Source organism: Acanthopagrus latus, chromosome 4 (assembly GCF_904848185.1).
Source record: "Acanthopagrus latus isolate v.2019 chromosome 4, fAcaLat1.1, whole genome shotgun sequence".
Taxonomy (NCBI): domain Eukaryota; kingdom Metazoa; phylum Chordata; class Actinopteri; order Spariformes; family Sparidae; genus Acanthopagrus; species Acanthopagrus latus.
In genome coordinates, this window is record NC_051042.1 from 3,799,371 (window position 1) to 3,920,669 (window position 121,299).

General features: G+C 41.9%; 4 protein-coding genes across 15 annotated transcripts; 1 reads left to right on the forward strand and 3 right to left on the reverse strand.

Annotated features, from left to right (window-relative positions):
* Positions 1-2,628: 2,628 nt before the first annotated feature.
* tnfaip8l3 (tumor necrosis factor, alpha-induced protein 8-like 3) lies at positions 2,629-29,310 on the reverse strand. The gene is made up of 2 exons (XM_037096413.1): positions 28,939-29,310; positions 2,629-3,730 (listed from the first exon to the last, which is right to left on the reverse strand). The coding sequence occupies exons 1-2, from the start codon at positions 28,982-28,984 to the stop codon at positions 3,168-3,170; spliced, it is 609 nt and encodes a 202-aa protein (XP_036952308.1). The 5' UTR covers positions 28,985-29,310; the 3' UTR covers positions 2,629-3,167.
* Positions 29,311-42,751: 13,441 nt separating this feature from the next.
* Positions 42,752-50,369, reverse strand: LOC119017644 (aromatase). The gene is made up of 10 exons (XM_037094468.1): positions 49,964-50,369; positions 47,594-48,137; positions 47,344-47,494; positions 46,096-46,250; positions 45,846-46,010; positions 45,584-45,698; positions 45,379-45,490; positions 45,114-45,276; positions 44,188-44,429; positions 42,752-43,336 (listed from the first exon to the last, which is right to left on the reverse strand). Exons 2-10 carry the CDS (start codon positions 47,787-47,789, stop codon positions 43,076-43,078), a joined length of 1,560 nt encoding a protein of 519 aa, XP_036950363.1. The 5' UTR covers positions 47,790-48,137; positions 49,964-50,369; the 3' UTR covers positions 42,752-43,075.
* gldn (gliomedin) lies at positions 45,700-58,757 on the forward strand. 4 transcript variants are annotated; one of them, XM_037094465.1, is made up of 13 exons: positions 45,700-45,727; positions 45,855-45,948; positions 46,130-46,303; positions 49,981-50,159; positions 53,241-53,292; positions 53,379-53,396; positions 53,539-53,637; positions 54,159-54,260; positions 54,844-54,960; positions 55,451-55,534; positions 55,634-55,759; positions 55,901-56,051; positions 56,188-58,757. In XM_037094465.1, exons 4-13 carry the CDS (start codon positions 50,136-50,138, stop codon positions 56,651-56,653), a joined length of 1,239 nt encoding a protein of 412 aa, XP_036950360.1. In that variant the 5' UTR covers positions 45,700-45,727; positions 45,855-45,948; positions 46,130-46,303; positions 49,981-50,135; the 3' UTR covers positions 56,654-58,757. The 4 variants fall into 4 exon arrangements, with proteins under 4 accessions (XP_036950360.1, XP_036950361.1, XP_036950362.1 ...); XM_037094466.1 differs by having other exon boundaries at positions 46,130-46,296; XM_037094467.1 differs by lacking the exons at positions 45,700-45,727; positions 46,130-46,303.
* Positions 58,758-58,951: 194 nt separating this feature from the next.
* dmxl2 (Dmx-like 2) lies at positions 58,952-108,587 on the reverse strand. 9 transcript variants are annotated; one of them, XM_037094460.1, is made up of 54 exons: positions 108,170-108,585; positions 99,224-99,349; positions 98,892-98,963; positions 98,694-98,772; positions 98,341-98,485; positions 96,163-96,229; positions 95,871-96,043; positions 94,075-94,255; positions 93,759-93,939; positions 93,445-93,663; positions 93,080-93,351; positions 91,509-91,778; positions 91,179-91,408; positions 90,816-91,018; positions 89,411-89,532; positions 88,978-89,067; positions 88,766-88,874; positions 88,541-88,660; positions 88,212-88,439; positions 87,667-87,953; positions 86,484-86,656; positions 85,737-86,388; positions 83,997-84,326; positions 83,792-83,911; positions 83,290-83,425; positions 81,938-82,048; positions 81,631-81,800; positions 80,640-80,737; positions 80,374-80,539; positions 79,101-79,365; positions 78,799-79,001; positions 78,243-78,632; positions 77,908-78,090; positions 77,515-77,811; positions 77,212-77,403; positions 77,037-77,113; positions 76,337-76,467; positions 75,637-75,882; positions 72,451-72,641; positions 72,206-72,339; positions 71,240-71,325; positions 70,904-71,105; positions 69,368-69,485; positions 67,956-68,021; positions 67,069-67,155; positions 66,468-66,589; positions 65,415-65,553; positions 64,125-64,185; positions 63,820-63,947; positions 63,655-63,732; positions 62,730-62,821; positions 62,599-62,651; positions 62,280-62,497; positions 58,952-60,869 (listed from the first exon to the last, which is right to left on the reverse strand). In XM_037094460.1, exons 1-54 carry the CDS (start codon positions 108,254-108,256, stop codon positions 60,660-60,662), a joined length of 9,186 nt encoding a protein of 3,061 aa, XP_036950355.1. In that variant the 5' UTR covers positions 108,257-108,585; the 3' UTR covers positions 58,952-60,659. The 9 variants fall into 9 exon arrangements, 8 of the variants coding, with proteins under 8 accessions (XP_036950355.1, XP_036950354.1, XP_036950352.1 ...); XM_037094459.1 differs by having other exon boundaries at positions 90,816-91,021; XM_037094457.1 differs by having other exon boundaries at positions 78,799-79,365; positions 90,816-91,021; positions 98,694-98,769.
* Between the last annotated feature and the right edge of the window lie 12,712 nt (positions 108,588-121,299).

The window sequence follows — 121,299 nt, forward strand, 5'->3', positions numbered from 1 at the left end:
ATCTATCTATCTATCTATCTATCTATCTATCTATCTATCTATCTATCTACCTATCTATCTATCTATCTATCTATCTATCTATCTATCTATCTATCTATCTATCTATCTATCTATCTATCTATCTATCTATCTATCTACTTCTGAAAACACTTGTTTAATGTCATCTGTGGCTCGAGAGGAACGTTGTCAAGTCTGAGAAAATGACCCCTAATGATGTCTTGAGGTTGAAATCTGAGTTATGCACTCAAGCATGGGGGCTTGAAGGATGTTTTCATAACAGGCAGGTTGGCTTTAAAGAAAATATACTGCATTATGGGAATTGTAGTTTCCAACGACTTTCAACTTTGATTAGGGAGTAAAAGTCAGGATATGGTGCATTATGTTGCTTCTTTCTTTGACCATTCCTTGTTTAATATGTCTTGTGAGTCCTACATGTAGGATTAGGTTTACGGTGTGGGATGGTTTAAATTAAAGGAAACGTTCAACATTTTATAGAATACACATATTTGCTATTGCCAGCTTAGAGTTTAGCGTGGTGCAGTAATAAGTGACATCATAATGCCTCATATTAGGCTATTCAGAGCTTTTGAGCTGGCCTTCTTCTTCAGAGTTTGGTCATAACTAATTAGCAAACTAACCAGTGTTGCCAGATCTGGCGAGAGAAACAAGCAACAGGTCTGTAGAGACAAGCCCAAAAGCACCCTGGCCTGCCCATGCAGGCGACCTTGCCTCAGATGCATCCAAATTATCAGTTTATACTGAATTTATATTTATGTCTGAGTATATTTATTTTTCATGTCAAAAATACCAAACCTTATAATTTTATATTTTACTTTTTAACTCTTGGAACACCCAAAAAAAAAAAAAAAAGAAAGAAAAAAAAAGTGAATGAATCAATTAAAATAAGGACAAAGAAGTTGCATATAACGAACAGACCAAGTATCAGTGAGCATTGTTGGAGATAACAGTAATATATTACTTTTAACAGTAACAAAGTCATATAACCCAACACTGGGGATTTTAATAATGAAATTACATTGACTATATCAAGTGCTGCATCATCACCCATGAAGGCTGGGCTGTTGGAGGTCATATTCAGTTCTTCAGTACAGTCTCGTTCTACAAGGCTTTGGTATATTCTTTCATGTATTTTGACCAAACTCCATTCATTTCTGCCCACATTAGTTAATGCTTCACTGGTTATATTGGAGACCATGTTTTCGGGTGAAAAAGCCTAATAAACCTCTTCAATTAAAAATTGTATCCTCAAACTTTATGGGATCAATTGATGGCTATGGAAATGCAGTACTTGTGAATGCTGAGATTCGCTGTCTTGCCTAGAGTTGCTTGAGAAGATTGATACCAATTTTGTGTCTGTTCATTAAATATGACACTCGTCAGGAGACCACAACAAACAAGAAATAATGTGTTAATCAGTTAGCTTTAGAGGTGCTGGTAGGGGGATTTTTTGACCTTTGGATAAAGCCAGGTGGACTGCCTCCAGATGTTTTGTGTCTTGATGCTAAGCCAAGTCTGCCGGCTTCATAATTACAGAACAGAGATGAGAGTTGAATTGATCCACTCAACATATTTTCCAAAATATTTGTATTATTCTGGTAAAAGAATTGATTTCAATGACATGACGCAACATAACACGTGATCGACTGATTACTACCCCGTAGTTTACTTGTGTTTGTTTCTGCTGTACCACATGAATAGTGTTGACTTTTCTGGCAGACTTTTAAAGGTTAGATGAATATATTAAATGTTTGTTAGCTTCTAAAATCTCACTGCAGTTAAAATCAGAACGACCTTAATAAGTATGTGTGTTCTCCCTGTAACACAACTTATCTACATAAATTACACATTAGAACTCCTCATGCCCAAACCATCTGATACAAGAAGCTGTAGATGAAGGAATAAAGTTTCAGTATATGATTATACGATATACAATATGATTAATGATGTAAATCCTCACCTTTCTCTAGTAACATTCAAATAAACTACAGCTACTTAACAAATCTGATGCATGTGTGTCCGCATGACAGAAAGCAATTGGAGGTCCAGCGGCTGGGTGGTCTGTCTGTTTTGTGTCTCCGCGAAGAGACAGAGACATAAAACTGGACTTCTTCTCCACTGGCTGCCAGAACAGTCCAGTTGGAGTCACACCAAGCCACCAGTAATATGTTTTCCTGGACTGGAGAGCAGAATAGACGAGAGGGCAACTAATGAACCAGAAATGACAAATCACTGATTTTCTTGCTCGTTTCAAAATGAGCGTTGGGAAATTTATGCCTGGCGTGCATGTGGGTCAAATGGACGGGAAAGTGGTCGCTTAATGCACCATTTGTGGCTCATTTTCCAGATCCGATCCGCCCGTCCATTTTATGTCATTGTGGCTTTTTTCCCCTAACGAGGCAGCATTATCTTTAGTTGTTTAAATTCTAATAAACATGGGCAATTTTTGTGAAAGTGAGTGGTTAGCAGGCACGTAAATCATTGCTTCCCTTGCATGTTGTCATGAGATAAATATTATCATCATGACTGCCAACTAGAGGGAACAAACTCATCTGTCCTCAAACTTTAACCAGTTCACGTGAAGGGATCGCTGTCAGAAGAACGGCAAAATCATGTTTACAAGAAATCTTTAATAAAAGACAAGTGTTACACCCTTGTAGAGAAGTTTGACACAGATACATATTACATACCCACCATGTCATAGTTGGTCTTATATACAAACACATTATTCAAGCAAACCCCATACAAACACTTGTGCACACACGCACACACACACACACACACAAAGAGAGAGAGACTGATTACTACCACTGATTATCTTCCATATCCAAATATACCTACTGTATGTTTTTTGGCCATTGGTACAGTTCACGTTTGCACACAAAAAGGATGACTTGGGATGCTACAATGCACACAACATGATACAGGCTGTCCCAGTGTGCAGCAATGATCCACGGAATGGAAAGACAGTCTAATTCCCTCATTGAACCACAGCAGCAGGATGTTACAACTAGCGTCATGGAAATGGGTGAAGAAGAAAGAGGAAGACGAGAGCGAAAAAGAAGATAGAGCAGAGGTGAGCGGGTGAAAAGGAAATAGAAGGAGGCAGGAGAAACCAGCGAGAGGTGAAAGAGGTCAGGTGTGAGAGGTTAAAGCGTTCCTTCGTCCAGCAGTTTGTTGATGCCGTTGCAGATCTTCCTCAGAGACAGTCTGTACTCCTCTCCGTCCCCGTACAGCTCGGCCAGGAACTCCCCGTGGGCGAAATGGTTGAAAACGTGATCGATACGAGCATGTGAGCGTGCGGTCAGGTGCTGCTCGACCAGGGTGTGAAGCAGGTCCCTGCACTCCAGCAGGAGCTCTGACAGAATATTCCTGTCGAAGGTGTACTCCACCTCATAGAACGACACCGCCGTCATGGCCGCCTGGTTCATCTTCTTCTTGAAGCGCTCCACCGTGTCCAGCTCGTCGGGGCTGAACTGGTGGTTGCGGTACAGGATGCCGATCTTCAGGGCGATCTTGATGACGTCCTTGATGATCTTGTGGGCCTCCTTCTTGCTCTTGGTGAACTCCCGGCTTGTCTTGTAGAGCTCGTCCAAGATCTCGCTGCTGGTGTCGTCTGTCAGCATGTTGGCCACCACCATGGTCGCCATCTTGCTCAGGATCTTCTTCTGGGCTTGCAAGGCCAGGGAGCGCGAGTTAAAGCTCTCATGTCCTGAAGGGAGAGAAGAAGACGTGTTGTTTTTGGATTAGTACTACAGGTTGGAAGTTGATGGAATAAACAAGTACAATAATGACCCTGTTCTCAGGCTTGGCAGTAGATCAATATGATATCATGCCCTTAATTCAAGCAAAGGTATCAAGGGGTCCTGGAGCAGGCTGGATGAAGTTGACATTTCCAAGCCACACATCCAGTGAACATATGCCAGCTTCATTATTTGTAGTCTCGTTTGTGTCCAAGTGATGAATAAGTCCAATGTTTAGTCTCTTTACCAACACCTGAGGGAAAGACCTTGCATTTGGTAACCTGACAGATTAAAGGGTAACTGCATTTGTGAAAAGTGTGGTAGAAAGCCTTTTATTTTAATCTGATATATTGCCTTCAGTGATTTCCAATGACAAAACCTTTTACTGTGTGAAATTGGTGAAGCTACCCTTAACAGACAGTGTGTTACTGAGATACTGAACGATTATTTTTCATGTATTTTTTAATAAATACAGATGACAGATAATCGGAAAAACATGGAACCCTTTTCCAGAATGTCTCACTCTAATATTGTGGTATTTAACCACTGCCCCTTAAATTCCAGTCGGTGTGTTTACATGTAACAGCTGACTTTCACGTGGACAAAGCTTTCACAACTCTGTTGACTTACTGTAGTAAAAAATAAGGGTTCTTCGAGTCTCCATTTGTCATTGACTCTACTTTGTCCTTAGATAAAGAACTGTGTGCTCAAAAAGACTGAGTTTAGGTAAGTTCTCTTAGTTGTTCAGAGGAGGACTTTTTTTCTGTTACACAACTTGCTGTTGTGTAACAAGACAACTGGTAGCAGTATTAAATGCAACCTCAGTAAAAAACTGAAGGCACGGCACTGGTGCAAAACACTCTCGGATGATTCAGAGTGTTTGGCATGAACAAAGTCCAATCCATTCCAAACTTGGATCCACAGAGCTTTTACTAACTAAAAGTTTATTTGACAGAAAGCGAAATGTGTCATCATTGGAGGATTACAGATATTTTAAAAGTTACAAACTCAATTCAGCACACAGCCTGAACAGGCTGAGGAGTAGATGAAACGCGGTGAAGCCGCATTCAAAGCAGGGCGGCGTCCTTCCTGGAGTGTGGTTGGCCGACTTTGGGAGGAATGACTATCTGCTGTGGATAACATCAAACAGCTGTACACCGATAAGAACCCTTGTGCTGTCTCTCTACGTGTCCAGAGTGATCACAGTTTCACATCGTGTCCCACTGCAGTCGCAATTTATCCCAGAGGAGGACATGAAAGACTGCCCGTGTCCTCATACAGCGACGGCAGCAGCTTCACGCGTGTCTGTGTGAGAGTGTGGAGTGGGAGGATGGAAGGGGGTTTTATTTAGGTGCCACCCATCCACAAATTACACACCAGATAACTCCAATTATGATTAAAGCTTAGGAATGACACCTCACTTTTCCCTACTGAAGCCTGGGCACATTGTCAGCCTCCTCCACATGTATGTCCACAGAGAGAGGAAGAGAGAGAGAGAGAGAGAGAGAGAGAGAGAGTGGATGGGGGCGTCGTTTCTCAGTACAGAGCTGCAGATGAGCCCCGATTCAAAGAGGAACACCTGCTTTGTTGTCATTTTAATTTGATTAAAACAGACAGCTATGTGACCGTTTAGAATTCACACCATCGTCGCATCATCTGCGCGCGTGTTCCTCTTTATATGTCCACGTGTGTGTTAATTAAAATCGCACATACACAAGAGGTTGCACAACAATTGGGAGAAATCCTATCCTTGGCATTTCACGTGTTCGTCTGAAGCCAAATGACATTTCGTACGTGTAATTAGCCCACTATGACATTTACATCTAACACAGCAAATGTCTTTGTCTACATTCATTTCCCGATACATACAGTCTGATGCTTCATGAGAGTGGGGGTGAGTATGTGTAATCCAAATAAATACTAACTGCTTTCATGACAGAACATTTAATCAAGGCTTCTGATATGAGGATAAAGGATTGAAAATCAAACTTGAATAAACCTCTGATTGTGCTTTAAATTGTGGGTTAACCTGATGAAAATAGTTTTCCTTTTTTTTTTTTCTTGAGTGTCACATTCGTCATCATGAACACGCTGAACACTTTTTAATCTCTCTATAAAAGCAAGGAATCTCTGTCTGTGTGTGTATCTGTGTGTGTGTAACTGTGCCTCAAATATCTCTGCAGATCAGGATCAGACTGACCGGACATTTTCAACATGGCTGCTGCACAGTTCAAGGGTGTGCAACGTCGGATTAGTTTTGACTACAATGATACTGTTAATAAATTATTTCATAAATGCCGCTAGCATTGTCAACCATAGCCACCATAGTCACGTGCGAACCAGAGCCACTGCAGATCTCACTTTCACGACATACCTTAAGAAACAAGTGGATTTATACCTGCAGCGGCGCGAGCTAGACCGGGATTTTGCCAGCGGCTCGGTCCCCTTCTGTGCATCTAAACTGACTGTTGTAGATTAATGAGACTAAACGAGTCCGGACTGAGTCTGTTCCGGTCTGAGTAGATCCGGATACACAAGGACAACAAAGTGGAATCGGAATCTGTGGATGTTTGTGTGTAGCTAGCTGCTAGCCCACACATGAGTTGACGGACGCACCGGCAGGCCCGAAACCGGACTTATGGTAGATAATGTCCGCCACGCTTTTTCGTGAACATTACCATCACATTTGCTTTGTGTCTGGTGCAGGAAGAAACAGTAAAAACGGGCTTTTGTCACGAAAGTGTCTGCAAGCAGCAAGTTTGGTTGCTGAGGAACAGGGGAAGTTGTGGGAGGGATGCCAGCGGTGATACAGACAGCGACAGAGATTTGTGACATATAGCGTGTTTGGAGGGTATATACAGTGTGTTATGTAGTGTTTAGTGTAGTGTGTTTAGTGTGTAGTGTAGTCGTTTTTTTTTTGTGTTGTGAGTCAAAACAAGGAGGAGACTGCTGAATGTGGAACAGGCAGGAATGAGCTAAGGAGCCCTGAGCCTGAGGCATTGCCTGCATTTAAATGTAAATAGTAACATATGCACAAATTCAGCAAATTCAGCAATTTATATTTGCATTACAACTAATACAGTTGGTCCATTAAACATGTTTGTGGTTTGCACAGTAAAAAATCAAACCTTTTCCTACTCTGATTTTATGTTATTTTGTGATTTTAGGTCCATAGTGCTAATATAGTATGTCAAAATGAAAAAGTAACTGTACAGTCAGAAAATAATGACACCAAACAAGGCAAGGTAAATAGTTTTTAAGGTGAAATATAATGGTAAAATCAAAAGCAGTCAAAAACAGCCAATTATATCCCTGACGTCCCACCTTCAAACACAACCTCATTTGGCCATCCATGAAAAAAATACTTAACCTCCCTCTTTTCTATAGGAATACATGCTTCCTACAGGCAGTGCACCAGTATCTTTAATTTAGGACCCTTTTTCAGACTCAGCTCCAACTTGAACAATGTCTAAGTGCTGCTTACACAGAGATGAATGGAGAAGCAGTAAGTCAAAGACCTTCAACCTTCGACACACGTCATAAAAATCGTGCTTCAGTAGTGGTGAATATTAGCCAGTTGACTCGGATGTTGTGTTCACATTACAGCTGATCTGAGGTGAAGTCCATAAATACCTGTGACCCATGGAAGCCATATGTCAGCGGGTGTCAGTGGGTTTCTTTTCTGATTGATGTGGAAAAGGCATCATAAAGTTATGGCCAACATGTTAGCTAACAATTGCCAATTCACACTCAGATGGAAGTCTATATCCAGTTTCCCTCTAGCTCTGTTTTGGTTTCTACTGACTCCTGAGGGAAATATCTGGCTCCGTCACTGCTAAATGTTTCACTTTCTTCATCTCTTGGTTGCTAACTTTGTCCAACAGCTTTTTGGTTGTTGGGCAGGTAGTGAACAGTTTTTTTTTAAAAAAGCTTTTCCCCTGAAAACATCTGGCTGCAGCAGACAAAAACCAGATTGATGAGAGTGGTGGGACTGAACGAAAGCCTCTATGTTGCCATAAAACCAATGAACCAATGAATGAGGTTTAGAAACTGCTCTTAAAGCTACAAAATGTAAATAATGTAGCCTGGAGTGATGGATAGATAACACACACATATGCTCCACAACAGCAACACTGTGGTTTCCATGATGTTTGGATTGCAACACCAGGACATATAACTGGTTTTCATTAGGCAGATCTGTGCCTCTCATCAACAGGCTCTCTTTGTCACTGTTATTTCCTGTTTCTCTGAAGCAGCTCTTTGTTCCACTGAGCCTCTGATATTCAGAAACTGGACTGGATAGATTTCTGAAACCCTGGCACACTAGAAAAGGTGACAGCTCGCTCCATAAAGCAGGCCTTGTCAGACCCGTCGTCGTTCGGTCTATCTGGATTTGGATCCAACCAGCGTGTGTGACTTTCTCAATGAATTTCTCTTCTTTTCAGTTCAACATCTGCAGCCATCACTACAGAGATCAGTTTAACTGAAAAGAGTCCTGCACCAAAGATTTGATCTTTTCTGTTTTTAGCGCGGAGCTAAAAACGGACTAATTATTCTCCTGCCACCCCTCAACACACAGCCTGGAGCCAGTTTATGAGGACCAGCAGGTGGCTGTCGACTCACTTGCCTTGACCCCTGTCTCAAGTCTGTTTGCACATCCCAGAGTGGCGAAGAATGTAAGCAAAAATGAAGGAGTGTGGGGGGGGGAAAAAGCACTGTGAGGAATGGACGTGAGGCTGCTCGAGGTGTGAGTCAGAGTGCCGGGGAAGGAGGTGGGTGAGATTTTAGCACATACAGTAAGCGAGGATAGATGAGTAGAAGTGCACACAAGGAGACTCTGAGAAGTCCGAGCTCTCTGGTACACTCACATACAGCCTGTCACCCAGAGGCTGGGATGAGTGACATGCATGAGCCCGACTGTCAGAACCAGTTACAGACGAGTCCGAGCTGTCAGGAGAGAAAACCGTCTCTCCTCACTTATCCCCCTCCTGCTTTCACACTTCCTCTCCTGCCTGCTCATTATTTTCTCTCATCACTTCTCCTCAAGTGTGAAGGTTTCACAAAATGAAGTGGCCATTCTGCATGTGAGAGTAAGAGACTGAAAACAAACCAGTTCTCCGCCAAAGTCGGGCCAGGCGCAGCCGCCACCGGCCCATCAGAGCGGTTACATAAGAGTGTTTTGGGAGTTGGTGGAGTTTACTTTTAACGTCAGGATTAGTAAGGTGCTTGCTGCTCTCTGGCCACGGCTGTTGACCAGACAGTCTCTCTTTGTTCCGCCTGATGTTTTTAGAGTGCTGAGTCAACAGTTTCTGCTGCACTGCATCAGAACATACATCCAGTGTGGAACATGGAGAGCCGCCAATCCTGCCCTGCTCAGGGTGGCGCTCTGAAAAAAATGTCCATCTGGGCCGATTTATTTTCATTTCAGCCAGAGACACTTGTATCAATGAAAGTGGCTATTCAGCTGACGGTAATTTGACTGGCAATAAAGATTATGATAGAAATGAATCTTCCCTAAAATCGTTAGTTCGACATCTCTGTAAATATAATTATTTACTTTCCAGAACCAGAATCAACTTTATTGTCCAAAAATGTGGTTTTAAGTTTGGTTCCACTTTTCCTTCATCACTGTCCGACTCACATTTAGTTACCGTCCAGCCTCCTTCCAGCTGTTCTCATAATCTCTTCCTACAAACGTCCCCCCCCACGACTACCAGAGGATTGCTCTGTTGGTCCGTATGTATGAGCTTTCAGAAAACACACCTGCACAGTTTCATGTCTGCATCTTGCAAATTTGTGACGCTATCTGTCCACGGAGAGACAGACGGACACAAAAACCTGGTATTTAAAATCTCTTCTTCGGATGTTCCTGCTACAACAGCTGTCTCCAGGACTACGACTGTGGAGGGAGGCACCCCCTACTTCCAGCCCCCTTGCTCGCCACACCCATCTTCAAAGTTAGGCTTAATTTTGATCTCAACTACACACCTGGAAAGTTTGTGACTGTCTTGCATAGTTGACACACACATGAAAACACTTGGCCAAATACTCCAAAATTGCTCTTGTGAGTTTTCGCAGCAGCAGATGTTTCCAGGACCATGTTTGCTATGAGGGCACACGCACACAGACTCGACTATTTTGTACGTGTTGTAACACATCTGCATGGAAGCTCATATTTGTTTCTTAGTGTAATACCAACATGCGGATGCAGCCACCAGCTAGGTTAATCTACTAGCACCATCATCACTGTAGCTGAAGTACCGGTTATTAGTAACATTACAACATCACTCAGAGTGGTACAGTGGCATCAAATGCAGAAGCATAGTCCTTGTTTCTGTAGATGACAAGATGCTAAATGTACGGCTATAGCAGGAAGCCTTTTACATTAGCTTAGCACAAGGATTGGGAAAAAAAGGTGAGTAAGCTAGCTACAAAGCTCTTTAACCAACATGATGTCGTGACGGCAGCCTCACTTTGCTCAGTCTGCCCTTCTGTCCCCGCCTCCGGACACTTCATTCTCATCCCAGGTCCACAATGAATTCCTGAGTAACTTTCCAGATCTACCATCCTCCACCTGTCCACCAGATGTCCCCACAGTTTCCCCCCTAATCCTGGTCACCTGACTCCCTCATGCACGTGGTCACCTGTTCACATTCTAAAATCACTACTTGAGCAGATCACTAAAACATCATCAAGAATGTGTAATTGGTGTAAACAGTAAAATCACCACTATGACTAAGGCATGACTTGCTAATCGGGACATTTTCTGCAGCGTGCTGAGCAGCTGAGCTGTGAGACGGGTCCTGAAGCTTGTGTTGGTCTCGTTCCAGTGCGACCAGAGGAATGAGCCATTAGCAGGACCAGCAGCAAACAGCGACGAGGGCCGACTGGCCTTTACTGAGTCAACGCTGGAGGCACTTGTGGGCTTATTAGCCGGAACGCTGCAGAACACACAGTGAGTGTGTGTGAATCCATGTGTGTGTCTTTCAGAGGCTGTTGGGCTTCATGTCTCGACAGCAGAATAAACGGCTTTGAGATAAACAGAATGCAGTCATTCATTATCATAAGAAGACTGCTTGTTTACAGAGATGATTAAAGATGTTCTTCTGTGTTTAGCTTCAGCCGGTCAGGGTAATTATTCATACTGAGATCAAACATGAGCATGAAGCCTATAAAAGGAAATCAACTATATTTAGTATGTTAACAAAAGTCCAACACATTTTTTTTCTGTTCTGTGGAAAACCAGCTGTTGTGACATGTAGCTACACGTGACAAAATCAAAATGTTGAAGAATCTCATATTTATCATGTCTTAACTGGTCAATAAAGTTGAATAACTTTGGTTCAACATTCATTTTTTGGGAGAATGCTGTGGCTACGAAACTTCCCACAACCTTCCACAAGCATGAAGGTAAGTAGATAATGATTGATCCTTTAATGGTACCAAACTCTGCATGTTATAAATTGTGTGCTAGATCTGCAGAAGATTATTTAGCCATGACTTTTGAAACATGGCGATGTGGTTAGGCTACAGTGGGATTTAAAAAGGATAGTGGGTTATATATTTTTTGCTCTTTTGCTTTGATTTTTGTATATATATTTTATTATTTGGAGATGAAGTGAATGGAGTTGAAGTAAAACAAATGTAAAACTGCAAAATCTTTAAACAGAATATGAACTGAAGAAAATGAAAAGTCTAAATCAAACTACAACACAACAACAGTGAAGAAAAAACATCCTGAAATCAAAAGAACAAATGGGGAACTAAACTATCCAATGATCAAGTAAAAAAAAAACAAAAATGGTAAATGTACTTTCATGCAAATTTTCAAATGATGTTCTTTCCTGAGATTTGTTGCCTGAAGTGTTTTGAGCCGTTTGCCTCTGCAGCCACTCATGATGTTTTTGCTCTGACCCATTCAGTGCTTATGCAGGACTCCAGATCCTGACTGTATCAGGTATCTGAATCACACACACACACACACACACACACACACACACACACACACACACACACGGAGCACAATGCTGTATGAGGTTGCTAATGACAACATGTTCGTGACCAGGTCACACTCTGCACAGGTGTCATGGGACTTTCTTGTTTTTTTTTTCCCCCCAGATAGACGCGCCTCCATGTGTTGACCACAGGTGCTTGTATGTGCTCACACAACAGACGACCGTGTTGCATTGGATAAATTCTTGCCAGCTTAAAAAGACGAAAGACAAGGACAAAGAAAAACACGTATTTACTGACCTGTTAACTGCTGACCACCTGTCACTTCTTCCTCTAAACACTATCGGTCCAAACAGGAAAGGTCGCTGACAAACAGAGATGCAAAACGGCAGGACAGGTTTGGTGTGTTTGTTCCGAGTGACAAAACAATGAGCTATTGAGCTCTGCAGAGCTTCCTGGTTGCCCAGTTCTAGTCAGAATCCAGCGTTATACATTCACTTTCCATGTGCAACCTATTTTCCATTCACAGTAATAGCAGTAATGTATTTTAATACTGAACGGCTGCTCTGAAATGAGTGGTTGCCAGGCCATTCTTTGCACCCTGTAAATGCTAAAACGACAATCATTTTCCAGACATTTTCCTTTTCAGATACTCTCTTTTATAAGGGGAACAGCAGCACAGTGCTAATCCCTGTTTGCCTCGTGTGTGCTGTAAAGTTAGACTCCTGCTGTAGTTGCATACATTTTCACAGACAGACCGACTTTAAAGTTTGCCAAGTGTGCTCATACTGTAGCAGATCTAAAGTCTGACACCGATCAGCTCTGCCATTTCACAGCGAACAAACACGAGGATAACAATGCATCAATGCTCAGAATATGTCAGGGAAAATGCTCTCAGTTCAGGGGGGAGTAAACGGGGGTGACAGCTTGACTTCTTTTGCCTTGGCCTTTTCATCTGCTCTTGGTCTCCTATAAGGACTTGCTGCAGACTCACTCTGGCTGCATTTACAAGGCTTGAGGAAAACAATGGAGAGGGTCATTCAGCAACAGTAAAGGGTTTTTTAATAGCCTGCAGGGTTGGTGTTTAGCAAGGCTGAGAGGCCAGTGGACTGGAGTGGGGAGCAGAGGATGGTGTGTTGTGCCAGCTGGTACCAGAGCTTAACTAGTGGAGCTGGAGGGAGATGTATTTACTTTCCAGTGTCATTCTACAAGGACGCAAGCTTTGTGTTTGTCAGTTCGCCGTACCTACCAACAATAGGCTGTGCAAAAGAGGGAGATTTTCAGGGGTATCGGCAAATTGCCTCCCTTCAACGGATATAACCTTACTCCAAAGATTGAAAGAAAAAAAGACAGAACAGGTCGCCATTTCCAAAGCTTAATCCAGATTTTAATTATTAGATCCATGGTGGCTACGCCTGCAGCACATAATCATATCTTGGGCGGTGACTCACAGGAGCGGGACGCACCTCACGCCTCGCAAAAGTTAGCTTGCCTGTTTGGGCGCTTTCTTGGATTTTGCACATTTTTTTTTTCCATCTTTTTTACACTTTGAACAAATAACGGGTGCGACTTTAGGCGTGTCCTGTCACTAAAACTATTGTTATCATTGCTTAGCGCACTTAGCTAACACTTGTGTCAGTTATCATGATACTGCTGCAGTGATATCCCCAGGAAACTTGAGGATAGATGTCACAAAAATATCGTTATGGTGAATTCTATCGGCCACATTGTGAAAATCTGATTCGTGACAGCCCCGGTGAAGATCCATCACGATGTAGGCCTTCATACATGAAGAAACTGAGGCAGTCTTTTTTTGCTTTATGTGTCTCCTCTGCTTAATCTGGACCTGCAAAGGCTCCGTACTGGCATATTTTTGACTCCCACTGCTCTAATCAGAAGATGACTCAAACACAAACCACCCCTGCTCCCTTTCTGTCTGATGTAGAGCATGTGTATGTGTTTATATGGAGATGAAAGTCACCGGGGATCATAAAGATTTAGAAAGATATGCTTTCTACTGAGACCGAGCGAGAGAGAGGGAGACAGTGGAGAGCGTAGTGCATTAATGTGCATTATTCATGACTTGTTAAATCTGACTCGGAGCCAGTTTCCAAAGGGCACTCTGGTCATTGGCTGTGCCATTAACAGCTGCTCAGGATGTAGAGCGGCATCCAGACCTTTAGGGTTAATAAATAACTCCCTTTTAATACCTTAATGACTCTCATTTGTGTGAAGTGGGGTCATGGAGTTTAAAGTTCGTTCCCTTCTGTACATGTGGATCATTTAGTGTCTCCGGCTGAAACTGGAATGTGCAGGTTACAGCTTCCTCATGCTTTACTGGAAGAAAGTGCAACGGCAGGAAATACCGATTTATCCTCCTCGCAGCTCCCAGAGGCTCGTAAAAGGCACACTGCTGTGTAAACTCTGCGGACAAGACAAATGGATGTTATGATTTATTTGCTCTGGTAATGGTTTGTGCAGGTGTTATCTATCTCTCTCTCTGATCTGAACTTATTTGTCCTGAATGGGGAATATGGATGGGATGAGAGACTAACGAAACTACATCCTCACAAAAAACTTCTAATTGATGATAAAGTGCCTCATTCCTTTTGCTGTTAAAACGCAACAAATGTTCAGACCAGGTCTGATCCCATGAGTCACACATTATGATCTTTTTGTTGGAGGGCTGTGTGAATTGTATCCCGATAGAGGATGATGAAGAGCGAATGGCTGCAGTGGTTTCCTTTGACACAGTAATTTCGACAGATTTACATTGACTTGATGTCTCTGTTGGGTTGATGCATCAGTCAGTATCAGCTGAGTGCAGCGACATGAGAATCAGCTTGTATTTGAGCCAAGAACTAAGAAACTGTAACACAGAAATGTCAAAAGATAAAACATACATTGGAACTGTTGATTTCAGAAATGTGTTTATGTAACAAAAGAAATATTGCCTGACATATCATATATGTATCTACAGAAGCCGAGAACAGTCATGGATTTTTCTTCTTTTTTTGCACGGTTAGAAAACAACCTTTGTTACATCGAGATAATAAGTTGTTATCACGAGATAACAGTGTATAAAAATGAAGAAAAATCCATGGCCGTTCTCAGCTTCCGTATGTATCAGTAGTTACACATGTCAATCCTTTATCTTGATGTCACATATTATACTGTGTTCTAATGACATCACCACATATATTAGATAAGTGGATTATTAGTGAATTTTGCTAAAGTTGTGAATATGCAAAGCCCATTATGTTTCATATTAAGATTTAAGATACAGGTGAGAGTGCCGTTAAGCTCTGAAGTGCACGTGAGGACAACTAAGACAAACACAGTGCTTGTTGGATGCATGAACAGCATCTGAAAAACCTTTCCAATATCAGTAATCGGTACATGAAACAAACAATCCGATACTCAAGCCCACGTCATGCAGTGGTTGGCCGGATGTGGAGGGCTGTTAAAAAAATAACACGACTACATTAACCAAATTTATGTTAGCAACAGAAGGCAACACTATGAACTCCTTATAGGAAAGATTTTCCAAAAATATGCACAGTTCCCCTCATTTCTTTGCTGGTCATTTCAGCAGGAGTTTCGACTGACCTTTGACTGTGGCTGTTTGTTTTGAGCATGCTGAAGCCTGAAGAGGTAGCCGGAGGTCTGGACATTAACAAAGAATATGTTGGAATAAAAAAACCACAAAGTGAGTCTGTGACTGACTGATTGCATAATAAACCCTCAAACATTTTCTTGTCTGGTGATTATACTGGTTTAAACAAACAGTATGTGATTTCTGCCACCAGAGATTCCCCGATCAAAACAACTTACATGTAAGTAGCGTGGGATCATGGGTAGATTTGTCTTCACTGTTAACCACGACTGCAGTTAAACTGATCTACATGACTCATGCAGAAATATTCAAGTGTCATTTTCTTTACTTTTTGTCACTTCCTGGAAAAGTCCAAACGGTGGCTTTACAAGCAGTCTAAATGAAGATGGAATATGGCAACTTGGCCATCGCATTCTGGGATATTCACTGTTTATAGCTGATCAGAATTAATGGCAACGGGCAGCAAATCAAGGTTTGACTCAGCATTACTGGCAGATGCATAACAGATTAAACTCACTCAAACAAACCTGTCATGAGCCAGTTGATGAAAGTTAATGTACTTGTAATGAAGAGGTCTGTTAATACAGGACAAGACGGTGTTTGGAACTAGAAGTGTGTTTATCCTGGGACCGGTCTAATAGTCTCTGCTGTGAGTAACCGTCGAGGGAAAAGCACTTAGGAGTGTCTCTGAATCAGGAGGGACAGAGGAACAGATTGCTTCTGGCCGCCGTGCAGCCTTATTTAATGTTCCATCCTTCATCTCTTTCTTTGTCTCTTAGTTTTAATGGCCATGTCCCTGTAGAGCTGAACCAGAGAGACGAGGCGGAATGAGGCAGCAGCCGGAGACGTCTGATTGATTAATGTGCCGCTGGCTTGATCAGCTGTCACAAGGCAAAGGATGAGAGAAAGAGAAGAGAGAGAGAAAGAGAGAGAGATCAGCGATTTGACCTCCACCTTTATCTCTGCCCTTGTCTTCCTCTCCTCATCATGAGGACCAGAGACGCGGCTGGTCCGCAGAGGATGAGACATCCTGTTAGGACACAGCCGGGTGAGATCCCTGCCCTCTGACCTCTCCCCTGCTTTAAAGCTAATGTCTTCACCAGCTGTGGTTTGCTGATGTGCCATTGTTTAGCTAAGTAAAGAGCCAGGCCACAGCTCGCCGGTGAAGCGGGCATGGGAACTGGTTGGAGGCTGTCTCCCCTCTCTGCCTTCCTCCTCTGGGAGCTTCTCTGGAAAACTACTCTGCCACGAACATTCGCTGACAAATCCAGTCAGGTGGGCGTTGGTTGAGGGGAAGAAATGCTGAATTTTCTGTGTGAAGGAAAAGCAGATTTTCGAAACGTCCACTGATCATTTCGACAGCACAATAAAGACTCAAACTATAAGATAAGACTCATTGGTGGTGACACTTATTCTTCTCATCGTCGCTTGTTGTATGAAAAGGTTGTGCTGGCCTCTCCTACAGTAAGACGTGACAGACATTGGTTTCTATTTGTTTATAAAGCCCTTGACGATAACATGCATCAGACATCACTTCCTTATCAATCTGGTCCTGTCGTCATCATCTGACCCGTTCAGGGGATTGGCTCGAAGTCCTGCGTGCAAAGACAAAACTTGGGAAAACTGTTTTTTGTGTTCTCTCAACATGAATTTAAATAAAGGTCGAATGAAACAGCCATGTGTTGTGAAGTCTGTGAACCTGTTTTGTCTCGCAGGAAGTGTTTCAGCAACCACAGTGTGTCTAGAATACACTGAAGGCTCCGTGGCTGGACAGAGGACAAGGAAGCTTCACTCCATTTACAGCTGGAATCAGTCTATGGATACATCGGGATAATAAAAGACCTGATCTTGACTTTGCTTTTACACCTGGTATTAGAAATGCATTTTCCTTATCCACATTGAGACTGGATCTCTGTCCTCCAGAGGTGGTGGAAAATCAGCCCCAGACTCCTTTTACAAAATCACTTTTGTGACTTGTTGAGTTAGAGGAAACTCTATAAACTTTTTTATGTATGTGTAGCTATAGAGTCAGTTTGTCCAGGCGTGTTCTAGTAATAGCATGTAGGCTTCTCTGTGACTAACAGCTCTTACTGACATTTATTTCCTGCCCCTACTGCTTTCATATTCATGCACTTTTTTTTCTTTCTTCTTTTAGCACAAGACACATGTCTACTCTATGAATAATTAGAGGTGTGTCTCTTTCAGCCTTCTCGCTTTAATGTTAGCTAAAAACAGATATCTTTATCAATGTCAGTTTGGGCACACATGTCAGCACGTTGTTCAGATTGCGTTTACACCGAAGAGCCAAACACAAAGCGAGCCAGACGACCTCCAGATGTGGTCACACATAGCTCATCATATTTCATTTGTACTTTGCTTTAATAAGAGTTTCTACTTAACTGGATAACGTGTCCGGATACAGATCACATTTTAATACCTGGTCTAAATGAGGTATGTGGGACAACACAAGAAATCCTGTTTCATTAACATGATCAGCAGGAAATGCAGCTTAGCAAAAAAAAAAATAAAAAAAATCCTGTATTTAACCGCTTGAAAAATTATTCGACTCATAAAACGGCGGCTTTTTATCTATTTTTAGAAAGCTGGGTACAAACGTGTGGGTGTGTGGGTGGACTGTAATGATAGACTGTGAGTCTGAGGCCTAATAAAAGACAGAGGAGGAGAAAATATTGGGGGTTTTCTTACTTTATCTGCCCTGGCAAGCCGGCAGAAAGTTCCCTTAACTTCTTCCATCTGAAATAAAGAAACTAAGCTATTTCCAGACAGAGAGAGAAAGAGGGAGGAGGTGGGCCGAGCTGGCAAAATGTACATTTTCGTTTCACACCATTCAGTCAAGATTAGAATAGAAGTGAGGAAAGAGAATATATTTACTCGGAAAATGCTTTGATTGAGCGCAAATAAACAAACAGAGCCGGTCTGAATGTCTGCAGATGTGTCAGTCCGATTAGAAACAGTGTGGAGGAGTGACTGAAGTGAGGATGGAGTAGGTGGTGGTGTCTCAGAGAGAGAGAGGTGAAATCATATGTCCATACTGTGATTGTCAAAGACAGACGACATCAAGACATCTTCTCGCCATCATTCCCCCGTGGCATCATGTGCTGCTGTCTTGAAAACCGTCTGCAGCGCGTTGTCTTTGTCTGACACTCACGAAGCTCTCGTCTCTTTTTGTCTCCGTCCATTTCTCACCAGATCTACAACACTGAGCCGAGCGCCAGTGGCAAGGAAGTAAAGTGTTTTCCGGCCCTGGGTGAAACGCTCCTCTCATAGACCCCGGCCAAGTCTCAGCATGCCGTGGCATCGTTTACAAAGACACACACACGTGCACACACACACACACACACACACACACACACACACACACACACACACAAATACTCGCGTGCACAGTCATCAGAGCCTTGCCAGCCTTCCCCATAACTTTGGCCTCCTGGTTTGTTTACTAGTTCACCCACTGTAGCTGAGTTTACGTAAAGCGAGGCGCTGGGAAGCTTTGAATCACAAGAAGTCTTGTCTGTCAGTGCCCTTATATAGAGCTGAAGCCCCGCCCCCCCTGCCCCATGTACCCTCTTTACCACAGGCATCCAAAGCTCAGAGCATTTTCTCATGCTGCTGTCATGAAAAACAGAAGCATTCCCCAGATTCTATCAGCCCATAATCTGTTTCATGGGTATCTGCTGTCCTTTACGGTTCATATGAAGACTAAAGATGAAGTAATGATTTAGTTAGGATGACCGTGAGGCTTTGACAAGCATGTGTAGATCTTAACAGACGCTAAAGGGCTCACAGTGCATGTGTAAAATACAGTAGTATTTCAAGCTTTTTTTTCGAGCTTTAATTTTAATATTTAAAAGTAGAAATGTCTGTCTGAAATACTGTGTCTCTAGGAAAACATTAAGTATATGATACTTTGAACAGAGAGTGACATCACAATCCCTCTGTGTGTCTTTTAATCTGAGCCTCTCTTTTCCTTTGAGTAGCTTGACAGGATGGCTGTTCATGTGAGACCCTCTGTGTCCTCTGCGTGTCCGCATTTAACATTTCTGTCCGGTAAGTAGCTTTCTCATGCTAGAGCTAAACCTCCAGTTAATGCAGCTTTTTAAATTTAAAGATGTTTTACATGCACAAGATCATATATAACGCACCGAAGGAGAGAAAAACAATGGAAAAAGCATATATGGTCTGCTTTAAATATTTTTTTATCTCGAGTTAAGGTATTGGATTCTAACCTGCTCAAAAGGAGCCTCTTTCTATGTGAGTAATTCCATACCAGGTAAAGTCGTGTGTTTTTGGGTCAAAGGAATGAACTTATCTGGATTTACCTTATCAGATCCATGGTTCAGGTGCATTTTGTCCTGGTAGTCATTTTTTTGTAAGTGACCAAATTAATGTGCATCAATTTTTTTAAGAAAAAGTGGTACAGAGATACAGCAGCCACCCTGGGAGTGACTTCAATACGGCACGGATGTCTCAAACATAACATTCCAGTGGTAAGCGTCATGTTTTATTTCTAAATAGACAAATCGTAAAAAATTGACTATTACAGTAGATGTTTAAACTTCTCTGGAGCACAGATGAGATAAATGCTCAATGAGAAAATAACATGGAGTTCTGACTGTTCATGGAGCAAAGGTTATCCAGGCTTGGGGGCGGGGCTTCAGCTGTTGATGCTGCCACAATTAAAAGGTTGCTGCTGCTTTGATTGGCAATAAAATTGGACAGACTTTGAGCTCTGGCCTTGAAGGGCCTCACTATGCATGACACACTTTAGTGTAAAGCCAAAGTGCTGCTGCTCTCTTGGCTGCCAACCCACCACTAACTAATGACCAGGAAATAACTGTGGTTCACTCACACACATGGACACACACACACACACACACACACACACACACACACTTTAACACACACAGACACACATTTGTAGATCCGTTTCTTACTGTAAGTGAACACATTCCTTGTTTCAGCTTAACCCTCTCCACTACCAGCACTCAAATCCAAACCTTTAAGAATAACAGTGTGGATGTTTGGTTTGTGTCTGTTTCCATCACTGCCTGTGGAATAAACCCACAAATGTTAATTGCCACATTTGCTTCTTCTGTCTGTCTGTTCTGCAGCTTTCTACCTCCCCGTGGCAAATATTTTAAAAATGTGCTAAAAAGAGCTTAATGTGACACGCTGCTTCACTATCTGTTGTTGTATGTCAAGCTGAGCATACAGTATATTCTACATATTCTACTTTTTCCATCTACAACATGATATAATTGTGCTATAATCAGCACAGTTAGCTCAGTTGTGTCGAAGTTAGGCTGTGAAAAGCTTTGTGTGTAATTGCCTCCCACTCAGCCTCGTTTTCTATTGGCTTTTTTGTTGCCATAATAGGCACGTGGGAGAGGAAAAGTCTCTTTAAAATGATATGATCTGCATGGTAAAGTTATAAGAAGGTAGGCAAAGCCGCAGCAGCTTCCATAATAAGCACATCGGACCGTAACATCTAAGTGGAAACCAGAAACCAGACCTGAAACAGCAACAGTGCTACAAGGAACTTTTAACTGGTTATGAGACAGTTTCCATTTGACACTGATGCATCTGTATGACCCACATAAGCAAACATGACCATCAGAGAGAATACTGGCTACTTAGGTATAATAACTCTCGTAAATCTTAAAGGAAAAGTTCACCCAAAAATTTATAGTCAGTCATTTTTACCTTCACCTCCATACACATGGCAATGTGGGTGAAGTTTCATCATCCTTACAATTGAAAAAGCTGGGGACTTTTAAACATTTAATAAAATAACTCCATACAGCTCGTTCAGTAAAGTCCAAGTCTCAGGAAGGATCTTGAAATCTCAATAGAAATCTTCACTGTAGGGGGCGCCGCTTAGCTCAGTCGGTAGTGTGCGTGACCCACGTGCCGAGGCCCTGCAGCGGACCTGGGTTTGACTCCCAGCCCGGGTCCCTTTGCTGCATGTCACTCCCCCTCTCCTACCCTGCCTCCTGTCACACTCTTCAGCTGTCCTATCAATAATAAAGCCAGAAAAGGGCAAAAAAAATATTTAAAAAAGAAATCTTCACTGTAGCTGCTAAGCTACATGCGTTAGCGCGCAACTCATCTGAAGTGGATGCACAAGCTCGACCTCCCGTTGAGGGTGTAAATAAAGTCTTTTCAAATCAATGTTTGATCTCAGCGCTCCCGGAGACTCATGCAGCACGAGCAGAATTCTGGTAGTTAGATAAAATGATGACAGTGCTCACTGCAGCTTTTACCGCATCAGAAAAATCATAAAACATTTTTTATGTTGAGGATGACTTGAGGAGTCTCACAGTCTGAGGAAAGCAACAGGTCTGGTGGTGAGGTACTAAAACAAAGTTAACTTTTTTTTTCACCATCGTCATCTTTTGTGCACAGCAGCTGCCAGAATCAACAAAGAATGAAACTGGCTTTGCCGGAGCTTTAAATCAATGCACGTGTTGAAATAAAACATCATACTTCAGAGCCTGGATCACAGCAGATGTGCAGGATTCACAGATACCTGTACAGGCTAAATGCTGCTCTGACGCCAGCCCAGCCGTCCCAGAACACACACCCCCCTCCCTCAAACAGCTCGCCTCTCACACCAGGCGCCACTACTGACTGTTTGCTTTGCTCCAACTGGCCCTGCAGGGAAACCACAGCCCCTCTCCTCCTCCTGAGAGTGTGTCTGTGAGGCTGTGTCAAAATGCCTCTGTGGTCTAATTCCATGTTTCAGTAATGGCTCAGCCGTGGGGGAAACAATTCTCTCTCCAAATGTCCCACAAACACCATGAGATGCCACAGTATTATTGTGTCAGCGCATGCATGTGCCTAGGAGGAAGAAAGCACTCTCTCTCCCTTTCTCTCTCTCACACACACACACACACACACATACACACACACGCACACACACACACAAATACCAGTCAGGGACCTGGGAGTTTTAAGATTTGTCTTTTGCTGCAGCCAGAGGAAAATCCACTTTCTCCTGAGTCGTCTTTTCCACTTACAGCTTCACTCCTGTTTCTTTTCTTTTTTTTTTTTTTTCTCAGTTCATGTTACAATTTTCCAGAACCAGCTCCTGGTGTCTGAGTGTGTGTGTGTGTGTGTGTGTGTGTGTGTGTGTGTGTGTGTGTGTGTGTGTGTGTGTGTGTGTGTGTGTGTGTGTACTGAGCACTCTCCATCTGTGGGCCAGATTAAAGGCGGAGAGGGGAAAAAAAATCAGGGATGCATGTGTTGAGAAGAAGTGCGGGCATATTTTCAGAGCGTGTATGGGAGTGTTGCAGCGTGTGCAGGGCTGGCCCACTCTGCCTGTCGCTCATGTGAGAAGCATGTGGTCAGTCTGCCAACATGGCAAACGTGAGGCAGAAGCTCTCCTCTGATTGCCGGGTGCTCCTGGCTCGCTTTAATGCAGCGCCGATTTATTTTCTGAGATCTTTCAAGTGTTTATGGAAGTGTGGATTAGCGGCAATTAGCGGGGGCAAAAGAGCTGAAGAGTGGTCTGAATGGGAGTGAAGATCACCTGGCTGAAGACTGAACTTTCAGTTGTGTCATCAAACAACATCTGCAGCTTTTTTGTTTGTAATGGAACCACAGCAGCAGCCCTCATGCCCTTATGGATCCCACAGCTGTTATCACAACAGCCTGACAGCTTCTCTTATCAACAAGTCTGCTTTCCATAGAAAATTTGAATAAACACAAACGGCTGGAAATAGCTCCACAGATGGCAGATTGGGTTATGGTGTCGCAGTACCGTGATGAATCAGCCAAAAGTAGACTGTGGGCCGATTATTCACCAACACAATGTCACACTAATGTAACAACCAGAAGAGAATTCAAACCAGAAAGCACAAGTATCTGAAAATCCTCCTGAAGTATCATTGTTCAGTGAAAGGCCCAACAGAAAGCTGCAGTCATGCTTCTTCCGGTGAACCCCATGGGACCTTATTTTGGAAAAACTTGAAAAGAGAGACAAATGCCTTTTTGAACCCCTCCATCTTGCGTGTTCATGTCTAGATGTAGGGTGAACAGATTCTGGTTCCTGGTGTTCGGGCTACATGGCCCTTGAAATGGATGACTTTCTGACTTTCAAAGGCACATTTCAAGCCAACCGCTCCGACATTTCCGTGTTGTGCCCCTTTTCTTTATAACACGCATTAAAACAATCACTACTAGTTTGCTGATGTCTGACTAGCTGGCTAGCTAATGTTTCTGTTCTGTCCATTCCTTTCCTCCTTTGGTGCAAAAGCTGAAGTAAAGATGAAAGCTGCCCGCTGACACTTTGAAGCCAATAAAAGCTCGACTTCAGTATGAAAATATCCAGATCTCCCCTGTTATGGGGTCATGTGTACTACAGACATCCAGCGGCTGAGACGGCTAACTTCGGGTCCGGCACCAACCTAATTAATGGGAAACATGTTTTTTATAGTGTGGCTCCTCTAGACTTTCAAGATTTTATTGGACCGAGTGGCTCCAGTTATGACAGTGAAATTAGTCATTTCATTGTTCCACGTTTTAAAGACGCTTCTTTCACAACGTAAGGATGGATAAAGTATTTTTGGGCCGCAGTGTGACATTGTAATTACAAATTACAGTTTGGCCAACACAATACTGCAAATGTCCCTGTTGTGGGAGTAATAAATTATCATTTTTTTAGTATTATAAATACTGGCTTCAAAGTCTGGCACTGTTCCAGGGGGCTTAGCAACAGTCAGATCACATCGGAATTTACACCTCACAATCCAGGTCTTGTACTAAAATTACAGTATGCGGTGCTGACACTAAAATGTGATCCTCACCTCCGACGTGTCTGAAGTGATAGCTTTCCTGCTGTAAACTCTTCAGCTGCAGCATAAATTATTCAGTGCAACAACACGTCACGTGTGTTTGTTTGTTATCTCACCTCGGAAGAGAAGAAGAAAAATAAAAGAACAGATTCAGGGGAGATCTGTGAATTCTGATTAACGTGTTTATGAGAGTTCATCATGTGAGAGTCAGGCTCTGGACTGTGGAGTGAAACAGAGAATTAATGTTTTTCTATATTTGCTCCCCTGTCCTCTGTACACTTTGTTGTGTCAGAGCACAAAGACCAGCCTCAGTGCACAGGGCTCAGCTGTAACTAACTGAGAGAAATACACTTTAGACCTTACACACAAAACACAGACGCACACAAAGGTTCACATATTTTCCCGTCATCATCCAGCCATCCAGTCATGCAATGAGCATGCACTGACCATACCAAAAGCCACAAACTGATTCACCCAGCAGCCCTGTCCTTCCTTCCTGTGGTGGAGTGGAGTGGAGATGACCGCACCTCATTATGAGTCAAAGCGAGGAGGACTGTCAACACACCTGTTTGGCTGGAGGACTGTTTGAGTCACACAATAGCCTCACAATAGAGACTGAACCAAACCTATTTCCAATTTTTACCCCTACCAAACGATTTTGAGTGCCCCCTTTGCCCCTCAGAGTGGAGTTATAAGGGGTAGTGGTTGAAGTCCCCCTGAAGACCCTCATACATCATCAGAAGTCATCGGTGGTGTTTATGTCAACAGATGCGACCGGGTATTTCCCATATGTCGTCTTCAGCTGTGGTGATTTCTCCTGCTACTGCTCCCGCGGCACTCCTGGAATTATCACAATGTCATCTGCCATTTTTCCAATGAAGTTACAAAAGCACTGACACTCGCAGTGTGCTCACAATTTCATGCCATCAATCAAGTTATTAAATTCAAAAGAACACTGCTTTGTTACCTCACCACTAACATTAGCAACCCACTCCTACACTGTGAGAGAAGTAGCTGTAAAATGCTGGATACAATTTTTATTTTTTATTTTTAAATGACTCATTTTACTGTCAGAATTCGAGCCACTCGGAAAGTCTGTTTTATTCATATTCAAGTTAGAGGAAGACTCATCTAGAAGTTAGCGACTTGGCTAGACCGTGCATGCCAGTGTGTGTATATACACACACACATGCATAAGAATATCGGCTGTTATATATTGTGGAACTGTGGATCTATATATATATATATATATATATATATATATATATATATATATATATATATATATATATATATATATATATATATGTGTGTGTGTGGATGTGGATGTGGATCTCTCTCTCTCTCTCTCTCTCTCTCTCTCTCTCTCTCTATATATATATATATATATATGTGGTCAGTATATATATATATATATATATATATATATATATATATATATATATATATATATATATATATATATATATATATATATATATATATATATATATTTATCAGAGCCCATTGAGGTAACCTGTTTGTGTAATTTTGACTCTTGTTTCTGTCCAGGACCTTGCGTTCAATTGTTTTTGGATGTGCGTACTGTTACAAACCTTTTTGCATGACAATGAAAAAATGAGCTCTCTTGTCCACTCGCTCTTGTTCCAAGCATGACAGCAAAATGAAAATATGCACAAAAACACTCAAAGCAGTTTCCCTAAGATATATCAACAAAAGGTTATCCATTGCTCTATTCTATCTTCCTGTAGTAAGTCACCTATTTACAATATCCTCATGATTTAAACAGCTGGAGAGCCAACCCTGATGCTTTCTCTTGACTTTCAACATTGAAAAACACAACTTGAAGGCAGCATAGCCTCCGGCTGAGAGGACCAAGGTCAAGCACGCTCTCTGGCTTTTTTCAGAGGGCACTGTGGGAAGAATATATTCTTTTAAATGGTCTTGATGGATCACTCTTTAATTTAAGGGTGCACAGAGCACTAAGATGTCAGCCACACTCTCTTAACAACAACCACTGACAGCTCAAGGGCAGAGGAGTCACCTGAAACAAAATACCTCAATATTTACACTGTTTAACTTCAGTGCTGGAGTGCAAATTAAAAGCACAGATCAATCACATCCACAAAGCCCCTCATCCACAGTAATAAGGGTCATGTTTGTGTACGCGCTGTTTTCATAATACTTTTTGTCAGGTTTCGTTGGGCCAGTTGACCTTATAAATTGAGCAATACCAGTTTTTCTTCACTGACAGCAGACTGAAGAGTAGAATCAGCGGCTGAGCCACAGAGCGTGATGAGTTTGGAGCGTGACTCAGGCTCTCGCTGTCTCTTGACCGGGAAAAATGTCATTCCGCTTTTGCTCTCATGTCTTTTTAACACATGAGCCTACAAGAGCTACTTCCTCCACCATTACAAAGAAGCTGCTGGAAGCTTCAGCAGATTAGAGCATCTGTAGGAAAATGAGAAATGTTCCCATGATTGACCTCAGTCCCTGTCCCTGGATATCAGTGTGCCTCAGGTGAACAGGTCGAGTCCTGGCTGATGTTATGACCTGAACTGCCTCAATCAGCAGGTGATGTCATCATTTCATCTGAGATCACGTTGTCTTTTCCTGGTTTCAAGCTCTGCATTACGACAGAGTGATGTCATTTCTTAACTTGCCAGACTGACATGTTCAAGTGCTTTTGCCTGTTTTCACCCACTTATTGTCTTTAAATCTGCCTGACTGACAATTATAAGTATAAAAACCCTCATTGTGTTGATTGTCATTTTCCCTATATTATTGTTGGAATAGCAGTATTGAGTAATTTGGTCAAAAATACTTAAAAATTCAACTTTGTCCATCTCACCCATAACCCTTACAGAGCACTTCAGTGTTGTTTCAAGTGTTTTAAAACTGCACAATAAAACATTTATTTCCAGTAAACTATTGGCTGGTGTGGACGTCAAAAGACTGGATGTGTAGAAACTTAATAATAAAATAAATAAAAAAAATTATGTTGGTAAAATCGGGCATTTTTGAGGCGCTATAAAGGAGATTTCAAAATATCAAGTTATCTAACGTGTATTGCGATATAGTCAATACATCCTCATATCTAAATGGTGGAATAGGTAGAAATAGAAAATCCACTCTAAACAAACCTACAGTTGGAACATAGACAAACATCCAGTTTTAAGTTATCTGTGGTTTTGCTGAAATGAGTTAGGCAACATTTATTCTGGTGACTGGGTTGTTTTTGCTTTCACAAGGGACATGAACAACAGCCCTCTGTGTGAAAGTCCTGTTTCACCGGTCCATCCATCTGTGAGCTCCTCTCGATGCAGACTCGCCTGACTTCTTCTTTTGCTGCCATAATAAATATAACAACCACTAGAAGCCCATTAGAAGTCATAATAAGCAGCCTTCACAGTCACAGCTGGATATGGCCTGGATATATGCTGCAATATTGTTTCTAGGCCATATTGCTGAGCCCTACCTGCTGATGATGTGGGTAAAACTTGTCTGATTTGTCATATGAAGGTCCCTTTCGAATGCACCAGAAGACAGACAGACAATGGTCCAGATGGACAGACAGATGGGTAGAGTTCGACACAGCATTATTAACACACGAAGCTCGGCGGCGTCAAATAAACTGGCAAACATCCACAACAGCATCAACATTAATACATGATTACTAACTGGGGCAGCAACATGCCCTGAAAAATTATGTGAATCACTTGACACCTATAGCAGGTCTGCAGATAGCAGCCAGGGACAGTTAATACATGCGACTAATGGGGGATAATTGTGGTATTTTTAGTCCTCTGATGAAGGATTAAGTCATTTAAAGCTTCACATAAAAAGTTCCAACTCCTGATGACACACAGTGCCTGTCTTTGACTTCAGTGTGCCGCGCTGTTATGAAAACCTCCTGGAGACTCATTTGATTCATGATCTCTGAACTCGATGAAGCTTATCTTCCAGAAGGCTGTTTCATCTCCTGGCTTGAATTTTTGCACAAGATCACAGTTCAGTAAATCGCCCACACGCGCAGAAGGCTGAAAAATATCCACCAAGAGTACACTGAAGAGTAAACTTTAAGGACTGTTTGTGTGTGTGTGTGTGTGTATCGGCACGTTTCCAACCATAAACTTTCGTCTTCGCAATAAAACCTCCTAAGTCCTGTTCTCTTACACCATAAAATGGACTGAATTACAGGCGAGCACACCTTCCAATAAACTGTGGATCTGAATATTTTCTCCCTGACTGTGAGATGCACCACAGAGAAGAGGACTGAGGCATCCAGGGAGGCTGTCATCTCTCCCTCTGCCTCTATAGCTGGATGTGTTGATGAGCCGACTGGCTGCACGTGTCGGAGCTTGCCTGTTCCTGGTGGCGACTGAGCCGGTTTTCATCCGCACACTCAGCGAGGCTCCGCCAGTCGCCAGCGTCACAGTGCGCACGCATCAGAGCTCTGAGCAGCTTGACTTTGATACGCGTCAGGAATGAGCTACAGATGCTGCATGAGCTGACTCTTAAAGTTGAAAATCACGAGTTTTAAGGTTGGGGGCATTAAAGAAGAACTTAAAAAGAAGTCTACATTTTGAGAAAAATGGTTAAAGAGTTGATGAGGAAACATAATGTGCTGAGGGTCCACTGCCTCATAAAAGTGCTAGAAAACAGGCAGCAAGACCTCACAGATCCTCTATTTAAACTAATACTATGTAGAATGTATTTGCGCACCATGGTCTGGTTACCACAACATGCCACACGCAGATGTTGTTCTTCCATGAATGGTCTTGTGTCTTACCTGGAGAGAGGTCTCCGTCACTCTGCTCTCCGGAGTCTGAATCCATCTTCCCCTGCAGGAGGACACTCTGAGGCTGCAGAAGCTCTCTGATTCCTCTGTCTTCTTCTTGCCTCTCCTCTCCAAGGAGTCTTCTGATGTCTTTGCCCAGATAAATAAATTTAAAAAAATGAAAAAATGAGCTATCTCTTATATGTTCCTTCTGCTGAGCTAAACTTCCCCTCCCAGCCTGGATCACTGCAGCTGTGAGAGGATCGCTTCTAGGCTGATTTGCTGAGCTGTCCTCCTTTTTCTGCTCTCCTCTCTCTTCTACTGACTCTCACAGTTTCCCTCTTGCCTTCTCCCTCTCGTCTACTTTCTGATGCCTCCTCCCCTCGCTCACTCTTAGTTCGTCCCCCTCTCAGTTTCTCCCTCCCTTGTCCCTGCCACTCGGTCCCTCCTCCTCCTCCTCCTCCTCCTCTCATTCGGCGCTGTCACACTCAGCCTCTTCACGCTCTCTTCGCTCAAACTCTTTCTCTACCTCTTTCTGTATGCTGTAAGTGCAGTCTCTTCCTCTCTCTCTCTCTCTTCCTCCCTCCCTCCCTCTGTCTCTGAGTAAGAGTGCTGCCTGTGTTTCAGCACAGACTCATTCACTGCAACTTGAAATTCATCTCCAGCAGTAAAAATCCCATGACCCCTTGTTACTGCGTGCTATAAAATCAGTCACCTACTATCTGCGGTCACATGAAGTCAGGTGAGGTCACTGTTTTATGATCTGTGATGATCATTGAATGGATCTAACACAGTTTGGTCAGTTAAATGTGTGATAAAGATGGGAGTTGAATGATGAATAATCTAAAGCCTAGTTTATGTTTTGAGTCTTGAACAGTTCAGTGCTACATTCTCCCTCACAAAGATGATAATGTTCTTTTACACACATTTACAAACACTACACCACTGTGCTGGTCTTGTTCCCAGAACATCCTCATGAATGTCTCTCCAGGACCACTGCAACTTACAGAACAGTGACAAAGTCCATTTCTAGAACAAGCTGTTGTTGCTGAAGGTGTTAAATATACAGGATCCTCTGCAAAGAGGTGTGGTCTGGAGGTTGTATCCCATTTGGAACATATCGTTATACTTTTCTCTTGTCATTTTTACACCAAGTTCACCTATTACTTCCTGCTTTTTTTGGTCACTGTACTGAGTTCAGTTCAGTCAACAAACAACTTTGTTAGGTTTAGGCTACAACAATATTTGGTTAGGTTAGGGCAACAAAAATACTGGGTAAGGTTTAGGAAAATATGGTTTAGGTTTAAATAGACCCTTTCCCAATTTTGACAACGTGTTACAAAAGAGAGCGTCTCTCATGTGCACATTTTTCTGGTCTTTTCCCAAGTTGCACAGCTGTGATACTATAAATATGTGACTGGTTAGCTCCAATAATGAACCTGGTGCAACACTGATAAAGATGTTCCAGGAACAACACCAATATGGTGATATTGTGCTGTTTTACACCATTTAGGAACATGATGGGAAAAGATATGCGAAATACATTTCAATATCAGACAGACCAGTAAAACACCACAGTGAACTGTGACCACAGTATACATATATTTGAGTTAACACCTCTGACATTTAATCAAAAACAAATGGCCATTTGAAGTTTTGTGGAGGTTTTGCATTACACTGTACAGCTGGAACCTAAAAAAGTTGCTCAGAAGTGTATTTGTTCCATTTGCTGCAGAGACTTTCTTGTTCTCAAGGATGCTCCAGCCAACGCACAGAAGCCTTTTCAAAGCAAAAAATAATATCAAAGCATTATTTTCAGAGCGTCCATATTTTCCCTCTGGCTTTGATTGTCTGATCACTTATCTTATGAATGCCAATTCTGAAATTCAGAATGGCAGTGTGTCCTTGAGCGCCTGCTTTAAAGTGCATTATTATTCAAATATATGGTCTACCTCTACTGGATGAATATTTATGAGACTGTAAAGAATTATCAATCTATATCATGGCAGGTTAAGTCCACCTGAAAGGTTGATGCCCAGCCCAAAAAGGATATTTGGTAAGTATTCACAACAAAGCTGCAGAGGGGGGTACTCTGTACTGCTGCAGTACACACACAGAGAACCTCTCAGCTCCACAGAGTATTGAAGCCTCTCTCAGCTCATTGTCTTAGTTTTACAGTTGTGGTTCACTCTCACCACTCCACCAACACGGTTTCCATCAGCAAGCAGCTGTTTTAAAAGAAAAAGCCCCGGTAAAGTTAATATGAGCTAACTGCGTTCACCAAACTGCAGACAGACCGAGGTGATGACTGGCTGGTGAACAATAGTGGATCATTCAGCAGCTACAGAGACAGATACTCCCCTCTGAAGTTGGTGGAGACAAAAGCAGAACTAAAATGAGGGCGAATGTAGAACGTGCGGCCAAAGACACAACATTTAAAATTTTCCTGAAAACAAAAATTCAGTATCATTATCTACTCACTCACATGAGCTGATGGAAGTCCAAGTGAAGTTTTGTAGTTCCCAAAACATTTCTGAAGCTTCACAGCAAAATAGTGTTGTCGCATTGTCCCAAAACAACTGAAGCAGCTGGGGACTTGTCTTAAAACAAAAAAATATGTCCGGACATACTTCATTTGTTTGGGAGAATGCTGCAACGTTGATTTGTTGTGAAGCTGCAGACATGTTTTGTGGACTACAGAATGTCGCCTGACTTTCCAGCTGTATGGGGCGAACTGTTCCTTTAAGAAAGGCAAACAAACGAAAAACACCTTAAATAGATTAACATCTAAAAAAACATTAAAACTGCTGTTTTAACTCTGCCGGATTCATATAGTTGAATGCTTGACATGTTGTGTTTACAGCTTGTTCTGCCGCCCACCCCCCAACATTTTTTGGTCATATCTTCTGTAGTACTGGGTTTAATCACTCCCATGTTCCTGCCAAAACAAACACAGGCAGTGTCTCTGAGCATTTCCAGCACAGCTGCATTAGATTTTTAGCGATCAATGTTAAGTTTTGGCATCAGAATCAGACAACAACAACAGAATCTTTGTTGACTCACCATGTTACACATTCAACAACCATGCAGAAAGAAGTTTAGTATTGAAGACAATGTAACAGTTTCTCCAGCTACTTACAGCAGCAAGACGCTGGGTTTTGAGTAAAGGTTGTGACTCGCAGGATCAGTATTCTTACTGACAACGAGAAACAAACAGAGGCATTCTGGGAAATGATGTATGAAGTCAGTCACTTCATCACAAAACAGCTCTGTGAGATTCAGCCTGACAGCCAGTGCCGCCGAGGATGTGTAAAAACATCTTAGGGTTGGTTTTGCTGGTAATCAACTTGAATTACTTTCTGTCTGCAGCCTGTGAGACCACATGAAGCTCAGAGTCATGAGTGTGGGGGCAGGTGGGCGTTCGGTCGGTGGTCCAACAACAGTTGCAGGCGATACCATCTCCCAGGTGTGGAGCTGACTGTTGCTCAGCGTGAGCACTGGGCACCAGATGGCATTAGCCTGCCTGCCCACTGCCCAAGGCTGACTTATCTTCGACACTGTGTGTATGTGTGTGTGAGTGACTGTGTGTGTGTGTGTGTGTGTGTGTGTGCTGTCTTATGCAATAGTGCAGTGACAAAAAAGATATGCCAGTAATCACAACAAGCTGAGCTACTTTGATCCTAGAAATATAGCTGTGTATTTCTTGTGTGTGTTTGTTGGTTGTATGAACATAAAAACACTGTTATTGCCCTGAGACACAGAAACATAAAAGAGAAGTGAGTCCATGCTATCTTTGGGCTACTAGGAAAAAATAGTTAGACATTTATTTTGATCAAAAGTTACGAGATCACAATAAAAGTCAGAGAATTATTCTTGAGCACAGCTCAGTCCCTCTGGCCTCCGCATGAGAGCTCTGGAGTTTTTGTCAAAGCCTCAGTAATTCAGTTTCTGACATAATCACCGTCATCAGCATCTCTGTAAATCTGCCCTCAGTGCTTTGGGTCCATTTACTTTGTACATCTCTTTTGCTTGTGTAACTACAAGCTACTGTCAAGGCTCCTTTCTCTGCACGGCAGGACAAACCGACTGCACTACACTAATAGGAGATAATGACCACTGGGGGAAGAAGGGTTCATTTCCAGTGCCACAATACAAGTCAAGGTCCTGCGTTCAGAATCTTACTTGAAGGGACAGTTCACCCAAAGATGCAAACTACATATTTTTATTCTTACCGTAAGTGCAATTTTGCATTTTGTCTTTATGTGAGATGCTGAGTTTTGATGGGATGTCTACCTTCCCTCACATGTAATGAACCTGGATGGCTTCGGGTTTGTTGTACTCAAAGCGCCATAAAAATGCTTTTGAAAAACTCAAGATCAATGTGTCTTTCCAGAAATCCTGACCCAGTTAAGACGAGAGGCTCTTGATTGTGACAGGACCGACCTGGTCAGTGGCCCAACGCTTTAAAGTCTGACGCCATCGGTTCCCCTCTAGCATCACTTGTTAATGTTATGTGACTTACAGAACTTCAATTAGTTATTTTAACCCTAAGTATATTTCCTTACCCTAACCAAGTAGGTTTTGTTTTGCTAAACAACCAAACCGTGACCATTTGACAAAATTAGTGATGCACCAGGAGTCATATTATGTCAAGTGTTTGTTAGCACAGTTTATTTTGAAAGTCTAACCAGACATTGCATTTAATGTATTATTGCTAATTTGAGCGTGGGGCCCTGCACGTCCAACACTGAAGGTAGGTAGAGCTTAAATTTTAAAGCTTGAGGCCACTGACCAAGCTGTCGTATTAACAAGTTGAGAGTGAGAACGTGTTAGACAGCACAGGATGTAAATATTAAGGATGTCCTCGAGGTCTGAGCTTTAACATGAGCCATCAGTTAGCCTAGTTACTCAGCGTCTCATCCACGAGAAGATGAACACATCCTTGTGATACAGAAAGAAGATAGTTCTGACGTGAAAGTGCTCACAACAGGGTCTGTGAATGAACTTGAGTGACTGGGTCACATTGCTGAGAAACATTGCTGTAATTTTCTATAATGTATTTTTTCACGCTTTGAGCACCACAGGCCGTGTGCTGTCAGGTTCCATTATATCTGAGAATTATCAGACATCCCTACAGCAGATATCTATGTGCAACTCACACCAAATCACCAAATAGATGAACACAAGGAACTATAGCTAATAAAAGTGTGTTATGGCTTTTGGGCTGAACCCTCCTTTTATTGGGTATAGAAGATAAGTATTATCTGCAACATACTTCATTAACAGTTACTGATTCATTCATCAGTATGTAGCTTTTCAACTGCAAATCACAGCGAGCCAATTTCTAAGAATGTTATATTCTGTTAGGTAGTAAAATCCAGCACTCACAATCTGTCCTCTGCAGGGTCACATGGGGCTTCACTCCTGACAGGTCACACACACACACACACACACACACACACACACACACACACACACACACACACACACACACACACACACACACACACACACACACACACTGACCATCATGCCTTTGGCCTGTGGGAGACAGAGGTGGAAAGTTTCAACTCAAAGTTCTGTTTAGGAATATTGAGCATTTCCGTTTCATACTCCTTGACTTCTACCCAAGTGCAAGTTGGAGGCAAATATTGCACTTTTTACTCCACTACATTTATTTGATAACTTAAGTTACCAGTTACCTTGCAGTTACCTTAATACAAAATAGAAACCATGCAGGACTTTGATTTGAGTATTTTCTTTAACACTGTAGTATTTCTTACTTTTAAAAGAGCTGAAGCCAGAGCTCAATTGGGCAGTTTAATCTCTGACATAATCCAATGAATGGACCAGATATTTTTACTGGTGTTATTAGTCTCCAATTCGAGCCAAATACGTAGCCATAATTATCAGATAGACATAGTGGATAAATATAGTTTTCTCTGATATAGTAGAAGTGTAAAGCAGTAACAAGTCAGCTGGTGTGGCGGTGCAGTAAGTGTTGGATGAAGTGAAACTTTTTTGTGGAAGGTTTTATTTACACTGAGACAAAGGAGACAGTCTTCCTTCTTTGCAATGTAATATTGAAATTAAAGATGTAGGTTCCAACACTGCAACTGTATATTTGGTGTCATAAGAGGCAGTGTGGGCTGGGTGCTACTACTATAAAGTAATAAGAGTCGAGTAGTATAAAAAGTGATTATACATAATAAATACCTCAAAGTGTCTTTGAAATGTATTCAAGGATAAATGTACCTTTGAATTACTTTGTATCATTTATAATGAGTCATCTTTAGTGAGACATTATTTGATTTCCATAACTTTTCCTTGTGAAATCAAACTGATACCAACAACATCAAGAGGAATGGCAGAAAAAGAAAATGACACTACAGCCTCAGACAGAAATCTCCAGGCGGGCTAAAAGGAGGAAGCTCTTCCTGTAATGATGAACACCACCACCCTCCTCTGATGTTCAATGAGAAACAAATGAGCTGACTTTGCAAAGCGAGCCACATGAGAAGGCCATGAAGTGAGAGTTTCCCTGTGATCCAGTGCCTTTGCTGGCAGAGAGCCTCCCAGTCTGGGCCTCTTCAGACAGACTGGCCCGATGAAAGAGATTCACTCCTGGTTCAAGGCGAGTCGGACTGCTTTAAAAAAATGAAAAAAAAAAAAAAAAAGTTCTTATGTCCAAAACACTGGAATATGCAGCTCATATGAACTCACTGTGAGGCTGAGCAACATATGAACAGGCTAAATGTCCCACAGCATCACGAAGATCAGTGTCACTGCCAACTGTAGGAGGTACAATTCACACTGACGATGAACCGACGATGTAGAGAGATGAGTGCGCTGTTGACCCTTTCTGGTAGATGTTTCCATGGCAACCAAGGCTGTCTTATAATGAAGCAGTAATCCAGCAGGGGACTAAAACAGAGGGACAATATGGCCACTGGCATTTGAGAAGTTTAGCTCAACATTTGTGTGTGTGTGTGTGTGTGTGTGTGTGGGCAGTAAACAGCACGTAATCAATCAGAATGTCTATCAGGGCACGATGCAGGTCAGTCTAAACTTTTTGCTGCGAGGCTGTTACGTCTGAGTTATTTTAAAAGCCGTCTGGCGTTCTGCCTCTATAAATCTGTCATGCAGCAATGGAAATAAATGGAACGAGAGGGAAAGTATACATCATGTGACTAACTAAAAAACCACAAATGAAGAACCATGGACTTTTTTATAAGAAGGAACAGACTGAATATTTCAAAGAAGTGCACCAGATTCTGCAAGGCGTGCTGTTATAATACCTTAAAACCTCACAGTGATGCTGCTCGCTGCTCCAAGGAAAATGCAGTTCTGCGTTTTGGAGCTGCAGTGTGCATATTTCATTTGAGGTGTCCGACCTTAGAATAGTACAAAATCCGTTTCAAAGTGTGAAAACTCTCACTTTCGAAGACACTGTCATGATAAAACTGCAATCTCTGAGAGACACACTGGCGACCTTTCTGCCAGAAGCAGGCAAAGCTGACACAGTTTGAAACCACAAGTATTATTCAGTTCCCCTTTTAAGAATCTTTCCTCCACTGAAACACACACACACCACAGTCCCCCGTAGTAGACTTGAAGTGAAAGTTACCACAGATCTATTTAGCAGATGCCTGATATCCCACAGCTTGGAGCCAGATTAGCTCAGTATGTACTCTTTATACCCGACCTCTTCACATTTTCTGCACTACGCAGCTGAAACTACCTGAATTTTGACAGGCGACAAAATGTTTTCTTTTTTAAAGACAGACAGAAAACTTTTCAGAAAGTCAGGACGGATTATTTGCCATGCTAGTGGCATGGTTAAGGATAGGGGTGTCACAATTCTCCAAATCCACGATCAAATTTGATTTTCATTTTTAAGGTCATGATTCAGAGAGAAGTACAGCACTGATGTCATTGATATTGTTAGACTGTGACTTTTATGCCCTGACAATGACAAGTGTCACAAACGCACCATGACCTGTTGTCACACATATAGTTTATGTACAAAGCAATGTAGATTTCAGAGACATGCACCTGAATGCACCATGAAGACCCTCCGTGTAAATCAAACTCAGGGAAACCATCGATACTGCATTTGATTTTTAAATCATGAAGCCTGTTGTCAGCGGTGTTGGTCTGTGGCTGATCGGTTCACCACTTTGGTCCAGAATGAATTATCTCAACATATTTCTGTATCCATGTGATTTCCTGACCCTTATCATAAAAATCGACCTATATTTACGCTTATTGTTACGCAGCGACCTCTAGTGGCTGTGGTGATTATGACAGCTGGTGAGAAGGACGCGTGGAGATGCGTATAAGGCTGGAGATTTATTTGTTTTCCACATTGACATTGTTCACATACTCATTTATACACTACACATGATTCTGGAGGATACCACTGGATGGCACATGTTAGCTTGTTGTCCTTTTGACTGACATCCTTCTGGACTCCTGATGTGTGACATTCCTAAGCGAGCAAGCCCTTGTGTTTACTCGATTGACTTGTTAAAAGCAAGTATATCTGCAGCCAAAAGAGTGAAAAGTCCATTTGGGAAGTCAGGGATAGACGGTCAGGAGACAAATGTTGGTGTCCAGTGTGAAACCAGAGGTTAAAAGTACGTTTCTTTTAATTCACTGATGTAGTGAAGTAACGTCACGTACACAAGCTAATGCAAATGACTTTGATAACGTAGGTGCGTTTGTAACAGAAGTTATACAAGTAATGTAATTTTAACCCAAACTAAGATGTTTTCCTCAACCTATCCAAACTGCAAACACATGACAAAGGTGTAGCATGACAAAAAGGCAGTTAATCAAAATGTAAAGGATAGATACGAGATTAGAAAAGTTGACTAGCCAGGTGTTGGGGGTGTGAAGAGAGTGATCACATAGGTCAGGAATGCAAAAATCTCAAGGACATTCATTACGGCCTAGGCTAAGGATTAGTTTTACCTTGGCATTGGTAAAGAAAAACAAAAGTTCACATCTACAATAATCTTTGATGCACTGAACAGAGATCATGCTAAGTGACCCAAAGCAACCCCTGGATGTTGTGTGACCAACAGGCTCAGCGTCCTCCAGCTGTGACTTCTATATTTAGAAACTTTACCTTCACTGAGGTGTGCACGACCTTTCTGTTGTTTCAGACAGTCTGTGTCACAGCTGTCACTGCAGTTCGCTCATCAAGCTCAAGAGCTTTAGAGCACTTAGATGCTTGGTGAGGGGAGAATCAGTGGACTGGTTATATTATGTACAGAGCAGACTGAGGAGGGCACTTGTGAGCCTTTCAGACAGAACATCTGAAACCCATTATTTCCAGGCTGTACTGGGTGCACATTCTGTCTGAAAGGTCTCTCAGAATGACGTTCAGACTACAACAACATCACGATGGGTTTAGCTCTGTCTTCAGATGACACCATCAACAAGCATGTGTTTGTGTGTGTGGTGCTGTGTGTTTGAAACAGCTTTAAACTCAATGAAAGTTAAGGTCCCAAAAAGATTAAATAACAACTTTGTCACCAGGGTTGGGAGGGTTCATTTAAAAATGTAAAAATAATGAACATTTACATTGCTTTCCGTTATTTTTGGATTACCTCAATACCAAACATATGCACATAAAGACAAGAGAAAATAAATCTCATTGGATGACTTTTGTTCAATCAGTTTATGAGTCTAATGAAGTGATGTCATGTTAAATATATTTACTATATATTTACAATACTGTTAGTACTGTACTTTAAGATTAATTTAATATGTGGTGCACCAGAGTGAGCGACACATTGTCTCCTGTAATGTGTGTGTGTGCGTGTGTGTTTGTGTGGGAACACATACCACTCAGGCAAACATTATTTTTACCAGCCGCGACAGCGTCAGCTTTCACCTTGTGAGTCCGTGTGTGTGTGTCATCGTGGAAAGTTTATATATCTCCATTGATTTTTGCCAGTGCGTTAGCATCACAAGCGCACTCCCACACCCCCGAAAACACATTCATGGTTGCCAAAGATCATTGTAGGACCGGAATGCCTTACTTACTGTGGCAGTGACATGACCACAGAGCAGACTAGGGTTGGTAGCAGGGCATGTCTCTGTGTAGCATCAAGTTTTTCACTTTCATATAAGTTCAGTCCCCCAGTTTAAAACACAGCAATGATCTGCTTCACACTGGTTGTTTATTGTTATTTATATGAGGACAAATATCAAAATGATCACTGGGGGTTCACAACATGTCGCACACACAGACCATGGATTGACACTGCCACATCGCTGGATTTGGTGTAAATGCAGCCCTCAGACTTTGGAGTCACGATTGTCTGCTTAGGACATGTTCGCTATTGTCCTCCATTTTTGTAGCAGGCAGCATATCATTACAAGTTGAACTGATAGGTCAGGGGATAATAGGGTGTGTAGTAGTCTAGCTGCTAGATCACAAGGCAAACTACTTCTCACAGTCTGTTGCATTTATAGATGATAATTTTTGATTTTGAACCGGTCATTACATTTGAATATGAACTGTTCCTCCCACTCCCACAAAAAGTGAAAGCCCAACTGCCAGATGATACATCAAGTGCTGCCTTTCTTCAGAACCGAGTCATCCGTCTCCATCTTCAGTTACGGTCTCCAAACAATCCTAAGCTCACTTGGCCTCGTCGCTTTTTTTTTTTAGCTCTCTCCATGCCCTCTTCCCTTCTCTCCTGACACACAAACACCCATGCGAAGCTCCAAAGAGAATTAAATGCTGACAGCTTAAAATATTCACGTGACAATTTGTACTCTATGTTTGTGATAAAGCCATTTTAAATGTCTCATTAGTAACATTATATCGTGTAATGATATAGTGCACGCATCGATATATACCAGCCATCCCTGACTCGTGGGTTGCAAATGTTCGTCTATAGAAAGGGAAGTTATGTGTGATTTGGACAATAGGGCTTGGTGGTGCAGATCGCACTCCTAAAGGACACAATGTTGTTCCTTTAGTGTAAATGTTGACATGATCACGCGCTTAATTTTGTGGCTTAGAGGTGTTTTTTAACTTAATATTCTGTCATATAACACCATTGTCTTCCTGTACCTCATCCCTCGCAGTACTGTTTCCTCTTTACTCACTTTTTTCTTTTCAGTTTCACACAAGTCATTTTACTTTAACCCTTTATTGGGCACTCATTGAAATAAAACATTTTCTAAAAGGTGTATACATGAAAAATATAGGAAAAACACATATAGAGTTAAAGGAACATTTGTTTCATAGCAGCGCCATTTTGGATGTCCCTGGAAGTGACCATTTATAGTTCCTTGCTTGATAAAGGGTTAACTTGAGGTAGGTATTCTAGTACTCACTCCATTCCTGGACAGACAGATAGACAGATAGATGGATGGATACTGACGGCGATTGGAAATGACAGTACAAGGTTCTTACATAAGGAAGTGATAATTAAGGCATCTTTTCACCCGGGAGCATCTCTCCACTGTAGTAAGTGCTAACAAAAGTGACAGATGCTGTTGGAAGTAGCACTTTAAAACTTAAATCACCACGTCTGTTGATCCCCGTTTGACCTTATCAGTGTTCAGCTCCCATCCATCCTCAAAGGATTTAAGAGGCAGAAAACATGCTGCAAATGTGAGGAACCTAGTAGCACTCCCACACTGAGTTTAAAAAGCCTGCAACTCCCTTCCAGTTGGTTAGAACTGAAGAAGCCTCTTGAGGGGTGATGAGGGTTGAAACGTCTTCAAGTAATGGAAACAAGTCCAGTTGCCTATGATACAGCACGTCGATCTACCATGACCTGGATGGCTGAGAAGCTTCATCTACATGTCTAGTAACAACAGATTTATTGGATATTCAGCTCAATGGTTCCCTTTTTTTCCTTCTATTTACTTAATTATATTCTTACTCACAATAGTGGCTTCAAGCTTTATTGGGAGAGTTTTGTGACAATGTTTTTTTTTCCTGGGAAAATATACAAGATACTTCTAACTACATGTAGTCAGAGCCACTGCAGTGAAAATGGGATGATTTCCATCCTCATGGAGCCCAGGGATGAGGCTGAGGTTAATGAGAATAGTGATTCATCCGCTTTGTCCCACGACACCTGCAAACAGCCTGTAACACACACACGCGCGCACACACACGCACGCACAAATACAAACACTTTAAAAACAACGTTTTACGGAGACAAAACCTAGAGTCAAAAGGCAGACTAATGCAGTACACACACTTCCAGTTCACACATGCAGCTGGTAACCTTGTTGCAGAGGTGGTGCAGCTCTCTGTTGCAGATATTGATTAGCCTACCAAGCACTTGTGCGTGTTTCTCCTAACAGATTGTCATCACTGTAATCAGCACAAGCGACTCCCAGGTAATTGCTTGTCAGTGAAATTGAGACTCTTATTTTAGACGTTTCATTGTCTTGCGTCACTGATAGACACCTGATCTCTGGAGGAAAAGCACCGCACAGTGTACATTTTCTCGTCCTCAGTACATCTTCTGTTTCTTTCCAACACACAATTGAACAAACATGTTTGTGATTGGAGCTCCAATCGCCTGTCTGCATAACCCTTTGAAAGTGCGGGTGTTTAGAGCGTGGAAGCAATACTAATTGAAACATCTGTGGGTGAAGTGTATTGCCACGTTTGCCCACAGGCAGAGCAATAATGAACAGATTGGTTCTATATTTGGCTGTGCTGAAGATCACATCGTTGTGTTGTGTGCTGCAGAGCCCTCTGCTGACTGATATCTGCACATACCAAACAAGAAGAGACAAAGACCAATACAGTTTCACTCTCCTTACCAAATACACATGCGTCCACCATTCCTGCTGCTTGACTTGTGACTTTTAAAGCACATTTTAAGTAACCATCATAAAATTCTATGTTCTAATAGTTAAGATACACTTTTATTAAAATAGCACTTTTCCTAGACAAATGCAGCTAAAATTGCATTAAAATATTTATTGCAAAAGATGGAAGAAATCAACTGTTTAAGAAAATAGAATAAAATGTTGAGTTAAATTCTGGAAGTGAGTTTGGGTAGCACGGCCAGTTCAACCGAGGAGCCAGACTTTCAGCTTACTTTTTATTATGTTGGACCCATAAAATTTAGAATTTAAATGTTTTAAAATGCAGCACTTTGTTCACTAGTTTTCATATTTGAAAAAGAGCTGTTGTATAATTAAGAACAGAAACATTTTTATGTTTTTAATCTGTCTGTTGTTAGTTTGATTAAAATTAAATTCACTCTGCTTGAACAGCCTTGGTTAAAACTTTTTCATTAAATTAGAGGATGTCTGAGTTTATCCAAAGACATAAGTAATGAATGGGCTGATTAGCCTTTAAACAAATGGCCCAAAGGGCCAGTTAGAGACAGCATTTGGCCAACAGGACACCAGTAGAACGGGTCTAGTGAAGAATTTAAAAAACAGAGAACAGAGGAATTTCTACACCACTTGCTACTTTTTGATTTAGAAAGTGCTCCTAACATTTTCTAGTCTAAATTTATGTGATTACATCTAAACTTAATAAAACAATTTGCCTTTAACAGTCACTTTTTTAAATTACATTTAAATGTACCATCTTCTTCTGTTATACCTTCAATGTAAATGACACATTTAATGGAATTTTCTGTAATGTTGAGTCAAGGTGTATAAGTCAGATCATTATATGTGTTATTTATTATAGCAGATAGAAAAACTGAAATACATTACTTTTACGTAGATCAATTAACGTATGTTAATGGAGAAGTTCCCCATAACGTTATATGTGATGAAAGATTAAACACAAGGTTTCTGTACAAGTCTAAATTTAATGTAATCAGGCTCAGGTAATTCATTATTCAACAACATCATACTGGACGAATTCTAGATGGGACTAGATAGAAAATGTTTATGCAATTAGTTTATTCTGAGTGCATGAAAAAAAGGACAAAACAAAACACTGGCACAATAATTTACATTTACTTCAGTATTAGCACGTCTACATTTACGAGTCACGGAGAGGATTTGAAATAATACAACTATAATACACAGAAAATATAAAAGTCAGCTTTGTACAGTCACAAGATAATACAGGGGAAGAAGATAATATAGTGTGTGTATGTACTCTGTTTGAATGCATCAGTACAAGTGAGCCTCAGAGCGTCTGCCAGCTGCCTCTCTGTCTGGGTAAGAATCTCATGCTGAGATGAGATTCTGCCTCCTGCTGATGCTCTACAGGCTGCTGGGAGAGGTTGTTGGTCTGTGGGAGGCAGTCCAGGGTCAGGCCCTCATGGGGGCAAACAGAGTACTGGGAGAGCAGCGTTACCAGGATGGATTTCATCATCACCATGGCGATGTGCTTACCGACGCAGGCGCGGGGGCCTGACCCGAACGGCTGGAAGTAGCGGCGAGGAGCCTGAGGCAGGACAGAGGAGAGGGTTAGAGAAACCATCTTTCTATAGCATTAATATTCATGACATAAAGGAAAAAAAGCTATGTTTAGATATAACTTATCAATATTTTGATGCTTCATCAGGACTGTGGTGCAGAGGTCTTATGACTGTTCTCACCCTGGTCACTCACTGTTTGAGCTCTTGCCCTCAGGGAAACACTACTGATGTCTGAAAACAAGGACTAGTAGATTCAGGAGCAGCTTCTTTCCTGACACAGTAACAGTTTTAAATGAAGCTAAACTTATTTTTTAATGATGCAGTTTGCACTGACTGACACTAAGCACTTTGCATTATCTGCTGTGTTTTTATGTTTTAGGAGATACATCTGTGTGTAGGTGTTGGTGTGGTGTGTGTATTGTGTGAATGTTTTGCATTGAATGAAGTGTGGAATTAGTTTTTATGATTAATGAGGCACCTTACTGGAGCAGCTCTCCAATTTTGTTGTACTTAATGCACGAATGTTGTACTTAAATGCAATGACAATAAAAGCATTCTATTCTATTCTATTCTATTCTATTCTATTCTATGAGACTTTTTTGTCTGTAGCAATTTAAACAAACAGCCGACTAGCTGATCAGATTCTGATTCGGAGTCCTGATGAGTGGACAGGAATATGTGACATCAGCTTTTCCAGCTGAGCCCCGCCCACTTCAGACCAGTGAGAAAAGCAAGAATTAGATAAGAAGAGAAAGTGAAACATCCCAAATTGTTCTTAAAATTGCATCTTCACTTTTGTTACCATTGTCCATAGTGAAAATGTTGGATGACAAAATAGGCTTTAAGGACTAATGAATTTGCATCTGCATCAACTCACATTTTTTTCGAAGTTTTCAAGTCTGAATTCGTCGGGTTTGTTGAAAAACTCTGTGCGGTGCATGTGGCCGGTGTTCAGAATGATGTTTGTTCCCTTCGACACCCTGTAGCCATCTATGATGTCATCAGACAAAGCTCGGCGCATGGTGAAGTCCACCACAGGGTGGAACCGCAGGCACTCGTTGATGAAGCTCTCCAGCACATGCAGCTTCTGAGGGTCCCCGTTCTGAAGCTGTCTCTCACCTACAGCGAGACGATGGTAGAGATGTAATAACTGTTAGACCTCTACTAAACAGTTTCAGCAAGAACTAACATGACATCACGACATGATGATTATTGCAGGTTTGATGTGTGCTATTAGTTCTAGCTAGCTGTCCCTAACAAACTGGCAACTGAGTGTATAAGCTGACTTTTATTTTGATCTTTAACTTTCTATCTTGTTATTATCACACAGGATGCCTGTTAAAATGCATCTTTGATGTGCAGCAGATTATACGGGAACTCATTTTGTTTCCAGATGTAGAAATTCTCATCCAGATCTGACAAAAAGCCAGTCACATGTGAACATGTAATTCATGTGTGAACATTTTCATTTCTTATGAGGTACACTTGTTAAAACATCCTGTAAACATGTGACATTATCTTCTTTTAACATGTTCAAATTTAAAAATCACATAGGAAGATACAAATTTCACACAATTTTAATGAGACATGTTTTTTTTCCTGGTGCGAAATAAAGTTTGTCTTGTGAAAATTTTCATGTAACATCATTTATTATTTGTATGTTAAAATTTTAGTTCACTAAAACTCAATATTTTCATCAGGGATTTCTTCCACTTTTTTTTTTCAATCTAGCATTGGTAGATAGCCCTAAATCTCGACTATGTATTATAGGTGTCGGTGTCTTAAAGTTCTCTCGCCACTTGCCGATAACTGTGTCTATCTCCTGCAGCAGCTGCAGCTCCACGTCTGGATGCTGTTTGAGCAGCAGCAGCATGAAGAAGAGGCTGATGGACAGAGTGTCTGGTGCTGCGATCACCATCTCCAGCACACACTGCCTCACATTCTCTGCAGACAGTTCGCCGTGGTTCTGAAAACGCACACATCGACGTCTGGGTTAGAGGAAGTGCTGAGTATTTACAAAAAAAAAGAAGAAGAAAGGAAATGGTGTTTATTCAATTCTCAAACTGACCTGTGCGAATATGAGCTCTGCAGTGAAGTTGATGTTGTCCAGTTTATCAGCCTGCTCCATATCTCTCCTCTTCTGTTCGACAAGACTCTCTATGGCATCCTGCAGCTCCTGGCTGGGAGATAACAGATATATAACACTTGAATGCAAAACACAATCAGGCCAAAACACTTACACACGTGCGAAGAAGATGTATAAAATGACTCACGCTGCTGCCTTGTGCCTCTGGTGAATCCAGCCGAACTTGAAGTAAATGTCTGGTTTGATCAGCACAGTCTGCCAAGTGTCAAAATACTTCTGGATCTTCAGCAGCAGCTCTTTCTCTGGACACAGAGTTATTAACAACACAGTGGTGAGATAAAAGCACTGTAACTTCACTGACCCAAACTAAATGTGACTGATCCAACTTTCCAGACAAATAGATTTGTTGATTCACAACTTCCATGATAACATGAATTTTGCCTACTCACCATTCACAGGTGTACCCAGGAACAGTCTGTTGGAGATGTCTACCACGGTGCAGCGCAGCAAACTGAGGACGTCCACCTGATCCAGACCGTCCAGGTTGTCGAGGTGAGTCTGTGTGGAGGAGACGCAAACCTCCACTGTCTGCTGCAGGCTGGGGCCGGTCAGGGCTGACAGAGAACAACAAGGGTTTATGATCCGAGTCTATAATAACTGGATTAACCACTAAGGTGGATTCAAAGGTTAAAATTGTACCTTTGGTGTAATAGGTGCGTATCTTTTTCCACAGATTCACGTTGTTGTTAAATATGATGCCTCTCTCATTCATGCCGATGCAGCTGAGTCCCTGTCTGCTCCCGAACCGTGACGTGTACTGTGCATTCTTCAGAACATGGTGCACTGCTGACGCCCTAGAAAATACAAAATACATGGAACAGAACAGAAGTGAATGAATAAGTAAGCGGTCAGTATGATGATTCACAGATATATATGAACTAATCCAAACTAATGTTGAGTAGTTACTGAGTAGTCCCTCACTACTTCACGATTACGACAGTTAGTTTCTGAGTGCATTGCCATAATCATGACGTAATGTGGGATAATAACAGCTATTCACAATTAGTTTATATCTCACATATACTTTGTCACACATTCAAAATCCTTATATCCACATGTTCACTGAATTGTGCAGAATATCATGATATAGGCCACGCCCATTTTCGCCTACTGTGTTTTTCTGCAAATTCGCCTACTTTTTCGAACTCCTCCCAGGCAATTTCAACAATTTTGGCAGATGACCACTGGGTGGATATGCAACCACTAAGTGTTGCATATCTCCACCTTGGTCTGTCTAAATGACATGAAACCCAGGTGACTACTTCCACATGAGCCCCTATGGCTCTATGAAAAAATGATAAATTTACATTTTCGAACTCCTCCTAGGCCATTTGACCGATTTGCACCAAACTTTGCATGAAGCATCTGCGGATGAATCTTATCAAAAACTTTCACCTACGTCACAACTGGTGGTGTGGTCCATTTTGATGCTTGGCCATAAAACCATCAACTCATTATAACCTCCACATACAATTTGCCATCTGCTCCAAATTGCTCAAACATGAAGAGGGTCTTGCCCTGAATACATCTACGTAGCACACCCCGATGGCAGCATGCGCTGATCTGCGTGGTCTGCGAGGGCCCGTTCAATGCTGCTTGCAGCTTTAATCTTCTATTTAGTCTTCAAATTAGATTTATACAGAAATGACTCATTAATGATTCATTAACTACTGTTCCTGATTTATTGCTCTGTAACTCCTTAGTAAATACTCCCATTTTTGTGTACCTTATTTAAAGTGTTAACAAATCACTAAACACTGTGAAAAAAAATAAATGCCACTTCAAAATTAGTTTAAACAAATGTATAAAAGTTGCAGAGAACAGAATTTACAGAGCTTACACTTGGAGTGACTCTGATTTTATTCATTAGCAGTGACTGTTACCGACCTGCTGAGTATGAGGGTTTCCTCCCCATTGATCCAGACTCTGACGATGTCTCCATACTTCTTGTTGTAGTAGTTGCTGGCTGTGCCGATGCCGGTCCAGCTGAATCTCAGATATGACAGAAGTGGCCCCAAGCCCAGACAGAAAGAAGGGCCTGTTGTGGTAAATGATCATAGAGTTATGATGATGAAAGAACCGACAGCAGCTCCAAGACAAAAGTAATTAAACCCTGATAAATGATCGTTGGACCTACCTGGTACAGATTTCTTCTCCCTGCTGTTCCAGGCCACCAGCAGCAGACAGATGAGCAGTATTAAAGTTCTGGTCACCACGGAGATGCCCTGTGCTCCCACAGCAGAGGCATTGTGGGACATGGGGACCAGGTCTGCCACTGTGGTGTCCAAACCCACTTGAGGCATCATCCGTTCACAAGCAGAGATCAGATCCATAAGAAGGCAGGCTAAAACACGGCTGCACAAACTTGAAATGAAGATGATGAGCGCTGCCTCAGCAGTCGGGGCTTCCTCTTTATATGTGGTGTGAGCTGACTACCAGCCAGGTCAGGCTGATGCAAGAGCCACAACAGAGGAGAAAAAAATCGTAAACAATAGTTGAAACCTTGACGGGTTGGATTTGCGCCTGTGTCCTTGAGCGAACAGGACGTAGTTCAGTGGGTGCACGTTGTGGTGCGATCAAATGTTGGAGCAAGTTTCTATCATGGGTTGTATTTGACATTTTGGTGAGACTCAAGGTTTGACCCTCCTTTGAACATCAGAGGAAGAATCTGTTTGGAAATCCTACAAAAAAGAAAAAAAAAAAAGAAAAATCTGGAGTAATTAAATTCACTGCTTTTCCACCAAACATCCACACTTCAGGTTTTCTTTGATTTCTGAAGAGGAAAGCTGAAATTGAATGGTCCCTTTCAAAAGCGCTCACTGTCATTACAATCCATAAAAGTTCCCTTTGCTCATGGAAAACAATTTGTTGGGATTATCTAAAATGTACAGTATTTGTGATTGTTGCCACCAGCAGATGGAGAAGCAAAGCTGGGAGGCATTACTCAGGGTCTTTTAATCTAACAAATGATATAATGATGATATACACTGACCTTTATGATAATATTATTATTACAACACATGTTTTGTAGCAGCTCACTCACTCAGGGCTGTTGCTACTCTTGAAATCCTTCTGAATTTTGAAGGGAAATTGGGGGGGCGTCAAACGGGGACTTAAAGGCAGTTAGGGTGCACAGCTAAGACCAGAACTAAGAATTACATTTGCATCGCGCCAAGGTTTTCGTGCCTGGCTCTAGATTATATTTCAGACTTGAGGAATATTTGTGTTGTTTAAATGACCTGCCAGAGGAAATAAGATTGTGTGAGTCTCATTTTGAGTCTCTTCCCTGAGGTGAAAGTCAAAGGTGCAGGCCACCTCTGAAACGAACACTGACATGGACGTGATGTCTTGGGAAAAGATCTGGAACTATATCTTGGTTTATATCTTAAGGGATGCTACGGCCTCACTGAGGATGGAAGATGGTTTGATGTCTTTTGTTATGAGCTCCACGGTTCCGTCATGACGTGGTATGTGTGGTCCTTCGCAAGCACTGTGAGCCATTCGAGACGGGTGACATACACATATAGATTAAAGTGCGTTGTTAAACTCCAAGTGGATTTATTTATTTATATTATTGAGCAGTTTGTGACAAAGCCAGCGCTGTCTGACTTTATCTCTGCCGTCGTTCATTTGGCTCATTCTGCATAAAGAGCTCTGTGAATTCACTCACCGCCCACGTTCGAGTCCAAGAATGTGAACTGTTGAAGTGAGCGCCTGTGTGCCGAGGCCCTGCCCTGATAACCACGTCCTGTGTGACGGCTCAGATTGTTCTGCATGATTAAGCAGAGACAGAAGTTAATGTAACCTTGTCTCTGGGCTCTGTTGTTGTGGTCAACCGCATCTTTGTCTCAGCCGCGTGTGTGGGGAGTTGTTCAGGAGTGAACAAACAAGATTGATAGAAAGCTGAAATGTCAGAAGATGCATGAACAGAGTGTATTAACTCCTCTTTCCCCGTTCACTTTCACATCCATACACCCTGAGTATAGAGAGGGGGAAGTCCCACACTGTGGAAGGAGTCTCTTAAATGATGTGCTTCAGTATAGATGCAGTAAAACAGTTGACACACTGTGACAGAGATGATAGTTGGCTTTTGTTCTGCCCAAATGCAGCCTCTGGATGTGACTAATGAGTCCTCAATAATGAAGTGAAAAGAAATGTATTTGTCATATTTACATCTTTATTCTTGTTTTTAAGAGCTGATGTGTAGCTTTACTGTTTGTTCCATCAATATACTCACATAAAAAAAAACTTCATAATACACTTAATAATATATATATATATATATATATATATATATATATATATATATATATATATATATATATATATATATATATATATATATATATATATATATATATATATATATATATATATATATTTTGTAATTTTGTGTATCTTATTTATTGGCCCTCTCTGATTTTCTTTATTATTTCATTGATTAATTTTCCGTTCTTTGTTCTCAATAAGTTTGTTGAGTTGTGAGATTACTGTAAAATAATAACACCTCTTTTAAACTTGAAGTATCCTGGAAACAAGGAGAAGAGTCTGGTGGGAGGATAGAGGACACGTGAGGCCATCAGGCCGTCCTTGGCCTGCAGCAGTAAGACGGACATGGACGTCTCCGCCATGTGGTGAGAAGAGAGATAAGGCTGCTTTTCCTGCAGCTGCACCTCAGGATGGAAGAAACAGAACCAGAGAAGGTCAGTAAGAGACCAGAGGTGGAGAAGATTCTGAGGGCATGAGGACTTATTTACACCACACGGTTCATGTTAATGGATTCACAGCACAGTGAATGAGAGGCAACAAAGAAACAACCTCAGAATGTACGTACATACATCTACACATCTGCTGGAGCGACTCAAGCTGTCCAACAACAGGCTGTCAGTGACCTACAGCCTCGGGCAGGAGCCCTTCACAACAGACCTCAATCTAACAGTAATGTTGGATGTCTGCTTTTTATGTGTGTGTGTGTGTGTGTGTGTGTGTGTGTGTGTGTGTGTGTGTGTGTGTGTGTGTGTGTGTGTGCGCAGGAGTTATATGGGGCACAATATGGTTGCAAGAGCATGTACAGTAGGCCACCGACATGAATCCAAAGGAAACCAAAGAGGCTAAGTTCAAATGAAAATTCATTTTTTAAGCAAAAATCTTCACTGTAGCTGCTCAGCTCGGAGCTTTAGTGCGACCCCATCTGAAATAGGTGAATGAGCTTCACCATGTAAGTGTAATGCAAGTAACATCTCTCTGAGTCAATTCCAAAAGTCGTGGCTGATGGCAGACGAGCTGTATGAAGCCATTTTAGGTTGATTTTTTTTTTTAACGTTTTAAAACGAGTCCCCAGCTACTTCAGCTGCTGAAGAGAATGCTGCAGGACTGTTTTCCTATAAAACTCCAGAGATGTTTCATGGACCACGAAACTTGAGTAGACGATAACTGAAGTTTCACTTTAGGGTGAACTTTCCCTTTACGTCAGAAGAGGCAGTACCAACTCACAGTCACAGTGAGGAATGCCTTAAATGCCTGCAGCTGGTATGTTTTCATCTCAACTGTCATTTTTCGGTTGGAATGTCACTTTTCTGGCCTTAATCAAAGCAATGGAAATGGGTCATTGTTGCAGTTGGTGGATGGAGGCTGTGAAGATGTGACAAGGACGAGCGCCGAGGGGGAAACATGAACGGAGGATGTACATGGATTGGATAAGAGAGTGCACAAACCATTGGAAACTATAGTGATGTTAATGCAGTCGGATTTATTCTAATACGAGATTGGATCTGTTGTCGTAATAATAACAGTAATGTGCACAAGTATGTAAACACGAGTGACCAGTCAGTTTGTCTGGTGTAATGTATGCACTTATTTATGTGAGTGCTTTTGTGTGCACATCATTCATATGTGCATGTCCCGCTGTGTGTGTGTGTGTGTGTGTGTGTGTGTGATGTCAGCCTGCCCACGGCGGTGCAGTAGAATGGGTCGTGCTGAATATAAATCAGGTGACTGAACAGGCGGGGGTTTCTTCCCAGACAGGCCCAGAAGATTGTGTAATGCCCACTCCTACATTACTGGTCTTCATGGGCACGTACACACACACAAACACAGCCCCTTCTCCACTTGGCGAACAACACAACGAGCACTGTATCTACCAGTCTGCCCCCAGATAGACCACCGTGGTGGAGCTCAGGCACTGAAGCTGTCTGGAGTCCACTTGGAGCTTTCAAATAATCTCAACAGGACCTTGAATTTTCTCCTTCCTGTTGGATTCATTTGGCTTTTGTTGATTTTATTAGATTTTTGGTGGCAGGTTCTTTGGCCACAAGGTCATAAAACTTGACTGGACTTCTTTTATCCACCTTTGACTTTTGTTCTTTTTTTACTGCTGTGCTGGGATTGTACTCCCCTCTGAATGAGGCTGGTGGGTGACCCTCAGAAAAGAGGAGGTGAAGTGGTAACCATGTGGATCCCGACCCCCAGCATGACTCTCCCTCAGCGGATGGTGCTGTACGGGACGTGCGTTGTGGCACTGATGAACTCGGTGGGCCTTCTGGTGCTCATGGTCCAGCATAATCAGCAACGTGTCAGGCTGGAGCAGACAGAGGTGAGGCTGACGGAGGTGGAGGAGAGCTCAGTGGTGGAGTTCCTCCAGGAGGTCCCAAGGGGAGCGGCGGGGCTGCGGGCCAACCCTCCCCAGTACCAGTACTCCAGGAATAAGAGAAGCGAAGAGCTGGAGAAGGAGCTGCAGCAGGAGCTTCATCATGAGGAGGGACAGGAGGTCGATCAGCAGGAGGCCAGCCAGGAGGTGGGAGAGGAGACGGAGAAGAAGATGAAGCACGGGACGAAGCACAAGCACCGGCACAGTTACCACAAGGCACACGTGCAGGATGACATGATGATGATGATGACCTACTCCATGGTCCCGGTGAGACGAGAGCTGCTGGTGGAACAAATGAGAGAAGGCAGATTTGAAAAGTTCACAGTCTGTATCATGTGTTAGTTTTTTGTTGCTGACTGATACTCAGTCACCAGCCGGTTAAACTGGCCTTCTTGTGGCGTGTGACTGAAGATGTCATGTCCAGAAATACTGGTCGGTCACATATTGTTTACTTAGGGTTAGACAAGTGGAATAGTCTAAACTTCTGTTTAAATGTCAGGAGACTGAGTAATGAGGAAGAACCTGAGCACAACACAACAGAAGGCAAATGTTCCATCATTATGTAATCTCCATCTCTGCTCCACAACCATTCAGAGACAGATATTGGTCATTTTACTTGAACGTTACAAACAGGTAACAGCTGTTTCATAAACCCTCCTAACAGTGTTTAAAGAAGGTAAATTAGCTCGATTGGCTACAAAAATATGTTTCTTATCATGTGAAATATATTTTCCTAAAAGAAGTTCAACATCTTAATTAAACTTAGACAAGTTTTATCTCTTTGATTATGAAGTAAATGTGGATCTGCATTCAGATTTGTCCCCTATAAACCTCTCTGTCACTATGTTGTTCTGTCTGACACCAAACGTTCCTGTAAAGTAACGGCTGACTGAAGCTCCGGCTGGCGGACTGATACCACTCGTATCTGCTTTTACATCTCCACTACAGACACACTGATAAAGAATGAACCGACATGTGTTTTGTCCTGTCGTTGGTAGTTGCTCCAAGCCGTCCAGTTGTATTTGTAGTTGCGACCCAGGAAAAAATACACATCCAACCTTTTTGAAATATAGTTTTTTTTTTCTGCCATAACTTGATGCATCACAGTGTTTTAACTGTGTTCATATTTTCCCTTCAGATCAAATTATTGATCGACATTTGCAACAGCACCAAGGGAGTCTGCATAGCCGGTATGTCTTTTCTATTTTAAACTACCAACTCACGTCCAATATGTCTTCTTTTCTATTATCTAACATCTTTGAACCTTGTGTTCCAGGACCTCCAGGACCGCCTGGTAAGTGAACTCTCAATCCTTCATCCGAATTTAAAATCTGGCCACACTGGATGCCTCCTTTGTAGTGTACTGACCCATATCTTTGCTGAATGTATTTTCCACTCAGCCCATGGTGAAGATTTTTTGTGTTACTGTCCTGCAGGTTTGCCTGGTGCAGACGGTCTCCCCGGCCACAATGGGACTGATGGCAGCCCAGGACTGAGTGGACCGCCTGGGGCTGACGGGAAAAGAGGGAAAAAAGGTAAGGGCCCGGTGAAGCTCTATTTTGGCTTAACTCACCATTCATTTGTATTATTACCTCAGGCACTGATGGCCATTTTAGTGAAGAACTACTGGTACAATGTGACAGTCAAAGGGTTGAGTGTAACCTGGGGTTAAATCACCGAAACACACAGACACAACAACACACACACGCAACGACGCAGCCATACAAACACACTCAGTGTCCTGATCCACCCATGTGTCATAACGACGTCAGATTTTATTCACAGTGGGTTCTTCCTATGATTCATGAATGACTGAAGAGTCTGAAACAGCTGCCCTTCTCTCATATTTGCAGATAATATTATTCTGCTCTGCGGTTTCGGGCTTCAGCTAAATGATCCGGAAATATTCTCCCACTTGGCTCTGTTCTCCTCCACAGAGGAGGGCATGATTCACCCGAGCAAGTCAATGGAATACTTCATGGTATTAACAATAGGGGAAAGTGAATTGAGTTTATGAATGCAAACTTAGAGCTGTTTTGCATAATGTCCTCCACAGGGCTGCTGGGTGACAAAGGAGAGCCAGGTGAAAAAGGAGAGAGGGGAGAGCCTGGTCCACCTGGAGAGATGGCAGAACCATCCAATGATGTCATTGTCGAGGGCAAGTAGAGCTTCACACTCTGAACTAAAAGGTCCCGAATTGTAAAAAGTAAGATTTCCATGTTTTGATTTTTAATTAAAAAGCAGGTCTGTTGATACGTTGGGCAAATTTAAGTTCAGGAATCTGTATCAACTGTAATCGTGCCTACAAACAAGCCTGACGGAGTTACGTAAGGTTGTGATGTCACAGCTATACAGTCACGGCCCTCAAACAGGTGTGGTTTCAAAAACATGACACATGGTGGGTGGTGCTTGCTCAGGCCTGTGATAGCTGACCAACCAGAGCAAACAGAGCTGTTCTGGAGGAGGGCATTGAGGAGACAGGAGCTAAAAAGGAAGCATTCTGACAGAGGGTGAGAGGAGGTGTGGGACAGTCTGAGGAAGTGATGTGTTAACTGACTGTAAGGCATGTAAACATTTTCTAGTAGACAGACAAAATCAAACTATGAACCCAAAAATGAGCCTACGGGAACTTTTTCAAATGATTCCTCAAACAATGCCCAGGTGTGGAGCATCAGATCGGATCAGAATACATCTACATTTCATTGAGAGAGATAATATGTTGTCCCTTTTTCTTTGTACAGGTCCTCCTGGTCCTCCAGGACCTCCTGGGCCCATGGGCCCTCCTGGGCCACCGGGCCCTCAGGGGCCTCCCAGAACAAGGCACCACAGAGCCAACCTTCAGGCGGCACAGACCCTTGGTGAGAGGACTTAATGACCCATATCAAAAATACTACCTTCCTCAGCAGATAGTTTGCTCTGTCATAGAGTTGTCAATTTCTGTTTTATCTGAACACTTAAATGTATGATATGTATCATGTCTGGCAACTAGATCCATGTTTCCTCTACTTGAGTTGTCTGTTTAAATTATTCCAAACGCATCCAACAGTGTTCAAACTCAGAGCAGTCTGTGTTTGTTTAGTTCCATTTGTTCACCTGTCAATGGCATCATATCCCAATCAGAGAGGGAGGAAGTGAGGAAGAAGTCAGCGAATGCATCTAAACGTAATTTTAATAAAGCTTAACACACAACCTCGTCCATGAACATTTCACCTCAGATTTTTATCAGCATTGATGGTTGCTTCGAGGAAGATCACATACTGTGATTGAAAGCTCCAGAACAGCTACAAGATGAAACGTGTGGTGAGGCTGTTTTGTGTCAGACACACTGAATACCTATGTCTCTAACAGGGCTGCTACATGCAATCCCAAATGATGACACCTCGCCTGTAAAGGAGGCTGTGAAACTACACGACAAGCCTGCAAAGAAGAGTGGTGAGTTTTCAGAGAAGTGTGTCTGCAGTTCATGTCTGATATTTGCCGTGTGGTGGAGACGTAAAGCATCTCAGCTTTTCGTTATCTCTTTCTCCCCAGAGTGCATCATCAAGTCTCTGATCAACCCCAGGAATGTGGCAAAGATGGAGAGCACGTTTGGAACATGGATGAAAGACACTGCCCGCCTGAACGACGAGAGGATATGGGTGGCCGAACACTTTTCTGGTAGGTTGGTCATAGAGAACAACAGAGATATTAATCTCAACCAAATGTCAAGGCTTTGTGTTTCAAAGCAAAGAAGGCACGTTAGACTGCAGGATCTCAAGATAATCTTGTATCGTGAACATTTTGCTTGTTCTTGTCCAGGCCGCGTGGTGAAGCAGTACAAGAGCATTGCCTCCTTCCAGAACAGCAGCAGTGACATTGTGGATGTGAGAAAGTTCTACCAGGGCTGCGGACACACTGTCCACAACGGCTCCTTCTATTATCACATCGCTGGCACTTCCAGCATCGGCAGGTAAGTCGACAGTGTAATGTTGACACCTCACCAGGAACTCTCCCCCCATTGGTCCAGCCATCCAAGTCCAGAGGCCCCAAGTGGCAGAAATTACATACTGTACCTTTTAACTACTTGATGCTTTGTTTGTTCGCAGATATGACTTTGAAACCAAGAGGCTCCACACTCTCACTGTAGACAATGCTCTGCACCACAGCCTCGCCTACTTGCTCCACAATTCTAAGACCTACTTCAAACTGGCAGCGGATGAGAACGGCTTGTGGCTGATCTTTGCCTCCAGTTTGGACGAGACCATCATGGTGGCCCAGCTGGACCAGAAGACCTTCTCCGTCACATCCTACGTAAACACCACCTACCCCCGCACAAAGGCCGGCAACGCCTTCATCGCCTGTGGCGTCCTGTATGTCACTGACACCAAAGACACCAGAGTCAGCTTCGCTTTCGACCTGCTGAAGGGAAAGCCGGTCAATGTGACCTTCGACCTGAGGTCTCCCGGTGGAGTGCTGGCAATGCTCTCCTACAGCCCGAAGGACAGACACCTGTACGTGTGGGACCACGGCTACGTCAAGCTCCACGTGGTTCACTTCATCTCTGACGAGTGACGATCAGTCTGAACGTGACAGACATGACTGTTATACAGTGAGAACTGTTCACTCCGTCTTTGGACACTGATACACGTCAGTCTCAACTTCATCATCCTGTGAGCAGTGGTTCTCAAACTGTTTCATGTCAAGGACCCATAAACTGACACAAATTAGACCATCGGACAGAGTGAAAAGATTTTACTCCTGGGTCCCCTTTTAATAAGACTTACTTTTATTTTTATTCACAGGAAGTGAATGAAACCCCTGACCAAAATAATCAACCTTTCTGTTACTGTATTACTTAAAGACAGACTCCGGCAACTTTTCTACTTCCCCCCCTTCCTTGTGCTCGTTGCCAAGTTACGAAGCCTTCAGACCAAACGTGAGGCAAATCATTTGTGTGTCTAGATCACATACAATGTCAGTGAAGACTTCATTGTCATTTGCTCCGGGTGGTGTGAATGACGCGAACGTGCAGTCTTCGCATTATTCGCTTGTGTTTAAAAAAAATGAATTCAAGCAATAATTTTGCATGTCGCTGTGTCGTGAAAGCCTGTCGGCGTTGACATTAACACTGACATTATGACGATGATATCCTGATTCATGATCAGCAATCAGTGGAGACTAATCTTGGCCGTTTGCAGACATCGAGAGCTGTATGATAACACATCTACTGGTACCAAGACAGGACAAAAATGAACTGGTGTGGAGGAAAGGAAGTGAGGAAGTTGGATGACCTGGTAAGTCATGGAAATGTGTCTTAGCACAGCAAAGCCCTGATAAACCCGAATCATTCAGGGAAAAACATTTCAAAAGTTGTTTGCTTGTCATCTGGCCTCAGTCTCTGTATACATGCCAGTCACAGTTACTATTAATTGCTTTAAACACACCTTTTAAGAACCTGCCACTCACTGGAGACAGATGGAGCGGCGCTCCGCAGCTGAGAACAGTTCACCGGTCAGCCTCAGGTGACGCTGGAAGCTGCAGTCATCCACATGCTGCTGCAGATGCTGAAATTCACCCAGTTGTGTGACGTGCGAGTGAAGCAAATAAAATGAACACTCCTGCAATCAAATCTGCGTGTCTAACATGAGGTCAATATTTTCTTCCCATTTGGTCTGAATGCACCATTAGCAACATGGCTCGTGCTCGCAGCCTGACAAATGTCCAAAGCAAAACACAACTGCAGTATCCCAGTCTGCCTTCATACAGCACTCTCTTCGCTGTCTTTGCTTCAGTGGGGTTCAACTGATTTTGCAGTGTGAGGTTCCACAGTTGTTACAGTTCTTACATAGTTACCTGGGGAGAGTGACTGGGAAAAACAAGGCCTGTTCCTGTTTCGCAATGGAAAGGTAAACCAAAAAAAGTTCAACTTTGTCACTTCAAGAAACACGATGACAAACTATGATAATGAGCTTTGGTCATGGGTTTCATATCATTTTTTATTAAAAAAAAAAAATCATCTAAAAGCAAATGTTTTATCCCTGGGATAAAATCAAATGGGGGACAATGCTCTAATTTGAGGAGTTCTTGACATACAACATTTTAAGAACCACAGCATTCTAACCATGTGATTGCTTGTTACACGTCACCGTTTCACTGAACAGAATCAGTTTTGGCTAAATAATTTTTGTGATATTGTCAAAAATAAAATGTTTTTTCTTTTTATGAACGGAAGTCCTGAGGTCAAGAGATTTTTTTTTTTCTAAATTGTTTTCTCTCCTGTGTTTATGACTTGGTGAACTGGTCAAGGAAAAACTGTTTAGCTAGTATACTCTTTGTCAGCTCCTTAAATTTACTTCCATCTCTTGAAAACATTTTTCATTGTTTCACACATTCAGTTTTTTGTATTTATTTCAGGGAAAAAATGTTTTTCCAAAAAACGTAAGGGTCTTAATAATTGTCGTGGCAAATGTTTCTTCCTACCAGCTCTCAAGTCGTAAACACAAAGGGGAAAATTTTAGATCACACCTGGAGGGATCCCCAGAAAGTAATAAAAAATAAATAAAATCCTCACTTGCTCTTCAGGGCTTCCATATATATCTTATTTGTAATGTGAGTGACTAATTGTGTGAAAACGTTTCATCATTTTGTATCAATTGATTCATAATTTGTACAAATTGAACTTCTCTGTGGCTGTTGTAATGTAATGTAGCGTATTTGCATGCCGCTTATCGTTGATGTATTTTTATATGGATGTACTTGTTTATCCCTCCTGTTATTCTGTACATACAGACAGCCCATCCTCCACTGTCATGAAGCAGCATGGTCCTCTCATTCCTCTGAAAAGAAAACAACAGTGGCAAATCACCCTGATGAAATAAAAAGAATTTATTCACTTTACAAAGGTAAAACTCTGACCATGACCTGTTCTCTCACACACCTCCAGGCTCAAGTGCCCTAGTAAGCGTCTACCCATGATATTGGCTTCTTTTGCATTATTACATGCACACGCACATACACACCAGACACCAGTAGGACCATCGGTAAAACACTTAAGATACATACAGTACACATAGTGGGCAGAAAGAGGGAGAGAAACACAAATCTCTTTAATAAATACCATACATACACTTAACAAAAGTTACAACTAATCCAGCTGGTATGATACAAACCAAAAATAAAGAAATGCTTTAATGTTTGTACAAGCTGTTGTGGTATTTCATATATATATATTTATATTTATATAATTTATATATTAAAACTATTTCAAACGTTTTACTACTAGGCCAAATAAAGCCAGACATTCATTTGTATATAACAGTTTCTTCTTCAATAACCTATTTATTTGAAATAAACTTTTAGTGTCTCCAGAATTTGAGTGCAAATATCTATTCCTTATGGATGAAACGGTAAAAACAACTAGCGAGGTAACGCACACTTACATACAGTAGACTGTGTTGCACATCTCCCAGTCAGATACAGTAGAACCCCTTACATTCCTAAAATAAAAGGCAATAAGTTAAATAGTTTTAAAAAGGAATGGACAACCAAAACAAACACAAACATATAAATAATTTAAATAATAAAATTAAAAAAAAAGACAAATTCAAGACTATATTGTGCAAAACCAGAAGTGAACCTTTGTGTTTCTGCTCTGGGTTGGTGGGCGCTCGGGTTTGAACCAGACAAGTGGAAACATTGAAATCACAGTCACAGGAATAAAACACATCATCTTCCAAACAGGAATGTTCTAGCAGTGAGTCTGCCACACAAACAGGCATTTGAGGGCAGGTGGGCGGGCAGGCGTACAGATGGCAGACACAGCAGAGTGGGACAAACACTCTCGGGCCAAACCGGGCCGAACCGGGCCGGGCCCAAACTGGGAGAGGCCGGAGTGAGTGGTGGGCAGCCAGTGAAACAGGAAGTGTGTGTGGGGGGGATTGGGGTCACTACAGGAGCAATGCACCATCAACTCTTCCATAAGGGCCGAGAAAAGCCGGGCAAAAAGGCAGGGGGGCAAAACCATTGAAACAAAATGCAGATTCCAACAACTTGATTCACACTGGAAACCACTGACTTAATAACAAACCACAGTGCTGGTTACAGTAGATGCTAAGAGATTTTCAGCTGTGGGCACAAAATGACGACAGTTACACACTTTTAAAATTTTTGCTTGAGCACTTTTACAGAGCACTATCAATAGACCTGTGATTGCACCGCGTAACGAGAACAGGACATGCATAGCTTCCCTATGGACACACTCTAAGAGTAGAGATTCTTCAATAAAATTACAATAAATCTAGCTTTAAAATCAAGTATGATACCTTTTGCTTGTAACTTTTGCTTTCAGCCTTTGGGGAAAAAAAATATTTGCAGCTCCATTTCTCATTCTGGATACGATTTACATGAAGTGTAAACCCATGAACACTGCACACAGTGAAAGAGGCCAAAAGCATGGTGATCTTTTGACTAACTCCTCCCCTTCACTTACACTATTAATGCCTAGCGAGTGTTACAAGTTGTATGTGTTTTTTTCTTTCTGTCTCTTTCCTCTTTGGACCCTCAGAAGTGGAAGTAGGTGTTACAGGATGTCGACCAAGCTGCTGGGGATGTTGTAGCGGTCGGGGAGGACCCTCATCTTCAGGGTGCCGTCTGCTCCGCAGGTGAAGATGCGGTTGCCGGGACGCGTCTCCACCTGCATGACGCCGGCACCGATGTTGCGGAAGATGGACTGCTTGGCGTGTTCGGTGCTAAAAGAGTGCATGAGGCCGTGGCCAGCTAACTTCCACACCTTGAAATAGAGAAAGCACAGAGAGGATAGAATAGGTGTTAAGTTTCTTTTTTCACACCAGCCTACTGATCTCTTCTTCCGTGATGTAGAGCCTGCTGCTGCGACTGTCAAAGGCAATTTGAAAGTGGTGTCACTTTCTCAGTGGTGTAAAAATTACTTTGTACAAAACAAGTCTGTTTCTGTTCTTTATCAAACGGCTCACATTTTAAAACAGTCGATAATCAAGCTGACAAATGTCTCACCAGAAGCAGCATGGTATAATGTGCAGCACTCAGGCGGCACAGTTGTGGCATTTTGATTGAAAACGTGTCTGATGTCGAGATCAGACTCTGTAGCCCTGATTTTCCACTGACAGTTTTTGGGGTTTGCAACTAAAGCCCCCAGATCAGAGACAAGTCATTGTTTGGGTGGTGCTTGAACTAGAAGAGAACTTTTCAAAGACGTGATCTGACAGCTCGCCGATGCCTTGACGACGCCCAAAAGATATAAAGCAGCCAATGAAAGCATAGGAAGTTGAGAATGAAAGACAGAAGACGACCAGAACACAGTAGGCTGCTGAGAACAGACATCTGAGAAGTGTCACTCTGCTGCCACTTCACTGATTCTATGACCAGCAGCAAACGCACAGAAATAATAGAATAAAGCTTAAAATGCACATTTACAGAAGCCCTGAGGGGCAAGTGGGGACTTTTCTTTCTGGCGATCCATTTGTTAACTGATCGGAATTATTTTCTCTCCTCTGTTTATGACTTGAGATTTTGCCAGGATCATTTTTCAAAGCTTCTTCATCCCATCTGTGGTTTTCAAGTGTGAAACCGAGCAAAATTTCTCCTGATATTTTTTTATTATAATAAATTTCACTTGGCTTCACATATGAAAGAAAAAGTCTCTTAAAGATTTTTGTATTTTTAGAGGAAACAGACAACAGCTCTCCCCCCTTTTAAAACCCCTCCTTTTTAAAAAAAAGGTTCACAGATGAAAGGAAATTGAGGAATTTAGATTATTTTGGAAAATCAGTTTTTGTACTTAAGTTAATATGAGTGACTCTTAAAATATTTGTGTGTTTGTGTGTGCTTCCATCTCCCCACCAGCCCTGTGTGTGTGTGTGTGTGTGTGTGTGTGTTTTGTTTTGGTCTGAGATGCTGCTGCTCTGGTACAATATCTAGGAGAGTGAATGTTGTATTTCAGCTTTAACTGTCACTGAGTCCAACTTTTATGAGTTACATTTGCTGCCTGACAGCATTATGAGCTGTACATGTGCAGACTGGGTATTTGACTCTGACTTGACTTTCTCTCCTCTCTCCCTGATTTCAAAAAGAATAAGACATAAATCCTTAGTACAAACTCAAAATGCGTCTGTGATGTGTTTTGGCAGGTCTGCGTGTGTGTGTGTGATGGAGCATGCGTCACCTTCATGTTGCCCTCTGCAGAGCCGGTGACGAAGAAGTCCTCGAAGGCATCCAGTGCGAGGGCCTTGATGGCTGAGTCATGGGCCTGGAAAGTGTGGAGCAGCTGCCTCTGGCGGATGTCGAACACGCACACAAAGCCTTTTCTGCCTCCGGTGATCAGCAGCTGCTGTTTGGGAGCGTACTGCAGCACAGTGGCCCCGTTCTCATGGCAGGGGAACGCTGAATGAGTGGGAGGGACGAAATGCCGAATTAGATCACAAAAGATGTAGAGGGGAAAGTCCTTAAAAGAGGCTTATTCAAAGACATTTATAATTTCTTACCATGGACCATGGTATTGCTAGGTGAAATCAGAGTATCCCAAAGGCAAACATTTCTGCGGGAGAGGTGAAACAAGGGTGATATTAGTGGGTTAATGAGAGATGCAGAGCTGTTTGACAGTGCAGACACCGACCTGTTATCATTGGACTGTCCGGCGGTGGCGATGAGGCTGGAGGACGTGATGAAGGCGAAATCACCACAAGTCTTAGTGTGACACTGCCAGCTCTGTCAGCAGGAAACAAACATATTCATTTTAATGTAACATATTTTGCAGATAAATATAAATAGTGGGTTTATCAGGTATCTGTGCCTGAGTATTTATGAGTATTTATTCTTCTGACAACTTTTGACTTTTCTCCCAACGTTTGAGCAAAAGTATCTGTACGTTCTCCTTATAGCTCTAAAACAGACTTGTTACTTTAGTTTGATGTATTTGAGGGGAATTACAGATTTTCTTTATTTTGCCTCATTGCACGCTGCCTTCCCAGACATAGCGAGATGAAAAGACATCAGAAGACAGAAACAGACAGAGAGGGAACGGAGAGAAAAGGCGTGTTAGTGCCTCATATCTGCAGAGACCTGCAGCCCTCTGCCTGGATTTTCTTACTTTCTCACTTTGTTGCTGCTCGGGACGTTTTAACATCCCAACATGCGTCTATGTGACGTCCTGGGAATGAGACTCAACAATCAACTATCTTTGTGGTGCGTTCAGGAACGGCTGGGACAAATCCTAGTGATTCTACCTTTAACCTTTATAATCTTTGAATTATATTAATGTGACGTGAGCTTTAGTTAGCTCTGCTCAGAAATGGCTGGTAGAAATATCTTTGGAGGGAAACTTTTTACTTTAATACATTTCAGAGCCTGTAAATATTTACTTTTACTTAAGTAAAGAAGTCGAATAAGTATTTACAAGCGACTGTACTTCTTCTAGAGGAAAGAATATGCGCACTTTTGCCACCTCTGATATTATGTTTTCGTCTTTTGTTGTCTAAAGATGTATATTTGTGTGCTTGGGTGGTGATTGAAGAGGTGGGGGAAGCAGGAAGTGACCTCACCAGGTAGGGTTTGGGGTTGGAGGAAGTCTGGTTGACCTGCCAGAGACTGAGGAAGCCTTCTCCGTCAGCAACCCCACACTGCAAGAAGAGCTCAGAGCAGTCAGAACAATCACACCAGATAGACAAAACACAGACTCTGCAGTGTGTGCGTGTGTGTGTGTGTACCTTATTGCCCTGGGAGTTGAAATAGAGCCGGGTGACTCTTGCGTTGCCTGCTTGTCTGAAGCAAATGAGCTGCTGAGGTCTGTTCCATTCAAACATTCTCACACTGCCGTCCTGAGCTCCCGTCATGTCTGACGCACACACAAACGTGCACGCACGCACGCATGCACACACACACACACACACACACACACACACACACACACACACACACACACACACAGGAAAGTCAGATGAGATGAAATAAACCAAAATCACTCAATTTCAAATGTATGCTGGTGATCACAGGGTCCAGAGTGGGCACTTACAATACTGATAGATGGGATGAGACGTCATTCTCTTCACGTTATTCAGATTTCTCTTCATAATCTGAAAAAAAACGTATCATAATGTCCAGAATGTTATAGTTGATATAACTGTAATTTTTAGCAGGGATGAGTGAGTGCATCATTGTCTGTATCCGTGCTGAATGGGCGGTGCTTAAACTGGAAATGGGTGTGGCTAGCAACCTAAGCCTGTAATTGTCATGCGTTGATCATAAGTTAAATATATATACTATTCATATTTACTACATTTACAATTCATCTGAACACTGTTCACAGAACAGCCTCAGAACTACGGAAGCCCTGATGAGCAAATTAATTTCTTTTTCCTTTCTGGTGATCTAATAAGTTCTTTATTTTCTTCTTTTTTTTATCTGAGAAGCAAGAAAATAAAAATAAAAAATCTGAATTAAAAAGAGTGAAACCGAGTGAAATAAAGCTTTTCCTGTTTTTTTCCTGTGATTTTTTTTTTTTTTGCCCCCCCGCTGGAAAATTCTACCTTTTTCATATATGAAACCAAGGTAACAAAAAGTTTGCCAGTTTTTTCTCTTGAATTTTTTTTCGTCTGATAAAAAGGGGGACTGTAGGAGGTGAATTTGGCCCTTCATCTTGTGAGGACTGTTGGTGTCTATATGATGTGAGGATGAGGATGCTGCAACTATCAGTCCAGGTATTAAATGTCTGGATCTTCACTAACCAGTCCTGACTGCAGCCTGATGAAAGCTCGTCTGTAACCCTCGGAGCCTGATGACACCCTCTTGTCCTGTCTTGCTTGCTGTATCACATTCAACATTTATCAACACGGCTGGGACATGGAGAACCCTGACTGCGTGTTAACTGTTACGCAGATGTGTACCTTGGCTCGCCGACTGTGAGAGCTGCTGTTATCTGTGTTTATAAGCGTCCACCTCTGCCGTGCAAACACACCTCCTCTCTGAATCGGCCTCCGCAGACTCAGCAGGCCAGCTGTTTAGTCGGCACTGCTCAGTTTGGCTCAAAGTTGATAAGAATTAAAAACATACACTTCTCCTGATGATGTGCAGACTGCAGAAGTAAATGCAAGAAGTCAAATGTCTATTTTACTTTCCTGGAGCATCTGGTGTGGAGCACAGACTGTTATAAAATGAGACTGCAGAGTGAGATCCTCATCTGTCTACGAGCTCTATAACAGAGCTCAGTTTCCCCCTGCTGACCATCACTGAGAACTACACACCCAATGCTTCCTGGTTTGGCTGTGTTTGTGTATATCTGCGTTTGTAGTAGACAGACTCGTACCACACTGGCTCCCATGCTGGTCTGGCCGCTGCCGAGCCACGGCATGGATGCAGAGACCGGCATCTGTGGTGGCGCGAAGGGGACAGAGCTGGCCTGGGCGATGTTGGTATGAGAGGAGCGATGATCGATGTCGTCAGAGCTGTGAAACATAACACAGCCAGAGCACACCATGCAAACATGTTTAAAGTGAAACTCTCAACAAAATACAACCTAGACTTTTTTTGTAAATGTATATGAGTCAAACCTTCGTGTAGAAGCATAATTACGACGAAAGAGGCACTTTTAAGATTTACCTTATTTTCATTTTTGGGTCAAACTCATTTTCAATGGGAGTTCTTGGGGCAAATTCTATGTTAGCATGAAAATCGCTATTTTTAAAACACTAAGAAGGCTTGACAACATGAAACTTTGCTCGTAGTATCACCAGAGTCTCCACACATGAACACAAGCATTGAGAACATTGTTTGTGTACACAGAGTTTACTAAAAAGATGGTTTTGAACAACTCACGTCAGTAGCTTGTTCACTCGCAGCCGTCATGGCAGCTGAGAAGTATTGATCTCCAAATGCAACGTAACATGGAGGAGAGTTAAGGTGGAACACTACTGTCTTCTGGCAACAACTATCCACACAACATCTCACGGGACTTTTCAGGCTTTTTATTTTAGTATTGTTTCTTATATGAGGCTCCTTTTTCAACTTCAAGGTCAATATTGTTTTTTGCTAACCACAAAACAACAAATTATCTGTGTGTTTATATGGAACTAAGCTTTAGGAGCGTTCCACCTTAACTGTCCTCCATGTAACATCGCATTCTGAGATCAACACTTCTCACTGGCAGGACAGCGGAGAGCAGAACAAGCATCTGATAACATCAGTTGTCCAAAAACCTTCTTTTTAACTATCCTGTCAAAACTTTTCAGATCAGTTCTCTCTTGTTAACAAGACACGAAGATCAAAAATCAACTGTTTACTGTGTGTGCAGGAGCAGCGAGGATTGGAATAGCTTATCTGAGGACAGACCAACGTCATCAATATCTGCCCTGAATCTCACCTGCGGGACTCTTTATCAAAGTCATCCCCGATCCAGGTGTAGGGCTGGACCGACACCAGACTCGACACGTCCACCTCCTGGACGTCATGAGTGGAGGCCAACACGATCTCGTTGGAGTTGGCCTGGAAACAAAGGGAGGAAGGAGGGAGAGGGATGAGGAGGGAAGAAAAGACAATATATAAAGACTCTGCAACAGTTTGCAGTCTCAGTCTGTTGATGCTTTAAAGACGCATCTAAAGACCCACTTTTATTCTCAGGCTTTAAATTGTGTTTAATTTGTTTTTGTTTATCTCAGAGTTATTGGGTTTTGTATTACAGTTTCATTGTTTTGTTGGTCTGGATGAATACATAGGTCTTTTGTGAAGCACTTTAAAAAACTTGTTTGCGTTTGAAATGCTATATAAATTAAATCAACTTGAAACTTACTGAGAAGTTTCTGAGAAAGACACTGATGTGTATTTGTACAATCAGAGGAAAGTTCCTGGAAAGATAATCTGATCACTTTTGACTTTGTACAACATCACATTACGAGTAGTTCTTTCCAGGAAACATCAAGGGAAATAATCACAAAATGATGGGAGGCTTCCAACTAATAACTTACCCTGTTAATGGCAAATGCCATGATTATATCAGACTCCTTGTGAATGATTTTAGCTTTGCCTCCTGGGTAGCCCAAATCTGCCTCCACCTGAAAAATTCAAAGAAAAATGAGACATGAAGGTTTTATTTTTCAATAAAATTAAAGCTGCAGTCGAAAACACAAAAATGCATGTTTTGAAGTCTAAAAAGACAGAAAATCCCCCAACATTGGCTTTATGCCATCAAGCTGCTCCAAAAATATTCCCACTTCACGTGAAGGTAGCATTAAGGACAGCTACATTCACAGGGGGAGAAGACTAATCATACAAAAGATACACAATTAAATATTGATTGCTCTCACTGTTGGTTTCCCCGGTGAAAAAACACCCTGCACGATAAGCAAGCCTTACACAGCCCTGACAGTGAGCATGCATGTTAGTAGATCTACTGAATGTGCCAAATCTCTCAGGAAGAGTTATTTTTAGTCTTTTGCTTTTAAGTCCAGCAGAATCACTCCAGCTAGAGAGGAAAAGGGAGTGAGAAACACAGGGAGAAGTGTTATTGGTAGGGATCGGATGTGAGGTTATGTGAGTTGATGTCATAAGTGTCCCAGTTAGACGGAAATATTAGACGTTAGGTCTAAGCCTTTAGAGCCTTGAGTGGATTTTATGCCAGAAAAACTGTCAGAGCAGTCTCTATCAGGCCGAGCTGGAAGGAAACAACAGGAGCTTCACCCAGCGCTAATTGCAGAACTAAACTATGTGCAAATTGATGCACAGTAATTCTTTTAAACTTTAATGCACTTGCTCCTTCAAGCTTGGCTTAGTAGTGACTCTCCCAGACAGACAGACAGACAGACGGTCGGACGGACAGAGCCAGGGCCTGGGCTGGTACAGTAAATAATACTACCTTATAGGGACTGCTAGCTCCTGCTATGCAGTTTGGGCTTATATGGTCCGTATGGTTCTCTACAGACTACACAACACACACAGAGGCAATATAGACACATAACACAAACACGGCACAACACAAAACACATGCACAAACACGGGAAAATAAAACATGGAATGAAAAGAAAATGTAAAAGGGTTGACAGGATCTTTGATGTCAAATGTGCAAAAACTCTGAACTCAGTGCACCTCATTAGCATGGAGCTACAGCCGTGTAGCAGGATGAATGGAATCAATAACTATGGATCTGACTAGTACAGTGTAATTTTAAGTACTGTAAAGTTGTAATAATGTTGTAATTATTAAGAAACTTGTATCTTGGACCAGGATCCCTTTGATTTTTGTCTGATTTTGCAGCTACGGGCAGCTACAGTTGCACTCTGTCAGGAGAGTTATTACATAATAATGAAGAGTTCCAGACATCAGAGAAGACCGTGAACTCTCCTGTTCTTTGGTTAACAAAAACAATAATATCAGCAACTACAGATAAATGCTCAGTGAGCACTTGGATTAATGACGAGATGCCTCACAGGCACGTCAGTGTATGTGTCAGACAGTCATGATCAGATCTGACAGGCTTCTAATAAAGACATCAACAAATAACTTTCTCAAAGCTTGTGTCTAGAATCTCACTGTACAAACGAGTCTGTGCATAATGTGTCGACAATGTTTCCATTCTTATTAGTAAACTAATGTAGACATGCTGCTCAAACAGAAATAAGGTGCAATTAAATTCAGACTGAATTGGCCCAAATATAATATTCAATATACACTTTTGTTCATAAAACTGCACTTATTAGCCAGTAAGAAGAAACAAACTATTTTGACAGTCTGTAATAAATTAATTAGTTTGCTGGACACGTCTTCTTGCGTGACATTCTGATGCTCCATGTTGTTTGATGACGTGTCTCTGCAGTCACGATCCTCGGCATCGTGTGATTTTTATGGCAAGTTCTTACAAGTTGCATCTTTAAATAATCACAATGTAAATCTCTGTCTAGGCGTTTTTGTAGAAAAAAAAAAAGCTTTTTTTATACGTAGAATTCATTTTTCATTTTTTCATGCTTGTTTGCTTTTGGCCCCATCCCTACTGTTATGTTTAATTTTTGCCCTCCAAAGGAAAAAAGTTTGGGCACCCCTGATCTAGCAATTCAATGCAAGGCTAACCCACACTTAAAAATATAATGTCTCAGAGAAAATGGTCTTATATTTGGGCCAATGCGGTACTTGTGTGAGGGAAAGTGAACACAATGTAAATATGAACTACCAGGACTTGTTAAATAAAACAATGGCGGGTTTATTCATCGTAGCAAATGAACACAAAACTGAGAAAAGAAAGCTAAATTTGTTTAATGCATGTGAGCTGCTGACCTCACTCTGCTTCCTTTTCTTAGTGAAGATGTAACGGATCAAAGTCTCCTGAAGAACTTCCTGTTTGACCAGGAAATGCCAAAGACGTCGAGCTGGGAAGGAAAGGTGGTTCTTTGTCCTGGAAGAAAACGTATAGATAAAAAGAAGCAAGTCGCATTAGAGTGTATCTGCTAACAGGTCTTATGTCAGGTTTTATTTACAGTGTCATGGAATACGAGATTATGTGATGCTGCATGTGTGTCTGAAACTGGAGACGTTTGTTGTCTATTGTGTGAAAAGCATAAAAGAACTACTGATATGGAAAGTCCGATATGACTTTGATTGTGTTTTTTTTCCTTTATTTAAACACCTTTCATCTCTTTTTCGAAATCTGGGCTGAGATTTTTGATATTTGTGGCTCACTAATCTTTTATCTGTTGTCTTATGCCTACAATTGTTGTTTACTGTTGTCACTGGGATGTTTTTTCATTGTGTTTTCTGCTTTTTACTTACTTCATATTTTAAAGTTCTTTTGTAAATCACTTTGTTGTTTTTGAAGCAAATATAAGTCTTGCGATTTGCAACCATTGGCTCAACAGTGCCTGTTACTGTTAGGAAAGGACTTGTGTTTCTCACAGTTTTCTCGCAGTTCACAGTCATATTCTTATTATGATGACATATTTTAGGGCTAATACTTATTAAACTAAATTAAATGCTTATTGCCTTTGCAGATTTGGCTTTTTTTTTCACTTCACTCTGGAGTTTGTAAAGAAAAATTTCTACAGGAGACGAAAAAACCCTCTCGTTTTCACACATGAGAAAGAATTCAGAACTTTTTAGGAAAGAATAGAAAAAAAATTTAATTTAAAAAAACCCCTCTCTTTTTGTCCTACCTTTATAAAAAAGAATTCACCAGTTTCACAAATGAAACAAACAAACAAACCAGTTTCATTCCATTTCACCAAGTTTGTTTAAAAAAACATTTTTTTCATTTAAGAAACTCAAAGACTTTCCACCTCCCCCTCAGGGCTTCTTATCTGAGATCATTTTTGAGATATTCTTCTATACGCATGATGGGATTTTATGTGTCCATCATGTGTTGATCTACACTAGTACCCTTCGGAAATGAAAGTTTTAGTATGTTTTCAGAATCAGAATCTGAATCAGAATCAGACTTTCTTTATTTGTCCCGCAAACTGGGAAATTTCTTCATCACTGAGGCTAAAGGACAGGGTATTGTAATAAAACAATAAATAACAGTAAGGGAATAAACAATACAATAAAAAAGTAAGAAGTAAGAAATACAAAATAGGACTCTCATGTTTTTTTTTTTTGTTGTCTGTTGTGACCTGTGTGATTTGTGTGTCTTTTGTATGTTTGTCACTTTGCCCTGTGTATCTATCCAAAATCTACATTTACTCTTTGATAAAGTAACAGTGTTATTACTGTTAGGATTGCACTCTCTAAATTTAAAAAGTAAAACAAAATTTAGATGTTAATGTTGCTTGAATGCTATTATTCTCCTTTTCTGTATGTTGTATATGATTTCACACTCACTTGAAGGGTGTGTTATCTGGCTCCAGCATGGCCTTGTGTCGGAGTATGGCTGGGCCACCTCCTGCGCTGAGGTCAGTGGGGTAAGTGTTGATGTAGTTGGGAGGAGGGCCGTCAAACTTGTTCATTCGCTCCAGCAGAAGCTGCTCCCAGTTCTCTAAAGTCTTCAACACAGCGTTGCAGAGAGGGGAAGTGACTGGCAGGTCTGTGGCACAAACACATATGGATTTACTGTTTATAGGCAGCAGCAACAACAATGATTAGTTCATTTATGTATATTCTTATAAACTACATTCAATTATTTTTTATGTATTTTCACATACAACATATCACCAGTACCTGTAAAGTCGAGGCCAGTGAGGGGGAGGAAGTTCTTGACGTTGTGATGAGCCAGTTTCACCATGACCAGGCGGATCAGAGCCCAGCTACGCACCACACAGACACACATGCAGGAAGATTAAAAGCTGAAGCACAGGCTCCACATTACAGCTGGGGAACCAGACGAATCTGGGAACTCATGGTTCATTTGCTCTGGCAGAAGCGTCTGGCATCCCTCCTGTTCAGACAGATTTCCATCTGACTCGTCCTGTGCCGGTCCAACCACAACCATTTATCAGATCTGGAGCGGGTTTGATACACTGACTTCATAATCAGTCTCTGGTCTGATACGATGCTCAGTTAGCCAAGGGTGTTTGAGCACGAGTAATAGTTGTTGTCTGAAACAGGTAAGCAGTTACATAAACTTGTCTCACCTTGAGCAGTCCACTAAAATCTGTTTCTGAACAAATCTGAGGTGAGAAGTAAGCCTCATTTAAAAGTTTGTTCTGATTTCCATAAGGCGAGGACACACAGCACTGCTAGTGTTTTAGTTTAAAGATTGGCCGCGTTAACTGGTGACTTTCGGCCCAAATGCATCCGTCATTTTTACATGGAAGGACAGAACTCGCCTTTCTAGTAATTTCCACATTGACAACACTATGTTGTGTTGTGCTAGTGTTTGTAATATTGTTAGTAGCAGCCTGCTATGATTTAGTGGGAGCTAACAAGCTTACATTTCAAACATGCTTTGATCTGTGCATGTATCAGCTATCATGTTGACTAGCTCAGCACTACGTTGTACGTTTCGTTGTTCTGATTGGTCTGTCCGACGCCATCCAGAGGCATCCTGGTCTGTGCCCACTGATGACGCCCATTTAAAATAAAAAACCAAATGGTTTAAGACAAATTTGACATTTGCAATTTGGTCTGGTGATACAAGGCGATCCAAATTAGGTGGCAGGAAAAACCAAGGAGTGCAAGCCCTACCTGTAGGAGTTGGGGTCAGAGTGCTCCGTTATCTGTGTGTCAGAAAGGAAGGCGTCGTCATCGTCTTCATCATCCTCTGCACCGCTCTCGTCTGAGTCACAAAGAGCATTGCTGTCCGACAGCGGCAGGAACGGCTGAGAGGGAAGAAATAATGATGGAAGAGAAAAAAGCAAATGAAAAATGCAGATAGAGATATGATGAATAACGGATCTAATTAGCTGATTTGAAAGAACTCAATGCCTTACTTTGGCTACAAAGTAGTCCCACATGCTCAGCTCGGGGGGAATGAACTTTTCCCTGTATGCGGGTCTCTCTGTGGGCACGGGAGGCGGGGCAGCTGGCGTCTCCTTCACAGGGCGCCCAGGAACCAGCATCCTCATGTTGAACCTACGTCTGTATCGATCCACATCCTCCGCTGGGGGCTGAGGGGGAGCCACTGGGGGAAGGAGAAGAGCGAACAGAGATGCTATCTTTCAAAAACAATGAACTCTGATAAGGTCAGTTTGCAGCAGACCGCAGTATGCTGCAGTTCTGAACAAATGACGAGGACGAGCTGAGACTCAGCATCATTTTAAAGCCAGAAGAAGGTCAAGAAATAGAGCAGGCGGAAGTTAACTGCATCCACAACCTACACAGAAAACAGCATCCATGACAGAGCTCATACATATTCAACCATTACCTTAATGCTACAAAATGTGGTTTCTGTCTACAATATAAGTTTGAGTCCTATGTATTTGATGAATCACAGCACACAAAAGACAATCGACACATTTGGAAAAGAGAGGAACAGATGCACAAACACAAAACATTTAGGAATGAGGCACGGGGCAAGACACACTGGTTTGTGCACAAACCTGCACCATTATCGTGGCTGACTATCTCTGACGTCCCACCAGACAAAACAAGACAAGACACAAACCAGAGTAGACAGTGCAGTTAGACACACAAATACGACACGGATCATTACATAACTGGATCAGTTCATATTTAATGTGGTGCATGGCACTAAATAATACACACATTAAACAACAATGGAGAATTTGTTAAGCATTTGCGAAACATTTTTTGGTTTTCGCAGCACTTCAAGGAAGCAAACACAATGACTAGTGACCTTAACGTGTTTATTTCTTTAAAGATTGATGTTAATTTGAAAATTAAAGGGACATTTGCATGGTATGAAATGTCTGTATGTTTCTGACATGCATGTTAGACTGCAGCGGTGCTCAAGAGGGGTTTTTACTTTCAGCAAAGTGATTCCTATCAACATCTGGCATTTATGATCCCCCCGAGCAGCTCTTCAAAAGGCTCTTTGCTATCTCAGACTCTACAGTGATACAGAGTCTAAATGTCAGCCCATATCTTCCTCGCCCACAAATACAATGTGAGCACAGATACTTTGGCCTAATGCATATGAATGAACTGTGTCAAGTTCAGTCAACATACTAAGACTTATGTAAAACAGCTACTCAGAAAATGGCTTAATATCTACACGTAAGAATCTGACAAACGGCTGAATCAAGTCACACACCGGCTACTAGAAGTCTACTACTATCTCTGCTACAAACAACTCAAATAGAGTAAATCTGTTCCACTCATATTCTTAATAAACACTGATAGATGTAATTTGTGAGATACGGTCAGAATTCAAGGGGCGCTCCAAAAATATGGAAGCAGCATATCACCGATGTCACCGCCAACTGCGGCTCACTATACTTTTTGCAGCTTAAGCGTGTTTTACAATGAGTTAACAAGACAATTAGGCTCGTCTTGTCCAGTAAAAAGAGGGAAACTTTTATTCAGAAACATTTTCTGTTACACAAACAAGGTGTGAAAAAACTGTTCATGACATTTAGTGTTTGTATACTTGGGCTTTCACAAATACCATCTTCTGAACTCTGGAGCATTTGCAGTAATCAAGAGCAAAAATTTGAAGCTTTGAGGCAGGAGGGGGGCTCTGAGCAAGACTCAGGACAGAGTCAGCCAGACATTTCTACATTTTGGGCTGAGATGGATGATGCATGTCTTTCTGTTCAATAAAAGGCATTTTTTAAGAATTCTACTACTCTTCTCCTAAAAGTTTGGTGGGATTTATGCATGTTTCATTAACCCCTGTGCACTTTTTGTGACATAATAGTTATTTTGCAGTTCACCTTAATTGATCGCCTACATTTAGCCAAAGAATAAATAACGAATATCCAAAATAGAAAAACAAACCCCTACCCAACAAATATCAGAACAGTAGAATATTCAGGTCCAACCGTGTTGCTTACTTGACAGACTAAGTGGCAAACTTACATTACAATTCCCAAGTGAAACTACATGGGGCTATACTATCAGACTATTGCCTGCTGCAGTTCAAAGTGGTATTGCAAGACAGGTTGGGCTGGGGCTAGCTGGTTAGGATGCTAAATTCAGCTCACATCTTTGCAACTTGTCTTTTAAATTGACCTTTTTTATGTTTTAAACTAAAATTCTGACCATATCTTACAAATTGCCCCTGAAAATGTTACCAACTGGAAAAAAAAAACAGAACTAGTATCAAAGTATTTCATTAGTCTAATAACTTATCAAGCTGTACCTGGTTCGGTCTCAGATTTAGTCTCAGAGGGCTGCTCAGCCTTGGCCTCTGAACAGTCCTTGCTAGTTCCAGCTGTTGCTTCAGTGGCACAACAGTAATGAGACAATGAGATGGGGACGTGACAACATGTACATGCAGTGCAGTACACACACACTCACACAGACACACACAGCTGTCTGATCATTATGACACTGAACACAGATGACTATGTCTTCATAGCATTAGTAAGCTTTGTTGTTTGTAATGGGCATTCAGTAATAGCTGCGCAAAAGAGGGGGAAGGGGAGGAGGGTAAGTCAAGCGTCTGCTCAATGCACACCTGTACAGTTACCATGCACTGCAATCCTGCAAACCAGCACTGCAATCCACCAGCCCAGTTACTCACAGCTGGCCTTAGTTGCTGGTGCCACAGTGCACGACCCCTCTCCCCTTGAAACGGGAGGAGGGGGTCGTTTGGGGAGCTGGGGGGTGGGAGTGGGGTTTGGGGTGAGGCTGCTCTGCTCAGGTCTTCCTGTCTCCTGAGACTCGTCTGGCCTGGCTGCCTCAAAATCAGCTGGCACTGGGACACAGGGCAGAGGGCACACTCATACAAGACACTACTACGGCAGCAGCAGCAGCATCTTAGGAGCATCAACAGGACAGGACTAGTTGTACTTCCATGTAACTATGTAGGAAAGCCTGAGGGATGGAAGCGTTGCCTCAGAGGTAAGTCAAAAGGCAAAGAGTCAGATGGAGCAGAGGAAGACAGCAAGAAAAGAGTATGGTGGCAGACAACTAGGGAGGAAGACAAATGACAACAAAGACGATGGTGATGGAATAAAAAATCTGAATTAACTACAAATTAGTAATTCTACCTGGTGGTGCCTCAGGCCTCTTTGGCTTAATAATGACTTTGGCGCCTCCCCCAAAGACGGCGGCCCACACGCGGTTGTTGAGGGGATGTGCTGCCAGACGGAAGAGTTCATTGCTGCTGTGCGTGCCGAGGCCGTGGATGAGCAGCGCAAGATAAACAGCCACGACTGCTTCACACAGGAGCACGTTGAGCCTCGGCTGGTCCTCCTCTCTCGCAGACGTCAACAGAGAAATCAGGGAGGACACACCTGCAGAGAGAGGACACACACAAAAAAACATGGCATTTGTGTCATTTACAAAAACGTCTGAAGCAGAACAAAACACTATGTCTGCACAATACACGACACATTTATGAAACATTCGCATGATGGCGTGATCAGTGTCTGCCTTTCCATTTCCTTCCCAGAGGCCATGAAGCTCCTATTATAGAACACCATCTGCCTCTCTGCATAAACACAGACGGCCTGCTTTGCTCGCCGTCTCCCTCTGCTTTTCATATTCTCTCCCAATCATGTCTTTGATGCTCACACATATGCCATTTTGCCTTTCTATGCATTCTGTGAGGATTCTGAAATATGATCTGACTCAGTTTCTATCTCATTAAAACTATTTCTTTCATAGAATTACCACAAAAATGCAAATACAGCGCCAGCCACTGATGGAAAGGTATGGCTGAATCTGGAGAAGCAGGCGCTTTGTTACCTGGCCACTGTGCAGGAGCAGAGTTGGGAGTTATGTGCTCTTCAATGCTTTCTGTGCGGAGTCGTTTCCTCTCACTGAGCAATAGGCCCTGGTACACCATCCCTGTAAACTGGTTGGCTTCCGCCTGGCTGCTGCAAAGCCAACAACAGAAAAGTAAACTGTTAGTTCAACCATGTGAAAATGTGGGGAAATAATATAATTGGCTTTCTTTCCTAGAATGAAATGAAAAGAAGCTACAGTCAGGGTGTAGTTAGCTTAGCATCGACATACATTTTGCAGAAATGTTTAACTACTGCTTTACTTAAAATTGCTGACTTGGTGAAATAATGTGTGACTACCCAACCTGTGTGAAGGCGGTGCACAAGCTTGACTGGGTGTCACGGTTGAAAACAACATATTTTCTATCAATTTGGGTCTTGTGGATCCCAGAAACTTTGATTACCCCAGTTGAGCTGTTTGGAGCCATTTTATGGTTGTCTTTAAGGCTGTTTTTCTACATTTTTAAAAAGTCCCATCTACGTCAGTTGTTGAGTCACAGCAACTCTGTTTTGGTGTGACGTTCCAGGAATGATTTGTGAACTTCAAAACTTGCCCTGACTTGGGGGTGAGTAGATAATGACTGAATTTTCATTTTTGGGCAAACTTTTCCTTTAAGGCATACACAATCTTGCAGAGACTGCTGGACCTGTGGCACAGTTACCTGTAGCTGTGGCTGTCACACAGTGCTTGATAGATGCAAGCAGACAGAGAAGCTGCAAGTGTGTGCAGAGCATTCACCTGAGAGTGAAAGAAAACATCAAAATGAAAGATTTCAGATGGTTGCAGATTCTGTGCGTAGTCTGTATAAAAAGTTAGATTCTTAGTTGAGTTCTGACCCGATCATCCATGAAGTCAGGATGCGGAGGAGACTCCATGAGGGTGATGGTGTGAAGGATGTCGTGAATGTGGTTGCTGAGGTGGAGGACTGGATTAGCTATGACCGTCTTGGTGGGGGCGATGCAAGCAGACAGCAGAGGCAGAGTTGTGGGCAGAGGCAGAGGAGACTGCAGCTGCTTCACTGTGAGTTCCTACAAAGTCAAACAAGGAGTGAAGATTTGATTATTATTACAAGAGATAGTTTCACATTAATCCAGAAGAAAGGCATATGCATTCATGCAAGTCTGAGTGTACATGTGTACCTGCTGGCTCTCCTGCAGAAGGAACAGAAGCTCCATGCGCACAGACGTCACTCCTCCGCCCTTGGCTCCGTGCAGGCTGCAGTAGGACAGAAACACCCTCAGCAGGGCCTGGTTCTTCCTCAGCCACGCCTTGCGCCTCTCAGAGTGCTGCTGCTTGGCCTGAAGACGACGTCGCTCCATCTGGTGGCGTTCGTAGGCGCCGGCCTCGATACGCTCCAGGGCTTCATCTGATATGTCTACTGATGCTGTGCGCTCTCCCCAACGCTCCACCTCTGACTCCTCCTCCTTCCCCTCCACCTTTGCGTGAACAGAATTTAAGGTGTATAACCATGACCAACACGAGAGGAAGAATATAAAGCTGCATGGAATACATAAAATGTTATCAAAGTGTACCTTGTAGTTGCAGATTGTATGCATGGCTGCAATCTCTTTCTCCAGCCAACTGTAGAGCTGAAAGCGGAGCTTCCCTCCATCCACCTCGAAGCCTGTGGCCAGCGTACGCAGCTCTGTCATCAGGATCTTCAGACAGGCACGGAACTTCAGCTGCTCTGCTATCACGTCCACCTCCGACTCACCCTGAACAATATGAGAGATACGAGGGTGAGTTTAAGGTTTAAGATATAACAACTAGTTGAAGGTAGACACCTGCTGCTGCTTAGTTAGCTAAGGGATCCTATTAGATTAATTAGACCTGGAACCACAGGTGGTTCAGGATATATTATTCCTACCTGTGAGTTCTCTCTCTGTAGTTTGGCTCCACCACCCTCTGAGCCTCCATCTGCTTTGGTCTCAGTTTCTGGTTTCTTCATGGTCAGACCACCATCGTCATCCTCATCTTCATCATTGTCCTTGTCTTCTCCCCAGTCCAGCTTCAGCCCCTCATCCTCCACCTTGACAAGGGGCTGGCTCCAATCCAACCCACCCGCACTGTCATTCCCTCCCCAGGCAGGAGCTGCTGTGGAGCCCCAGTCCAAACCTCCCTGGGTGCCATTTTCCAGAGGTTGGCTCGAATTCAAATTGGCCTTAGAGGAGGCTTTGCTAAGAGGTGAGGAGCCAGATTTTTTGGTAACTTTGGGAATCTTGGAGAGAACTTCGAGAGCCAGAACAGGACAGCCCACCTATAGAAGATATGAGATAGATTAGATTAGATTAGATTAGATATGATCAAAACCATGTCTTAAGTCATAATTAACATATTCTCAGGCTGTAGAGGGAGGTAGATATAACGTGCCAAGTGCATAAAAAATTGTCTTGAGTGAGCGGCCATATTATTGATGAGCTCACCTTGAAGTGTGCATTGGCAGTGGTGAAGAACAGTTTGCGCTCTATAAGGTTGATCTCATCTGCGTTGCTCTTCTCAGCTGTGAGGCCCACATTTGTCGCTGTGCCCTCTGGTTTTGCAAAGTGGCGACGAATGATCAAAGGGTGCGTCCGCAGGTAGTTGTAGAAACTAAACACCACCGGGTTGCAAGATTTTACCATCACATCTAACAGAGGGATGAAGACAAAAAAAGAAAAACAAACATAATAAGCAGAGCAAACAGATTTCAGAGGATTTGCTGACTGAAATGTTGAAACCAGCTGACCAGGGTTCTCATCATCCTCTTTGGGGATCCGCTCCAACAGTGTGTCGAGTGCTCGGGTGTAGTCCTTCATGATCCAGTAGGCTATGCTGCGCAGGAACGGGTCAGGGTGCAGTCTGGAACAGTGGTAACCACTTCCATCCCTGTTACAGCCCAGGACCTTCTCATAAAGGAGGCCTTGGCAGGTGGATGAGTTCTCAAAGTCAGCCTCATACAGTCTTGCTACTATCATGGCTAACTGGAGATCCTCCATCTTCTCCAACAACACCTACACAACACAGACCAGCAGAGGAGAGGTGAGACTGGGTTAAAACTGCAGTTTGAATCAGTAAACAAAAACATAATAGAGAGAGCGTTCATTCTTTTTGCACTTGACAAGATAGGCTTGTGTTTTCCGCCTCCTCACGTTGTATGCTCATGATGTCGTTGTGGAAACAGATAAGCAGGGTGACTTTTGTTAGAGCGAGATTAGGAGAAATAGTCAAAGTCCGTAGTTTTGAGCGTTGTATGTTCTTGTCATGACCAAAGAGTATTTCACAACACTTTCCCCTCTTATATTGTCTTTTTGTTGCCTTGAAGGAGAAGAAAATATACTAAGCCGAGGAGGTGATGTTTCTACATTTAGAATTGGTTTTATCCAGTATAATTTAAAAAACCGAACAACATGAATGATTTATTTGTATTTTTTCTATTAAAACACAATTTCGATATTTTTATCAGTTATTTATGGACTTCTATATCATTTTGGCTCAGTTTATAAGGATATGTAGCATTTGAAGACACTCTAAGAAATAACATTAAGCAAAAAATAAATACTGAGGTAGGCACTGGCAGATCATTTCTATTCTAAAAAGGGCAGAAATTTAAGGCGATTTGAGGCATTATTTCCATTGAAACATGGAAGTGAAGCACTCAAAGCTAATGCTTCTGTTTCTTTTTGTTTAACTATCTGTATATTTTGACTGTGTGATAAAAAAGCCCAGACCAAGGAAAACTCTGCAGGCTTTTTAAGCATCTTATCAGTATAATTTAGACTTCTCTCATGTGATTCAAAGGCTATGGAATACTCAGCTCTCTCAGCAACAGATATCTGCATTATTAGTGATTTAACTCTCATACAGACCAACCTTCGTCCTCCATACTGTTTCTATAGAACAAAGCTATGCCAACTTTCTGTTGCGAGTTAAAAGGAGTGTTGGAGCAGATTCAACGGTTATAAGCCATGTCTCTGAATCTTGTGTGTTGCTGAGTGTAAAAGTGTGTGTCTTGTTTGCACCTCTATGGCGTCTTTGAGTGATCCAGCCAGTAGGAAGAAGGCAGCGGATTGTTCAAAGCGCTGCTTCCCCAGCAGGGAGAAAGCATTTTTCAGAGCTGCCTTTCGCCAGCGGTCCTCAGTGAAATTGTTTTTGAAGAACTGAGTCATCTTCTCATCATGCTGAGACCTGAGAGAAGAAAAAACACACATCTCAGCATCCCATAAAGGTTATGTGAGAAACTTCAATTAAACTGGACAGCAGCTCAATTCAAGAATACTGATGATACCTGAAGAGTCCCCACAGGACAGCTTTCTTCTTCATGGCCAAGTAGAACAGAGCAGCATCTAAAGGGTCATTGTGCCTCTGGAATGCAGCTTTACCTATCTGAATACACACAAACATTACAGTTACATAACAACGTAGAAATAAAATATTAAAACACTGCAAATCATGACACATGCCAGTGCACATGTTCATTTTATTTAGCTACTGTTAAAGACACACTTAGATTAACTACACGCTTTAATTTGCATTGATATCATCATGGATGCAGCCTTCCCGTAGGAAATACATTTCAGCTGATTATCACAGAGAAGAACTCATGTATCCAGAGACAAAAAATGTCACTCTGCACTATGAATTTTGCAGTCAGAACAGTTAGATTTGATGGCCGAACTACAGGATGAACTACAGGACTACAGGATGATGATGGCGATGTTCTTACTGACTGCATTAAACTGTAAGGTGTTTTTGGAATCCAGTGCAACAACAGAAAATTAACATTCAAGCTTTACACTGACAACTGTTGAAGGATAGTATTGTATTGTCAGGTATACCTGTTTGTGTCAACCAAACCCATCCCAAGTGCTCAACATTCTGCAACTGGTCCAAAATGTAATTTAGCTACATTGTCTCCTGTCAATCTGTTAAGCCCCTGTCACAAATGTACTGCTATCCAGATGCTTTCGGGACATTAACTGGAGAAAGTGTATGTGTGAATGTTAGTCCAAGTCCAAATTAGTTGGCCCAGACATTAAAAAGATTTTGCCCTGCCAACTTCCTAGCACAAAATCTGTGTAATGCCTGTGTTATGTGTAAACAGAGCAAGTCATTGTCTGGAGAATTCACAGCAAGCAAATTAGTGTGTTGATGACATTGCATCATGAAGTGTGGCTGCTTCTTACTCTTTTCACTCTTTCACTAATGATGCAGTGAAGTCCAAATACATGTAGTATTGATATCAAATAAAAAAAAATAGTCTGAGTTGGTCTTGGTACCTTCTCCACCATTTTCCGCAGAGTGTTGATGTTGCGTATCCACCAACCCACTCCAACAGCTCTGAGCTCAGACCACTGTGGGTCGCCTCTCTGCATGGCTGGAATCATATTCAACAGCTCCTCTTCCGCCTCCGAGTGGAAGGCCCATGCAAAGTGGCATGTTGATAAGCCTGTCACGGAGATAGAGGGAAATTACTTTGCATGATAACATTTTCAACATCTCATACCCATTAAGTGACAGTATATTGGTGTTACTGTCACACGGTACAAAACAGCATTTAATGTCTTTCTAAACAGTGTGTTTTACCCTGGTGGAGCAGCTGCATGCGGTAGAGTGGGGGCAGAGAGGTGAGCAGGCAGGTGTGAAGACGCATGGCCAGCAGGTACCTCAGTCCACACTCATCAAGAGCCTCAGCACCTACACAAACAAAACACCAGGGAGCTGTCAGCTTTGTCATTGTTCTTCCAATGACCAGTTTATTAAAATGGCAGCCAGAGAGCTACGTCCTTTAAACCTCCAGGATCATTTGAGTTCATGTGATGCTGTCAGAGACAGCAGTTTCTCTTGTCCCTGAACATTCTTACCCTCTCTGTGCTTACTTATCCCTGGAACAACTTGCTAATGTCTTCCTCTCAAAAGACTAAATAAATAGGATGGAAAATTGAAGAAATAAGACAAAGGTAATGGAGAAAGTGTAGCGTCTGTTGACATACAGTTGAAGAAGAACAGTGTATGCACTGTTGTTTATGTTAATGAAGATTTGATGGCTGGAGATTAACTTTATCCAGGAACACACAATCAAGAAAAATTATGCTTAGCTTATATGTCTGTAACCTTAAGTCAACCTTAATAAAATTGTATCTCTTACCAAGGCTAACAGCCAGTGGACTGGTAGACAAAGAGGGGAAGAAACGCCCCAAAATGAAGGTATGCAGGTATGTATGCATCATGTATTTTAAATAATAACTACATAATCAAAATAACGCAAGACTGTCATCAACAAAGGAAAAATATTCTTGTCACGTGTCCTCCTCCCTGAAATTTCAGAGCTACAGAACTAGGACCCTGCAGCTGGTCAGTTGTCAAGGATACTTTAGTGGGGAAATGGGAAAATTTCCCTCAAGGTAACAACTCCAAATATAAGAGCTTTGGTGGCCTCCAGTGTCCTTCACATGGATGTTAGCATAAATATAACTTTTTGAAGAATAGCAAAATGGCAAAAAATGATTTTAAACAACCAGGTGTGTCTACTCCAGATAAAGGAGAAGAGTTCGGCAAACTTATTTTGAGTTGAAAAGGTGTATAATAGAAAGAAAACTGTGAGAAAAATGAAATGGAAGCTGGGTGCAAAAAATTAACCTTTTTGTCCACCACCCAAATGGCTAGAGAATATTCAAGTTAAATCAGCCATTCTACATTTGCAATTGCTAACTGTATTCCCTGAGCAGATGTAACCGAAAGCTGTCGAAGAGAGTTTAACTTATCTGAGTGGTGTGTCACAATATAAGGCAGAATGTATTTTAATGTGATGACTCATGTTCAAGGAAACAGACACGACAGTCTCTTCCCCCATCAAACCTTTGAGCAAGATGTTATATTTACTATATGTTATATAATCGTCTGAACATGTCATACATAACATAAACGTGTATACAAACCTGTGTACTGCTGATCAGTGGAGCTGGTGACCTCAGCACTGGTGGTTGCAACAGTATCAGCCAAGGCTACCAAGAACATCTGCTCCAGTCTGGTCAGTCCTGGGAGGCTGGAGTGCATGAGGTGACTAGATAATACCTAATCACACAAAGGAAGACAGTGATGAAGAAGAGCAACAAGAAATCCAGAATAACACTGTTCACTTCAGATATCTTTGCTAACGCTCAGCCATTCTTACCTCTTAAAACTCAAGAAGTTAACTGGTTTAAATGTAATTGGACGTACATGTTTACATCCACTATGTTCACCATTCATTTGGTTTAGCTGTACAAAAATGTTACAGACGATCGTGAAGTTGAGAATTGGGTTTTATATTTCTGATCATTTACTTTTCTTTTTCAAGAGAACTACGAAGGATCTAAGAACTGACTATTCCCTCTACAGTTTAACATGAATACTTTAGAATAATGGTGCAACTTCACCTTCTCAACTATACATTAGTACCTGAGCATGCTCTGGTCCAAAGTAGGTAGGTCCATATTGAGAGAGGTTGATAACTCGAGACTTCTTCTCTGGTTTGTCGGTGGCAAAGTTCATGAAGTCATCTGTGGTAACTGTTTGTACCTGTTAGCATAGGAGGAAAGGAGTTAGAAGTATCAGTGGACTACACATTTGACAACTAAATCAGAGCCCTCTTAACTCTGCTTACCTGGAAGAGGTCAGAGTACTGGTCCTCTGTGGACTTGTGGGCTCCCTCACCATCTGCCCTCTTCGTCCCCTTCACACCCTCCTCCCCTCCCTTGTACGAGGTATCCAGGTCAGCCAAAATGAGGGAGTAGAGGGGCAATGGAGGGATGGAGTTGATCTCTGTGTAGTCCCTGCCTCCATCGCGGCCAGCCACAATAGTGTCTTTTGCCGTGCTGCCAGTCACACTGATGGTCCGGGACAGATGTCTCCTGGCTCCGCCTTCACCCGCCTCCACATCCCTCACCACTGCAACTTCGCCGGCGATACACTTCACCAGGTGAGCGAGGATGGCCTGAAATAGAGAACAGCAGTGAGTTACACACCTTATAAAAAAGTGGATTAGATGAGTTAGATTACAACAAATCCAAGTCTTCTGGCTGCAGCTAACAATTATTTTCATTGTCAATTAATCCCATGATTATTCTCTCCATTACTTGATCAGTTTCAGGTCTATAAAATTTCAGAAAATTGTGAAAAATGTCTTTCCAAAAGCCCATCATGACATTCTGAAATATATTGTTTTGTCCATAACCCAAAGATATTCCATGTACTGTCACTGAAATGTACTTGAGCTACTTGATTATAAAAACAGCTGGCCATTAATTTGATAATTGAGAACTAACTGACTCACTGATTAATTGTCTCCTCTCTCCCCTATTTATAAGCCAGTGTCTGTTATGGAGGACTGAAACTGCCAAAAATGCAATAAAAAATATTTCAATAAATAACTGAATATGCCATTAAATGCACCAAAAATGATAGTCCTCCATCTCTGTGGCCATCTGTCTTTTCTGATAGGGCTGGGCTCACTGTACTCCAGCCTTCTCAAGTTGTTTACTAGAGGTGGGTAAAAATATCGATTCATCAGTGGATTGCAATATATTTTTTCCCAATTCAATATCGATTCAGAAAATTCTCTGAATCGATTCAGGCAAGCAGCGGCCCCCGACCACCCGCTGTTTCTCACCGGATGCCTCTCGGTCCCCACCTCCAGCAGCTGGAAGCGCCTTGCCCGCGACCTCGCTTGAGGGTCGGGGGGTGACGCATGGCAGAAACGCCGTCAGGGCTGCGGAGGCGGGTAGCCGATGTCTGACGCAGCACTCTTTCGGAGACCGTAAACTCCCAGTGCAGCCAGTCTCACCCTGGCCGCTGCACCGTGCGCCCACAGATAGCACTCTCCTCCAGGTAGAGAGGGGGGTACAATGTCAACGTTTTACCCCCTCTCATCCAGCCGGAGGGAGGAGGGACTGTGGTTATGTCTATGTTTATGTCAGACAAAAATGTACCATGCAGTCCCAGAAATAATGGCACTTCCTCAGCATGGCTACACTATTTTATAACTAAACACATCATGTGTCTTTGTTTACATTTCAATTCGAACTAGAACATCCGAGAGTAAATATTTATAATTTAAGATTACTTTTTTAAATCTAAAAATTATCAACAGGTACTCTAATGAATTATTTGTTTATTACTACTTAATACCGAATCGATATCGAAGCATTTAAATCAAAACTGAATCAAATCGATACTGGATCGAATTGCGACCCTAAAACAGTCGAAATTGAACGGAATCGTGAGGTTCTTAACAATATCCAGCCCTATCGTTTACAGCTTATTTTAAAAAAAAAATAATGACAGCTTTGAACGATCATTTCACATATTCATGCTGTGTCACTGAATGACGAGGGAACAGACTCACCTTGGCACGGCGAACCTTGCCCAGGTCCATGAGCTCCAGCAGCTGTGTGGGATGGTACTGGGGCAGAGTTGGGGACAGGGAGTGAGCTGCCTCAAATAGTCCTCCTTCCTGAAGTCCCGCTGGAGCACGAAGGGCCTCGTCCACCACGGCACTCCCTTCAAACACACTCTTAGACCTGGTTCTACCTTCAAAGACCGAGGAGGAACCTGCAGTTTGACCTCCAGCGATATCTGCAGATGAGAGGTTGCCCTCATCTCCCTCACCGGGCTTCTTGTCCTGGTGCCATTGGGCGTACACGTGCATCTCACAGTCCATGCCCACCACCAGGATGCCATCCCTCACCCAGGACAGGGAGACTGGCAGAGACGGTGTTCCATCCACGGAGGACAGGAGGTCCACGGACCGAAGGAGGATCCAGCGTGAGCGAATCCCCTGCTTGATACTGCCCCCTAGAGGAAGGGTGATAACAGCCACCCCCTCCTTGCTGCTGGTCTGCTCGTTCACCATCCCAGAGATCCGACCATACATGAGAATGTTGGATCCAACTCCCACGGTGAGGATGTGAGATCCGTCTTCCTTTGAGAGCCAGTCCAGGTGGACATAGTGCTTGATGTTGGGGGAGCTGTGGTCTCTGGTCATGTAAAGGTCAGATCTGGCAAGGAGAAAATGATTATGAGACACCTATTCTGTTAAACACATAGTGGCTGACAGAATATGATACAAACACACAAGTAGTGCCCTCCTGACCTGCTGTACACAAAGAGGTTGGAGTCCACACTGACTCTTGGATCCAGGGTCGACGAGGGTCTGGTGAAATCGTCCAGGTGGAGAGTTTGCTCTAAAACCCACTCTGAGCCGCCAGTGGACTCACACTCATAGATGGAAACGTGCATGGAGAAGTCCTCTCCGGAACCCTGTAGCTGAAGACAAGACAAGCAGATTCCTAACAATGTCTGATTTCTTAGAATATATGTCAACTGTAGATACTGAAGATCAAACCTACCAACTGAGGGCACATGGACTACATATGGCTCTTTAGCAACCTTGTTCTGTTCACAGAAATCCTCTAATTTGTTTGTTTTAACCCAGGACTTTTAAGCAAGGTGAATTTAGCAGAGCCAAAATAACAACTTACTTCTAATATTAAAATGGTGTATTGTTTTTCCTGCACTTTATTACACATAATGATTCTTTTACAGTCGTGAAAAAGACAAAGTAATAAATGTTGAACACCTGGCCACCTTCTAAAAAAATAGGAGACACTCTTGCTGTAGACACTGAACAATGAATTCAGCTCTACATACTTCAAACATAGAGCAGCTACAATGTTCGATTCACACCTTTTTAGGGCTGCACAATTAATAGAAATATTTGTTGAAATCCCAATATGGTATACATTTAGAGCAATATCCAGATTTTTTGATAAAGGTAATAAACAGCATTATAATGAAGTATTGTTTTGACCACAGCAGATCACATCATGATTTTACAAGTGTTTCTGTGAAAATTTAAATTGTTTTGCAAAAAGGATAGCTTTCACTGATCGTGAATCATGACGCATTCTTAATATCTACATGAATAATCACAATATGATTGTTTTACTGTAACCGTCAGCCCTACTTTTCACCAATCCCCAATGACTGTTTTCAAATGCACTGCAATGTATAATGTATATGTTTATCTGATCTAGTTCCTCCCAAACCATTCTCTGCTTTACATAAATATGTATTAATATGCTGATATATGAAATTGTTTTCTAGTTTTGGAGGAACCAGGCTACACAGCCAAATGATGTTTATTCACTGCATTTACATTTTTATTGCCACTTGCCACCTCAAGTTGCCACAGTTAAATGATTTCCCACACCACCACAGGTCTCTGGTGCATCCAACTGAAAACAGCATTACAAAGCCACATTCCAGTCTCCTACCTGTCCTTGTCGTGGCTTTTTGAAGGCCACAGCCAGCCTGCCGGTGTAGGAGCAGGACACGGCTACAGGCCGTCCGGACACAGCCACAGCACTGTTGTTGTCTTCCTCCTCGTTCATCAGGGCCCAAGGCTCCCAGCGGTACACCCGGTTCTCCTGGTTGTCTTCGCTATACCCGTCATCACACTCCACCGCACAGTGCCAGAAGCGCACACGAGAGTCAGAGCAGGTGGTAACAATCAGGTAGGGAGCCAGGCACACAGGGTAGATAGAGGAGGAACTCAGATGACCTGGCAGAGCGGAGAGGCAGGACGAGGAATTAGGAAAAAAAGATTTTCCTCGTACTTCTTGGACTTTGCCTGACCTCACTAACAGATGGAAACCCAACATATGGAAGCCCCTTTCACATTTCTTGTTTCATTTCTAAAAGAAATGCATCCTAAAATAAAGGTAGACCTCTTCAGGACTTGGCCACCCACACAACCATGGAGAAAAATAAACAGTGTAGCGAGAAGATGGTGTGAGTCATGTGTGAAAACCATCCCCACCTGCAGAGGGGGTGGCCCTGGTAACCTCGACCCCGTGAGGCAGGTCGAGCCTCTTGCTGTACACCAGCTTGGAGCTGAGGATGAGTTTGCTTGCTGACTGTAAATTGGCTGTCGAGGCTGACCGTGGGAGGGGTCTGATAGGAGAGGTCTCCGGGGATGAGTCGGCATTCATAGCTTGACTGGGAACCATGAGCTGGCTTTGGAAGCCGTAGTCTGGGCTCGGCTCATCTGGACACAGAGACACAGGAATATAATAGATGTAGAGGCAGTTTTATATTACTACCAATCATGCTAATAACTGCTAATAGCTGTGAGTACCCAACACTTACCAACACAAGCCTGCACTGACTTCAGGTGCAGGTGCCACATCTGCAGCACAGAGTTCCTGTTGAGATCCTTTTCTATCACCACCAGGAAGAACTTCTCAGAGAATGGGGCGGGTTGATAATCTGGATACAGATATTACATCATCATCATCTTCTATTGACAGTAAGGTTTGAGAAAATACCATGAAACAGACCTCAAAAGAGTTTTAATTTTACAGTGAGCTTTACCTTCACCAGATGGGAAAGCTGGTGTGAAAGCTTCTTGCTCTTTTTGAGGCTTGTAACCAAGAATGAAGTCCTCTTGGAAGACATGCAGCAGCTGGGTGTTGGCGCCACACTGGATGCACATGGAAACAGCATCACACAGGTTACTAAAGGTCTATTGATCTAAATATCTCAGATCCATCACTGCCCCAAGTTTGGTGTGAGAAGCTGCTCACCTGGTTTGTTATGACGTCCAACTCTATGATACATCCGGGTCTGGCAGTGGACTGCTGGCTGACGATGTTAAACACCTCGCCAACCAGTTTCTAAACAGAGACACACATGACAAGTATTTAACTATCCATTTAGTTACATTTTTTAAAATTAGGCAGTATAACAAGAATTTAATATCTGAATGATGCAGTTAAATAAGATTTGTAATGCAGTTATTTTAGACTTGTCAGCCTCCCATATGCCTGCTCACTAGCCTAGTCTGGACTGGAAAACTGATCCTTTGTGATAAAGGCTTTAAAGTAAACAGTGTGAGAAATGAGGAACAGACACATAACATTCACTGAACAAAGACTCTAAACAAAGACTATCACCACCAAATGAGCGATAACATTTTTTTTTTTTCATGTGAAGTGCTGTGCGAGTGTGTTGACTTACAGACGTTTCAGGATCTGACAGCTCATCCAGGAGTTTTCTGGCATCCACCACAGCTTGATAGAGGCGCAGGTTTTTACCATCTGATGCCACGAAGCAGGCGCTGGCACTGTTACAGTAAGTCCCTGAGGGACACAACACAGAGCTCACAGGGAAGTCCTGCAGTGCCAACTCAAGCAATTATTACTATTTTCTAATCTATCTATGTTAACACATATTGATCCAAAGACATTTACTATATATTTGGTATTTTTGTTACAAAGCTGGACAATACTCATAAACCTTTACTAGCACAAAACTCACAACCTAAAGATAATTAGTTTTAGAGATTATGTTCCTTTCTCAGGCAGCATGGAGACTAAATCCATGTTGGATCTTAATTGGAAAATAATATAATGCTGCTTTTATAGAAAAGTCATCAAAATATGATTATATCCTGGCATAATGGGCATGGAGGACGTAATTTTTTGGTGCAAGCCCGTCTCACATTGCCAGACCAATTATCATTCAGCTACAGGAGAAAAAATGCTCTAGCTTGTTTGTATTCTTGGAACCAATCACAACCATCTTGGGCGGCACCAAACAGCTCCCTTGCAAAATAGTGTCGAGGGGGAACCTGTTTTGTTCACCAACAGGCCAGTCCTGATTTTAAAATGGATGAATCCACCTTAAGAATTAGTATGGGCTGCTTTTGTTATGTTTGTGACATTAGTGACAAGGTTAGCCTAAGGGTAGCTTGCTATTTGTGTAGGCTGCTAGCTTGTAGGTTGTTGTTTTTGATTCACGTATAAACAGGGATTTTAAAAACAGTAATATGCCTGTAGTGGAACTGTGGAGATGGACGGATAATACCAACAGACTGAACTGGTGAGTCACACTAGTGCAAATCCATTTCAGTGGCCATGATGCCACGTACTGTGTATACACTTAGTACAGTCTTGTCTTGACATACAGCAATCCAGTTATTTTGCCGTATGAGATAAAGCAGAGGCTCAGATGATTCAAACTTCCACTTCTACATTAAAGTTCTTGTTAAAGGTGCAGTGTAAGAACTTTAACATTCAAAGATGTACTAAAATCATCAATAGAATGAGAAAAAGCATTCTGACCTTATCACCTTATACTGCAGTTATCATGCTCACCAGCTAGCCTAAACAATACCCTCCCATGGCCCTCCAAACTCACAGTCCAAGCTGCTAACTTCACGGCTAACTGAGCTAACTAGCTAATGCCAGCAACAGTTAGCAGCCGTTAGCGGTGACTCCAGCGATCTTGTTTTGAATTCAACAGGTGATCTATCTTCTGCAAGTTCTCGATAATTATTTTCTCTTGACAACAATGTTTCTGCCCTGTCCTTCATCACTGAGGTTAAAATTTCCGCAGTATTAAAAATGCATGGTGTGTTTACCGAGTACAGAGCTGGGTATGAGGGTAGGTAGCCAGGCAACATTGCTGAAGGCAGAGGTGTGCAGAGAGTTGATACGGGCCAGTTCAGAGACCCCTCCGGTCCAAGACAGGGGTCCAATGTGGTCCACCCTCCACAAGATCAGTTCACTATAGATGGCGTTGGGGTCATGAAAGGTCCTTGTTGCTGCATTACGAAGCTGCTTCCTGCTAATGGAAAAGTAAGGCATCATTAGAAACTGTTCCATGGAGAGGCCAAAGAGGTAATTGCTGACAGTATGACAGTATGTCACAGTGAGCACATTTTATTCATGTGCCCCTTGCTATCTATTCCTTAATCTTTGCTTTCTGCCTCCCTGCTCTTTACCTGGGGAGTCCCTTTGGTAGGGGAAAGGTAGGAGGCTGCTCTCCTTCCAGGCTGCCAGGAGCCGAGGGCGGGGTGAGTAGTGCGTTATGATGAGAGGAGGTCAGCAGCAGAGGCAGCACAGTGTGGCAGGCTTGGTCATTGAGATGGAAGCGGTGGCCACAGTACCGGAACTTGTGAGAGACGGTCAATACATTGGAGAAGGCAGAACGCTCAGCAAATGTCACAGCCCACTGACAGACAAAAGGCAAACAAGAAATTGAGTGTTAGAGAAGAAGTCATTTAAAAACATGAAAAAAAATGCTCTCAAATATGTTCCTAACAACCTTTTACCTGGTTAAGAGATCCATCGACATGCTTGGAGACCATCATGACCGCAGGGCTGATGCCAGGACGTAGGTTGGGAGAGGAGGCCAGGGCGGGTGAACCCAGGCCAAGCGAGGCTGAAGCAGAGTGGGAGACACGCTGAACCATCCTCCCCTGCTCCCCTGCTCCAGCACTCTCACTCTCAGTCAAAGTGAAGGAGTACATCAGGATGTTTTTACTCAGTGAGTTGGCATCACCTGTAGGAAATGCCACTGGAATGCGGGAGGAGAAGGACACCTGGTGGGAGAGGCAGAGGGAAATATGAGGAACAAAGGTGCTCATTCTCAAAGGAAGTTTTTACATATTGAGACCTAATAAGCAATTAATACCAATTTGACACCAAATAGTTCATCAAAAGCAACAACATTAACAAATTTCCATGTGAGTGGAATAAAGATTTCTACTGTATACGTTTTTGCTTGCTAGTTTTTGTTTATATCTGAACCATAATATATGGTTATATTGCTTATTACAGTACATGCATATTGTTCAATTTCTACGGTATGTTGTATATGGACTTCATATGGATAGATTGCATTATAAAGCTTTCATTATACAATGCCAAAGTGTGCGTTCACTTATCATGGTTTGATTGAAAAAGCTACATCTCTGTGTACAGAGAGAGAACATCCAGGTTGATTCAGGCGCAGTCTAATGGATCATCATCTAAAAGTGGTCAATCAGATTCTTAAAAATTCTTTACTCTTTTTTTTTTTTGTCTTCGTCAGCCTGCTTGTGTTGCTGCACAGTTCTTATTTAGGACAGCTGGGCTGTACAGTGTGAGCATCTCACTGCATACCAAAGTGCAAATTTGTGTGTGAATGTAAAAAATGATTTGGGTGCAGCACTGATTTCAGATTCTGTGGTTACACAGAGACACAGAAATAACTCTGACATTTCTTAATCTGTCCTTATGTACTACATACAGTATACACACAACTTGGTTGTGGATCGTACTTTTATCCCAGGCTTGTCATTGCTTTCACCAGTTGAAGAAGTGCTCAGCCTACAATTTTAACTGCAACACCACTAACTGAGAGTGGAATGTTTCTGTAGTTCTAATAACTTTCTATGATCACAATATGTCAATTTCAGTAGTTGCATTCTCCAATTTAAATATAGCATTACTATCACTTCAATAATTTGGGTCAAAAAACTTGATTGGGACATCCTTATGTATTTGTATACAATAATTATAGTATTATATTTAGAGTACATAAGAACTTTCAAGTAATGTATGAAATTTCACAAAGATAAATGTTCATAGTTAGATAACATTTACATGTAAAATAAATATTACTCAGGAAAGGCATGGAGATTTGTAGAAAATAGTTTTTTTTTTAACTGTGACATGACAAAGATTTAGGAGTCCACATGCACACAGGGGTACAGCATCTTCACCAGAGGGAAAACAATCTTACATAAAGCTGGGGGAGTGCTGAGTTGGCGGTTTAGGAGTGCGTAAAACATGTTTCCGCTGTCATGTGAAAATCACAGTCATGAAAAAATGTTGTTATTTTTCATGATTTACTGCTCACCTGAACCTGTCTGAAGATGCCCTGGTTGAATTCGTCCAAGTACTTCACATGCCACACCAGGAAAGATCCATCGGCGGGGTGGATTGTGAACAGCATGTCTGGGCTCTTGTTCCACTCTGTGGTCAGAGTCTCCATCTTCCGCTCGAGCAGCATGGAGGGCAAAGGCATGCTGGAGCTGGATCCCGGGGAGGAAGCCTTGGTGCTTCCCTGCTCCCCTGGCTCCCCCTCCTCACCTTGCTCTGAGGAGGCTTTGTCAGACATCTCGTCTAGGTCTACAAGCCAGAAAACAATGTGCTTTAAAGAACAATATGCTTTTAAACTAGTATATTTTAAGGAACTTGTGCAGGCCTGGTTGAGGGTCTTACCAAAGTCAAACTTCATAGGGGATCCTTCGGGGTCCAGGGGGTCCTCAGTAGTCTGCTCCAGCTGCTGTTCAGAGAACTTACGGAGCTGCAACATAAAGAGGTCCATAGAGGAGGTGAAGCTGAGGTCCTTATTGTTAAGCCAGTGAACAACAAAGCCTCCACCACCAGTGCCATCATCTGGGTTGAACACTGCAGAGTCAGCCAGTGCTGCTGGGATGTCTGTCAGAGGAAGAGGAAGGCAGGAGGAGGAAGTTATATATTATATATCAAAGTATAGAAACACATCTGATACAGCCCAAACAAAGACACTCTACCTGTGTTGGGGTTAATACTGGCTGAAATATGGAAGTGACACAGGGCGTTGGCATGATGAGCGATGTGGCGGTGAGTGTGAGCGTCCTGTGTGCCAAGCTGAGAGGGCAGCAGCTCACTGTGTGCCACCAGAGCAGAGGATCGTCGGCGACCCCGGCGTAGATGCTTCAGGTGGTGGATTGACTAATCAAGCAAAGCAAAACAATAAAACAACAACAAAACAGGTAAATATAATGACCTCTAACAAACACAACATATACTTCATGTTTCCTCTTATGAGTTATTTCTGATGAGATCTGACTGAATAAATAAATGTACCTCCAAAGCATGCTGGATCTTGTCCTTGTTGCCTGCCAGGCCTGGCAGACTAGAGCTGAAGGAGTGTGTGTTCTCAGAGATCTGTCCTCCGAGCAGGCTGTCTTCTGGCAGCAGGGTCTCTGACCACAACCTACACACACCATCCTCGCAGGATGTCAGCAGCACATTACATACCGAGCCCCTACAACACGACAGGAAAATGCTCCTTAGTTTTCATCAATCTGTCCAATATTTTTACCCTAAAAACATTCAAAGCACACAAATAATGTTCTGTATATATCATGGAATCAAGACAGAGTTGAGCATTGAGACCAAAATATAACCAGTAGCGGCATTTGGCATATGAGGACACATCAGCATGATTTACTCTACATGATCTCTACAAGTTATTTGATTATTTTCTAAAAAGGTGGCTGCTTCTTACAACCCTCGCTATAGACATGTTGAATTTTATTGTAACACAAAAAATGCTAATAGAGTGGGAGTTCATGTGGGTGGAATAATTCTAACATCTCCAGATTTTTACGGCATGAGAGGAAATAACCAGAGCGTTCCTTATGTGTAGATCCAATAAAACACTTCACATACACAGACAAAACTGTCTAAATGGTCTTGATGCATGCTGATGACTGAGAATATTTCTGATGAAAAACTGCATATGACACCAGTGTTTCCCTTTCGCGTAGCTGAAATGTGACCGCAGCGTCCAGATCTTTTTTGGGGGGCACAGAAACAGAGAGGACTGCTTCATATTCAGGTCAATTCACACACACAAGTAAAGCATAAAGGATATAAACAAGGAACTTTGCTCTTACCTGAACATACCAGCTCAACAATTATTAACAACAAGCACCGGGTAAATGTAAACACTGACGCAAGCAATGCTGAACATGGAGTCAGGATCATCAATTTTGCAGAAAGGAAAAAAGACTGACCTGCAACTTACATGAGTGGCACACGGTAACGTTACATCTATCGCAATCATGTGCTGGGACAATGTGAGTAAACACTAATCTGTGCAATAAACAAAATTTGGTTGATGTATGTTGATAAAGACAGTACATATTCCACATACCGCACCGTGACATGCGACTGCTGTCAAACAACGACGGTTGATAGAGTCGCTCCGAGATATTAATGATTAATGACAGGATTAATAAAAGATTGTCATTAATTTAAGTTATTTTATCAATGAAAATGTTGATAAATTCAAGTGAATTAGCACTGTTTGATATTCATAATTATAGAAAAAGGAGACTTAACAATTAATCATTTAAGAATAAGTGACAGCTAGCTAGCCATACCCAATGGATGTAAATGATCATGTAGTGGCTGACAGGGGTTACAATGCAAACATGAGATAAAAAAAAGAAACTGCATTACATTGATTCAATCTCTGATTTACTCAGTGGAACAAACAAACTCCTTCTCTCTGGCTGCTTCCAATGCAACGGTTGTAGTTGAACAGTCCCAGATAATTGCAAAGGGTGCGAAATGACCAGACACATAGCAGCTCATAGTGCTCGTCAGCGACAGGACTGCACATTTTCACAGGAAAATCTACACTTTGCATTAATATAAGCATTTTTCAATGTTGCATCTGAGAAAGAAATTAATACATTAATGTATAGAGGAAAGGACAAAATTACTATAATCATATCAATGGAATTGGAAAGTGGAAAATGTCTTTTCTGAGCCAAAAAAAAGTGACGTCCTATTCGGAGACAACAAGCAGGTGCTATAGCCCTCAAGGTAAATATGTTACTGACTGTGGGATTGTGTGTGCACTCTCTTACTTGGGCATGAACTTGCTGGTCTTCCTCCAGGACATACCAGTGACCGAGCGAGGATGGGCCAAGTAAACAAAGGAGAAGTGAACAGGAGGAGGCCTTTTGTCGGAGAGGTCCTGGACCACCACTGCAGAGCGCCAGCCCGTGGTGGGATACCACACTTTAAGCAAACAGTCATCCTGTGTATGCGAACACATGCATGAAAATACATTATATAACAACATCATCATGCGCCTAAGAATTACATAAACTTATCAACAATGTGTTGTTTTGCAACGTGTTTGCATGAATCATATACCTTCCCAACTGTTGCAAAGTACTCCCCATCAGGAGACCACTTGGCAACATGAACAGATGCTGCAGTCCTGAGAGAAACACAAGCATAAACAATGATATCAGCTATATTCACTTCTCCACAGGAAACTCTTAACTCTCCACACACACAATTGGTTCTTCTGTCAGCTGTCATTGCGGTTGTGTGGTTACTTTGTGCATGAGTTATTGCAGATAATTTCTGAGCTTGCACTTCCCTGTTCTAGTTTCTTTCCTGGGTATGCATACGTGTCATCAGATGACAATTACTAATACGGTATCATGTGTCTATGTCTGTTTACACAGCTTAAAGCAGAGGCCACAGATTCAAAAGAGTGGCGCACAGCAGCACAAACAAACCTTTCATGTGAGTAGTTTGGATAATCAGTAACTGCCCATAAGTTTTTATTAGGAATACGTGTAATTCTGCAACTTTTAGAGAAAGATTTGAAGATAAGATTTTGTCAGCTCAGGACAAGGATGAAGTCTTTACTGCATGAATGTCAGAAAAAAGCTAAACACAGCAGCTGAAGGAAAAAAGACAGAGATATTCGCCTGTTTAACTTTCTATGGGTATAAGTGGAAAAAACAGTGCATTCTAAGAACATTCAACTGTTCTTCTAATGCCCTGACAATATTACTTCCAGCAATGTGGTTATATTTTCACCCAAGTTTGTTTGTATGTTGGTGGGTTTCTCAGAAGGATTTCACAAAACTTGGATGGAGGATGTGTCTCAGCCCAGAATAGGACTCATTAACCTTTGGTGCAAATCCAGATAAAGGGATGAATGGAGGATTTTTATTCTTATTTTTTTTTCACAGTCTGTAATAAGGTGTTTTTTTATATTTTCATTAATTTCCCAGGGACTAATGCATGAATCTTGATGGAAAAAAATGCGTATTGAGGAGGCTTGTACCTATGAGTGATTATCACTTGATGCGGATCCTAGATCTGGTGAGCTGACATGGTCAAGAGATTATGGATGGTTTAAAATTTCGAGTAACAGAGGGCTACCGAGTTTGATATTAGATTAGGCTTGATTGACAGAGGTATGCACTCTACTGAGTGCTAGTTTTGTTCCCAATTGCAAATTGGACTTTGCCAATGGGAATAATTCTAGAATCTCTCAATGTATTTGGGTGCAGGCGCAGACCAAAATGTCTCTGGACATAATTGGATAAACCTACAAAGAATAAGAGACACATAATGTGTGACACAGTCCTCGGCTACAAACAAATTTGAAAAAAGACAGCAGGCAGAGTGGAGCTATGTGTGGGTGTAGCATCAATACTTCTGTAGGCATACTTAAGCATTTTGGTGATAAAATGATGAATAGGTACAAAAGGTTTTGGAACTAGTCCAGTAGATCACCTCAGCCAGCAGCGGCGAACCAGCATGCAGTAACTTCCAAATGATAAACCAATGTGATGGGGTCAATTGCTCCCATCAAAGTATGTCTGATTAAAGAGCTTGTTTTTGCCACTAAGAGGCTTTTGTTGTTATTATAAATGTTTGACAAGATGGAGGAAAGCAGAAATTTGTACTTTACAGTAACAAAATAAAACTGTAGGTTAGTCTCTCCACTGTACCACAAAACACCCACTCTGGCTCAAAATACATCCTTCATTCACTGAGTTAGATGTGAAATTGTTCCGGCTCTAAATGCAAAGCATTTCAGTTTCTTGGTCGTTCGCGTCAAAGCGTCCAATATTAGATAAATGGTTGTGATTGGACTGAAACAGACAAATCTGTCTGAACAGGATGGGTATCAGACATCTGCCAAAAGAGATAAAATACAAGCTTGCAGATTCGTCTTGTTCGTCTGGTCAATCACAAAATTGACAGTAAACTTAGGTATTTTCAAAGATGAGCAAAACCATTTTTTCACACTCACTTGGTTAAAGAAAACTGTTATAAGACAACAGATCAAGAGTTGGTGAAATAAAGAAAAATTAGGACACAGTTCTGCTTACACTGCTGTCAGAATATTACATAGTTGCTTCTGCAATAGACATAAAAGAACATTGTTGTATTTGGCTCTATACTATCTTTTGATAGTGACTCTGCTGCTGACCTAATGTACATGACCTCCAAGAAACAAGATTTTTTCTCACATTAATCATGTTTAATGCTTTTACAGTATGTACTAAAGTAACAACGTACTTGCACTGCCAGACACAGTTCCAGTCATTGAGGACAGGGTGGGGCTTGTCGTCAGTTATCTGTCCATCCTCCTCCTCTATCAGGGCATCTGTCAGTGGTGGAGCCCACAGCTGGAGCCGCTCAGTCGCTGCTAGGATGCGGTTCCCTGAGGACACACAAAAAAACACTCTGTTACACACCTCACGTCCCACGTTGACAAATTCAGTACACAGAGCCACATGCACAGTGACTATTACATAATGGATATGTTGTTCCAGACAAACCGCAGGGGGGTGTAAGAGGAGCAGTGGTAGTGTGGATTCATTTATTCAGACAGTCAGAGAATCAGTTCAACACACAAAGCATTGGCGTACCTTGTGGGTCCCAGGCCAGGTTGTAGGTGATGGCATCAAGGAAGAACTGTCCTGTCTTTTGCCACTGATAGTTAAGCTGCTGTTAGTGACAGGAGAGCGACACACCATGCATTGTTATTGGCACACAAGTGTAATTAAACTCACAAGATGCATATTCAAACCACTATACAAGTCTAAAATACTGACATTCATGCTCACCTTGTGGCGTTTGTTTGGGTTGGTAGAAAGAGGTTCAAAGATGCAGACTGTGTTTCCGTAGGATGCAGCGATCTAAAAATAAAGATCTGTGTTCATCATCACAACATTACTCACCCCATCAGTGCTTCTGCACAGCCAATCTCAAAGGAGAGGGGTAGAGGGGGGTGGTGTTGTGGGAGAGCAGGATGGCGAAGGATAGGAAAGCATGGGCAGTACAAATGCAGGGCTAAATGGACTTCTTTGTGCTCAGCATAATTGACAATGTCTTCTGGCTACACAGAGAAACTAAAACTGCGTGTGGGAGAGTGTCTGAGTGTGCAGTCAACACTTACCCTGCCAAGCTGGTGGGAGCACTCCACACAGCCCACCTGTATGTTTCCATTCTGAGCGCCGGGGATAATCTGCACACAGTCAAAGTCACTGGCCAGGATCACTACATCACAACCTGAGCCATAGGCCTGGAAAAGAAATGGGCACAGGGGAAGGAACCAAATCAGACTGAGTCAGAATAAACAAATGAAACCAGAGCAGCAATAGAAGAAATAACTGTTTTGACATTACGTCAAAGACGTCTATGTACTGTTTTGCAGAGATATCCTTTCAGTTTAGTATGCCAACTAGCCAGTCCTGGTCTATCCCGTCTCATTTCACCATTTTGTACCTAAAGAGGTGACCTTCTGATCAGATCAGACCTGCGGAGGTAGCTATTGATTGATGCCCGACCTCTCGTGCTTCAAGCCTGAACCAGACATGTTTTTGTTTTTCCAGAGCTGGAGTCTTGATTGGAGCCGCTGCGGATTATTAGCAGCATGGCTAACTGAGCTAAATGGTTAGAAATCATAGACAATACATAGAGCCAATAATACTCTACTAAAGTCAACAAGAGCAACATCTACACACTCTTTTACAGCATACAGTGGTACTGATTTCAGCTGGGCGATGTGGCCTTAAAATAATACTGCAATATCTATAGGCCATATTGTGATACACAATATATATCTCAATATCTTGACATCTTTTCAGAGGCACTTCATAAATGCTAGGACTACAACATAATGGTAGACAATGAGATTTTGGATAAATAATTATCATTAATCTGGATATAATGACTTAGTGGGTAAAGGCAAGTATAAGAGAAGAAGAAGAAGAAGAAGACGACGACGACGACAAGACGACAATGAAGGTGAAGAAGATGAGGAAGAAGAAGAAGAATTAGAGTAAACGGTTGTTGCGTTCATGACGTCAAACTGCTACAACTGAGTAGAGCCATGGAGTGTACGCTACAGAGCAAGGAAAAGGAGACAAATCTTTCTTTTAAACACACAAAACCTTAATGGTGCTATGAAATATTAAATCATCCATCTTTGCTCAGAACACCCTAGCCTTTCTTACCCTCAGGTATACAAAGACAACAGGTTAGAAAACTATCTCAAAATACAAAAATGTGAAATCATTGGTTATCAATATTATTCATGACGAGCAGGGATTATCAGCCATTGGTATCAGGTATAATAAACTTAGTATCTCATATAGTATTCTGCTTTATGGATCTGTCTGTCATGTTTCTTACTGCTTTGTATTTCCACATGAATATGTTTAAACTGGAAATACAACATAATGTCATATAAATAACTAACAGCACCCCATCATAGCACTCAGTGGCACTAATATGAATATTGCATTAGCAGTGTGAGATATTACAACAGGATTAGCGCAGCGTGCCATTTCCTTAAACTACCATAGCACTGGCAGGTGGTAAATCCAGCACGGAAGAACATAACAGTAAAACTGATATAAGATCCCATTTTGCAGATCTACTACATGACAAAAAGTAGACACACACAGCACATGCTTAATGCCAAAGCCTAATGGGCAGATCTGTGTTAATATCTGGATAATGGGCATAGAGGTAAACTGATACGATGGTGGTTGCTGGCATTTGGGAGTCATGTGCAGAATGGCAGCAGCGGCAGCAGCACTCAGGCAAGCTGGCTTTGAAGCAAAGGTACAGCCAGGATGACGGCTCGTGTCGTTCATTATTCAGGAGAACAGGAGGAGAGGCCGGGAACCACTGGGTCACACAACAGGACGACATTACAGCCAGTGGTATTATATATAGTGACAGGCAGGGACAAAGTTAAAGTGAAGATCGTCATACGATCATACTTCACACATTATTAAATAATACATAAGATGCAGGTAGTAGAAGAAGTAAGGAATGCTTTACTATCACTGCGGCATTTGCTCCTGCACATTACAGCTGGAATTAAAAGCAGTCACCGTCACGCACTGTCTAGGACTGCTATGCACCTCTCTCTCTCTCTCTCTCTCTCTCTCTCTCTCTCTCTCTCTCTCTCTCTCTCTCTCTCTCTCTCTCTCTCTCTCTCTCTCTCTCTCTCTCTCTCTCTCTCTCTCTCTCTCTCTCTCTCTCACACACACACACACACACACACACACACACACACACACACACACACACACACACGTTCAAGTCAATTTTACTCTCATTGTCAGCTGGGTAATTTGGACCTGGTGGGACATTCAGCCAGACTGGTGAGCAGAGTGAATGCGCCTTAAACAGGATGACCCACCAGTACTGCTTTGCTCCTGTGGATTTCAGCTTATGTGTGTCCTGGATTTCTTGTATCATCCATGAATCCAAATGCACACACACGTAAATAACAATAAGGCACTTAGGAAAAGAAATACAAAGTTGATGATTCATTAGTTGTAGCAGCTAAATACTGATACATGGCTTCATAGTTAATGTTGACACAACTACAGAAGATTTACCGGCATAAACAAACAGGACTAAAATATCAGCGTATTTACTGACTCAGAAAGTCTGCTCACAGATCAGTTGTTTTTATGTTTACTTTTGGGGTCTTTTAATAGGAAATGAAATATTCAACAGTCATTACAAGGAAAATGACATCTCCCATCTCTTACATCTCAATAAAGTTCACAGAAACTGTATGCTCTGGTCATAATTAAGCAACAGATTTGCCTGTGCAACTGTGTTCATCTATGGAGGGGGCTGAAAAAATAGTCTGACAGATATTCAGATTCAGATTAAAATTTTTATGACCATTAAGTCAACTGAGAATTTATTCCAATCAAAAGGCAGCCCTTCAAATAAACCAGCACATGAGGGTCTGCTGGATGCCCATTTTAATTAATTCAATGTTGAGCCAGCTATCAAGATTTTTATTTGATTCAGCAACAGACAGCATTAAGAAGCCACTGATTCTGTCTATGGATGTACTTGGATCTAGACCCAAGTGTCTTTAGCTTATAAATCTGCTGACTTAATGAGTCCAACCCTGCAGCAGCAATGCTTCCTTCCTGTCGGTCATGAAAGCTGCTTTAATCAAGAAAGTTGCTGTCTTTGGACAAATATTACCTCTGTAACACATTAACATTGAGGAGGCAGTTGAAACTAAGGTGAGCAGAGAAATGCTTGTAATGTGATCTTACTGTTTCCTCGAAAGTGAACTATATTTATTTAACTATTTAGTAGCTCAGACGTGATATTTTGCCGGAATTGCTCTTATCCTGGCATTGCGGGAGCTTACTATTATTTCATATAAGTTTTACAGAAGTCCTGATATTGCAAAATGATGTTCAACACAATTTTCCAGAGTCCAAAGTATTATCTTCCAACTACCAACTGTCCAACACCCAAAGACTTTTCACTTCTGTCATGAATGACAGGAAAAGCTTTTGCTTTGAAAAAAGACATAAATGATTAATCAATTATAAAGAAAAAAAAAATCTTTCATCTGAGTAACTGATTAATCAACTACTCATTACAAATCTAATCAAAAACATCGCTCACTGAATTACCTTTTCGAGCTGTTCTCTTTCCCAACTCTGGGAAACCCTTGTGTCATGCTTTCAAAAGCACAGTCAGCAAACTCTATTTGTAGTCTATTAAGACTGCATGGTCATCCACATGTCATGCTTTTACTGATGAGAGCTGCACCAATCGATCCACATCGTACTTGTTAAGAGCATCTTAAATGTTATTTGAATAATGTCATTGCGAACACTGTCATGCAGGGATTGAGCTGCTTTTCAGGATAAATGTACAACAAAATAAAGGAGTGAATGCAGTCATGTGCTGTGGTAATGAAAACAGATAAGAGGAAGAGAGTGAGACATCACTTCTGCTAATGCAAGTCAGTCCCTGTGCCTAACGCAATCATGCGAGCATGTTCCACTGACACAGCTGCTACCATGTGTACCATGCTGCCATGTTTGTAGATGACTTTGAGTTGTAGTCAAAAGCCATAGCTACAAATATTTAGAAACATGCAATGATCTATTTTGCCCTGTAACCCTGTCTCTCTGTAAAATATGTCTGAAGAAACTGTCCCTGGCAAACCTTACAGAACAGTCCTGTACTTTGATCCCAGTGTCTATAGCAAGGCTAAACCCACCGTGACATCACCCATTGATTTGCTGACTACTGTTTTTGAAGCCTTGACTTTATGACTGCCTTTGGCATTATGACTGTCACCATCTTTGTTTCTTTGGAACCAAAAGTGACCATATTTGGATGAGAGGGTGGATCTGGGGAGGATACACATTGCTAAGCCTCTATCCTGATTGGATCTGACTGAGAACCTGAGAAAGTCAATTGTCTATTTTATTCTAAATGGGACCTTAAAAGGTCAACTGTACAGCAAGAAAGTCATTTTTGAATCTCATTTCCAACTTGTCAAATAGTGATCAACCAACCCAACTTCCAATCTCAAGAGCAAGTATTTGATGTTTGGAGTGAGACTCAAAATTCAACTGTCTTAGAAAGTGAAGCTTTAATTTATAAAATGAACATATATTCATACTGATGAAGATTTGAAACTATTGATCTATTCCACAAAGGGCTGTGTGGCTGCAGGTTCTTGTTCCAACCAGTCAAGAGCACACAGTTTGACTAATCAACATTCTGGAGACTGAGATCAACTGATTAAAAGAGTCAGGTCTGGTGTGTTGCTGCTTGGTTGAAAAGAAAACCTGCAGCCACATGGCCCTTTGTGGAATAGTTTGGACATGCCCGGTCTATATTCACATCATATGGGCATTTCTGTTATTCACTGCTGCATGACTTCAATGAGGCAGTGGGCATAACAGCCAAACTCCACTAAGTATGACTTTAATCTCCATTCTGTCTGTTACATTTCAATTTCCATAACATTGCAGCAACTTTGTGGACAAAGACAAAGAGTGATAATGTTGCGTTAGCATAAAAAAAACAACTACTGAACAGATTTACATGAACTTTTATGACAATGACAATTATGCCTGACCAAAGGACCATGTTTTGATCTGGAGCAAACAACTTTACCATGTTCTAATTTATAAAGGATGCTATTTTTGGATTATAAATCCTGAACTGTAGGACAAAACAAAAATAATAATCGTGCCCTAGTTCCTTGATTTGAGGAGGCTGAACCCATTTCTGACAGATTTCTTAGCTCTTTTGGATTTCAGTATGTAACTAAGGACCTTGTAAAAGTGTAATCATTCGTGTTTTGATAGGCCGTATGATTTGGTGGTTCACATAAATTACTTAATAACCATAACTCCATGGCTAACTGTGCAATTGTTCACCAAATTCAGAGGGCAATATCTACTTGTAGCAACACAACAACATTTGGTGGGTTTCCACCAACATGTTAAATCTAAAGACCCACTGGTGATGGGTATGAAACACTTAACATTTGAAAAATCATACCTGCAAGATATAGACACTTGAGTATTTTCATAAAGGATTTTAGTAACCTCAGAAAACTTGCATCACTGTCTTACAGTAAGCCATGATATCTGTATTCTGATGTAGATCAAGATCCACATTCATAATTAATGCTCTCCTTAATAAAGATTACAAAATTGAGAGGAATGTGCAGCTTTGGTGGGTAATGCACTCTCTCTGTGCTTTGTAGCATGTGAATTCTATTTTTAGTGGATCACACATCTGCCGCTCTGCATATCAAACCAGCTCGGCTGTTCATCTACAACCACAGGTAAAAAAGGAAAATATAATACACACACAGAAATTGTCTTTCTAACCATTATATTTGCAACTTCTCAAGAGGACATTATCATCTAGTTTTCAACTGACACATTCACTAAAAGCAATGGCAAACAGTTCAGTTGTATTTGTCATTCAACTGTTAATAGATTCAAACAATTTCAGAATGATCCAAAATTGAAAATTATTCATGTAATGGTAATAACTAGATTACTGACAGTCGACCAACATTACGTTTTCACTTTGATAAAGAAAATGTATTTTGGTGTTGGACACATCTCTTCTTAGACATGTCTAGGGTGGATTATGTGACAGTATATAGTGTGCTAAGGTAGAAGTGTGCCCAGTGGTAGAGATTTAGCAATACCATTTCAAAGCGGGAGAGAGTTATAGTATATCAGGGTTGTATTTTTGCATGAACACGATCAAATCCAGCTGCCTCACAAGGTGAATACACTGAAGGCAACGTGAATAGTTTACCATGATGACCACATGCTATGACAGTGACACTTGTTGGTGGTAATGCACCTCTGAGGTGGTATTGTGATATATATATTGTTAATGTCATATACATATACATAAACCATGATAGACAATTTTGGCCATATCGCCCACTCTCTACTCATTGCCATCCGCTTCCCTCACATTCTTACTCTTAGTTCTAGCCTGACAGTAAGTTCTCAACACAAAAGTTGTACCCACACCACCAGGTGTGGAAATTTCTCGATTCTACGATGCATCATCATGCAGTCGTGGAAAATTCTGCATCAATGCAGAGACAAAGCATAATCTGGAGACTGCAGCCTACATTATCTGGTCATGGTTGGACAAAACAGTCGTGACAAAAATTGTGGGTAAACACTAGGCTAATGTAACTATAAAATGTTGGGAGATGTGGGCAGAGGGAAGCAGATATCTGCAGCGAGTGGTAGAAATGCACTCAATTTTTTAAGAAGTGAACATAAGGTGACATTTTGGATTTTCTTAATTTATTGCATAGCATGAACTGGACGCTGTGTAAGATCTCCCTCTCAAATTGTAATTAAATTGAATATTGAGGCCAATGAAGGACCACACCTCTACCATCCACCAAAGCTTCAAAATGACAGGGAACCGATATTTTACTGTCCATCATTCAGACCAAATGTAATCTTTCAATTTTTCTCAATATTCCAAAGCACAAAGTTAACCATGCAACATTGTAGAAACTGAAGCACAGACACAAACATATCCAATAAAGCACTAGCCTCATGTTTGCTCATTTGAACTTGTGCACTGGCTTCTGTTGGTTAGGTGTGTGTGTGTGTGTGTGTGTGTGTGTGTGTGTGTGTGTGTGTGAGAGGCAGGGTCTGGCCTAGGAGCCCTAGGGGTCAGTGTGAGTGTAACTGCTTCGGACATGATGTCTAGTGTTCTTCAAATATCCTCTCAGACACAGAAAGAAAACACCAGGCATAGAAACTGGGGCCCTGCGGCTACATGCGAGGCTTTAGCCTTGCAACCAGCTCTGTCCTATGTTGTTGAGCAGATATGACCCTCGGTACAACGCCCGCCTGTTTACATTCAAACACCCTTGATCTGGGGTTAGTATAAAGTGCACTATATCATACAGGATTGAGGGAATCAGAAAGGAGCGAATAAAGTGTGTCTGTGTTTCTGAAAATATATAAAAATAAAACAACGACACAGCACCTCACTAATAAGCAGCAGTAACAGACCAAGCCCAGATTTGGCAGCCATTAGAGAGACTCACAGTGTTCTCAGCATGAGCGAATGGTGTGTGCAACATAGCTGCTGAAGAATTTACTGTGAGCCTGTACTGGCAGAATCTAACGAATGTGGTCACTTTGCACTTGGCATAAACTATGATCAAAAAGACTACATAAAACGGTCCAAGTGACTGACATGGCAGCTGCATCCGCTTAGGTCATCAACGGGGAAAAAATCATTCAAAACAGGAAAGTTTCTCAGCTTTCAATCTTTCTGATTGCATGAAAACATGAACACTGTTCTTGATATGAACAGATTACGGTAAACAAACTATAACCCTCCTCCTTGCGGGAAGTGAAAGATCATCCAAACAAAAATAAAATCAGCATCTTTTGTCTTCCGCTTCAAGTACAAGAGCTGACTCAGGATGGCTAAACCAAAAGAGACACAACATCTGCTTGGCTCACAATCTACTGTGCACTTTTTATCTGCTTTTTTGCCTTCACAAAATAGGCTGTAATATTATTGGATCTTCCCATGTCTCACTGCACAAAATGGATTATTGACTGGGCTCCTCGGTCCTGTCAACTTGAAGCACCGAGAGAAATGCTGGGAAGTTGCCAGACCTCAGACAGACAAAGAATATGTATAGCTCAAAGAGGTCGATGAATAGCAGACACAGGGATAAACACATGAAGTCAAACTGAGCTAGGCACTGGTTATATAAATGAAATGTATTTCCATCTCGCTAAACTTCAAATGACGACAGACGGCACCACGTTTGTGAATATGTTAAATTCGACACCAACACACTTTCATTCAGCCTCTAGCTCATGTGTCCATATATGGCTCTCTACGTCACGACTGGCGCAGCTGATGCTAGGATGACAGCGAGCTAATGATCCGTGAGGAGGATTTAACGCCAAATGGTAGCGAGCATAGCTAGTCCTGCAAACCAGACTAAACACCGCTTTTTCACCCTGTAGCGGTGCGCACTTTTTGTCAAGCCCCTTGCGTGTTCACCTGTACTGTGCACTGCACAACGTCGTCGGAGCGTGCCCCTTTTACAAATGTCCCCCTATAATGTTATGGCTGCGCAGAGGGATTCCCTTGCAGTAATTCTAACGTAACGAGATGCAGCTAAAGGTCATTTGAGTGGCTAGCGTCTGGGAATGATAAATAATATAACGTTACCCCGAAGGAGTATATGCAGACATAATCATTGAGCTTCTAGGAGAGGACGTAAGCTCGTAAACGCCTGACAGACTGTCAAGATAAATGAAAGAGGGGCTTGTGATAATGTGATAAGGCTCCCCCGAGTAGTCTCGGCTCACTGTTTGTGAATCCCTCGGTGCGGCAGATTGGCTAGCTCACTTCCCGGCTAGCTAGTGCTTTACCTCGCTAGCCAGCCCGTTTACTGCCAGTAGAGCGCGAGCAAGCTAGCTAGCTAGCTAACTATCCAGCTAGCTAGTCAGTCGTTAGCCTCAGTGGGTGTCATCTTGAGCAAATACAGCAATATCAAAATAAAACTCACCGTGAAAGGTATGTCATTCACGCTTCCCACCGAATAGCAGCAATCTCCAGGGTTCACAGCTCCCGTCAGCACCTGGTGCAGATGCATTTTCCTTCTATTTTAGCAGCAGAGGGGATTTTTTAATTATTAATAACGAGTCCACCCTTTCGGTTTCTCCATCTAGCAACGACTGGGAATTCCATCAGTAACGTTATCGTTGTCCTCGGCCCGGCAGTGTCGTCTTCATCCACAAAACGGGTCGGGTTCCGAGATATTAGTGTGCGATGATGAACCGTGTGAGTGTAATCTCACCTGGCCCTGTCATCTATTTAAACGGGGAAAACTGGCCGCCCGTCGCCTCTCGCTGTCAACACCATCCCTACGATTAATCGTGAGAGCCGAGGCAGTGGGATCTCTGCAGCGAACCTGACATGCGCGTTCACGACGTTGTCAAGGCACGACCGAATGGCCATAGAGACGAGTAACATAGACCGAGTCGTACCAACTCCTGGATTGGATTTAGCGCTTTACTGGGTTTATTCTTAAACAATAAAGACAGTCGGTTACGATGGCACGTCCATTCTTTAAAAAATACTTAAAAACGGCTTGGGATGATGAACCAATCTTCTAGCTTGAAAACTGCACAGCAGCTCTAGCACTGATTTTCTATGTTTACGGCGCGCCGGCATGTGGCGCGAGCAGCCTTCTGTCGATGATCTGAGTTCATTGATCATAATTGTGAGTCTGGGGTCCAACCGAGAGCTGCTGGCACTGACACTTACTCTGTCAGTGACCGGATGAGAGACAACTGTCGACATGAACAGCGTTAGAATGCAGCTTATGGCAACCAAGGAAAGTCTGTTGTATGTGTATGATGCTGAAACATGGAGGGGCACGCACTGCATTTAAACAGCGCTTTAATCTGATTTTCCATGAATCCATCATAGAAAAGTTCAGTGTAAAGTAAGAAATTGGCCTATTGGTGGCTAGTAATCGTAAATAAATAAATACAAATTAAAAAGGCATTTAAAACAAATATGATATCCAATAGGAAAAATAAGATAGGACTCTGCCAGTTCTTACAGAACCAAATATTGTTTTGTTATAAGGGGATGACAAAAATCAATATTTTATGATTTTTATTTTTTTAATGTACAAGAAGGGTTTTAGTTGAACAAATTCATATATTCTCATATTTTTTTAAAAAATCTTAAAGGAAATGACATATATGAAAAGCCTTTATGATGCATATGAATCAAGGCTGCAATCTCTCAATTGTTGCTAAGGCAAAAACTTTGAAACCTACAGGGACTGAAATTGTTCAAGTGAAATTATTAAATTGCTCAAATTAACTTCAGATATAGATAGGCTATTAAGTTATATATTTAGAATAACCCAATGGGCATTTTCACTACTTTCTGGTATCTTATGATATGATTAATAACCAAGCAAAAGAGGGTCATGAAAATAATCATTAGTTGCACTCCAGTGTCAGGGGGCAACAGCTGCTGCCACAACTACAACATAAGACATGCTACTACAATGATGTCCACTACTGTTTGACATACAGAGAACAGAGTGAGTGAGCACGACCCAGCTGAGGGTTCAGCTGCAGCTCTCCCTCATCTCCTTATCTGCTCTCATTCATCTCAGTGATGAGATTTAATGCTGCAAATCACCATTATACTGCTTATCCCCTCTCCCTTTTGTACCCCCTCTTACACATTCATTGTCACTCTGTATCCTTCATTGTCTCTGGATAAGTGATGAGAGGACTGACAGGGATCCATGGTGGTGATACACACAACCAACCATCATGGCATCGGCCTAGTTATTTAAGCCACACTGACATCATCAGGCAGGGCCTGCCTGCCAGCCACCATGACACACAGGGCAGCAGAACAGAAATTTGCGAGGCAGGAACCCAGAGAGAATGTGACACATACACATAAGCAGTGTCAACAACAATGGCGAGCACACTCATCCTGTAGCATGTGTAATACTGCGACTGTCCGTTTAACATTTGGCGACAACTGTTCTTTGAACCACTACTGTCAGACTTTACGGCTGTTCTGTAATTGTATACATGACACAGTGACATTATACATTATTTACATTAGCAATAGATTCAGCACAGGGAGGTACTCATTGTGCCTGATTGATTGCTTGAGATATGATTCCTTAATATTTTAGTATTAACACAAGAATGAAAATTCATTCATCAACACCCCCCCGTTTTTTTATTGTTTTCAAACAAAAATTCTTATATGTTGAAATCAATCCCCATCTACTTCAGTTGTGGACTATGAAGCTTCACCTGACTTTCCGTCCTGATGGGGCTGAGTGGATAATGCTACATTTTCATTCATAGGCGAACTATTCCTTTAAAGACCAGAGTAATGTTTAGACTGTAATACCAGAACATTACAAATTATTATGTATCAGGACCAAATCCCATCATGACTATGTAACATTATGTAACCCAGATAACCATCCAGGAAATTGAAAGTCAGTGAAATCTTGCTCGAGATCTGCTCCTTTCAGCTACTGAAGGGGCCGGCTGCTGCTTACCTCGAGGCAGGTCTCTCTAACTGAGAAAAATAATCTTGCTCCCATATCTCAAATGTTTTTAGGGCAATTTCTACTCCTCAACTCTTTCATGAGCTCGACAAAAATAGATGGACACGCTTGTTCAGATTCCCAGCAAGTTAATTCATGTGTGCCTGTCCATTTTGTTTATTAATGAGATGATGGAGGGCATCCACTTTAGAATATTAAGAAACTGGGGATTCATCTCTTAAGTACCAGCGTTATTGTGCTGTTGGCCAAGAGTCAAGAGCACCAACAAAGAGTATATAAAGATATTCCATTGATTCAGTGTAGCTGACCTGTGAAAGAGGAGTGTATTTAGATCACTAAAAGGAGGCTCATGCATGTGTAGCTGCATGTGTGAGATAGCGACAGAGACGGTGGACACTGTGAGTAATAGCTTTTGCATGTATGGATATTGCAGTAGGGTTGGAAGAAGGTTGATGCAGTGTTTGTAGTCCCTGCGGTGCCACTGGGAGACAGAATCTTGATCTACAGAGAACAGAATTAAATGCATTATAGATTTTCTCATTTCATGGATGGCTGCTAGCTGGAGGGAGCTCAAGTCTGAGGTCCCGAGGTGCAAGACATTCTGCACCCCCGGAACACAAATGTAATGGAGCTTCTTCACAAGCTTAAATAATTTAATCAGTGTACTGTTTGAATGTAACTGTCATAAAGTGATAACATTTTTTAGCGTGAGTGCCTTAGTTCTCTGTCGAAACAGCACATACAGACTGTGATAAACAACAGCTTGAGTACAATCTTGTGAGATAAAGTGAATCTGACGTTTCAGTCAGACTTTGCTTAAAACTAAATAATCAGTTAGAATGTCCGAGGAATCTTCCATTTAAATCTAATTTCACGACCAAGAGAGTCGCTATTCATGCAACGCTGTGTGATCTGGCATTTTGTGAGTATTGGCACGTGCATTTTGTCTTGTCACTGTTTCAAAAGAAATGGGCCTCAACCACTAGGGAGCAAAGAATAACCAACATAATTATTCAGTGATGTCTGAAAACGTGGCTGAAAATGAGTTATGCTGGAAATGATGAGACGAACGCATTGTGATGTTTGCAAATAATGCTAATGGGGCTCAGGAGAGCAGGACAGAATAACTGTTACAAGATACTGATTGTTGCTTTGAAATGTCAGTGTAATAAAGAGATGTAATGAGGGAAGAGGAGATTCAAGATAGCTTTCAGAACTGCTATTAAATTACTCTATTAGCTCCGAGCCTCTACAAAAAGACACACTGATGGCAGCTATGAGTCATAATAAGATACATAATCAGGTGATATAACAGGTTAGCGTGTACATCTAAACCCTTCTCAACCCTTTCAATCTCCCAGCACAATTAGAGGACTACAGTACACTTACACTTACACAATAACTTCACCAGTCGTTCCATTATTTCTGCTTAGAAAGGAGGTTAAATATGGCAGGAAAAGCAGTGCTGCATTCCAAAGAGCAATGCTCTTGAATAGATTGGGCAGGATTCTCCTCCATCCACTTGTGAGGAAGCAGGCTTTAGAACGGGCCGCTCAAGTGTTCATCCATCGACCCTATTCATGAACAGATGTGTTGCCTCTAGCCTCAGAGCGAGCGTGCTGCATGCAGTCACTCTGTCTCTAGCTTCCTCCGTCTAGCATTCACAGTCCTCAAACAAATGCTACTAATGAAGACAACCTTGCGTGATTACTGACAAATGAATACAATATGCAAATGGAAAAATCTGTGACATAAATGTACAAAGAATGCATCAACATTTAAAATGGAGGAGGCAGCCGACACTTTTAAAACTGAATGATGTGCTATTATATATCTATTATGTTTTCTAACTTTATAAGTTATTAAAGCTTAATGATGATTTGAAAAAAATCAACATGTAGAGAAAAATAGACCATTGTTTTCTTAAAAGCAGTCATCTTGTTCAGTCTTCTCAAACTATCCAATTAAAAGTGTTGTTTTGCTTTCACAACAAGAGACAAGCAGAGGAAAACATTTACAACCAATGTCAATAAAACTCTTTTATGAAGGTGCAGAGATCACCTTCACTCTGATGGAAGCTCAGACCTTTTTAAAAGCCTGTAATGACACTTTACCACTTTGTGCACAAGTTTGTGTTAAACAGACCGAGAGCTGTGATCATGGGCAAGGTCTGCTCTGGATAATGTGGAAACTTTTAGGGGCTGTTTTCTTTTTTTAACTTTGATTTTGTGTGTGTGTGTGTGTGTGTGTGTGTGTGTGTGTGTGTGTGTGTGTGTGTGTGTGTGTGTGTGTGTACGAGGATACAAATGGAGCACTTCAAATGTTAAAATGTTTCTGAATGAGATGCACTCTGCTTTCAGATGTAGACCCATCTGCAGCAATATGAGACGCTTAGAACAACAGCTTCACAGGACATTCATAAACCTAACCAAACCGTCTTTCCAAAACCTAACCAAGAAGTTTTTGTGCATGAACCTAGCCGAACCGCAACAGTTTCACAACATTAACCATGTTGTGAAACCCTTCTCTTCAGCAAGACGGCTTTGCGAATTGTGAAAAAGCGTAGCCAAAGTGCCCTCTTGGCTGCCCCTTATGATGATAAAGTGCCTTAGGGTGTGATAAAGTGTCTTTTAGAGAGCTCCTCCAGGTAACAAAATGTGATAAAATGCCCTCAGGGTGCCCTTCCAGTCAAACAGTTAATAGTTCCCTGTATGTTTTATCACAGAAGTTTTATCTTAACCCTTATTGAGACTTCCTGCATGCCAGTGCCCCATACAGCTGGTGCCCTGCCCCTAAAACATCCTCAGTCCACCACTGCCAAACTGCAACCATTTCAGAACATAACCATGTGTTGATTACAACTACTACTACTACTACTTAATTACTAGGGATGCCCGAGCTGCTCAGCAGGACTGGGATCGGGGCCCATATGGGCATTTTTTCACTGATTGGGGATCAGCAATTTTGAACGTGGACCCACACATGATTTTTTTTTTTTTTTTTTACGTCAGAGTGCAATTCGTGGCAGAACTCAGAGGTGTGCATAATATACTCTGGCAAACCTGTGGATAAAATGTCTGCAGTGTGGAAATAACTTAAGTTAGAAAGTGAAAGCAGTCCAACAGCGACATGTAACATCTGCTATATGACCATTTCGCGAGGGGGGAACATAAGAGCTGCATTTAACACTACACATTTGGAAGGATAAAATATTACAGAGAAGGTAGTTAAATTAATCGCTCTGGATAACCAGCTCATCTCCGTGTTAGAGGATCAGGGTTTTCTTCATCATCTGGAGTTTTTGAATCCCTGGTATGCCCTACCATCTCGACATTACCTTACATTACATTTATTCCACTCTCGAGTTACAAAGTGCTGGTATGCACACTAGTTTTGTGGGTCTCATACAGCAGAGCATGTAAAACAGGTATATATATGTGTGTATATATATATATATATATATATATATATATATATATATATATATATATATATATATATATATATATATATATATATAAATAAAATATTGCACGTGGCCTGACCAACCTCAACACATGGACCTTTGAGTCATTGAAAAAAATCTTTGTGGCCCTTTTTTTAGATTTGTATTTGAGTACCCCTGTTATATAGTTTAGAGTAACAGGGACATTGCACATTAATAACATTTCTGTAAATCTGCCACTTCATTTTAATTCAATCTAATTTAATTTAATTTTCAACTGCAGCCCCTGGGCAGCTTCCATGACATCTACAATAGACACCTAAAATACATAGGCATCAAGAGTTCCTGTAGTGGTAGCCTGTCAAGTTATACAATTAAAAAGTTACATTTTCATGGCGGAGTGCTGAGGATGAATTGCAGAGACTCAGGAAAAAAGAATAATAATGTTAAAAAGACATTGCTTCTGTCTTTCATTGGCTTCCTCAAGAAATGGACAGGCTAGCTAGAGCTAGATCCTTAGACATGAGTTGATGGTGCTGATACTGCTTTGGTCCTCAGGGGGCACCAGGGTCAGCAAAAAATGTAAATTCCCTGTAGCAGCTTTAATGACATCAACTAAGTAGATGGCAGCCAGGGCCTCTGAAAGGAAGGATGCTAATATTTTTTTTATCTCCTGGAGGAAAGATTACAACCAACTACAGTCTGTGATCTTCCCAATCGGTTTATTTGTTCTTTTATCAGCAGGCTTTTACAGATAGTGGTTATTTCTTCCTCAACATTACAGTATTTGATTTTGGTGTGAATGTTTTTAAACCTACTTCACGATAGTCTCGTCTCATCTGCCCTCACTCTCTCTGTCCTGCTCCTCCTCCATCTCTGTCGCACACAGTCACTGCAATCCTGCTCAGCCTCTCCGAGATTTCTGTGTCTGCAGAGATACTGAAGATTGATGACAGCTATTCCAGAGCATCGGCTCTGTCTTTGACACCGCCTCTTCTTTTCCTTCGCTCTCTCTACACTCTTGTCGCTCTCTTCTCCTCTTCCTGCTCTGAGGAAGGTCAGCCTCTTTAACTGTGGTTTAACTAGTCCATCTGTCTCTCCTGATTTCCTGTCCAGCCAGCCTTGGGCTAACTGATGAATCTCTCACACCTGCAGTTGTTTCAGGGATTATTCACTGCCACTGCTGATGTGTATGTATCTCTCTCTCTCTCTCTCTCTCTCTCTCTCTCTCTCTCTCTCTCTCTCTCTCTCTCTCTCTCTCTCTCTCTCTCCCTCTGTGTGTGAATGATTTCTTTTTCTATTCAGGAGTTCAGAAGCCCATTCAGGTCTGTCCCTGAGCTCAATAATGCAATTTAATTGTGTGTGTCTATGTGTGGGCGAGGTCGGTGAGTGCGCTCGCATTGTGGAGTTTCCTCTGCCCCCTTTTGTGCCGTAATGTGATTTCCCGTTATATCATCTCCATGTTATTGAGCTTTATTGTGTTTCTCCGTCTCATTCATATTTGAACCAAATATTATTCTATTTTTGGCAGGTGCCCGCTCTCGCAGTGTCTATTTTCCAGGTACCTGTGAATGTGAGTGATGTACTGTGGGGTATAATTTGTCAGACACAAATATGAGGTTGCCTATGCAAAGTACAGTGCATGATAGAGGACCAGATGGTGGGCGTGAGCAGATTTCTCTGAAGTGTGAAGAGAAGATCAAGGGCTTGGCACAATCACGCACACACACACACACACACACACACACACACACACACACACACACACACACACACACACACACACACACACACATGCACACAGACCATACTAAAGCTTATAATCCCAGATGAGTTGCAACAGGTTACTGGATCGCTGTGGCAGACAGTGATGAGCTGTTGAAAGATAGTAGAAGAGAGGACATGTGAGAGAGGACAGCCGTACAGATGATCATTTTGTTTATGTTATGCTCTGGCTTTGTATAAATGCATGCATCTCAGAAGACTTTACTACCATTTATTGGTGCACGCACATCTGCAAATTTGCATGTGAGGTTATTTCTCAAACGTTTTGCCTTGAGGGTTAGGGTTAGGGTTAGGGGTCCACACATCTGTTATTTGTATAGGCATCATAGGGCTTCACCTTATGGAACAAGCCTATATTGACTAATACTCAAAAATATAATGACATATATTAAAAATACATTTTAATATATTGAAAAAGTCCACATATTTGACAGTACACTACAAATGAGTTGTCATTTTGCTTCAAAAGTATATTACAAAATAAAATGAATGCACATTTTGATAAGACATTTGTACCATCTCCGTACTGATATGTTGTTAAAAATTAACTTAGGGGGCTCTGTGGATCTTCTGTGCAGTGCTGGAAGCTGATTGTTCTAAACTAGTGTTAGCTACTGTTGCTATCTATTTGTGGTGCAGAGAGAGGCACTGAGGAGAGGCACGAGAGAGCGGGCATAAGGTCACATCCTTCAAACTGTCATGGAAAATCAAACCCAAGTCCTTCACAAAGAAATCCACAGTCCAGCAGTGTTAAACAACTTCAGCAGATTGCCCAAAGGCTTGTATAGGCAACGAAAGAGACGGGGAAGGTCTCATGTTGAATGTTACGTTAAAATCCACTCACATATGGTCAATAAAGAATTCATTAATACATTTACACTGCAACAAAGTTCTGCATATAGTCCCTTTGAAGCCTTAGTCTTTAACTACTTTTTGTTATATTTCCTAAAATTGTCATCATGATCTGACAGTAGAATAAGATACAGGTCAGCTGTGTAAAAATCCACTGTCTGTGGCTCCATCTAGTGGCCCTAATTTGATTTGCAAGAATCCACCGCTCCTGGATCAACACAACCAATCAGAGCCAAGTGGAGTTTCTGATAAGTGTCAATCATTCTCGTGCATACGATGCTAGCAGCCCCCCTCCCTAGTGCAGCGCATACTGGCCAGTGCCCCTCCCCCACTCAAGAGCAGTGCCTGCTCTTACCTGGTCAGATATGTTCGAGCCCAAACTGTAAACAATGGCAGAGAACAGACAACAACAACAGAGCCAAAGAACGCTGCACCATTGCCCATGTCACACAGAAGAATTAAGATCGGTGGACGGTGTGAGATTTGTAAGGACTCAAGAGCGTTGCAGAGTTAGTGGCTTTTCTGCTGGATAAGTAAGGACCCCTGCTTGATATATGTTTTATTCTATGTTTTAACCACAAGGCTATGGTGGCGGCGGTTACAGTAATACTCATGATAGCACATGTTGCCGATGTTGCAGTCGAGCTACGTAGCTTGTTGGTAATTCTAGCTTGTTAGCTTCTATGCTAATTCTGGTATTCAGCTTTGTCTTTATGGGTTCTGGTTAGCAAAAGTGTCTTTCAAATGACCATGCAGGAAAATGATTAGCTGGTAACTCTGTCTACCGCAATGTGAGAAATATTGTTTGTTACTCGGGATATCCACAGTGATCGGTATGAGGCACTTGTCATTGTAATTTAGTTGTATTGGTCAGAAATAGAATGTTGTTGTTGTTATTTTGAAAGCAACATCTTGGTTATCTGGCATCCTCTGTTACCATCATGACAAGCCTGCTGGTGCTCTGCAGGCTCCTCTGTGGGAGGGGTTTGAAGGCAGGGCTGCAGCGCAGCAGAGAGGAAGAAGGAGGGACCTGGGAGCTGTATCATTCAAATATTCTGACTAAGTCCACTTTTTTCTCAAAAACTCTTTAATAACAGATGCTGGTCATATTATCATTTCAATACTAGTTTGGGTAAAACTTGACTTGGTTAGCTCATATTTTGAGTGCAACAGTTTTGAGATATTTTATAGGGTGGACACACATCTGTGGACTGTTGGCAATAAGTGACTGGGAGTCAGTCATTGATATTCATCTAGTTTGCATAGCAGGGTCAAAGGCTTGAGTCAGTCTGAAGCCAGTGAAGGAAATGTCTGTGACCCGTCACACTCTGACACACGAGCTGCTAAATATGCATACATGTTACTCTGTGCGCACTGAAGTTCAGGAATATATCCTTTAAAGAGACAGTGTTTTGAAATACTAAGGAGAACAAATTTAGGACAGCATTACTGTGAATATTACTTCTGTAAAAAAAAGGGTTTATTAGCTGTATTTGCGCACAGACAACTGGCCTGCATTCAACTGAGTTACAGGACCTAGTAAGAAAAGTTCATCCAATCATTAGAATTCAGTCATTATGTACTCTCCTCAGTCCTTTAAAGGTGAGGGTGCTCTTCTGCAGGCAGCCACTGGAGGTCAGCAGAGGGATAATCACTTCAGTTTTAGCATCAGAAGTAAGGTTCAGTCAGACAGCATACATTAACTGGTTTATACTCACTTCTAACTACTTCCATTTTTTACAATTTACGCTGTAAAGTTTATCTTCTTTGGCTTCTGGGAGTCAGTAAAATGTCTCACATGGGGCACCTTGTTATAGTCAGATTGAATCGCACAAGGGACCTTTGTCCAGAGTCATTACACTTTGTCTCTTGATATAGCCTGACCCCCCCATCAACAATCTAATAAAGGCAACAGGCCATGAACTAATGTATAAAACAAAATTTCAAGACCCAAATATGGCATTTTCTGAGATAATTATTTTTGATTTCAGTCGAACAGCATCACTTGGATATATGCCACAGTGCTATTAATGTGATTTCAAACATTATGGCTCCGGAAACCCCTTCAAGCTATAGTGTTGCCAAAAAGTGTAAAGGGCACGGTGACCCCTGCAGTCTGCTCTCTTTTCTAAACTGACCCTGCATTTTGGACGGTTTCCAACATTTAATGCTTAGTGAATCAGCTCCATAAAATAATGATTTGCTGCCATTTCCTAATTTCTTGTGACAGTAAATCACATGTCATAAAACTACTTTGACTGGACTGAGTCAGGGCACTATCACTATCATTCAATTCTAAATGATTTATACTTTTATGTCTCCTTGACAGAAAGGTTAATTGTTTAAGTGTGGTGTTGTAAACCTTCTAACTTTGCTCTTCCTTCTACTGAAATATGTTGGCTGTGGGACCGTTTTCCATTTAAGGCAAACAAGTCAAATATAGACTAGACAAGGCACACACTGCATTTATAAACAAAGACCAACAACTTTTTAAGCGGGGCTGCTTAGGTCCCTCTGTTTTTTTTTTTAGTGCAGACAAATAGGAAAATTAATTCAAGGCCAAGAAAGATCTAAAGATTTTAAGGTTTATCATCATACCATCTTGGCTGCACCATCAGCAATGTGTTTTTTTAATGAAACGTTGTATTTTACAGCCTGTCATGAGGCATAAAATTGACTTTTGTAACACTTTTTTAATTGCAATCTAATATATTAGCCAGAAGAGGGCACTGCTGGCTGGCTGAATGTTTCAGCACAGTTGTGTGTGTGAATAAGATACAGACGAGGCTGGTCAGGGGCTGATCTGTGTGGTTTGGGTGTGTGAGTAAACCTGACAAGGGATGTGAATTATTTCCTTATCTTGGTTTGTGTTTCCTGGCGATAGTTCATATCCAGAGCAGTTAAGTTGCAGCAGCAGGAATTTATTCCCACTGACATGTAGCAAATTTGTGCATAAACTACATTACTGTCTGTTTTATTTTACATGTGAGGTTGTGTGAGTCTGTGTGCATCAGCTTGTGTGTATTTTCTTACATGCACATATGCAGTATGCATTTACACGTGTGTCTGGCGCAGGCAGACGGGTGAGCCCCAGGAATACAGCAGCCTATAGAGCAGGAGGAAATGATTATACCACACGGTGCCACTGTGGCCCCTCCCTCCCCCCCAAGCTTACATACGGCTCTGTTGGCTCAACAACCTACAGCGAGATTAACAGGCTTATATCATGACACAGACCAAAGTGGCTAATAAAAAAGAAAGCACAGCAGATTGGAAGATTTGAAACAAAGAGCAAAGAAGAATGTTCACTTTTTGCCCTATAAAGCAGGAGGCGAATGTAGCTACGTGTACTGAGTTCTGTAAAGAAGAAGACATTTCAGAGTTGAGAGATAATTAGTGCCTACTATAATATCAAACATCCGCCACCAATAGGAGAGAAAATGGCTCAGATTCAGAGGTGGAAGAAGTACTCAGGACTTGAACTCAAGTACAAGCAGAAATACCAAAATGTAGAAAATACTTTGCAAGTAAAAGTTCTGCATTTAATGTTTTACTTCAGTAAAATTACAAAAGGTATCAGCATCAAAATATACTACAAGTGCCAAAATTCCTCATTATGCAGAATGTCATGATTCAGAATCATGTGAGTTATACTATTAGATTATAATGCATAAACGTGTTCATTTAATGTTGAAGCTTGTAAAGGTGGGTTAACTACCGTATATAGAATGAGTTTTGCCTCACTGATCAATAAACTGATCTTAAAGGAGATAGACCTTGCTTTTTCTCTCCTCTCGTTTAATGGTTTGTATTTGTGGTATGTAAAATATCTTAAAAGTCATAAAGGTCAAAGTCTGCACCAACAGAGGCTCCTCTCTCCCAAAGCAACAGCTGCTCAGCAGTGTAGTAAGAAGTAAGAAGTGTCTGATGCATTATTAAAACATGGAAGGATTGTGGTGAACCATCATCTTCGAGGAAGAAATATGGTCAGGAAAAAGACTTGAATCATCGTGATCGAGATCAATTCAACATTTGGTGAAATAAAATCTTAAAAATCAACACTAATAGTGAAATTAAGAGCAGAACTGAGAAAACTGAGGAGACTGAGACTAAACAGCTGTGAAGGCACAGATTTACCCTGTTCCAGAGTGCTGGGTGCATCAGGGTAAGAAGAGAGGCAAATGAAGTGATGCGCCCATCGTGCCTACAGTGCTTACTGTACAAGTTATGATCTGGGGTTGATTCAGTTGCTCAGGTCAATGTTCAGCAACGTTATGCACCCAAAAAACTGAGGTCAGCTGACTTCCTGAGTAAACTGAAGGACCAGGTTTTTCCATCAGTGGATTTTTTCCCTCCCTGATGGCACGGGCATATTCTAAGATGACAATGCCACAATTCATCTGGGCTCAAACTGTGAATGAGTGGTTCACGGAGCATGAGACATAATTTTCATACATATTGGCCACCTCATAGCCCAGACCTTTATCCC

Coding starts and splice junctions, on each gene's coding strand:
- tnfaip8l3 (XM_037096413.1), bottom strand. CDS start 28,984: ATGGATTCAGACTCCGGAGAGCAGAGTGACGGAGACCTCTCTCCAG. Junction 3,731..28,938: donor TGACGGAGACCTCTCTCCAG/GTAAGACACAAG, acceptor CTCTCCCTTCAG/GACATGAGAGCTTTAACTCG.
- LOC119017644 (XM_037094468.1), bottom strand. CDS start 47,789: ATGGATCTGATCTCTGCTTGTGAACGGATGATGCCTCAAGTGGGTTTG. Junction 45,699..45,845: donor CCTGGGTACACCTGTGAATG/GTGAGTAGGCAA, acceptor CTCTGTGTCCAG/AGAAAGAGCTGCTGCTGAAG. Junction 45,491..45,583: donor CAGAGGCACAAGGCAGCAGC/GTGAGTCATTTT, acceptor GTTATCTCCCAG/CCAGGAGCTGCAGGATGCCA.
- gldn (XM_037094464.1), top strand. CDS start 51,857: ATGAGGCTGGTGGGTGACCCTCAGAAAAGAGGAGGTGAAGTGGTAACC. Junction 52,370..53,240: donor TGACCTACTCCATGGTCCCG/GTGAGACGAGAG, acceptor TTTTCCCTTCAG/ATCAAATTATTGATCGACAT. Junction 55,535..55,633: donor CAAGCCTGCAAAGAAGAGTG/GTGAGTTTTCAG, acceptor CTTTCTCCCCAG/AGTGCATCATCAAGTCTCTG.
- dmxl2 (XM_037094455.1), bottom strand. CDS start 108,256: ATGCATCTGCACCAGGTGCTGACGGGAGCTGTGAACCCTGGAGATTGC. Junction 98,486..98,693: donor CCTGGCCTGGGACCCACAAG/GTACGCCAATGC, acceptor GTGTGTCCTCAG/GGAACCGCATCCTAGCAGCG. Junction 75,883..76,336: donor TGCTCCTGCACAGTGGCCAG/GTAACAAAGCGC, acceptor CTCTCTCTGCAG/GTGTGTCCTCCCTGATTTCT.